General features: G+C 64.9%; 6 protein-coding genes across 10 annotated transcripts in view; all 6 read left to right on the top strand.

Annotated features, from left to right (window-relative positions):
- Window positions 1-20,130, top strand: part of RBM5 (RNA binding motif protein 5) — a 22,102-nt gene extending 1,972 nt beyond the window's left edge. Inside the window, 24 exon segments of the mRNA XM_028517895.2 lie at window positions 1,107-1,272; window positions 1,977-2,132; window positions 6,238-6,307; window positions 6,784-6,857; window positions 9,275-9,358; window positions 10,132-10,192; window positions 11,023-11,088; window positions 11,346-11,506; window positions 11,629-11,726; window positions 12,333-12,420; window positions 12,595-12,672; window positions 12,758-12,830; window positions 13,363-13,448; window positions 13,861-13,945; window positions 14,162-14,253; window positions 16,012-16,173; window positions 16,564-16,713; window positions 16,793-16,864; window positions 17,427-17,606; window positions 17,928-18,002; window positions 18,995-19,092; window positions 19,168-19,181; window positions 19,184-19,296; window positions 19,999-20,130. Coding sequence (XP_028373696.1) covers window positions 1,107-1,272; window positions 1,977-2,132; window positions 6,238-6,307; window positions 6,784-6,857; window positions 9,275-9,358; window positions 10,132-10,192; window positions 11,023-11,088; window positions 11,346-11,506; window positions 11,629-11,726; window positions 12,333-12,420; window positions 12,595-12,672; window positions 12,758-12,830; window positions 13,363-13,448; window positions 13,861-13,945; window positions 14,162-14,253; window positions 16,012-16,173; window positions 16,564-16,713; window positions 16,793-16,864; window positions 17,427-17,606; window positions 17,928-18,002; window positions 18,995-19,092; window positions 19,168-19,181; window positions 19,184-19,296; window positions 19,999-20,124 — 2,428 coding nt within the window. The 3' untranslated portion in view covers window positions 20,125-20,130.
- Window positions 20,131-46,034: 25,904 nt separating this feature from the next.
- On the top strand, window positions 46,035-73,875 carry SEMA3F (semaphorin 3F). 2 transcript variants are annotated; one of them, XM_028517896.2, is made up of 19 exons: window positions 46,035-46,565; window positions 50,528-50,687; window positions 63,627-63,787; window positions 63,897-63,959; window positions 64,053-64,172; window positions 64,882-64,974; window positions 66,545-66,638; window positions 67,852-67,971; window positions 68,155-68,294; window positions 68,408-68,522; window positions 68,682-68,751; window positions 68,926-69,070; window positions 69,855-70,077; window positions 70,701-70,789; window positions 70,897-70,938; window positions 71,117-71,274; window positions 71,451-71,518; window positions 71,780-71,913; window positions 72,557-73,875. In XM_028517896.2, the coding sequence occupies exons 2-19, from the start codon at window positions 50,576-50,578 to the stop codon at window positions 72,965-72,967; spliced, it is 2,358 nt and encodes a 785-aa protein (XP_028373697.1). In that variant the 5' UTR covers window positions 46,035-46,565; window positions 50,528-50,575; the 3' UTR covers window positions 72,968-73,875. The 2 variants fall into 2 exon arrangements, with proteins under 2 accessions (XP_028373697.1, XP_028373698.1); XM_028517897.2 differs by lacking the exon at window positions 64,882-64,974.
- Window positions 73,876-76,291: 2,416 nt separating this feature from the next.
- On the top strand, window positions 76,292-79,959 carry GNAT1 (G protein subunit alpha transducin 1). Its single transcript, XM_028517926.2, has 9 exons — window positions 76,292-76,543; window positions 77,724-77,766; window positions 77,882-78,023; window positions 78,146-78,303; window positions 78,401-78,529; window positions 78,765-78,894; window positions 79,091-79,244; window positions 79,405-79,596; window positions 79,940-79,959. Exons 1-8 carry the CDS (start codon window positions 76,438-76,440, stop codon window positions 79,593-79,595), a joined length of 1,053 nt encoding a protein of 350 aa, XP_028373727.1. The 5' UTR covers window positions 76,292-76,437; the 3' UTR covers window position 79,596; window positions 79,940-79,959.
- A 3,867-nt stretch (window positions 79,960-83,826) lies between these two features.
- On the top strand, window positions 83,827-100,289 carry SLC38A3 (solute carrier family 38 member 3). Of its 3 annotated transcripts, none has more exons than XM_036030300.1 (16): window positions 83,827-83,978; window positions 94,082-94,233; window positions 94,329-94,410; window positions 94,555-94,670; window positions 95,208-95,281; window positions 95,362-95,454; window positions 95,559-95,640; window positions 96,686-96,768; window positions 96,867-96,925; window positions 97,095-97,259; window positions 97,339-97,418; window positions 97,690-97,790; window positions 97,934-98,058; window positions 98,165-98,309; window positions 99,188-99,291; window positions 99,380-100,289. In XM_036030300.1, exons 2-16 carry the CDS (start codon window positions 94,133-94,135, stop codon window positions 99,482-99,484), a joined length of 1,515 nt encoding a protein of 504 aa, XP_035886193.1. In that variant the 5' UTR covers window positions 83,827-83,978; window positions 94,082-94,132; the 3' UTR covers window positions 99,485-100,289. The 3 variants fall into 3 exon arrangements, with proteins under 3 accessions (XP_035886193.1, XP_028373706.1, XP_035886194.1); XM_028517905.2 differs by lacking the exon at window positions 83,827-83,978 and adding an exon at window positions 86,647-86,907; XM_036030301.1 differs by lacking the exons at window positions 83,827-83,978; window positions 94,329-94,410.
- LOC118501543 lies at window positions 88,485-91,558 on the top strand. Its single transcript, XM_036030303.1, has 2 exons — window positions 88,485-89,751; window positions 90,106-91,558. Exon 1 carries the CDS (start codon window positions 88,681-88,683, stop codon window positions 89,623-89,625), a length of 945 nt encoding a protein of 314 aa, XP_035886196.1. The 5' UTR covers window positions 88,485-88,680; the 3' UTR covers window positions 89,626-89,751; window positions 90,106-91,558.
- Window positions 100,290-112,555: 12,266 nt separating the features above from the next.
- On the top strand, window positions 112,556-132,861 carry GNAI2 (G protein subunit alpha i2). Of its 2 annotated transcripts, XM_036030302.1 has the most exons (9): window positions 112,557-112,786; window positions 125,991-126,033; window positions 126,200-126,341; window positions 126,513-126,673; window positions 129,618-129,746; window positions 130,155-130,284; window positions 130,412-130,565; window positions 131,124-131,337; window positions 131,883-132,861. In XM_036030302.1, the coding sequence occupies exons 1-8, from the start codon at window positions 112,669-112,671 to the stop codon at window positions 131,312-131,314; spliced, it is 1,068 nt and encodes a 355-aa protein (XP_035886195.1). In that variant the 5' UTR covers window positions 112,557-112,668; the 3' UTR covers window positions 131,315-131,337; window positions 131,883-132,861. The 2 variants fall into 2 exon arrangements, with proteins under 2 accessions (XP_028373726.1, XP_035886195.1); XM_028517925.2 differs by lacking the exon at window positions 131,883-132,861 and having other exon boundaries at window positions 112,556-112,786; window positions 131,124-131,338.
- Window positions 132,862-133,691: the final 830 nt, after the last annotated feature.

Below are 133,691 nucleotides of genomic sequence, written 5' to 3'. Positions count from 1 at the left end.
GACCCCGATTTACAGAGCTGAGAAGTGCTGGCCTGCGGGTCGCATACAGAAAAGCTGCTGAGGGAGTAGTGGAGGGTTAAGGTGAGAGAGTGTTTGGCTCCTGCGTCCTCTGTGGATTTCTGTCCCCCAAACCATTGGATTTAAACATAGACCCTTCTTCACTCACCTGCCTCCTTAGTATTGAGGCCAGTCCCAGTAGCGGGTCACACCGATGGCCCCGAGGCACTCGGGAAGTGTGCGTGTCACAGGATGTCGGTATTTTAATTCTGTGTCAGCAGTCCGTGGTTCCAGAAAACTTACATTTGCCTTTTTAGGGCCTCTCCTCCCCACCTTCACAGCCATGAAATAGTCCTAGACGTGTCACAGTCACTGATTTTTTTAAGTCTGTATACGCTAAAGGAGGCCCTTGTAAACCTGTGCTTTGTCTTGTCCTTACGAGCAGTTTTATGAACCTGGCAAACAGTTTATGAAAGAACCCTGTGTGCCTGTGGTCAGATGGGTCCAAGCCTCGTGACGACTTTCAGCGCCCCAGTGCTGCCCCGGGACCGGACAGAAGCCGGGGCCGCGGGGAGTGACGGTCTCTGGCGGCGCCAGCCGGGTCTGACCGGGGAGCTGCATTGTTAGCTGCCTGCTGGGAAAAGGGCTCATTTAGCTTGCCCACGTGGCCATGGTGCCCTCGAGAGAGCGGGCGCGTCAGGATGGGCTTTCCTCTGAAATTGGGTGAAATGCTAATAGTTTTTTCTTCCTGCCTTCGATCACTGAGGTCAAAGTCAGGGGAAAAGGGGGTGGTGTGTAGACCACAGGCTTGGGGGCCGTGGGATGCATTTGAACAGCCTGGCCCTTTCTCAGAACTATTAAACCCAAACATTCGATAGCTGTGTTTTCAGATTTAGCATGAATTCCTAAAAATTACCTTTGCATTTGGGGATGTAAATGCCTTCCCAGTGGTTGTCTTTGTGAACCAGAGTTGAGGGATACATTTTAAAGGATGCGTAAAACTACTTGTATGTGTTGTAAACTGAGCTGTGGGTTTGTGTTCAGCCGTGTTCTCTAAAGGCACCAAGTGGGATTTACCTGCGAGTGAACAAAAACCCTTCTCCCCGCAGAGTGAGCAGAACGGAGCGCAGTGGGCGGTACGGGTCCATCATCGACCGGGACGACCGGGACGAGCGCGAGTCCCGGAGCCGGCGGCGGGACTCTGACTACAAGAGATCCAGTGACGACCGCAGGGGCGACCGGTACGACGACTACCGAGACTACGACAGCCCAGAGGTGAGTGGCTGGCAGCCGTGCATGGAGTTGTCAGACTCGTGAACTGGCCGCACTGATCCTCCAGGACCCTTGAGACAACTGTCCCGAGAGTGGAGGTCTCTCCTCTGGAGCCTTGTCATTCTGGGATCTCTTGATCGACTGTGCGCCTCAGAGACAAACTTGACCTTGTCGTAGTAACGGAGGCGGGCCATAGGGCTCACCGCGCACCCGACGCTTCTCCCCGCACTTCCCTTGCGTGGACTCGCTTGGGCCTGCCCGCCCCTGCAAGGCGGGTGGTCGGCCCGCTTTAAAGATGAAGCAGGCGGCTGTAACGGCGTGCCAGCCCAGGGCCCCGGGTGGTGTTTCTAGAAGCTGTGGTTTCAGCCGCCTTGGCACGCCTTTCTTCATATTCCGTTCATACGTGGCATTGTCTGGAAATACTTAAGCTGCCCGTGTAATTTTGCAAGTAGTTTTTTTCTTTTTCCACTTTTCTCACGCACATACTCTCCACACTGCGGCGACAGGTAATGGTGTTCATCGTGCGTTGAGATGCTGGGCAGGGAGGTGTGGAGCACCCTCCCGAACCGAGCGACTGCCGGCGGGGCGTTTCCGGGTTGGTTTTGCTGTTTCGGAAAACACCACGGAACCCATTTTCACGGGAGGCCCAGACCGGAGGGCGGGAACCCAGGGTGACTTTAACTGCGATTTTGTTTCTCGCGCCTCAGCGAGAACGCGAAAGGAGGAACAGTGACCGATCCGAGGACGGCTACCACTCGGACGGCGACTATGGCGAGCACGACTACCGGCACGACATCAGTGACGAGCGGGAGAGCAAGACCATCATGCTGCGCGGCCTCCCCATCACCATCACGGAGAGCGACGTAAGGGGGCAGCCCTTCTGACGGGCGGTTGGTGGGCACCACGGGCTTCGACCTTCTGCCACTGTCTTCCTGTGTTTCTGTTCTGTCTCGAGCTGATATCCCAACTAGTGACATAGGAGGGGGGCAAGCCCCCAAAACCCGAATTTATGTATGAAAACCTGTGTGTGTATTCTTACATGTTGAAACTTAAGTCACCTTCAAAGCACTCTACATTTGATGGAATACCTCTAGTGAGACTTTTTTCCACTGCTCCAGTTTTTGAACTCATCGATTTTGATGCCTTTTGGTGTTTGTGCTGTTTCTGTTTCACCTCTTCCACACTGGCAAAAAATGTTTCCTTTTGAGGACTTTTTTAATCGGTGACACAAGGGTCGCTTGGGGTGAGGTTGGGTAAACAGGGAGAGTGGAGCGTGCCACTTTTTGGTCAAAAACTGCTGAACACTCCGAGCAGTGTGGTGGGTGTGCTTGTAAATCACCCATGAAAAGGGGAAATGTGTTGAAAGAGTTCTCAAAAAATATTCACTGGGGTCGAACGCAGCCTCTCACAACAGCACCAGCTGGTACGCTGATCCACATGGGTTCCTAGAACTCTGAACTAGCAGGGGGAGCCTGTTACAAGGGGCCCGTCCTCCAGAAGATAATTCCAGGGGTTATAGGGGGAGGAATCTCCCCAAAAAGAAGTCTTTAGGAGAGACTTCTCTCAATTTAGTTCATTTATTCATATAAATTGCCATTTACCTTTAGGCCTTGAAACTCAGTGTAGAATTTTCAGATGTTCCTTAACTACAGGGATCAGGCCTTGTTCCTGCAATATCCCTTAGAAGGTGCTGAGTCTATTCTTACTGAATTGGTTACTTACTTGCTGAGCATGTGTCAGTAAAAACACTTTCTTCGTGATCCGGCCACCCTTTGATTTTCTGAAAATTACACTGTTACCCATGGGAAACGCCTGAGAGGCCTGTGACAGAGGAAGGCCTGGCTCCCCACTCCACCGACTGGCCAGCCGGGGCCTTGGCGGCCCGGGCGCTGCCTGGTGTCTGCTGGCAGCTCTGGCCCCCGCCCATTCCTTCCAGGCGTTCCCACTGCCTTCCTCCCCTGCGGGCCGCCGGGGACCTGTGCTGCATCGGCCCCTTTTTTCCATTTGAAGCTGCTTTTCGTGAAGCCTTTCCTGGCCTGCCAGGCAGGCCTCCGTCCTCGGTCTCTTCCCAGGGCACCGAGTCTGTGCGTTCCTGCAGCGCTCCCGCTGTGTGGCCGTCCCCACGCCCGTTTCACTCCCGCCCGGGACCGGAGACCCCTGAAGGCGGGCTTCCCTGTGGACTGGGCGTCTGTCCCCAACCCCGAATGCAGGGAACTGCCCGGCCAGTGCTGGTGAAGTGAATGTGCTCTGATTTGACTGAGGCCAAAGGCTTTTGGTAGGAGAGAGGTGGCTGGGGAGGGGCTGTCGGGGCCCGGTGCTGGCGTGTGGGAAAGCCCAGCTGAGCGTGAAGGCGTTCTCGAGGGTGTGGCCTGGCTGCAGCGGTGGCGCAGGTTGGGTCGGCGGCAGGGCGGCAGGACGGCGTGGCGGCGGGTGGGCGGCGAAGGCAGAGCCGTGCGGCCGCAGTGAGCACGAGGAGCAGGGGTGGGCGGTCCCGAAGGTGCCGAGTGAGGAACGTGGGCTTGTTTGTCCAGCTGTCCCCTTGAGTCCCTTGGGCCTGCGGCCCTGGGAGCCCACAGAGGAAGTGGGTGGCAAGTGGAGGGCGACGCCCTTGACAACATTCGGAGGCCTCCCTGCTGCTGGTGAACCGAGGTGGTCGTGCTCCTGTGTTCTGGGCTTCTCTGGGGGAACAGAGGTCTGGTTGTCGGGGTGGAACTTCTGAGGTTCCCGAATGCTACACAGTAGCCTTAGAACTTTGCTTGTTGGGATCGGGAAAACATTTTCAAAGTGTAGTATTTAATCTCTTTGGCTTTAGTTCATCACTTTCATTATTGTTTGCCTCTTGAGTTCCTCCTCCACTGACTCACACGTGAATCCTTAGAGTAACTGTCTTCAGTTACTGTGTTGCCGTGTGTGTCACTGTGTCACTAAATGTGACTAAAGTAACTGTCTTCAGTTACTGTGTTGCTACGCGCGAACCTGGATCTGGGGTTGGGTCTGGCTCGGTGCAGCGCTTCTCTTACTCTGTGCAAATGGAGGTATGGTTGGTTTTCCTCAGCTGCAGTGGGTTGTCTATGCCAGCGGCCAGCCTGCGGCCTGCCGGGGACCAGGCCGCACAGCAGGAGGTGGGCGGGGGCCCGCACGTGGAGCTCTGCACGCATCACCGTCTGGGCTCCGTCTCCTGTGTGCGTCCCGTCCCCCTGCACCGCCGTCCATGGAAAAATTGTCTCCCATGAAACGGGTCCCTGGTGCCGAGAAGATTGGGGACCGCTGATTTATGCCGTCACTGCGAGTTCGCCACTGTCGCTCCTGAGGAAAAGACCGAGCTAGGCTGTCGTGGCCTCTGGACACGCTGTCGTCAGCCTTGTTTCTGTGGACTCACTCAGAGACGCCTCGCTGAGTGTGTGCTGTTGGCTTCGTGGCCTCCCCGCGCCGCGGAACACCAGACAGCACCACACTGCGTGCGGAGAGCCAGTCCACGGCGAGGGCAGCGACAATGGGGCGAGCCTGGCTCCGAATGGATTGGAAGGGGCCCCCGTTGGTAGTGTGCACGCCAAAGCCCGGGCGGGCGGCCCCTCGGCCAGGTGCTCGTGCCGGGGACGCTCAGCTCCCTCGCAGCGAGCGCTCGGCACGTGTCTGCAGAGGGGCACGAGCACGCCGCGGGGGCGCCCTGGCCTTGCCGGCTTCGTGCGTGGGCACCTTTCTGGTGCGGCGTCCACCAGTGCCGCGTACCGACCGCACGTCCTGCGCTTGGCCTGCACAGCAGGGGCCGCAGAGGCTCTCGCGTTCTCCAGTTTGGCCCCATTTTTCCCCTGGGGGTGTTGCTTCCTGGCGTGGTGATAAAGACGCTGGTGTATTTCTTATTGCCCTTTGCAGTGAGGGCTGGTCTGACACCAGTAAGAAGCCTGCCCGCCAGAGCTGATTGATTCTCGTAGGCCCAATTAGTGTTTGTTTTGATTCATTAGGAGCCTAACTGTGTACGAGCTTTGTCAGTTTCAGTATTAACGTGAACATAAGAAAATTATTTCTCAAGATGCTGTGCAGAGAATACTTTTGTTTGTCTACAAAAAGAGAGGAGTTTCTTTTTTTGGCTGTGGAATCTTTTTTTTTTTTTTTTTTTTTTTTCTTTTTTTAGATTTTATTTATTTTTAGAGGGGGGAAGGGAGGGAGAGAATGATCAGTGTTCAGGAGAAACATCAATCGGTTGCCTTGCACACCCTCCACTGGGGACCTGACCTGCAGCCCAGGCCTGTGCCCCGACTGGGGATCGAACCGGCGACCTTTCTTTTGCTGCGCAGGATGAGGCCCAACCCACCGAGCCACACCAGTCGGGGCTGACTGTTGAGTCCTGATCAGGTCCTTCATAGGGCAACGACACGCCCTCTGCCTCTCTGGAACCTCATGGTCCGCCCCGGCCGGGTGCTCGGGTGGTTGGAGAGTCGCCCCGATGCGCCGGGGTGAGGGTTCGATCTCCTGTCGGGGCACGCACAAGGGTCAGTGACGCATACGTGTGGGGAACGACAGACACCTCTCTCTCTCTGCCGCGCTCTCTTCCCCCCCCCCACCTCTACCTCCACCTCCTCTCTTTCTCAAAATCAGTAAATAAAAACATTTGTAAAGTCTCATTTTTTCCTGGTCCATTAGAACAAAGGGCAGTGAGATTACACTAAGGGGGGGTTGAGGACGGGGCCCATGAGCAAGACTGTGCCCCAGGGTACACAGCGCCTCAGGGGGCGGTCCCAGGGGCCTGTGAAGAACGTCTTTAAGGATGCAGCAACACAGCAATTGCTGTGATAATTTTCAGGTTAGAATAGTTGCTATATTCCCATTTTTGAGGCATTGCATTTGGGTGGTAGAGGTTCAGAAATTGGCCAATTTAGCGGTTGGTGTAGCCCCCGTTCTTGAACTTTCTTCGGTGTGGAGCGGTTTGTGGCTGAGGCTTTAACTGCGAATGTGTACAACCCCGTGCAGATCCGGGAAATGATGGAGTCCTTCGAAGGCCCTCAGCCCGCGGACGTGAGGCTGATGAAGAGGAAAACAGGTGAGCGCTCACTCGGTCCCGCCGCTCTGGTCTCTTCCCCGCTCCCACCTCAGCCCCTAAAGACCGTCCGGTACCCCCAGCCTTCAAGCACATGAATTCGGAATGAAAGGTTTGCCATGGCTAAGGAATGGGACTCTTTGAAAACGATGTTAGGAAGCATCTGAGGACCTTTTTAAAACCTTTGCTTTTAGGGACCTTCCTGCCCCTCGGTAAGTAGCGATGTATGAGCTCCTTGTCTGTAGTCGGTTGCATGGTTACTTTTTAAGCGTGGAATCAAATCGAGTGGCATTAGCTCAGGCGGCTTGGTTCCTTGCCATGGCAAAGTATCAAGAAGATCCCCAAGTCAAGTCACATTTGTAAAGCTGCTTCCCAATTGGCTTTGTCACGCAGTGTTGAAGCAGTGGGAGAGAGATTCGCCTGTTGTAAAGGAACTGACTAACACGAGTATCCCGTCTATATCTGAATGCTGTCTCTAGGTGTAAGCCGTGGTTTCGCCTTCGTGGAGTTTTATCACTTGCAAGATGCTACCAGCTGGATGGAAGCCAATCAGGTTGCTTCACTCACCAAGTCTAGATACTCATGAAAGTGGAACAAGTCTGTACAATTTAAAAAAAAAGGTTGAAGGAGTGGTTTGTTCCAAAGGAGTGACTTTTAAAAGAGAAAAGCTTTGTATACATTAAAATTGACGTGACCAGAATAAATATAGTACCAAGGACCGCGTAGCACTATTTGCTCTACCTCAGACCCACCTACCTGGCAGGCCTTTGTTAACCGCCGAACACCTGTCTGGTAATTAGCGAAACATCTAGATGGCCCTGTTTCCCTCTTATGTTCCTGTTCATCGTGTCCGTTGGGAGTAATCTTAGAATACCCAACTCTCGGTTTTGACAACGAAGAGAATATAATAGAAGTCCGCTGCGGGCATTTTGTAAATAATCCCTTGTTTCTGCTTGGAGACAACGAACCTCTGGGAGGCATTACTGCCCAAAGGGGTCTTCCAGGCCCGTTTAAGGACCTGCTGGAATTTATGGACAAGGAGCCTGATGAGATTAGCCCGGGAGCTGGTGTCCTGCTGCCATCCAGTCTAGTTAGGGAGGCAAGAGCATCCTAATCTCCCTGGGAATGCCTGTGATAGCCTGTTCAAAGCGAGTCATCCGTGGCTCTTTGATGTGGCATTAACTGAAGTACCAGGATAATGTCCAGTGCTTGGCACTCCGATAACATTTCGACCAGAGCTCCAAAGCACAGTATTGAATGCCTTAACCACGTGCATTCTGGGAAGTTCTCTGAACTCCTGTTGCTTTTCTGCAGCATTTTGTGATTCATCGCCCATAAATAAGAACGTCTTTGTTACTATGTTACCATTTATAACAAGACCCACTCATTTTGGTTGATTTTGTTAAGATGTTTAAGCCTCATTGTCTTAACCCAGAGGTGACCACCTGAAGTTACAAAAGTAGAGCTTCCTTTGTTTCGTCCCGCGGACACCGCCCTAGGGAGTTGAGAGCGTGCCGCGGGAGTCTGTCTGCTGGACGCGGCAGCGGCTCTGCCGGAAGGACTTGACCGGGAACTTAAAACTCCTGGGAAATTAAAGCCTGTAAGACACTGAAACATCCCCACAATTTTAATGTATACAAAGCTGTGTTCACGTGTAATGCTTTATTACAGTTCGAATTCACTCCAGAACGAAAAGGCCAACAGGATTAGGGACTCACGCAGCGGTAGTTCGGCGTCTCCCCCGCGCACATCCCTCCCCGAGGGATGAGCCGTTGGCACGCCTCCCAGCTTCTCTGTTTCCGCTTCCGCACCACGCGAGGAGCGGACGGCCCTGCAGCTCTCTCCCTCCTGGCCAGGCGTGCAGTCTTGCCTTTAGACGTTGCAGAGGCAACATGCACGGCATGTCTTAACTCTCCCAGGATTTGCAAGAAACAAATTGCTCAACAGTATGTATGTTCAGAGGGGTTAGACTCCTTTTAAAAGTCTGGACGTCTAACCTCCTACTTGAATCCGTTCTAACAGTGTCAGAACACCCCACTCCCTCCCCACCTCCCCTCGAAAACATCTAGAGAAGAGGCGCTCCTGTGAAATGAGGAGTCTTTGGGGGCAGGTGCGGGTGTGCTCTGGGCTAGACTGGCTCAGCTTGGAGCTCGGAACTGTTACAGCTCGGCTCCCTTCGGTCGCCTGGCCGACCTGAAGGATGAGGCGGTGTACACGCAGTGACGAGTTTTTCCTGCCCCCTTGAAGAAACTTCATTGGCCTCCTGGTTTCTCCTTTTGAAGAGAGTACCACCTATTTCCATGAAAAACACATCTGTCACCTAGGATCTGTCACCTAGGATATTACGTGCTTGCAGTTGGCAGGAAAAAGTCTCATTTAGCTGTTTTAGAGTCGATGGCATTCAGGATAGTCCCTCCCGGGAAAGACACGTCACCAGATCCCCTGTTCAAACGCATTCCCCCCTTGTCTCCCAGAAGACACGTCCTGAAGCAGGAGTCGGGGGGCAGGGGACATGCGAAGGCTCGCACCTTGCATAAGGCCGGGGGCCTGGGGGAGAGGTGAAGCGGAGCCCGAGGACACCGTGCCGAGGGCTTAAGCAGGAGGCACCCTCAGAGTTGGGAGCGTTGTGTTTTCTGCTTTTTGAACTAGACCGTCACTCTCAGGCAGCCTGTCAATGCCGAATGTTAGGACTTCTGTCTCCGCCGGAGACGCGGCCTGGCGCATGTCAGCGTTTAGCGTTTGGCAGCTTCTCAGCACTCCCTGACTCCGTTTGCCTTTACTCCGCACCCCATTCTCTTGCTGCCTGTCTGAAGGATTGGATGGCAGAGCATAGGTGGCGGTGGTTGGTCCTCCCCGTATGTTGTCCATTTAACTCCAGAGCACTGATTTTTCCGAAGTGTGCTCTGCCCTGGGAAAATGGACGCACGTTCCCCACAATGGGAATAACTAATTACTTTTTTTTTTTTACAGAAAAAGCTGGTGATTCAAGGGAAGCACATTGCAATGCACTATAGCAACCCCAGACCTAAGTTTGAAGACTGGCTGTGTAACAAGGTACGGCTGGGTTCGGCCCGCGCGACGGGACCGCGGGGTCTCGCTGCCTCTGTGCGTGTGTGCGCCCAGAGAGGAAAACGGAAGGACACGGCCGCCCGTGTTGGTCATGGGGTGGTTCTTGTGCTTTGTGACTTCCTTCAGGTCCCCCCGTGTCCATATTAGAGCACAGGACCCCTGGAACACTGGAGACTGGATTTGTTAAGACTCAGGCCCTAAGCCCCGCGTTTTAATAAAGATCTTAGGTTTATTTCACTCTATAGTTTCTTGAGTGTTGAAGCTCTCGGCTTCTGGCGGCCTCTTAATGACACTAACGAAAGTCCTTGTGACCCTGCCTCGCTAGGTGAGGTCTGTTGTGCTCCAGCACACCGTTTTGACCTTGGGTATTGCCATTGACACTGTGAGAGGGCTCTGGCTCTCGGCCCCACCCGTGTCCTGCGTTCTCTGCATTGCCTGTGCTCACGGGGCGGTTGGCGTCCGCCTTCTGGCACAGCGGGGAGCTTTGCCATGACTGGCTGTAGGTGTTTGGCTGAACTGAGGCTACCCCCAACTCGATAAAAATGGAATTCTGCTTCAGAATATGCCAATTCTTGTTTTTCTTGGAAGAATTGACATCGCAGAGCATTCCAATATTTAAGTTCATGCTCCTTTCTCTGGGATACGTGGTGTTACGTGGGTGCTTACTGGGCGTTGCCATGGCCTTGTTGCTCTAACCCACGTCGCTCCTGGTAAGCCTGGTCTACTGAGAAATAACAGATAAAAAATTTTTTTTCCAGTGCTGCCTTAACAATTTCAGGAAGAGACTAAAATGCTTCCGATGTGGAGCGGACAAGTTTGGTAAGCCCAGACCCAGCTATGTGGAATGTGCATTAAAACCTGGCCGGCAGGGCCCTGGCTGTGTGGGTGCGAGGGTCACAGCACCATCCTGCACGCCGAAGGTCAGGGCTTCCGCCCCCAGTCGGGACGCTTTCCCTGGGTTGCAGGTCTGATCCTGTCTGGGCAGGTGCAGGAGCCAAACCGATAGATGTTTCTCTCTCTTCCCCGCTGTCCCTCTCTAAAGTCAACATTACCCTCAAGTGAGGATTTAAAAAAAAAAAAAAAACCCCTGACAAATTGGGTTGTCTGAACCTGAGGAAAAGTGGGGCATTTAAAGAAGGGACTTGGACACTTCCCTTCCACTTCCTCACCGCGGGCTTGGTGGGTGCCGCCGGCATCTCCCAGAGGCGCCCGTGTTCCTTCCGGCCCCAGAGCTGAGTGCCGGCCCGGCCTGCCTGCTGCGTCTGCTCCTCGCTAGTCCGCGCGCCCGGTTTTTGCGTTTCACATTTATCGTGTCAAAGTTCATGAGGCTTTATTATGGCCACAAATGATTAAAAAAGGAAATTATTTACTTAAAATTAAGACGTTGGGCCCTGGCTGGTGTAGCTCAGTGGATTGAGTGCGGGCTGCGAACCAAAGCATCACAGGTTCGATTCCCAGTCAGGGCACATGCCTGGGTTGCAGGCCACGGCCCCCAGCAACTGCACATTGATGTTTCTCTCTCTTTCTCCCTCCCTTCCCTCTCTAAAAATAAATAAATAAAATATTTTTAAAAAATTAAGACGTTGGGATTGTAATATCTGTCTGTCTTAGTTACTGAGTCTCCCGTCTCCTTCCCTTCCCTTTTGTAGACTCGGAGCAGGAAGTGCCCTCTGGGACCACGGAGTCAGTCCAGTCTGTGGATTACTACTGTGATAGTAAGTCCGAGCATAACCTTTGGCCTCTGCATCAGAAGTTGAAGTTTTTGTTTTCTTGCCCTTCTTTACGAGCAGCAGCAGCAGCAGCTTCAGGTTGTCCCATAAAAGATTGGGTTTTAGAACCTTCTCCATGTCACAGTGAAAGGTACACTAGGCACCTCCTCGGACGGACCGGCTTGTGCCTGAGCGGCCCTGAAAGCACTGCTGCTGGGGGGAGGCTCGCGTGTGCCATTGGTGTCCTTCCGCTCCCTCCGCAGCCATCATTCTCCGAAACATCGCCCCGCACACGGTGGTGGACTCCATCATGACGGCGCTGTCCCCCTACGCGTCCCTGGCCGTGAACAACATCCGCCTCATCAAAGACCGGCAGACCCAGCAGAACAGGGGCTTCGCCTTCGTGCAGCTGTCCTCCGCCATGGTGAGGCCTCGCCGCGGCTGCCCTTTGCAGAGACGGGACCTTAAAAGGCAAATGTGGTTCATCCGATTGGGATGCCACACCGGGAACCCAAGTCTAATGGGCTTTTTCGCGTTCTCTTTCAGGATGCTTCTCAGCTTCTTCAGATACTACAGAGTCTCCATCCTCCCTTGAAAATCGATGGCAAAACTATTGGGGTTGACTTTGCAAAAAGTGCCAGAAAGTGAGTTGCTCCCCGTGTCCTCATTTCAAACGGCTGTGTGTGCGCACTTGCCCAGGGTCCCTTGGCTGACTGCACCCGCGCTCCCTGCGCTGAGGCCCTGTCCTCTGGTCGCCAAAGCCGGGGGGGACACAGTCGTTCCCCTCCTAGAGCTCAGTGCCCCCTGTCCTCAACGGCCAGTTGCCGGGAAACCTCAGAGCAGGACAGAGGCAGACAGGGTGGACACCTTGGGAATGTGCACCATGCAGACCGATTCAGAATAGTGCGAGCCCGCCCGGAAACGGCCCTCTCCTTCCGGAACAGCGCCGCCGATGGCTTCGTGTGCCCAGCGCTCCCGTCTGGCGGTGCAGCTTTCTCGTTTCTGGTGTCGTTGCTCGTCCAGCAGACACCTTATTGGATGGCAGGGCACCAAGTAGAACAGTGACAGTGTGGGGACACTTGCCCACTGGGGACATTGCCTGTGGAGACCCTCCTCGCTCCGAAAGGTGGCCTTGCTGGCCCTTGAGACCTCCCTGCAAAGGCCGCAATGAATCGCTGTTTCCGTGGCCATGCGGGGTCGCGGGGTGGTTACTGGGGTGGAGTCACATGACTGGATCCTTGTGGTTTCAGAGACCTGGTCCTCCCAGACGGTAACCGGGTCAGCGCCTTCTCTGTGGCCAGTACAGCTATTGCTGCTGCCCAGTGGTCATCCACCCAGGTGAGGGGGAGGTCTGTTTGCTCAGAGCGGGGTGGGGGTGTCGCCCGCGGTTCACGGCAGTGACCTCCCTGCGGTGCTTGCCTGAGCAGCTCCCCGGCACGTGCGTGGGGAGTGCGTCCTGGCCTCTCTCCTCGGTGCCCGCTGAGCGTGTTTCCTCTCCCTCTGACACTGCAGCCCCAGAGCGGCGAAGGAGGCAGTGTGGACTACAGCTACCTGCAGCCGGGCCAGGATGGCTACGCCCAGTATGCTCAGGTAGGGAGGCTTGGCCGGCGTGCGACTTCTGGTGCCCCGAGCGTGCCCGAGGACAGCGGCTCTAACGGTGGGCTTTGCTCTGCAGTACTCGCAGGACTACCAGCAGTGTTATCAGCAGCAAGCTGGAGGGTTGGAACCTGATGCGCCATCTGCATCAGGTAGAAACTCCGTCTTCCTTCTCTCTCCCGTTCAAGCAGCTGCGGTTGAGGAGGTGCTCCTGCACGTTCTAGGAGGCCCGCCGCCCCAAGTCCCTCCCCGCCAGCCCGGGGGCGCCTTCGGGGCTGTCCCCGTGCCTCGGGCTGGGGGCCTCGCCTCTGGCTCCCCTCTCTGTGCGCTCAGGCCTCACGAGCGCCCACGCGGGCTCGGGTGACCCTGGAGTCTGGGTCCAGGGTCCTCCACCAGAAGGGTTGCTGTAAGAGGCTTTTGCTCAATTGTTACTCCGGAATTACGAAAGCCTTAGAGTTACGCCTTTTCTTGGCCCCAGAGTAGATACGGACTCTTTCTTTCTTCTTGGCCATCACAGAGAAACGTGTAACTGTGTGTCATGTTCTAGCCGGACCGTACAGATGAGAATGGCATAGGTGCGGGGTGTCTCGTGGGAACGAGGGTGTTAAGAACTGACAGAAGGCTAGACCGGGCATTACCGACGAAGGCGCTTGGCTCTCCCTGACCCCCGGGTTTGCGTCACAGGCGCCGCAGTGACCACCAGCTCCGCAGCCGTGGTGTCCCAGAGCCCCCAGCTGTACAACCAGACCTCCAACGCGCCCAGCTCCCCGGTAAGCCTGTCGCCCTGTGTCCTGGGTACGGGGCCGGGGGCTGTCGGGGAGACGGTTTTCTGGACAAACGCCTTTCGTGCTGTGTGAGCCGGGGCCGAGGAACACACGCTCCAACCTCACTTCTCCGTCTGATCGTATCAGATAGTCCGGTTCCCTCGTGTGTGTGTGTGTGTGTGTGTGTGTGTGTGTGTTTAAGATGTGCGGTTCCAAACAAGGGGTACTTATGCTTTCCGCGTGCTTCGACCTGGCGGCCAGTGGGGAGCGTGTTGTGAGCGTGCGGCAGGCTCCGGCGCCGCCTCAGGCCCTGGCTGCAGCGTGGGTGTCGGGGAGCCCGTCCTCCGGGATGGCTGCGGTGGTTCGGCTCCCCCCGAGGCCGTGCGGCGGACTCACGCCGAGCCGCTGTTCTCCCCAGACCGAGGAAGCGCAGCCCAGCGCGAGCACCGGCACGCAGGCCCCCGCCGCGCCCCCCACCGGTGTGGTTCCTGGTACCAAATACGGTAAGCCGGGCCTCGTGGCGGGCTGTCGACAGTGGGAAGGTGCTGGTTGCTGCCTCTGTTCAGTGAACCGGAGTCCCCCTCCCTCGGCGGGCGTCAGGGGGACCTGGGGTGTGGGAGGAGACAGCGGGTGGCGCCTGCCGCCCCTCGCAGCTCAGCGTGGGGCCGTGGTCCGTTCCTCGTTCCTCGCGGGCCGACTGTGTCCGGTCTTGTTTGCAGCCGTGCCGGACACGTCCACCTACCAGTACGACGAGTCCTCGGGATACTACTACGACCCGACGACGGGGCTGTACTACGACCCCAACTCGCAGGTACCAGAGACACCTGGTTCCGCGCGGTGCACGTGGGAGGCGTGGAAAGAAGTAGCCCCTGCCGAGGAGCAGGCGACCCAGACTAGTCTTCAGACCCATCAGGATGGGATGTTTATATCTTAGGGTTTAAGTTTATAATTTGTGGGTCAGAAAAGCTGGGGAGATGTAGTGCACCCACAGAGAAGTGTGCGAAACCGAAGTGTGCAGTTCTTCGTTTCCGCTCGTGCACGCCCGTGTGCCAGCCGGCACGGGGGCCACGGAGACCGCCCCTGGCGTGTTCCCATGGTTCGTTCTGTGGAGTCAGGTTTGTAGGTGGCTGCTAACCTTGCTGTATAAACCTAGATGGACATTTCCAGGTGTGTTTTCACTTCTATATATCCTTCTTTTAAATCAAAATGAAATCACGTAACCTAAAATTCACCATTGTGACCATGTGGAGCGGACGATTCCGTGGCCCTGGTGTCCTCGCAGTGTGGTCCAACTGTCACCACCGCCCAAGTGCACGACGCTCTTGCCACCCGAGACACGCCCTGGGCCCTGGCCCCGGTGACCACTCTCTGCGGCCGTTCCTGCGGTCTTGCCTCTCCTTGGTCGTTCAGATGAATGGGATCGGTCACCACGTGACCTTTCACGTCCAGCTTTAAGATTTTATTTATTCTTAGAGCGGAAAGGAGGGAGATGAGAGAGAGAAACATCAAATCGGTTGCCTCTCACATGCCCCCTACTGGGGGCCTGGCCCACAACCCAGGCATGTGCCCTGACTGGGAATCGAACCAGTGACCTTTTGGTTCTCAGGCCAACACTCAGTCCACTGAGCCACGCCAGCCAGGGCTTGTGTCCAGCTTCTTTATAGCAGCCCCATGTGTCTCGAGGGTAGAAATTAGCAGATACGTGGAGTGATGTTTTATTTGGGGTGCTGTATGTGATTTTTAAAGAGGAAAAGCAACTTTAACGCTCCATAAATAAAAAACTATTTATGGTCAGGAGCTGTATATATAGAATAATAAAACAAGTGCTTTTAACAGGAACTTGGCATTGGGCGCTCGTGGGTGTCTGAGAGAGTGAGGTGGGAGGTGGCAGGCCCCTCCCGCGCGGGCCGAGCCTCCGCAGGCTGCCTTCGCCCTTCTCCCCGAGGGCTGACCTTGTCCCGGGAGCTGCTCTCTGCTGGACACAGACGTTGTGACTCCTGTGTCTGGCCCACCCCCTTCCCTGGAAGACATGTAACAGACAGTCTCTCCTGGGTCCTTTGGGGCAGGTGGAGTGACAGCCTGGGGAGTGAAGAGGAGCGACAGGTGCCCCCTCCCCAGGGGCAGCTCTCCCAGAGCCCTCAGGTGCAGCCCCTCGTCTGCCACCTCCTTCTGGGCACCCGAGCTAGTGACTCAGAACCCTGTGTCTGGTGGCCTCGGGGTCCGGTGTTGTGTGTGGTTGGAGCTGGTGACAGCTGTTTGCTGCCTGTTGTGGGGTGTGTACTGGCTGTCGGGGTCCCCTGTCGGCCCAGGGCTCAGGTCGGTGGGAACCAGACTCCGGAGAAGTGATCACGCTCCTCTGTGGCCCCGGAGGCTCCCCGCCTTCGCCGGCTGGTCGGTCCTCACCCACAGCGCAGTGGGCGGCCGCCCGGGGGCAGGGATTGCGCCCATCTGCGGTGGGTTGGGGGGGGGGTGTTGACGAAACAACTCCGATGGGCCTTTTAGACAAAATACTTCTTTGAGTTGATGGTTTGATGCAGCAGAGAGTCCACATCCATTGTCTCTCCCCCAGTACTACTACAACTCCCTGACGCAGCAGTACCTGTACTGGGACGGAGAGAAGGAGACCTACGTGCCTGCCGCGGAGTCGGGCCCCCACCCGCAGGCGGGCCTGCCCCCCGCGAAGGAGGGGAAGGAGAAGAAGGAGAAGCCCAAGAGCAAGACGGCCCAGCAGGTGGGGGCGCGGCCCGGGCACCTGCGGTTCTGTCCGCGGCATCGGGCCTGAGTTTGTTTTGTTTTTGGTTGTAGCACTTATGTTAGCTCTGTTTGGATTCTTAAAAACGGCCGCACACCTTACATCCAGCCGGGGGCATTTCTCAGTTTACCGCGCCGTGTCCGTCCGTCTGCCCGGCGTCTAGCAGGAGCCGGGCTGCCGAGCGGCGGTCGCAGTGCCTGGCGCGGTGTCCCGGCTGGCAGTAGGGCGGGCGGGGCCAGAGGGGGTGACAGCGCGTGGTTGGGGTAAGACCCCTGACGGCTTACCGGACCGGCACAGGAGCCGGGGTAAGTGCATTCTCAGTGTCGGCGCGGACATAACCGTCTTCCGCGGTGGGTGTTTTGACACCAGATCGCCAAAGACATGGAGCGCTGGGCTAAGAGTTTGAACAAGCAGAAAGAAAACTTTAAAAACAGCTTCCAGCCCGTCAGCGTCTCGCGAGAAGAAGAAAGGAAGGAGTCCGCCGCGGCCGACGCCGGCTTCGCGCTCTTCGAGAAGAAGGTGACGGCGCCGGGAGCGGCGGGCACGGTGGCGGGGGCTTTCGCTGGCCGGGGGGCTCACGGCCCGCTCTGTTTCCCAGGGAGCCCTGGCCGAGCGGCAGCAGCTCATCCCGGAACTGGTGCGGAATGGGGAGGAGGAGAACCCCCTCAAAGTAAGGAGGTCACAGGGCCGCCTGTGTCCTGGATGGAGACGGGGGCGGCGGGGGTGGGGGGGGGGTCTCGGAATCACAGCTGCGTGTCAGCTGCCGTGAATGCTGCCTAAAACGTGCTCTGCCCAGCCTTGCTGGGCGTTTGGAGCAGCTCCTGCCTGCAGACGCCACGTTCAGGGCTTCAGGTAAGGGGCACAGGGGGGAATGGGGCCTGTGTTCCTGGACTCGGCTGATTGGGGTTGATTGCAGTTGTAAATAGGGTTTTTATGACGTGGAGAGAGAAAGGGAAGGCAGGAAGAAACACTTTACTTGGTAGATGCTAGTCTGTCTGGACCGTGTCTCTGCTTGGCCGTATTTGGGGGTTCCCTCCCCGTGCAGCCAGCGGCTGGAAAGCAGCCGTCCCAAGGGCCGCACGGGGGCTGCTGCGTGTGGCGTGCATGAGGTGGGGCCCGGGCCACCCCGGGGCATCTGTGCCACCGCGGGTGGTGGGCTACTCCAGCCAGATCCGCAGCCATGACTGTCTTCCTCCTGGACGTGCCCGACGCTCCCCTCCTTCTGTCCCCAGAGGGGCCTGGTTGCTGCCTACAGCGGCGACAGCGACAACGAGGAGGAGCTGGCCGAGAGGCTGGAGAGCGAGGAGGAGCGGCTGGCCGACTGGAAGAAGATGGCCTGCCTGCTCTGCCGGCGCCAGTTCCCCAACAGGGACGCCCTGGTGCGGCACCAGCAGCTCTCGGACCTGCACAAGGTGACCGACCCGGCTGCTCGAGGCCGGGCGCCGCGGTGAGGGGGGCTGTAGTCTTGGGGGGAGGGGCTGTGCCTTCAGCTTGTAAAGAGCGCCTGGAGGACGGTCAGACGAGGTCTGCCCGAGGCCTGCGTCAGGGAGTGGAGCACGGCGGCCCCACGCTCACCGGGCCCTGGGTTTCTTGCTGTAGGTCGGTGGGCTGGGATGTAGATAAGAGTCCCATACGGCTGAGCAGAAAGCGTAAATGTGGGGCTGTGACCGTGTTACGGTGTTTCGGATCAGGGTGCCCTGGGTTCTCACCGAGCTGTCACGCCTCTCCTACAGCAAAACATGGACATCTACCGGCGGTCCCGGCTGAGCGAGCAGGAGCTGGAGGCCCTGGAGCTGCGGGAGAGAGAGGTGGGTGGGGCGAGGTGCCGCCAGGACGAGCGTCTTGGGTTCTGTGCCTTTTGCTTCTGTTGGTGGCACATAGTTTTAGGTCCCAGGCCCGGGAGGCTGTGTGGGCCCAGGAGGCTGTGTCACGTGCTCAGCGCTAGCCACTGGGGCCGACTCGGCCCTGGGGTGTGCCAGGAGGGCCCGCACCGTCCCTGCATGAGCGCACACGGACGGGACGCCTGGGACCACTCTCGAGCCCTGAGCGCCAGACGCTGGTGAAGGACGCGGCTTCTGCGGAGGAATGGGGGCTCCTCCAGCCCAGCCGCGGGGGGCCTTCCGGGCAGCAAGCCAGGCTTCAGACTGGGCCCAGGGGACAGCAGGGCCCGAGTGCCAGCGATGTGAGAGGAAGCAGTGGGCGGGAGGCCTGGGGCCGGTGATGCGTGGGGGTCAGTGTTACCGAGGCAGGATGAGGCCCGCCGGGCAGGGGTCAGACTCGAACAGGACCCCGGGGGTTGGAGACGAAGCAGGGGGCAAGCCAGGGAGGGTCCTCTCCTGGGGTCACTCTGAGCATCTACAGTTAGGGTTTGCTCCTTCTCTCTCCCCTGTTTTCTCCACGGTTCGTGGTGGCAGCTCCCCAGGGACTGCCGAGCAGGTCTCCGGGGGCCTCCCGGGCGGCGTCTGTCCCTGGCGGTGGGCCTGTCCACAGGCTGCGGGCAGGGACAGCCCTGCGCCCCTCCCCCGCTGGGGCCCTGGCAGGCTGCGGGGAGGGTGTGACGAGCGGCGGCGGGTCGGGGAAACTGCCGCTGAGGGCCCAGTTCTGCGCGGGTCCCCGTCTGTCTCTGACCACCCGCCGGGCCGGAGGCGGCTCGGCACCCGGAGGGGACCGGGTGTGTGTCGCAGACCGCCCCTGGAGGCCGGCTCCGGGTTCCGGGAAGACCGGAGGTTCCGGAGCAGAGCCGCACGCGGCGTCCCCGCTGGGCTGTCGGGGCCTCAGCCGTGTCTGTCCTCCCGCGTAGATGAAGTACCGGGACCGGGCCGCCGAGCGACGGGAGAAGTACGGCATCCCGGAGCCCCCGGAGCCCAAGCGCAAGAAGCAGCTGGACGCGGGCACTGTGTATGTGTGGTGAGCCCTGCGCCTGCTCCACCGGGGCTCGAGCCGGTGGGGTAACTCTGTGTTTGCCGCCGGCAGGAATTACGAGCAGCCACCAAAGACGGCATCGACCACAGCAACATCGGCAACAAGATGCTGCAGGCCATGGGCTGGCGGGAAGGCTCGGGCTTGGGGAGGAAGTGTCAAGGCATCACCGCCCCCATCGAGGTGAGCCCGCCGCCCTCCTTCCCGGTGGCGCTCGGGAGGCCTGCGCTTGATTTCCGTGGGCTGTCGGCCCCTCGGGGCAGGCCTGTTTGTCCCCTGCGGACTGCGTGTTTCCATGTCCTTTGTCACAAACAACCCCTGCCTAACGCCAGCTCAGACCCACGTGACCTGCATTGGATTTTTACAGGTACTTGTGCTGTGCCTGCCCCCTCAGTGGTTCTGGTCACGTGTAAGGCAGAGTACAGCACAGTGGGGTTTTCGTCCCTGGCGAAGCCCTTCAGATGGTCAGAGCCCACCCCCCCGCACTGACTGGCCCTCTAGACGAGACTTGCCCCCAACCCCACCCCCCCACCCCGAAGCCTGGCAGCAGTGCCCGGCCAGCCTTTTGCCGACCGCGCGTGCAGGGAGCCCTGCCGACGCCAGGCTGGCCGTCCCGCCGTGGTCTGCGCCCGAACCTGCCGGGCCTCGGGGGCGTGTTGGGGCCCCAGCGTCCGGGCACAGGTGCTCGCTCAGCAGGCCCTGGGGCCAGGGGAGTGGAGCGTGGCTCTCCGCCCGTCTTCCTCGGCTGTTGTACGCCTTCCGTCCTTACACCTGCTCCAGGTCTGCAGTGCGGGAATCTTGTCTTCAGATGGCACTTCCTCTGTGTCTGCTGCTAGTGGGGGGCCTGGCTCGCGGGGAGCGCTGACAGCGGTTTTGTGCCCCCAGGCTCAAGTCCGGCTAAAGGGAGCTGGCCTGGGCGCCAAGGGCAGCGCGTACGGACTGTCTGGTGCCGACTCCTACAAAGATGCCGTCCGGAAGGCCATGTTCGCCCGGTTCACGGAGATGGAGTGAGGCTCCGAGAGAGAGGAAGAGGAGCAGCAGCAGCTCCGAAGGCACAGAGAGCAGGCCCTCGCCTGAGTCCCTCTTGCCCCGTCTCTGAGGGCACGCTCGTCCTGTTGCGGTCCCAGGGCGAGCCACGTCGCTCTGCAAGGCTCCCCGCGGCGAGGAGTTCCCTCCAGGGCTGCCGGGTGAGCGCCTTCCTGCCCGCCCTGCCGGAGGACACGTGGGCCGGCCGGGGCACCTGGGCTTTTCCGCCGCGGCGTGCGTAACGCGAGGTACTGTGTCCCCCGCGCAGCCCGGCGTGGCCCCGGCCCCGCGCTCCGGGCGTGTGTGCTGGGTGCCCTGGTGTGAGACACCAAAGCCCCTCTGTCGTCTGTCGTCGTGCTTTTTCTCGGCAAAAGCCTTGTGTATATTTGTATATTAAACATTTGTACAGAATTTTGGAAGATTTTCAGCCTAGTTGCCAATCTGGCTTCTTTACAAAAGAAACACCTTGAAAAGCGAGTGTCTGCGTCTCCTCATTTCTGGGTGACGGACCCCGGGCGGGTCGGCGCCGCCGGGGTGACGTCGGTCCGCTCGGCAGCGGCCTACGGGTGGTGGTCCGTGCCGCGCCCCGGGCCCAGGTGTGCCCGGGCCTCTCAGGCGTTGTCTCCGCTGCAGCGCACGTCCGGCGTCACTTGGCGTCACTGCGGTTTCGGGTGCACGGCGCGGCGGGCAGGCATCCTCACGTGCAGACCTTCGATCTTGGGGTGACGCGTGAGCCCCTGCGTGGAGACGCAGTCTCGGCTGAGTCCGCTTTCCCCCTGAAGACCCAGGGGAGCGCACAGGCCTGTGCCGCGGTCTTCAGGCCGTAGCCCAGGTGTGCAGGGGCGCCGAGGGTTAACGTGGGGTCAGAGAAGGGTCGGGCTGTTCTCAAAGCTACAGCTCCATGGCCTTGTGGATGGCCTCGTCCTCCCATGTTCAGTTGGGCCTGGCCCTCACGAAGTGAGACCGGAAACGCTCGGGAGGGGGTTCTCAGCACCTGCGCTCACCCTGACCTCCCGGGGGTTGCCTTTTACGGGGCGGGTGAGGCAAGTGCAGAAGCTCCAAGCCTGAGTGTCCTGTGGAATAAGGCTGGGAAGCCCCACAAAGGAGGTCCAACCCCTGGGGGGAGGCCAGCCCCACCCCCAGAGCCCTTGCAGCGAGCGTCCTGGGGGTGCTGGTGCCTCTCCACCCGAGCTGCAGCCGCCTCAGACTCAGCCCTTCCAAGAGAGCACGCATGCGGGACTCGGGCGGGGGGTGCCCTAGAGCACGCACCCCAGCCTTTCCAAGTCTGAGCCCCGCAGGGGGCCTCAGACGGACTTCGCACCGGGAAAGGCACTGTGCTGTGCTGGCGGCCGCCCCTCTGAGCCGGCCGAGAAAAGACCGTCCTGGACCACGGCATCTGCCCGCCGCACTGGCATGGGCTTCCCCGTGGACACAAGGTCCACGTCTGTCCCTCCGAGAAGCTGAAGCTCCCCGCCAGCTCCACAGCCACACCTGCCACCAGCGTAGCTCGCCAGGTGACTGCAGCCCTCACCTGGCGTCTGAACCAATGGCCCCGTTTCTCCAGGCTCTTCCATGTGAGACCGTATTTGGGGATCCCGCTGGTACCCAATGGCTCACCCCTCAGGGTCTAAGGCCGAAGCCCCAGGGGCCTGGCCGTCCCCTCGCCAGTCCCCCAGGGTCCGCTCCAACCCCAAGCCCAGGGACGAGGAGTGGGCTCTGCCCTGCGATGTCCCGTCCTGCCCTGCCCCCCTCACAGAGCCGTGGTCCCCCCTAGCCGGGCCTGACACAGGGGCGAGGCGAGCGCTATGCCGGCTTCCCAGCCAGGGAAACCCAGATTCTGAGCTGGGAGGGTCTGTCGCTGAGCCGCGGGGAACCTCCAGGGATTCCAGGCCCAGCCTGCCCTCGGCTGGGACAGCTGCTGCGAAGTGCGGGGCTTTGAGGGCCGTCCAGGAGCAGCTGCCATGGCCGCGCATCAAACGCCCTTCAAAGCCCAGATGAGCAGCCAGGCCTGAGCTAAGCTCCCCAGGCATGCGGTCTGGCTGGGGGGTCTCAAGGGCGCCCGGAGCCCAGCCACCAGCCACCCTGGGTCCCGAGGGACGCCCTCAGAGACAGGTGTGTGTGTGTGTGTGTGTGTGTGTGTGTGCGCGTGTGCGAGTGTGCGCGCACGGTGGGGCAGGGGAGTTGGGGGAAGTTGCCCCCAGACTGGACCCTGGAGGAGGCGACGGTGCTGCTGGTAACCACCAGGTGGCAGCACTCCATCATCTATGGGGCTAGGCTGGCTAAGGTGCTGGTGGTGGGAGGGCTGTCTCACCCAGTCCTGGGGCGCTCCAGGGTCTCTCCGAGATTCAAGCACACCTGGCCAGAACTCAGGCCGTGAAGCCCTGTCGGTGCTGGCCCAGCATGCTCTTGACAGGTGTCCCACCCCCAGGGATCCCCTGCTGCACCGCAGGGCAAGGGCCAGGCTGCCATGACGTGCTTCAGTCTCTTAGCAGTTCCTTCCAACCCAAGCAGATGATCTCTGCGGTCGGTAAAATGTATTTCTGCCTCTCACGCGCCCTTCACCCCTCTGTCTGGTTAGACTCACAGAAATACCCCCTTGGCAGAACCCGCTGCAGACCCACCGCCTCTTGTCGTCTTCTCCAGCCCGGGGAGTGGGGGCTGAGCGGCCCGGGGTGCTCAGAGGGAGGCAGGGGGTGCCCGTCGCTCTCACCCAGCCTCCAGAAAGGGGGCAGGGAGGGAGCTGGAATTTCCAGTGGGGGCAGGAACCCAGGGGCAGAGCCCGCTTACCCCACTTAGTCCTTGGACCATGTCCACCTTGTTTAAAAAGGAGACTGAGAGGCCCTGGCTGGAATAGCTCAGTGGATTGAGCGCGGGCTGCGAACCAAAGTGTCGCAGGTTCGATCCCCAGTCAGGGCACATGCCTGGGTTGCAGGCCATGGCCTCCAGCAACCGCACATTGATGTTTCTCTCTCTCTCTCTCCCCCCCTCCCTCCCTTCCCTCTCTAAAATAAATAAATAAAATCTAAAAAAAATACAAAGGAGACTGAGGCTCAAAGCAGAAGTGGCTGGAGGTCACCAGGTGGGGAAGGGCTGAGCCTGGGTTCTGCCCCAGGTGGCCCTGTCCAGCTAGCCCCTGATGGCCCCTGGCTGCAGTGACTCGCTCGGGGAAGACAGGTCCCTCACTGCAGACACAGGGTCAGGCTCCAGCTTTGGGCAAGACGTGCTCCCGCTGATGTGCTGAGGGTGGAGTCAACTCAGCCTTGGGATGTGCCCCCCCCCCCCCCCGGCCGCCACCCCCCAATGCCCTGGGGAGAGAGAGAAGATAGGGAGAGGCAGGAAAAAAGACAACTGCAGACAAAGCGAGGCCCAGAGGATGCTGGGAAGAGGAGCAGAGAGGTCTGAGGCTGCGAGGGGTGGGAGGAGGCTGCTGGGACAAGATAACGCGGGGTGGGGGGCGGCCGGGTCTGGGGGAGTCGGCTCCGCTCCACCCCCTGGCTGCCTTCAGATAACACAGCCTGAGACAGCCAAGCGGCAGCAGCGGTGGATTCTGCACGCCGGTGGGGGAGGTGAGGCTGCAGCAGGCAGGGGGGAGAAAGGAGGGGCCAGGAGGCCTGGACAGGACCCCTGCCAGCTCTCCTGCCAGACGGAGACCCCCAGAGCCTGGTGCACCCAGGCCGGGCTCCCAGCTCCAGGCAGGCGTCACCACGCCACCACCCTGAGCCTGGCTGCACAGAGCTACTCGAGAATGATTCATGGACGTAATTAAGTGCCCCCTGGATCCCCTTGCTCGAGCCCGGGGGTGGTGCAGATGTGGGGGCCCAGCCTGCTCTGCGAAGGCTGCAATGCCCTGTCCAGATGTGTGGGGCCTGGAACAGGCAGGGCCAGGCTCCAATCCTGGGGGGCATCGGGAGGGGGCTTCCTCCCCTTCTTCTTTCTCCCCAGCTCCCAGCTGGGTTGAGGGGCAGCCCTCTGCGCTCACAGGCGTGCACGGGCACATCTCCCCAGCACCCTCGGTGTATGCTGGGGCAGGACAGGCAGATGCCTGCAGACCCCAGCCGCCCCGCACCCCATCTTCATCCGTGGAACGTGCAAGCTCATCAATCCTGTTCCCCAGCTGATCCCCTGCTCACGGGCAGGTTGGGTCCGGTCAGGATACCTCGCCCTGTGCACACTTGCGGCCTGCTCCAGGCCACGCGGGCCGGGATCAGACTCTTGCCACCCGGGCAGGAAGGAAGCCAGCTGGGAGCTGGGAAGGGAAAGGGCCGCCGGGCTCAGGCTGGCAGAGCCCCGGCCCAGCTGCGTGCGCTCAGGCACGCAGTCGCTGCGGCTCCCTCCTGCCCAGGGAGATGGATCTTGGGGGTTTCCACCCCCAACAGGCTCCTGAGCTTCCCGACAACAGGGTCCATGGCTCAGCTCTAGGGCCCAAAGGCAGAGTGGAAAGGGGGAAGGGAGGCTGAGGAAAGGGGGGGCGTGTGCTCCTAAAATGGGTAGGCTCCAGGCTGGGAACCTCCCTTCTAACACCTGCAGACACACTGGGGGGGGGGGGGGGAGGCACAGCCTCTCAGACAGACGGGTAAACTGAGGCTCCGAGATGGCGACAGCTCTGGACACATGCCTCCGTGCTCTTCGTTTCCCCGGGCTGGTGGCGTTCTGCGTCACCCCAGGCGGGGCTCCCCCGTGCCCTGGGACCGGGAGACCCCTGGGGCCCCCCGGGCTGGGAGTCCCCGGCCTCCGTTGGGTGCTGCCTCCCCGCTCAGACGCGGCGCCGTGGCGCTGGTGCGGCTGGGCCCCTCTGAGACCAGGCCCGCGGGCCGCGCTCGCCGCCCCGTCTCCGCCGGGCGCACGCAAGCCCTGAGCACCAACCACACGCGCGAGCGAGCGAGCGAGCAGGCGGGCGCACAACCCCCACCCCCACTTTTTCTGGTTCTTATTAATGTAAATGAAATCTGCTCCAAGCGTCCTTAATGGAAATCGTTCCTGGAATTTGACTGTGCGCACGTGGTGGGGGGGGCAGCCTGGGATTAACTCTTGTGCAGCCAGACGGTGACCGGCCGGGCCTCGGGCTGTGCTGGGGCTTGATGGACCGGCCCCTCCCGGACTGTGTCCTGGGAGGACATCAGGGACAAGGACATCGAGGGTGGCAGAGCATCATCCACGTTGCACCCTCAGCCCTGGGAGCAGCTGGCGGTCCCGAGGTTCCTCAGAGCCTGCGGACGGTGGCCTGGACAGGAAGTGGGGGCCCTGGCAGGTCCTCGATCAGGGAGGGGCCCAGCCACAGGCTGGAGGGGCAAGGGGGCCTGGGGGGGGTGGCAGTTGGGGCATCCATCACGTCCTCCTTCGGCTCCGTCCTGACCTGGGAGGGGCACCCAGACAGCACATCCTCTGTGAGCCCCCCCACCCTGCAGGAGGAGACCCCAGGTCTGGGGACGCAACCCCCCCTCTCCTCCACCCACCTTGCGCCTGAGACAGACCTGCCGGGAGAATCGGCTTCCTAACTGTGAGCAAAGAGGGGAGCTGGAGACCCCCGAGCAGCCACCCCGAGACGGCTGACTGTGGGGGGGGGGCAGAGGAGCCCTGGCCTGGAGCCCACGCCCCCTGCCTGGCTCCCTCCCCAGACCTGGCTGCCTGTTCTGGCACAGCCCAGCCGGCCCCAGCGGAGTGGTGCTTTACTGCCTTTCCCGGCCAGGCCGGGGGTGTCTGCTCGGCGGGCGGGGGCAGGGAGCGAGTCTAAGATTTCAATTTCTCCCAGGTGTGGCTCCGTCTGCAGGATGCCTTGGGGAGGCTGGCTGAGGGGCCAGCACCTGGGGGGTGGGGGTAACGTAGGGAGGGGGATGGGCGGCGCAGAGAGGGGGTGGGGCTCAGGAAGGGGAAGGGGGCCACGGAAGGGGTCTCAGACAGGGAGAGGGGGCTCCTAGGGGGAGGGCCCCTGGAGGAGGTGGGGGCTGGGGGGGGAGGGGGCTGGCGGGAGAGGGGACCCAGAGTGGGACCGACTTCAATGGGGCTGACAGTCCTCCCTCCCACCCACACCTGTCAGGCAGGCTGGGGGAGGGGACTGACCCACTTAGCTGCCTCCCTCCTCGGCTTCCACTAATGAGGCTCTGGGCTCCGGGAGGCAGCCTCCCCCCAGGCTGTGCCTGAGGCTGTCCCTTCCCCCACAGCCCCTCATTAGCTACTGGGGGTGCTCGCCGGCTCAGGCAGCCCCCCTGACCTGCAGCTGCGCCTGCCTGTGGCAGTGAGGAGGAGCCTCTGCCCCCCCCAGACCCCCCCACGCCCTCTTCCAGCCCCTCGCTCTCCATACCCAGCACTGGGGAAACGGAGGCACCCAGCGCCCCGCTGCGCGGCTCAGCTCCGAGCAGAGGGCTTTGGTCCCACCTGTGGGTCCCACGGACACGCCAATGAGGGGGCGGGGGGCGTGCATGGCAGGCACTCGGGGCAGTGCCCCCCCACACACACACAGGGGTCCGCTCTGCTTACCAGAGGGTTTCCAGCACCTGGGGTCAGGGGTCCCATGGGCAAGGAGAGGGTCTCGTGCTGGGCTGGGCGGCGGGGGCTCCTGGATGGTGGAGAGAGAGCACAGCTCTGCAGGGTGGAGGGAGGAGGAGCAGCCGGAGCACCCCTTTGCCTGGCTCCAGCAGAAGGGGCACATGGAGCCCGGTCCCAGAGGGCGCCTCCCGGCGGGGCAGGACATGTGAGGGGAGGCTTTCACGGGGCACGGCTCCTCACGGACTCTGCGTGCCCGAGAACGTGGCTCTGCAGGGACCGGCGTCCGCAGGAGCACAGCTTGGGAGGACGACACAGGACGGGTCTCCCGGCTCCCTGGGCCGCGCGGCCAGGAGCCTTCTGAGAGCGAGACCAGGGCCTGTGGCCTGTGTGTGAGTGGGCAGCACAGCTCCCGGGGCTCCTCCGTGGGAGGACCATCCGGGGTCCGGGGAGGGGGCTTCCATGGCCCCTGCCCCCCCCCGCCGAGTTCCTGGGTGCGTGGCCAGGCCTGGTTGCTGGAGGATGCCCAAGTCTCCCCAGGCAACCCCGACTCTGTCCCGCTGTCCATCTGTCCTCTCCCTCCCCCAGGATCCCAAGGCCCAGGTGGCCCTGTCCCCTCACCACACCCTCATTAGGGAAGGGCTTTGAGACCCTTCTGAGGCCTCTGCCCACTCCCACTCCCAGCCCCAAGGCAGCTGCAGGCTCGGGCCCCCAAGGCCTGATAAATATTAATGACAAGATAGGCCGGATCTGCCGGGCCCCAGCCCCAGCCTTCGTGCTGGGAGCCTGCAGGACAGCCAGGGTCAAGACCACGGGGCTTGCATTTCTGGGGGCAGCACTGGGTCTCGGGTCCTGGATGGATACAGATAGGGGCGACACTGGCCAAGGGCGCTGTGCCTGGCCCTGGCAGGCCCTGTACTGGGGACACTGCACATGGGATGTATTTCCTGCCTGCTCCAGGGCCAGGGTAGCCAACTGCTGTGTTCCTGGGGGGGCGTGTGATCCAGGGGTCGCCCACAGGGTGCAGCCCCCCCAGAGCAGGCAGCCCCGCTCTGCCAAACTGGGCTCAGGGCTGCTGGCGAGAGGGCGGGGCAGCCCAGGGGGGCTGGGGGCGGGGCCCCACTGCCGGCTCTGGCTTCTGCCTCCCGGGCCCCACACCTTTGTCTCCCCAGGCTCGCTGGCGCCCCCGGAGCCCTCTGACTGACTGGAAGACCACCAGGCCCCCCTCTCTGGTGCGAGGTGGAGGCTGATGGGCCGGCAGGGCTGGGGTCCTCCTCCCAGGGCTGGGTGGGCTGTGGGCGTGCCTCCCAGGTGCTCCCGTGGGCCACAGAGCAGCTGAAGCTGCAGGAGCTGACGCAGCTCCCAGGTCCCTGCCCCGAGGAGGGTCGGCCACCTTGGGGGAAGTGGAGCCGGACTCTGCCTGCAGCCCCTGCGTGGGCCCCTGGGTCCACGTGCCCAGGAGTGGGCGTGCTCGTGGGAGGGCCGCCAGGACCGTGCCTCGAAGGGGGCGGGAGGCGTCAGAGTGCCCGGATTCTGCCTCACTTCCTTCCTTCTGCAGCCAGGGGGCTTCTCTCACGTGCCTGGGGGGCTGCTTTTCCCCTGGACCAACGGGCCCCTGTCTCTGCCCACCCCAGGCAGCCTCCCTGGCTGGAGCTGCAGGTCCTGTGAGCTCTGCTCTGGGCCGCACTCTCGCAGGGCCAGACCCTATGTAACAGGCCTGCCTGGGGCTGGCGGGTCGGGGAGGTGGACGCCCCCTCTGCTGACTGCCCTGCGTGGGCGCGTGCACACCCAGCGCGGGGTCTCCGAGGCCACGGGCAGCCCGCACACAGGAGCCTCGCCACCTCGGCTACACTGACGCGCTGATGGAAGAGCCCGAGACTCCGGAGCCAAGGGGCTCCCAGGTGTGTCTGCCGAGCATCTTCCGGTGTCACTGGGAGCCCCGGGGACCGATGCTGAGGGCGGAGGTCAGGCCCCAGGGCCAGTGAGCCCGAGTGTCCAGGCAGGGTGTCCCTGGAGCCCGTGGACCTGGCAGGGTCAGTAGAGACTGATGGTCCGTAAGTCGGTCCTGAGCCTGCGCCAGGACCTGTGGAATGTGGCCGGTGCTTCTGCCGGCCAGGCCGCCCGGGGCTTGCTGAGAGCGTGGCTGCTGGGGGCAGCACGGGGGGCCTCCCTGCCCCTCCCTGGCCCTCTCGCTGGACCCGGGCTGCTGCTCGGTCCGGAGTCCTGGAGTCCAGGTCTTGGAGGGGAGGCTGCCCCTGAGTAGCCTTCCGCGGCAGTGCGTGGTCATCTTCCGAGGGTGTAGCTACTCTCAGGACATTCCACCGCTGTCCTCCGGGCCTCGGAGAGCTGGTTCCCGGCCACTTTTCTTTTTCAGGACCCGTGACCCGCGTGACTCCCAGGCTGCTGCTCTCCGAGGTCCGGAGCCACCTGGATGGTCTCCAAGCCTCAGGCGCTGCCCAGTGCGGCGCCCAGTGAGGCAGACTCAGGTTCCCCTCGGGGCTCCGAGGCTGGAGACCTGGGGGACAGGTGGGGGGCAGGGGAGGACTCCCAGCCATCTTGCTGCTCCGACACCACTGCTGGGGGCAGGCGGGGCGCCCAGCCTGGACTTCTGGCCCCTGGGAAGGTGGGGATGTGGGGTGCTAGGCTTCGTAGCCGCCGCCCCCCCAAACACACACACACCCGCTACATCCCAGGCCCAGCCTCCTCCGACCACCCCCTCCGGCCACATCCCAAATCCCCAATCCCAGCAGCAGACCTCGGTGTTTGCCTGTTGCCATGGCAATGGGATGCACCTTTCTGTTACCATGGCAACCAGCCAGGGGTTTTTAAAATTCAGTTGAGGTAATTTCCACCCCTCAATCCTCATCCTCAGACACCTCATTCTTCCCTTTTCTTCTCTGAATCTTAGGAGACTGGGGTGGGGGCGGGCCACCGCCACCAGCCAGAGGTGGAGTGTCGGTGGGAAGACTCGGACTCAGGCTCCATTCCTCCCGACTCCTTCGCCCCGACTGCACCCCGGAGAACAGGGGAGCCTCCTCCCCGCCCCCCTCCGGGCCCAGGGTCACAGTGACAGGATGAGTGCTCTGAGTGGCCGGAGAGGTGGTGGCCCGCGTGCCGGGGAAGCCTGGGCGCCCATGTAGGGCATCGGCAGGGACCCTCCCTGCCTCCCCGCCGGGTCCCCAGGGCTCATCCGAGGGTCTCAAGACACCGTGGACAATAGGGGGCAGATGTCGTCTAGACTGTGTCCTGGGCTAAGGAGCTTAGCTGGCTGGGACCCGGGCTGGCGGGGCTTGGGTAGGAGGTGTCTGGGATGGACGGAAGGGGGTGCAGGCACTGTCCAGTACCGGATGCCCGCTCCCCTCTAGGGTCCTCACGGGCACCAGCATCATTACTCTGGTCACTGTTAATTCATGAGGTCTGGCACCGCTCCCTGCCCCCGCCGCCACCTGCCCCCTGGCTGGGAGGAGAGGCGCACACAGCCCAGGGCAGACAGGCAGGCGGACGCCTCCCTGAGGGCAGCCGGCTGGCCCTCAGGTGGCCGCCAAGACTGGAGGAGAGTCACCCCCAGCTTCCCTGTTCCTGGGGCTCAAGGGCCAAGACCCCATAGCAGTAGCCCTTCTGGGGACACAGATGGGCAGACCAGCCTTGGGGGGCTGCAGAGAACCCCCCACTTGGAGCCCAGACTGTGTGAGGCCCCGCCCACTCCCGCATCGCCCACACCCGAGGCAGAGACATCCCAGAGCGCTACGGGTTGTCTGGGTCAGCGTGGCCCTGCCCCTGCCCCGTCCCCGTCCCCTCTGTTCAGTAGCGGCCCCCGCCCAGTCTGCCCCCACGACCCACAGGTCAGGATCCACAGGTGCCGGACCGCCTGGCTCCGCGGCCCCCGTGCAGGGGAACAAAGCCTCCGCTTGACACTCTCGTGAGTTGTTAGTCAGACCAGCCCTGTAGGCCCCGCCGGCCCAGACAAAGCCACCGGGTTCTTGATGGCGGGCACGGTCGGCCCTTCCTGTTTTCCTGCCAGTCCCCCGGAGAGCTGAGCTGCGGAGGGGAGACCTCTGGGAGGGCGTGGTGGGGCCCGGGGGCACGGGAGGAAGGAGGCTGTGGACATCCCCCACCCCCAACTCACCCTGCTTTCTGCCCCTGCTCCCCCTGGACTCCCAGACCAGAGCAGCCCCAGGTGCGCCCCAGTGAGACTGGGGTGTCCTGTCGGGGGCGCCCTGGCCCCCAAGCCTTCCTCGGGTTCAGCCGGCAGGCACCTGGGAACCGCTCTGCTCGGCTCCCGGTGCCTCCTCTTCGCTGCCCGGCCCTGTCCCAGGGCTGTGGGCTGCAGGGACGGGACGGCCAGCCCTGCTCTCCCCCAGCAACCCGTGGCCCCCGGGCTGCAGGAGGCTTTTTGTTTTACTTTTAATTAAAGATTTGTTTATTTATTTATTTTTTTAAGGTTTTAATTATTTATTTTTAGAGAGGGAAGGGAGGGAGAAAGAGAGAGAGAGAAAAACACCAATGTGCGGTTGCTGGGGGCCATGGCCTGCAACCCAGGCACGTGCCCTGACTGGGAATCAAACCTGCAACACTTTGGTTGGCAGCCCGCGCTCAATCCACTGAGCTATGCCAGCCAGGGCTTTTGTTTATTTATTTTTTAGAGGGAGGGGAACAGAGGGAGAAAGAGAGGGAGAGAAGCATCCACGTGAGAGAGAAACACGGACTGATTGCTTGTCACAGGCCCGAATGACCAGGGACCGAACCTGCAACCCCGACTGGGGATCAAACAGGGCAAGCCCTCCTCTGGGCGTGGCGGGCAGGCCCGTCAGCATTGGCGTCGGGGTGGTGCCGATGAGAAGGGGTGGGCAGGGCAGGGCCGGTCCGAACCTTCCTCTGAGGAGAACGAGGGTGGGCACGGGCCTAGAGCCCACCTCGTCCTGGGACCCCTGGGGGCCCAGACACCGGCCACCTCTTCTGCTCCGGGCGAAGAGCCAGCCCCCCGCCCCCACACTCTGTGCGTGCACGCCCTGCAGGGAGCGGCCTCCGACCCACGGGTGGGATCCTCCTGCGGAGGCTGGGTCCCGAGGGTCAGGAAGCGACGCATCACTCAGTCTTGCTGGAGGGGTCCTCGGGGCTGCAGGACCAGGTGTCGGGGCCCAGAAGGCTGCCTCCCCAGGGGCCACTTGAAAGAGAAACTGAAGAAATGCCAGCAACCATTCTCGGACTGAGAGATGTGCCAGGCCAGGGCCGGGGTGCGGGCCGGGCAAGGGGCGAGCATTCCTGCTCTGGAGCTGGGAGGCCCCCAAGTTTCAGAAGGAGCAGGGAGCCCAATGGAAACGCCACAGCCCAGGATCTGCACAGCCCTGGGAGCCGGACCGTGGGGGGTGGGGGTGGGGGCGATGCCCAGCCCCGGGCACAGCATGGGGGCGGGGGGGCAGGGCCCTGGGCCCCGGGTGGCAGCCCCGGTCAAGGAGGAAGTGTGGCTGAGTGGGCCTCCTGGCAGGTGAGTCAAGAGCCCGGTTGCCCCTGGGCAGAGCCAAGGCTGGCAGACCACGTGTAGGGGTGGGCCCGGCGGTGGCTGCTGAATGAAGGATATAAATTGCCCTGTCGGCAGCTCAGGTGACCCAGAAACAAGGGCAGGGGGCCGATCGGAGCCGGGAGGGCGGGGAGCGCGGGGTGTCATTGAGGTGGCCCCCACTGCTGGCTGAGCAGGTGGGCTTCAGACGCTTAGGAAGCCCTCCCACCCCACCCACCTGATGACAGTGCCCGAAGGGAGGGCCCCGGCCTGGCCCCCGACCGGGACAGCCCTCCCTCCCCCGTCGCTGTGACGCCAGGACGGCCGGTCCACCTACGGTCCCCCTCTCGAGTGCCTGGGGCCCGGGAGCAGGCAGCTGTTCCCCCAGCCCCTGGCCTGGCCTGCAGGAGGCTTCTGAGCTCCGTGCCGACAGAAAGCACCTCTGCCTGACGCCTGCACCCTCCCGAGCCGCCGCCCCCCCCCCCCCAGGGCAGAGGGGCAGACCGGCTGTCCCACGGGCCAGGCCACAGACGTGCCCTGAAACCTTGGAAATGTACCGGGACTTTGTAGTGGTCACGGCCTCCTCAGTCGGCCGAATGGCTGCCCGGTGCTGCTGCCAGGGCCTGGGGGCCAGGTGTGATGGGCCCACTGGCCGGGAGTGCACAGTCCCGTGGAGGGGGCTGCCTGGGATGGAGGCCACAGGGGCGTGAGTCACTGTGGAGGAGGGGCTCGCGTGGCTTCCTCAGGAGGCGCCCCTGAGCTGGGCCGGGCTGGCCGGGCCGGGAGTCTGCGGCTGTAGCCCGGAGCGCAGGCAGGTCAGCACCCCGGAGGGCCCCCCTGGCCGGGGCTGTCAGCAGGTTCTCCCTGACAGCAGATCCCGGCGGGGCGAGGTGGGTGGGAGGGCAGGGGAGGTCAGAGGGGAGCCCAGGGGTGGGGACCTCTGGCCCACAGTGGTTAGCCTGGGGATGTGGAGCCAGGACCAGGCGGTGGCAGGGCTCGGGTCACTGCTCGTCAGTGACCTGAGGGACAGGCCAGCTCAGATCTCACGGGCAGCTGGCCCCGCTGGTCGGCCTGGAGGCTGAGGACCGACCAGGGAGTGACCAGGGAGCAGTCCGGCCAGGGACACCGGCGGGAGGCAGGCTGTGGGGCTCCTTGTCGCCTCGGCCTCATCTGGACTCAGGTGTGCCCCTTCCCAGTGGGCCGGGCACAGCTGTCCTGGTGGCAGGCACCCTGTTCTCGGGACCAGTGTGTCTCCCCCGGGGCCTGCCGGGTGGCTGCCAGCGCACCAGCCGGGGGCACACCTGTCTCACCTCCCAGGGACGCAGACGGGGCCCGCTTCTCACCAGCCTCCCTCCTGGGAAACCGCCCACCGGGCTCAGGTTGCCTGCAATGGGTGCCGACATCCGAGCACCCGGCTCAGCGAGGGTGGGGGTGGGGTGGCCTCCCCCGGCCCTGCTCCGGAGCTCACGGGGCCCCACGGCCGTCCACTGCCCCAGGCCTGCCGATGACCGTGATGGCCACGTGGGCCTCCAGCCCCTCAGCGTGGCTGACCGCTGCCGCCCCAGATGGCCTGTCTTCTCCTCCTGGCACACGAATGGCCTCTACGTCCTCCAAGAAGACGTCTCACGTGGCCTTCCGTGATACCGCACCGGTCAGGCTGGGCCACCCTCCCCAGTGCCCACCGCTGCCCCGAAGCCTCGGACAGGCTGGCACACAGTGGGGCTCGTAAACACGGCTGCCTGCAGCACCCCCCGGCTCCCCAGGGTGAGCACCCAGGGGTGATGGCGACCAGTCTGCACCGGCTGCCCTTCCTGTTCCTCCAGCCCAATGCCCGACTCTGTGCTGGGCTGGGCCCGGGGGTGAACTGCCTGTCTGAGGCCCACACTCAGTCCAGCCGTCCCTGCCCCTGCCCACCTGGGGAAGAGGGGATGGGCGCAACCTTCCCCCACGTCCCTGACCTCCAGCCCTGGGTCCTGGAAGGAGAAGCAGCTGCCGGGCAATGGGGCCGGGGCGAAGTGCTGCCAGGACCCGGGGACCATGTGTGGCCTACCCGGAGGTGGTGTCCCCTCCCGGAGCTCTCAGCCCCACAGGCAAGGAGCACTGGCCTCTGGGCGGTGGGGCTCCTGGGGACGCAGGCTCTGGGCCCTCGCTGCCCGCTGCCCAGGACCCCCATGCCTCGTGCCTCCACTTTGCCTGCGGCATAGGGGTGGGGCCGGGGTCCTCGGTGCCTTTAGGGACTGCACCGGGCTCCCCAAGGACCCAGGGCAAGGGCCCACAGGGGTCCCTAACAGGCCTGACCTTGCTAAGAGACCTGAGCCAGTGGGGGGCGGGGTGAGTTGTGCCAGCCCCTCCCCCTGGTACTCCAAAAAGCGATGCGTGCGTGCCCCGCCCCCCAGGTTCATTTCCCATTTCCTGTCAGTTGGGTCTCCACCTGACAGGCATCCCCTCTCACCTCCCAATCACCATCCCTTCCCCTCCCCCCACCTAATCAGACCGTGCCCACCCCCACGGAGCGGCTTCCTCTCGCTGGTCCCCTTCCCAGGCGGGGGAGGGGGCTATCAGCGGTCCCCAGCCTTCCCCCGGTCCCTGTCCTCATCCCTCTGCCGTCTCGGAGCCCCCTCCCCATCTTTCAGTACCCCACCTTTCAGGACCCCCCCTCAACCTGCAGTTCCTGGCCCCCACCCCCAGCAAACTTGGCTCCTTTCGGCTCCCCTCCCTGGCGGGCAGAGGCAGGGCGTTCAAGTCCATTTAATCTTGGCAGAATGCAATTTCCTGCTTCAGGGAGCTGGCGGGTTTAGGAGGCTTAATGAGGGGGGAGGGGGAGCCAGGGAAGAAGAGAGGCTCCGTGGGCCTGGGAGGTGGGGACGGAGCCCCTGAGAGGGGTGGTCCGGGAAGCTTGGGGACCTGGGTCTGGGGGTGGCCTGGGGGGTCTCTGGGATCACTCAGAGGTCAGCTCCTCGGCTCCTGGCTCCCACTGGTAGGTTAGGGCCGTCAGCACAACCCCTACCAGGGCCATGCAGAGCAGGGAGGGGCGGGGCCTCGGAGGGGCCGCTGTCAACCACAGGGGGGAGGGGCAGGGGCGTCCGAGGGACCGTGGGGTGGGGGGTCCTGGGGAAACTTGCAGCTGAGGGGCTGCGAGGTGGGCCGCGAGCTCTGGGCGGGTTCCGGGGAAAGTGCGCAGCTGGCGGGCCCGGACCCCCAGGAGGGGGAATGGGCCGCAGGGCTGGAATTTCAGCCCCGGCTCCCCCAGGTGGGGGACGCTTATCTGGATCCCGCCGCCGGGGAGGCAGAGGAGATAAGGGACAAAGGGGCCTCTGAGCTGCCGGAAGCCCCACACCTGGCGGGGGCAGGGCAGCCGAGAGCCGGGCCTGACACCCAGACAGCCCCTGGGGGAGACAGCCTGGGCGTCCTCCACCGGGGCCCCCTCCTCACCCCTCCCCATCCCTTCCCGACCTGGTCCAGCCAACCCCTGGGACAGGGGGTCCCCCGGCGGGGCCTGGGCGGCTCGGGACCACCGTCAGTGCACAGAGAGCCGGAGAGGGGGCAGCATGCGGGGCTCTCACCAGGAGAAGCGGGCAGCCTGGACCCTCCCGGGGCAGGGCCGGGGGCAGGGAGGCCGTGCCAAGTCTGCACGCCTGGGGAGGAGACCTCGACCAGAGGCCTGAGAGGGTTTGGGGGCTCTGGGAGGCAGGGCGGGGGCACCTGGTGGCACCTCAAAGCCAGCTTTGGGTGGCCCAGGATCCCACACCCAGCCCCTGGGCAGAGATGACCTGGTTCCTCAGACCTCTGCTTCCCCTTCCACCGGAGTCGCCAGCTGCCCAGGGCCTGCGGCCGCCCCTCCCTCGGCCCCATCCTCCGGCGGGGCCTCCCCCGGGCTGCTCCTGGGCCCACCCCTGCCTCTGCGCCCGGCCGCTCCGAGCCCCTCAGTGTCAGTCAAAATGGAGCAGCCCTGCCCCTCTGCTCCCCACCTGCCCCCTTGCCCTCGCCCCCGTGTTGGTGTCTAGTACATTCAGACGCTGTCCTAGTCCTGCCCATCCTGCCCGGGACGCACCCTGATGGGTCCTGCCCGGGGGCTCCAGCTCAGGCCCTCCCTGCAGCCAGCCAGCCGGCCTCTAATTGGCCCTTGAAGGCCCGTGGCAGCGCCACCTCCTCTGCACAGCCTTCCCCGGGCCACTCTCCGGGTCCTTTGGGTGCCCTCCGAGCACCTGCCGGGACTCCTCCCTGCTGACCTGGGGGCCGGCCGGGCAGCCTCATCCCCTGCCCCGCAGACTCCCACGCTCCGCGTCCACACATGTGCGGGGGGCCGTGGGCCGGACGGAGGGGCTCCGGCTGCGGTGCTGTTGGTTGGCTTCCTCCGGAGGGATGCCGGCGTGTGCCCTGCTTCGCTAGTGCTGCACTCCCGTGACAACCCCACCGGGGCCCGCTGGGTGACAACGACAGTGAGGTCGCCTTTGCCGGTGGAGGCCACAGTGGGGCCGCGGTGTGGCCGCCGTGCCTCACGAGCAGAGGCGGTGTGGCAGGACCTCGGGTCAAGGCTGCCCCGTCCTGGGTGGGCCCTCCTGCTGGACGATGACGGGGCGCACGCCTGCCCTCTTTCTCCTGGGGCCCCGGCAGGTGGCAGAGCGATTCAGGCAAGCCCTGGTGTCCCTGGCGATGGCGTCGGTGTCCGTCAGCCCCTGGGGAGGGACAAGGAGTCACAGCAAAGGCGACACAGGCGGAGCGCGCCCTGCGTGGGGCTCCCAGCGACCTGCTCTCTCCTGGTGGCTTGTTTCACGCCCCGCCCCCCCGCCCCCAGCCCCTGGGAGGGAGGGACTTGTTCTCCGGTCACAGATGAGGAAACTGGGCTGCAGAGAACGGGCTGCACACGCACACAGTGGGGCACACAGTGGGGCGAGAGCCTGGCCTCCAGGAGTAGGTTGGAGGGGTTCTGGGCGGGGGTCTCGTGACCCTGCCATGCCTGCACGTGCACCAGGCCTGGAGGTTCGGGCGGGTGGAGAGAGGCACAGCCAGGTCAGACTGCTCCGTGGCCCTGCCCGCGGTGGCCGTGATCCCGCTCCCACGGAAGCCCTAGCAGCGGCTTGGACCGCAGGACCCGAGTGGCGGGGCACAGTCCGCCACAGCCAGACTCTCCCGGTCTCCACACTTACGCAGACGCTTTGGTAGGTGCCAGGCCCTTCCCTCCCGGGGCCCAGCTCCCAGCCCTCCTGAGGCCTCTCCCAGGGGCTGGGGCCAGGAGGGGCCTGGGCCCTGCAAGCCCTTGAACTCCCTGCCCCCCTGTGCCACCAAGGTCTCTCGAGGTGACCCCAGCCCTCAGTCCCAGGCCTGTCAGCCTGTCCTTTCCACTTCTCAGAGGCGATGCTGTTGAGGTGTCAGGCCTCATGGGGGTGGAAAGTCAGCCGTGGGGGGTGGGGACTTGGTGGCGCCCCTCCTCACCCAGTGTGCAGGGGCCCAGTGGCAGGCCGGCCCATGCCACTGTCCTCCCAGAGCCAGTGCGAACCCTTCGCCCAGGAGAGACTCCACCAGACCCTCCGGAGTTCATGGTCCAGAACGAGGGTGAGGTGTGGCGACGCTGGCCTCTGCCGCCCAGTGCCTGGCATAGGGCTGGGCGTGTGTGCTGCCTGTGAAGTGAATGACAGTGAAGCGTGAATGAGTGAGTGAGTGAACGAATGAATGAGTGAATGAACGAGTGAGTGAATGAACGAGTGAGTGAATGAATGAGTGAGAGAATGAGTGAATGAGTGAGTGAGTGAATGAATGAATGAGAGACAAAAGACAGAGAGAGGGCTTTCCCCCAGAAGCTCAGGGCACAGAGACTAGCTGGATAACTGGGGAGACCTTTGGGGGTGGGGGACAGCGTTTGAGCCAGCCCAGGGAGACCCAGAGAGACCCAGAGAGCCAGCCCAGGCAGACGGAGACGGTCCTGGTGGGAGACTGGCCTGGGCGGCGAGGGCTTGAGAACCACGTGCTGGTGGGGTGACGAGTCTGCAGCCCCGTAGGGACCCTGCAGGGTCCCTCCCAGGACCCAAGGAGCCACGCAGGCCCTGGGGAGGGGCTCCCCGCCACTGAGGTGTGTCTGGGAGCCCCTGCAGGACCCCTCCTGGTCCCTTAGCCAGCAGGCGGGGTTTTGCTGGTTTTGACTCAGACTTTTAGGGGACTCACACTTTGCCTTCCCCTTTTGCCAAATGGTCTGGCCTGGTAGAGAGTGGGGGGTCCCTGGCATGGGAAGGTGTGGCGATCCCATCCTGGGGACCCATGGGGTGAGTTCTCTAGAGCCCGGGACCCACAGGACATGCAGCCCTATCTATGGTGGGGTGGTCAGTGCCCTTGGTCAACGAGACACAGAGGGAGCAGGGACTGGCACCCCCACCCCATTCAGGCGGGCGGGGGGCTGGTGCTCACGACTGAACACAGAGCTGCTCTCAGACTCCGGCTGGTGGGGACCACGCCTGTGCCCCTCTGCAGCTCAGCCCTTACCCCCTCCAGGGCCCCTTCCCCAACGGACGGCCCCAGGACAATGGGGACTCAGCCTGGAACACCCTGTACAGCCCAAGGCTGCAGAGCCCGAGCCCTGAGCAAGCCCGAGGCCCAGGCCCCGGCCCCTTCTGCGGTGACTAACTCCAGCACGAACACCAGTGTGATTCGGGGAACAGGCCTCAGCCAGCCCTGCCGGGCCCCTCCCGGGGAGCCGGGCCCCGCCAGAGCCTTGGCTGGGAAATCGGGCTTCCCGAGGGCCTGTGTTGTCCCAGGGCCTTGGGATGCTGCCTGAGATCTCATCTTTGGGCCCCCAAGAAATTCGGATTCCTCTCAGGCTGGGGCAGATGTCCTTGGCCAGGAGGCACTGATTCGGCTGCTGGGGCGGGGTGACTCGGAGGGAGGGGCCGCGCCGCAGCCCGCCGGGCACACAGATGCAGGCTGAGATGGGAAGCGGAGGGAACCACCTGTGTGACCGTGACGGAGGTGGAGGCGGCACAGAGTGGGTGCTTGGGCATCCTTCAGGGCGGCCAGCGCAAGGCACCCCCAGAGTTAGCCTGGGGGTGCTGGAGACGAGCCAGAGGGGGGCGCAGATTCCTGATATCTCTTCGGCAGGCCTTGCCCCCTCCCTCCCGCTCCCCCTCCCCCTCCCTTATCCCTCCATCTAGGCTGGTCCCCGCTCCTTCCTGTAGCTAATAGGAGCTTTGCAGAAACTTGTCCTCGAATTAAAGCTTCAACCAGCCTCTCCGGAGAGGGGGCAGGGAGGCCAGCCAGCCAGCCAGGCCACGTGCGGGTGTTTGGGGACCAAGGACGAGGTCTCTCTCCCTACCCCCAAATCTCAGGGTAGACCTAATGCATGGGCTTCAGCGGAAAGATGAGGGGACTCCGGCTGATTTGGAAGATACTCGGTGGCGCCCCCTAGGGACCAGCCCAGGCCTCTCCTCTCCTCTCCTCCCCTGAATGCCCGCAGCTTCCTCTGTGGCCCCCGGGAGCCACAGAGCCCTTTACAGCCTCAAATCAGATCAGACTGCACCTCGTTACCCTCCGGCCAGTCCTCGCTTCCTCTCGGTCAGCAGCTGCCCCCCAACACTCAAGGGGGCCCCAGTCTGGAATGCCCAGACGAGGCTGCCCAGGCCACTCCTCTTCAAGGCCGTGGGATTCCCGTCTGGTGAATGGGCTCCCAGTGACGGTCCCGCCAAGGCGAGCCAGAGGCCGGATCCTTCCTAGGACCCCACAGAGAGCGCGGGTGGCGGCCACGGTCCCTGGGTGCGGGGTCAGGGGCCAGGGATGACCCGGGGAGCAGCTCTGTCCAGCTCTGTTTGGAAATCAAACCCCGATCGGACAGAAAGGCACCGGGTCCTGGGTTAGGGAGCCCGGGCTCGGCTGTGCTGCCCTGTCCACTGCGGCCCAGGGCGCGAAGAGGCTGGTCAGCCGGATGACGTGAAGGCCCAGCCTCAGGCCGCCTGGCATGAGCCCTGCTGCCCGGCCCTCCTCCCAGGCACTGGGGCCACGAGCTGGCGGGAGGGGCTCTGCAAGGAGCCCTTCTCGGGGCTGTGCAATGCTGCTGCTTCGCAGAAGCCTCACGGCCCCGCGGGCCCCATCCTCTGTGTCTGGCGTGAGGTCGGGGAGACCGAAACAGGACGCTCTGGGCCTCGCTCTCTGGTCCGAGCGTGTAGACAGTGACCTCCTGTCACAGCCCTCCCTTGGGGGGAGGCTGGAGCCCAGCTTCGGGAAGAGGACCAGGACGGCCGGCCAGGCGCCCCGGTCTGCCTGCCAGCCCGCGCCCTCCCGGGGGGTCTCCTTCATCTGGGCCCACTTCTCTGTGTGTAGTGGGGGACCAGGGGAAGCCGCTCCTCGGCTGTCACGGAAGGGACATTCCCCAGTCATTTGGAACTAAGTGAGTCCAGATCCCGGCTCACAGGCCTGGCTGCAGGACCATCCTTGGGCCCCTCCCCCAGGACCGCGGCCACACAGACACAGGCAGGGGTGTGCGCGGCAGATGTGGGCCTGGGAGGCCGCCAGGGGCCCCACGGGATCCGAGCCTGTCACAGTCCGCTTGTGCGGGGGCTGCCCAGGCCTCGCCGAGCCCCGAGGTGCACTCCTGCCCCTGGGGGCCTCACCGCTGGAGCTCCACTGCCTTTTCACTCAAGGCCAAGTCTACCCTGAGTCCCCCTGCTGCTGCAGCGCCAGACGCTGTGTGATCAGCCCGGCCCTTAGGTAGAAGAGATAACAACAGATGGGCATGCAACCCTGCTCCCCCCCGGAGATGAGGGGAGAAAGCAGCTCCCAGACTGCACCCCCCGCCCCCCTGCCATCAGAGGACAGAGGGGCCCTGGGCTGAGGCCCCTCCCATTCAGTCAGCGGGAGCCCTGGGGCTGGCGTGGGCCTGGTGCGGGAGGGAGAGAGGGGAGGATGCAGCCCAGAGCGGAGGGCAGGTGTCCTCGGGTGGGCAGGGGGCCGGGGGGGGGGCAGCCACTGTGAGGACTTGGCTTTGACTCTCAGTGAAGTAGGAGCCTTTGGGAGCTGTGGGCAAGAGAGAGGCATGACCTGGCCTCCACTTTAACAGAACCCCCTGACCCTGATGGACGAGACCGCGGCGTCTGCGGGGGCAGCAGGGCGTCCAGCGGGGAGGCTCCGGCACCCGGCGAGGGAGGGATGAGGCTCTTGTGGCCGTGGGGGCTTCGTCGCCCGTGGCTGCAGAGCTGCTGGCCGGGAACTGGTCATCGGATCCTTTGTGTATTTTGAAGGTAAAGTTGCAAGTATTTGCTGATGGTTTGGATGCACTTGCGAGTGGGAGAGCCCAGGCCAATTCTCGGCTTTTTGGCCCGAGAAGCTGGAAGCTGGAGCTGCCCCAGCTCACTCACGAGAGGCCAACAAGTTGCTGGAGGGAGCCCCCAGGCCGGGCTCCAGACCCCAGTCTTTCCTACACGGACCTGTCTCCTCAGCTGGGCTCCACCTGAGCCCCAGGCGCTGGGGCTGTCCACCCGTCACCCACCCAGCGCCTGGGGGCCCCCAGGCACTGGACGCAGGGCCTCTGCCATCACGCCAAGGAAACCCGGAAACCCCGCCCCACTCGGGGAGGAGGCCTTTCCGCCCCCAGATAAGGACTGAGCACCAGGCCCGGGACCCGGGCTCCCCAGCGGGGGCTGGCAGGCCCGAGTGGGTGAGGGACGGCTGTCTAGCCCCTGTCTAAACAGGACATGCTCAGGCTGGCTGGCGGTCATGGGTCACTTGGCAGCCAGCCAAGCTTGGGCCCGCCCAACCCCCACCTCTGTCACCCCCCAAGTACAAATACACACACACGAAGGGGGTGGGCGTGGGAGGGTCACATCCTCGTGTCCCCCTCGAGTTCACTCTCAACTCATGAGGAGCAGCTGCCGGTAGGACAGGCCCACGTGGGGACCAGCTGGGAGGATGCAGAGGGCCCAGGGCCCCGGACGGGATCCTGGAGGGTCTGGAATGGGCAGCGGGACCAGCAAGGGCCCAAGGAAACTCCTGGCAGGGCCAATAGGACTGGCTTTCTGGGGGGTGGTGTCTTCCCAGAGGCCTGAGGCCCCAGAAGGGAATAGGGAAGGTTCCGGGCACAGGGGATCGGCATGTGCAAGGGCCCAGAGATGAGCAGGAAGAGCTCCTGGAAGAGGCTGGGGGTGCGGCAGCCGGGAGAAGGGGGGCCAGGCCCTTGTGCAGAACGGGACGGCGTTCCCGGGCGAAGGAGGAGGCCGAGGGCCCCGGTGTTAGAGGAAGCGTGGGGTTTACACTGGCACTGAAGTCTGGGAAGAGCATTCCTGGCGGAGGGGACAGCAGCAGAAAAGGCCCAGAGGCAGCTCTGGGGAGCGGCCAGGGAGGTGGGTCGCTCCAGTTTTGATCGGCTCAGAGCCAGCCCCTGGGGCTGGCTGGGCAGGAAAAGGCTGAGCGGGAGGAGCCGACCCCCATTCCAGCTCGGGGCCGCTGGTGACTCCCCGATGCCCGCCCCCTCCCAGCGCTGCTGCCGGAGCAGCCTCCCGGCGCCCCCGCCCCGGCCCCTCTTCCAACACTCCCCCTCTCTGGATCCAGTTCCGGCAAGGGCGGGTGGGGGCTGGGCCGGGGAGCAGGCAGCGCTTGGGGCAGGGGAGATGAGAAAACCAGAAAGTGGGGAAACCTGAGCCAGCAGCGCCGGGGCGGGCGGGCCAGGGCTTGCTTAGCCTGCTAGGCCCGGGAAACAGGTTCCCCAGAGACCGGGCCGGAGGGGGGAGTGCCCGCTTAGTCGTCACCTCCATCCAGGGGGCACGGAGGGCCCCTGCAGCCGGGCCTTCTGGGTGCCGAGGCTCAAAGTAGCGCAGTCCCTCCCCAGTCACCCCGTGCAGCGGGCTTCCTCCTGCCCATCTGAGGATGGGGGTCGCAGGGCGGACCGACAGAGGACGGTCAGGCCCCAGAGGGCCCAGGGCTGTGCCGCAGTCCCCACAGCACAGCTGGAAGAGCCAGAAGGGAAAGAGACACAAGACAGGAGGATTCTAGAACAAAACATGGACCAGCCGAAGGGCCAGGGTGGAGTGGGGGGTGGAGAAGACCCCCAGAGCTCTCCTGCCTGCTGTCAGCACTGGGTGGGGGCTGAGACGAAGGGGCCAATTCCTTCCCCACTGGGACGCCCACCCGCTGCGGGGCTGTGGGCGCCTCTGAGGCTCGCGCCCGTGCTGAGCAGTGGGTCTGCGGCTGCACAGTCAGGGCGTCACCCCGGGGGGCCTGCCTTGTAGGCACCAGAGGCCATCTGGGAAGGAGGTCGGGGGCGGCTCCAGGAGGGGGACCCAGAGGCTGGGTTGGTGAGGGACCCAGACCTGGCATAACCATCGCTGCACCCCCGCCACCTTGTATGTCCTCACTGGTGCCGGGGTGGGCCGTGGGGGAGCGGAGGAAGCACGCCTGGGGTCTGAGTGTCCGGCAGACAAGGGGCAGGCCTGGCCGGGGGACCACTCCACAGGGCATCCTGGGTGGCTCTCAGGTGCAGGAGCATGGGGGAGTGGCTTTTGGAGGGGGAGACAGAAGGACCCTGGGTGGCAAGGGAACGGCGGGTGGGGCCAGTGAGTCCAGAGGGGTTGGGTGGTAGGGCGGGCGTTGGCTCCTAGCCACTTGGCTCTTGGCCCCGGGGCCCTCCCCGATCCTCAGAGCGGGTGCTGCTGAGATTCGCTCTCTGATTCACTCAGTAAAGACTTGTTGACCTCCGTCAGTGCCGTGTGGGGCTCCAGCGCCCACAGCCAACTCAGGGCGCCTGTCTGGGCTGCGGGCACTTGGCTCTGTGGGGCCCCGTGGCCTGGCCCTTCCCTCCCAGAACCTGCCCAGAGCTCCTCCCAGTCCCCTCTTGCTCAGCTGCACAACGGGGATGCGAGGCCTGCTTCGCAGCAGGACTGCAAAGTGCCGAGGGCTGAAGAGCCACAAACCTGGCACGCGGGGCTCTGAACCCGGCACAGAGGCTGGCTTCCAGGGGCCTTTGGACGCCCGAAATGGAAGAATGGAAGGGAGAATTGGGGGAGGCTCTACAATTTCCCCCCATATATATATATATATATATATATATATTACAGTTTCCATATATGTGTGTGTATATGCACACACACACACACACACACACAGCTCAGCCCAGCACACGGGGCGGGGGTGCAGTGCAGAGCCACTGCTGCGATCATAATCGTTCTTATTATTTGTATTGATTACTCAGCCTTCTCGAGTCGTTTAGGAGAGACTGGGCACTCCGCCGTGCGCAGCCAGGCTCAGCTCCGTCTCCCTTCCCGCTTGCTGCCGCTCCCCGCCCCCCCCAGGACCTCTGCGTCCTGGGCCTGTTCTGTGTGTGTGAGTGGGTCTCTAGAGACAGATCCACTGAGGCTTTTTCCTTCCTAACCCAGCACCCTGGAGTCTTTGCAAGCCCTTACAGCTCTGCTTTAGTGACCATGCTGATGATCACGCCGGGGGTGGTGACCGAGGGTGGCGGGGCTCTGTGGGAAGCTGGCGCTGGGGTGGTGGTGGAAGTGATGGTGTTGGCAACCACAGTGATGGTGGCACGAGGTGCATCGTTGATGGTGGCTCGGGGGCGGTGACCTCCAGGGTAACCCTGGTCCAGAGGAGTGGGGATGAGGAGCGAGGACGGTCACAGTGTTTCAAATGAGACCAGACAGAGAGGAGAGGCTGTGGGCCCTGCCACGGCAGCCACTGGGGTCTCCTGCCTCCAACGGCCGGCCCAGCCCCTGCAGGAAGCCCCCGGGGCCAGCACTCCACGGCCGGTCAGCAGGATCCTGGACATCCCGCTCCGCCCTGCGTCTGCAGTCAACCAGCCACTTGGGTCAGAGGGCCAGAGGCCTTCTCCAGAGGATCGAGTCAGCTGGGAGGGGAGGGGAGGGAGGGGGAGGGGCCCTGCCAGGGGGACTAGAGGAAGGAGAGGAGTAAGGGAGAAAAAGAGGGGCGAGGAGAAGGAGGGGAGGAAGAGGACAGAAAAGGGGAAGACAAGGAGGGAAAGGAGAAAGAAGGGGAGGAGCAGGAGGAGGAGGGGGAGGAGAGGGGAGCAGGAGGGGGAAGAGGAGATAGGGAAGGAGGAGGGAGCAGGAATAGAAGAGGGGGCAGTGAGTGGACAAAGACCACCCCTTGGGACCTTAGCAAAGTGCCTGGGGCAGGGCTGAGACTGCGGTCCTGGCTGGTGAGGCCATGACCTTGGGGGTTGGGTTGGGTAGAGGGTCCCTCCCGTTCAGTTGCAGGGTTCTGGGGTCATCCCAAGGCCATTTGAAAGCAAATGTCCCTTTTAGGAGAGGAGGCCCAGCCTATCTGGTCTCTCTGGGATATGGAGCCATAATGGGTGGGTCCCTGGGGCTGCTGGCTTGAAATAGGCTGGAGGTTGCAGGGAATCACAGGGAGCCCACGAGTGGCTGGCAGAGCCGGGAGGCTCGACTGCCGCGACCCGGCCTGGGCTGGAGGGTGTGGGCAGCCTCCAGCGGTGCCAGCTGTCCCAGGGGCTGCACCGCCACCTGCTGAGCGTCCGGGGCAGTCCTGGGTCCTGCGCTGCGGGACTCACATGCGCGGCCGGTCAGCAGGGAGTGGGCAGGAGCGACACGACCAGGGGTGCGCAGGTGAGCGCTGGCTCGTTGCTCCCCGGCGCGCTCGCCCTTCCCGCCAGGGAGTTGAGTGCCGGGTAAACACCAGACGCCGGAGCTCGGTGTATCCACCGAGAGACAAAGCCAGGGCGGGGCGGGGGCGCCGCCCGCGAAGCCAGGGCGGGGGCGCGGGGTGCAGATTAACCTCCCCTGGCGCGGGCTGCCCCACCGCTCGGGAGACCGCAGCCTCGCCAGCGGACAGGTGGAGCGGGGGCGGGGTGGCGGCCGGGCGGGTCCCGCCCCGGGGGTGGGGCCGGGCGGGGCGGGGCCGCGCTATGCAAATGTCGCCCACGGTGGCCAATTAGGGGCGCTCCCCGCACGGCTAGGAGCACCCCGTCCCGGCTGCGGCCGCGAGACCAGAGCCAGCGAGCTAGCGAGCGGCCGCGCTCCGGCCAGCCCCGAGTGCAGCGAAGGGCCAGGGCTTGCGGCGAGGAGCGGCGCATCCCCGCGCGGCCGCCGGGCCCCAGCCCAGCAACCAGGCAGGCACAGCGCCATCGGGCCGAGCTGAGCGCAGCGCCCCGAAGCCGAGCGCGCCGTTGCCCGCGCCCCGAGTCCCGCGCCGGGGAATGCGCCCTCGGCGCGCCGGCCAGGGGGCGCCCGCAGCCCACCCGGGGGGAGGCGGCCCCGAGCGCCCCTGAGCCTTCCCATGGCCCGGGCTGGGGCCCGGGGCCTCAGCCGCTGACGCGCTTGAAGCCCTCGGAACCCGTTAAGCCGGGGCCGCGGCGCTGACCCGTGTTCAGGCACAGCGGCGAGAGGGCGCGGGCAGGGCCATGGCCCCGGGGGGCCGCTAGCCCGGGCCGGCCCAACCGGGAGCGGCTCTGCGGCCGCCGCCGCCGCCCGGGAGCCCAGGCCCCGCCGCCGCGGAAGAGGTGAGTGAAGCTGGGAGCGGGAGGGAGCGGGCAGGAGGCCGGGCCACCCTCCGATCCCTGTGGGACCCGCGGCACTGCAACTCTGCGGAAGTGTCCGAGGCTCGGGCATCGGAGGTTCAGGGGGCTTACCACAGACACGGGGGCGACCGAACTGGAGTGGGCGCCGTACCTGTTCGGTCTGACGGACCCTTGGCATTGGGGCGACCTGGAGGTGTGTGGATGATGTGGCCTGCGGAGTCGCCAGTGTGCAAAGCAACTTTTTCCCATAAGGTTCTAGGTGGGTGGGTGGTGGGTGCTCCCTTGCTCCCGCCCCCCACTCCCACGTTCCTGGAGCGGGAATCCGAGTGCCCCTTCTCCTGGCTCAGCTCTCTCCCACTAACGCCTGGGGCAGCGCAGTTCCCCGGTAGGTGCGCCCGGCCTGCCTCAGTGTCCCGATCTGACGATCTTCTGCTCAAAGGAAGCCCTATACTGGCTGCCCCCACGTGGAGGGTCTCCCATCCGCAGGGCAGGAGGGCCGCCAGCCCCAAGGCTTTTCTCCCAGCACTGTGCCAGCCCCCCGGCCCCCAGGTGCCAGCTTGGGTTGGCTTTTCTGAAGGGGGTCTTGCTCCATTCGGGACCCAGTCGTACGTGGGGTTCCGGTGAGCTGGGAGAGCCTGCCGCCCGTGTGGGCAGGCTGGGGGCGCAGCGGCGAAGTGAGCAGGGGACAACACCCGGAGCTGCATGGGTTCTCCTAGAGCAGGTGGGACCGCAAAGTGTTAAGGTGGCCCAGGAGCGAGGCAGAGATGGCAGGAGGGGTCACCTGGCTGGATAAATCACTTCTCATTCTTGAGATAACTGTCTTGAGAGAACAGCAGCCCGGAACACCTGGGGGAGGGGCGGGCTCAGGGCACTGCCCTGTCTACCCTGGAGCTGGGCCAGGCCAGTGGCTCCTTTCCCCCTGAACTCACCCGGATTCTCTCCCAGAATATGGGAACTGCGCCCCGCGGGGGTGAGAGGTGCACCGCAGCCCAGGGGGTTAGGTGGGGCTGAGCCTTTCCCCAGGCTGCAACAGGAGTGTGCCCGGACCCGTGGGGTGGGTGTCCTGGGGGCCGAGGGTGCTGGGCACAGCTACCTTTGCTGCTGCCTCTCAGTCCCAAAGCAGCCAGGTCCGGAAGTGCGGCTGAGGGGAGAGAAGGCCAGCAGCCCAGGCTCGGCCTCCCACTGCTCTGCTGGGCATACCTGGAGGGGGAGGATGGAGCCAAACCCAGGTGACCTTGACTGGGAACCCCCACACCACCACCATGAAAGGAGGGGTTTCGGCCCCAGCTCTGCTGGGCTGGCTCTGCTTCCAGGTCCGTGGGGTGTTGGGGGAGGGGGGAAGCCAAGGAACCAGGAGGGCGAGTGTCCAGGAGCTGGGCAGGGGATGGGATGCTGTGAATAATCTCTTCCCCATGTTCCCCCACAGCCCCTGCTCCTACCTCCCTTCCAGCCTGGCGGTCCTCAGCTCGGAGAAGCCTACCTCCCTCCCCCGAGGCAGGCTGTCCACCCCCACCCCCACCCTCAGCCCGGGAGGTCTGGAGCCTACCAGGCGATTCTGCCGCCCGGCCCCCTGCCCCAGGCCCAGGTGCCTCCAGGCCCCGTGGATCCACCGCCCCTTCCCTGCACCCCTTGCCAGCCCCAGCTCCTCGGTTCTTTGTTCGAGCGTCTCTCCTCCGTCCCTCCCTCTCTCCTCCCTCTCTCCTCCTCCCTCCCGCCTGCCTCCCTCCCTCGCTCCCTCCCACCAGCCTTCTCTCCTTCCTTCCTTCTCTGCTCTCCTCCTGGTGGGCTCCCAGGTGGCGGCGCCTGTCCCTTCTCTGTCCGCCCACCTGGGCTAGGTGACTGGGGGCCTCTCCGGGGCTGGGGCTGCGTGGAATGCATCCGGGGGTCAGCAGAGGGGAGGTGACTGCGGAAATGTCTTCCCCAAATCTCCTCCTGTCTTTCTCCTCTCCTCCCTCCCCCCCCCCCCATAGTTCCCAGGCTGCCACAGACGGGGCTTAGACTTGGGCCTGAGGCCCCAGCAGATCTGGGAGTCCCTCATTCACCCCTTTAAAGGGCCAGAGCACTGTGGGGTTCCCTGTAGGGGTCCAGTAGGGCAAAGTCTTCCATCTTCCTGGACACCTGGGGGGACACCAACACTGTCCTGGTGCCCCTGACCTTGTCACTGTGAAAATGGATGCAGGACAAATGGGGTCGTGGGGAGGAGGGGAGGTGAACCAGCCTGAGGCCCTTGGTGCGTGGGAGCACAGCTCTCCGAGGGACGCTCTCTGCATCCTGACCCCCCCAAGCCAGAACAGTGTCTCCCAGCTTCCTTGAGCCCCACCCACCAGCAGGTCAAGTTCTCGAGCAAACGCATGCTTGTGCAGACATGTGTGGGCACGCAGCGAGGATGCGTGTGTGTTTACCCACAACTGTAAGTGGGGGCCTCCCGGGCGCACCCCGAGGATGATGTGGGTGCACAGCCCTTTCCCTGCCCCCCCACCCCCCCATCAGAGCCTGCCATTCAGTCGCACCGCACCGGAGTGGGGCTCCAGCAGGCAGGGGGCGGGGCCGGTTCCGAGGGAACATCTGCCTGGGGGATTCTGAAGAAACTGGAGAGGTGTGTCAGGCACTCTGTGGGAGAGGCTGTTCCCGCCGAGGGCGCCACCTGGGGAATGGGCCTGGGGCCTGGGGCCTGGGGCTGCAGTCCCCGCCCAGGAACCACAACCACCAGGGGTTTGCCCTGGCGGGAGAGGCAAAGGCTGGGGGGGTGGGGGTCAAGGCAGGGCCCTGAGGTCGGTCTTGTGGGGCCTGCTGGTCCGATGTGGCACCTGGGCCCAGCCTCAGCATGAGTCAGCCCGTGCCGGGGATGGACGGGCCGCAGGATGCCTCCCCCACCCACCCCAGGGTCCTGAAACTGACCCGGGGTCCTCCCCGAGATGGGAGAAGGGGATAGACAGGGCAGATCTGGAGGATGGGGCTCATGCTGCCATTCCTTGGTGCCCCCACCCCCAGTGCATCTGGGTGGGGGGGGGTTGGAAGTTGGCGCTGGCTGGTTTTTGCCGGGAGGGAGCAATATGTTCCGACAACTGGTGCTGGGCTGCGTTTACCCAACAGCGAGCCTGCCCGGGGAGACAATATTGGGAAAACAGAGCATTGAGACTTGGGGGTGGGGGAGCTCTGCAGGGGGAGACGGCGGGCCTGCCGAGGTGAGCCAGCCAGCCGTCCCAGCTCCCCTTCTGCACCTGCTCCAGGCAGAACCGGAACTGCTCCTGACAGGAAGTCCTTCTGTAGGTCTGACCTGGATCCCTCCTGCTGTGATCTCAGGAAAAGGAAGCTGCTATTCTTTGCCTCTCCTTTTCTGGCTGCCGTGCCTCTCCCCGTGTAGGCTGTCTGCGCGTGTCTCCCTCATCCTCCACTCTCCCATGTGCCCCACCCCACCCCAGGTCCCGATTTTCCTGTACTGGGAGGAGAGGTTTCGCTGGAGCAGGCAGGGCCGGACCCACCTCTTTCCCCCAGCCCGGGGAGGTGGGAGAGGGACAGACAGCACCGGTGGTTGGGGTGGGTACCGGGAAGGGAGCCTGTGGGGTGCAGAGGGCTGCAAGTTGGCCTGCCGGGCTGGGCCCTGGGAATGGCACGCAGGGTGCTGGGGGCCGGAGGTTGTGGGGTTGAGTCTCCCGTGGCCCCTGTGAGCGCTGCTGGCCCCAGGCTGCACCTGGTTGCTTGATCTTCAGGTCTGTGGGTCACACCTCCCCAGACAAAAGCGGAGACAAGAAAGCACACGAGGTTTGCACACTGGGGCATTCACGGCTCCAGGCTGCGGGTGTGAACGAGGAGACACCCATAACCCCCCTTGTTCAGATTGGGGAAATCGGGGTACCTGGGGCAGAATTCCGTAAGGGAAATGTGGGCAGGGCTGGACTCCCCTTACGTGCCTCACGCATTCCAATCTCGATCCCCCCTCCCAGGTGTCCAGACAGCCGAGCTTGCTTCCCGGGTCCTCGGCCCCTCCCACAATGCCTGTCGCTGGCCTCCTCCTCTGGGCTTCCCTAGTGATTGGGGCCTGGCCAGCCGCCCCCTTCCAGGACCACCTCCCGGCCACGCCTCGGGTCCGGCTCTCATTCAAAGGTAAGAGACCGCCTTGCTGCCGCGCAGCCTCGTCCTCCGCGCACAGCGCCTGGTCCGGTGCTCGGGAGAGCGGAGCGGCCAGGGCAGAGGAGGACAAAACGCGGAGCCGCATGTGCCTCCCTGGGCGTGTGTGTGGTGGGGACGGGAGGTGGTGACCTGCTGGGAAAGGCTGGAGACGGGGCCACTTAGACATTGTGAAGAAGGTTCTTGAGTCAGTCCCTTCTAGACTCTAGACTCGAGATCTCGGGGAGGCGGCCTCGGGCGCGCAGAGCCGCTCCCGTTGGGAAGCTGCAGCCGCCACGCCTCCCCAACTGGTGCGTGCGTGCGTGCGCGCGTGCGTGCGTGCCGTCCTGCCCCCGGCAGTCCCTGGGGTGGAGGGCCGCACCATCCTGCAGACACAGAGCTTTGGGCTTCTGGAAGCTGGAGGAGCGGGGCCTGCTCTGTAGGCGCGTGGCTTCTTGGGGAGCCTTCCTGTGGGTCTCCGTGTGGGAGGGGTTCCCGGGAGGGGGGACGCTGTGGGCTGTTCCTGGAGGGAAGGCCTCCTGGTGGGTTCTGGGAAGGCGTGTCTGCTTTGGAAGAGCGTGGAAGGTTCCAGTGCTGGGCTGGGGTCTGCAGAAAGGCCTCCCGAAGCTCCAGCCCCTTGGCACCTGAGCCACTGGGCGGGTGACGGCCAGCGGCACACACATCCAGGCCGCACAGGTGGCCCCTCACTAGTCCCTCCCTCCAAGGTCCCTGGGCCAGGAGAGTCTGCATTTGGCCTGGGGGACCTGGGGGTCCCTCCTGGAGTCTCAGCCTTGGCCCTCCTCTGGCCCAAGGTCACTTTGTCCAGCCGCCTGCCCTGGGTGGGGTGACTCAACCCTGGCTGGCCAGATTTCCGGGCACACATATTGGGGTGAAAGGCTGGGCCGACCTCCTTCCTTCCTCCGTCTTGGCTGAGACCCAGCCCTCACCTCATCGTGTCCCCGTGTCCCCTGGCAGAGTCCCTCCCCTGCCCTTGTCCCGCCCCTGCCGCTTGGTGGGGACGGCCTAACGGGGGGGGGGGGCCCTGGAAGGAGTCCTCGCAGGCCTGAGAAGTGGGCTGAAGCGTGGAGCAGTTTGGTTTGTGGAAGCGGCCCCTCTCCCAGGCCTGGACGACGAGATGTCTATTCTGCTGACCCCGCTTCCCTGGTGGAGTTCCTCAGAGCAGATTAGTGAATCTCGAAAGGGCCTGGCTCCCCCTTCCCAGCCCCGCCCGCGTGCAGGCAGCAGGGTTAGAGCACCCCGCAGGGAGCGAGGGTGGCTTGCTCTCCACACCCCAGGGACCCTGCAGCCCAGGTACCCCGCTCTGCGTGTCTCTCTGTCCTCACCCTGGGGACCCGCGAGAGGCAGCAGGCGGGATGAGACGTAGGGGGGGTCCTCTGTAAGCTCCTCTGAAACCTCCTCGGACCCCCAGGGGGCAAAGGGGCAAAGGCTTTGGCCCCAGGGTTCCAGAGAGAGAAACCGAGGCCCTGGGCAAGGGCAAGGCCAAGGTCAGGCAGGAGGCAGGAGCGAGGCCAGAAATAGAACCCTGGCGTCCTGGCCTTGTCGACGCCTGACGCCCACGTCAGTCAGGTCGATTCCCTCTCAATTAGCTCCGAAGCCAACACCTGCGGTGACTAAAAGCCCGGCCCCTGGCAGCCCGGCCCCTGGCAGCCAGCCGAGGGTGGCGCTGGCGGCGCTGGCAGCCTGGGTGGGGCCTTGGGGCGCCCAGGGCCACCCCGTCCCAGGGCCTCGGTGCCTCTGTGCACGTAGGTGTCCCTGCCCCGATGGTCCTTCCTTTCCCCCCCTTGACCTTGTGTCCTAGTTTTATGGTTCACATCACTGAGCTTAGCCGAGACTTGTGCGCCTACTGTGCGCCAGACCTGTCATGTCCCCGGAGTGGGCCTCAGTGGGCCTCAGTGAGGGGAGGGTCCTCACCGAGTGTTTGTGGAGTGAGAGCAGAGACCAGCACCTGTGGAAACTGGGGTCCCCCAGCTGGGCCAGGGGCTGAGGGGGGAGCACTCCCCCTCCTGGGTGCCACACGTACTCAAGGCAGGCGCAGAGAGGGGCGCTCTCAGAGCACTGGCGGTTGCTCTGGCTCCGTGCCTCAGTTTCTCCATCTGTGCCTTGGATGGGCATAGCGGCTGGCACACTGGGCCTCAGGGACCCAGCCAAGGCTCCTTCTCTCCCCTGCCAGCCTCCTGCCGCACTGGGGAGGTGCTGGCGCGAGGGGCCGGCCTGCCCGGGGCAGATAAAGGAACAAAGGCAGGGACCGGGCCAGACCTGGGCTTGTCGCCTGCCTGGCAGCCTGGGCGCCCCAGCCAAGCCTGCCGCTGAGAGAGCATAAGGGGGCAGGGACCCAGCGTTTCGGTCAGAATTAGGGGCTCCTGTGGCCCAGCCTCCTGAGCTCCCATCAGCAGCACAGCCAAGGTCAAGCCGAAGTGAGGGGTCAAGGTCGCCAGGAGCAGGCAAGGTGCCCTTGAGAGTTCATGGGGCTTGGGACGAGAGAGCCTGGACAGCAGGACCCCCTTCCCTCCACCCCTCCTTGCCTGGGCCTGGGGTCCCCTTCACCCCAGGGTCACTGACCAGGTCTGGGAGAAGGAGCCCCCCACCCCGAGAGGGCCCACCTTGGCTGCAGCAGGGAGGCTCCAGGGCCCTGCCAGGTCCTTTGTTCAGCTCGGGGAATGTTTACTCTTTGCCAGGAAGCCTACCCCACAGTACAACGCCGCCGCCCGGGCCGGCTCCGGCCGGGATTTGGGGCTGTGATGTGTTTGGTGGGGGAAAGAGGTCTTGTAAGGACATGCGAGGTGGCTGGGCTGCAGGGGAAACTGAGGCGGGGTGGGGAGGGGGAGCAGAAGGTCATCCTGCCCAAGGAAGTCAGGGAAGGTGCCAGTAGCCGAGATGACTAACTGTAGGTGCCCGTGACGATAACCAGCCATCTCCCGAAGGCCTGTGGGACCCCCCCAGGTTTCCTGTGGGGCAGGAGAGCCACAGGCTTCCCAGGCGGCTCCGGGGCAGGAGCGGGACCAGGATGGAGCCGGGCTCTGCCTGGTGTCTGAGGCCGTGCTGGGACTGAGAGTGGAGCGGGCGGGGGGTGCAGGCCCAGCCCTGCCCGTGAGCCGAGGACGAGGTGCCAGCGTCCTGCGGGGCCAGCTCTAGGGACCCCAGCCTCGTTTCCCAAAGAAAGGGCTGGGTCGCACTTGGGCAGCTTCTCATGCCTGGAGGAAGCTGTATCCCTTCGGGAAAGGAAACCAGGCCCGGGAGGTTCTGGAGAAGCAATGGGCGGGGCCTCTGAGCCTGGGGAGGGGGTGCGGATAGTGGCCCAGGTGGCCCAGAATTGTGCCACCACTGACGTCGTTTTCAGAGGGCATCAGAGAGCCAGAGCCTCCCGGTTTCCTTGTTAGGAGATGTTGAGACAGGAGGTTAGGAGGGGTCACCGTGGGCGGGGATTATGCAAGCCTTGATGGCACATTGCCACGCCCCCAGGCCTGCTGCACAGGGTGGGGGTAGGGCTGGGGCTGGGGAGTGAGGGGGCCCGCCCTTACCTGCAGGTGTGCCCGGGTCAGCCAGATAGGTGTGGGACTTCAGGTTGCAGGGGTGGCACCAGGGAGCTGGGCAGGGGGTCAGGTGCCTTGGACGCCTATGGTAGGGTTTGGAGCAAGCGAACCAGGATGGGTGGGTGTTTCAGGATGAGGCAGAAAAGAGGGAGGAAGGAAGACCCAACTCGTGAACTTGAGCCCAGATCCCTGCATTTGGGACCCGTGTTCCTGGAAATGGGAGCTGCCTCCCTCCTGGGAGGGAACTTGGAAGTGGCTATTCCAGAGAGTTGGGAGGTCCCGGGGGCTGGCTCCTCGCCTCTGGGCTGGCCAGCGTCAGCCTGGGAGGGAGCGGGGCAGGTCTTGCCTTGGGCTCCCAGAGAACCTGCCCGAGGCCCTGCCTGAGTCAGCAGGGCCGAGAGCTGGGCCTTCGGCTGTGGCCCTTGCCAGGCCCAGCCGGGCTTCGGACGGGACTGCCGCCGGCCAGGCCCCAGCAGCCCCAGCCATGTCTCTGGCTCCCTGGTACAACACCCGCCCCTCCCTCCCTGGCCCCAGCTTCCCTTGGCACCGAGCGGGGAGCTGGTGCATGCTCAAGGAGTAAATCATGTTCCTTGGCAGCCCCCACTGCTTTGTAATCGTAAAGAATTTAAAGCGAAACCGCCAAGATAAAAATCTCATCCCAGCTCATAAAAGCATCTCTTACCCTGTGGCTTTGGAGGCAGCAGCCTCCGCGTGGGCTCCGGACTGTCTGCACCTGTGTGTGTGCACCCCAGCCTGGTGGCCCCTCCAGAGGTGGCGCGGGCCCAGCGGGTGTCCCAGAGCCCTGGGTACCTGGCATCTGACTCCTGGGAGACATCCAGCTCTCCCCACCCCCACCCCACCCTCACCCCCACCCCCCACCCCCAGGGCGGCGAGCGGGCACTGCAGCTTGGCGGAATGCGGAGGTGCTGGTGGTGGGGGCTGAGAGGACCGGCCCTGAGGACAGACGGACCCCATTCCACCCTGGTCAGCTGGGCGACCTCGGACAAGTGCCTCTCTCAGCCCAGGCCTCTCAGGCTATCCTGCTTGGCTCCCAGCTGTGGGCGGACCCCGAACAGCGAAGTCCCTCGGGGTCCCTGCTTCCTCAGCTGTAAAACAGCACCAACCTCATTGTGTTGTTGGGAGGGTGGACTTTGTGAGTAGGGTTGCAGCCCCCACGGCGGGAGTCTCAGTAACAAGGAGCCCCACGGAGGGTGGCCGACAGGTGAGGGCTGGTCCCAGAAGGTGCCCAAGGAGTCCTGTGCTGCCCCCCCTCCTCTGAGCTTCTAATCTTTGGTGAGGACTGCAGGAGGGGCCCCGCGCCCTGTGGGTGGAGACGGGTCGGGAGGAGAAGAGTGGCTCCCGTGGGCATCCCGGCAGGCTTCCTGGTGGAGGAAGCCACATCTCGAGTAAGGGAAGGGAGGTTGGGGAGGAGCAGGGGCAGAGCGGGGCGAGGGCCGCAGCGCCGCAGGGAAGGGCGCAGTGCTGGCCATGAGTCCTGGTTGCACGTGGTGTCAGGATGGCTGTTTGCACATTCTCCTTGTGATTTTTAAGCTCTTTTTAATCCCAGCAGAGGTGACACATCCATATCGTGGGGACAGTCCGAAACCAGAGATGCAGCTGGGGAGGGGATGCCTCGGAGGGGCCCCCCAGGGAGGGGCTCCCCCCGTCCTGCTGGGGCCCACGCCGGGCACTGTCCTGCCTCCGGCAGCTTGTGCCGGGGTGACCGGGCCCAGGCCGCTCTCCCGGGCATCCGCACAGCTGGGCCCAGAGTTTGTTAGCCCGGCCCGGCCCAGCCCGGCCCAGCCCGGCCCAGCGCCGGCCTGGGAATCTGGGCTCCGCTCAAGCGGCCCTTGGCACTCTGGAGAAGCAGAGAAGATTCCTGCCGCATTTTTCTTAGAAATAGCAAGAGGGCCTTTGCCAGAGGCCGAGGTGCCAGAACGCTTCAGTCTGAATCCCAAGCCTGGCTCACGTGGGCGCCTGAGCTTGGTGGGTCTGCTGCCCACCCCCCGCCCCCCATCCTGCCAAGGCAGCTGAACAGCTGCAGGGAGGGGACAGTGGTCCCCTGGGCTCCAGACCCTGACCACGGGCCCTGACCCAGCAGAAAATGGGCCTGGGTGGCGGCTGTGGAGGACCCAGGGGGCCAGCCTGTGGGGGCGGGAGGCCCCAGCAAGCTGACCGGGGCGTTCGCACCGGGGCAGCCCTGCGAGAACGGGCTGCCTGCCGCACCTCCACAGGCCGGGGCAGCCCCGGGGCCGCTGGCCCCTCTGGGACCGGGAAGCCTTCTGAGCGTGCGGCCTCAGCTCCACACCCCTCCCCCCACTCTCCTTCCTTCCTTCCCCCGACTGACTCCCCCCTTGCCTGCACCCCCTCCACCGCATCACCACCCTGACCCGTCCGTCCTAGGCTTCCGACCCGGACATGCTCTTTCCTCCCGCCCAGGGCTCGGTGCCGACGCCCTCACTTATATGAGCCGGTCCCACTGTGTCCCTGGCAGAACAGCAGCTAGAGGTGGGGGCCTCGTGGGCTCCTCATCACTGAGGCCCAGTGGGCAGCGCCCTGGGGGGCCTCTGCCCAGGGCTGCCGCGCTGTCACTTTGTCCTGCACCTTCAGTCCCAGTGCAGCTCTTCCTTGGAGGGCCCCCCCCACCCGGCCTCACGGCCCCCCCACGGCTGACCCTGGGCACACATCTGTCTGTGCGGTGCCTTGTCCTCCCCACCCAGGTGTTGGGCGGGAGGCTCTGACTGCCTGGGACATCCTGGGAGTCTCTGGGGGGGTGACGCCGAGGGGCTGTGGGGACCCCGGGAGTCTGGGGAGGGCAGCAGGGGTGGGGGCCGAGCTGCTGGCCCATCCGGCCTGTCTGTCTGGTTGATTTATCGGAGTAAATGAGCCGTGGAGCGTTTGTTGTCTTTTGCAGTCGCGGGAGGAGGAGGTGGCTGAGGAAGGAGTGAGGAGTTTCCGGGCCAGGTCTGGAATGTGGGAGGAGGGGCAGGGTCCCCTGGCCTGTGGAGCTGGAGGCGCTGGCGGTCGGTCGTGTCACCGTCCCCACCTGAAAAATGGGCCAGGGCAGCCCCCCCCCCCCACCAGTCCCTCCCCCCCACCCCCTGCACACTTTTCAGGGCACATTTCAGTGTGAGCCCCTCGCCTGACCCCACCCACGTCCTCCTGCTGCCTGTGCAGGGCCCTGCTGCCCGGCCCGGCCTGGCCAGCTCCCTCCACTGCCCCGTGCCTCTGCCAGGTGGGGCTGGAGCTCTGAACACGGCGTGGCTGGTGAGCACCCAAAGGTCTTATCACAGTCAGCCGTGTGCCCTCCTAGGGTCCGTGTGGGACCTGTTGGCCCTCTGAGCCAGCAGCCCAGGCCTGGAAAGACCAGGCCTGCGGGGCGGACGGGTGGGCAGTGGCCAGCGGAGGCGCCCAGGCTGGAGAGCCCAGACCTGCTGAGACAGAGTGGCTGAGAGTCACTAACGTCCTGCAGGGGAGAAGGGGAGAACCTCCGCTTGCAGCTGGCCTGTGTGCCAGGCAGTGACCCTGCTGCCCCTTGCCTCCCAGCTTTTCTTGTGCCCCCGGCCTGTCCTCTCCTGGGCGGAGCAGGTGGGCGCTGGGGCGGAACGGGCGTGGGAACAGCATGCCTCAGCCCCCGGGGGCCCCCCCACCCCCAGCCCCAGCTCCCAGCCCCCAGCTCCCAGCCCCCAGCTCCCAGCCCCAGCGCAGCCCAGCCCCAGCCCCCAGCTCCCAGCCCCCAGCTCCCAGCCCCCAGCCCCAGCGCAGCCCAGCCCCAGCTCCCCAAACGGGAGAGCAGCCTGCAGTGGAGCTCCAGCCCAGCTGGGCGGCTCCTCCGCGCAGGCTCCCGTCCAGCCTGGTGTTTACTGAACATCCGGGATGTTTACAGTAGCCCTCGAGACGGGGCCCCTCATCCCGGAGGGTTTCCCATCTTAAGGGTTCCACCGGGGGCTCTGCTGCTCACTGCTGTCCCGCACCCCTGGGACGGGCCTGTCAGGGGCGCAGGGGCTGCACCCGTCCCCACCCTCGCCCTGGCCGGGCCGGTGTGGAGGCGCCTGGCCCTCCGCCCTCCACCCTCCGCTCTGGCCTCCGGTCCCTCTTCCCTGGAGGAGCGCGTGGTCCCAGGAAGTGGCAGCTCTAGGTGGTGAAATACGGTAACCGGGTCCCTAGTTCAGACATTTAAATTAAATTCAATCAGAGCAGTTATTGAATATAAACACACCGAGTCATTTACATGTTAATTATGTTGAATGGACTAGAGGCCATAATTAGTTGCTAATTGGGTGAGAGCGGCTGTAATTGGTTTTGTTGGCACCGACCTGGCTCACCTGCCTGGGGGGAGGGGGGCAAGTGTCAGCGGCCCCCCGGGGAGGCTTCTGGGTCTCCGGCCTGGAGAGCCGGGCTCGGGGACGGGACTGTGGGGCACGGGTACTAGGGAGGAGGCAGCTCATATTGGCAGCAAAACCCTGGATCTGGCTTCTAGGGGTTTCCATCAAGAACATCCTGGGGGAGGGGTGGGGACTGGGAGAGCCAGCCCCAGGATCATCAGTGACAGCCTGTCCTCCCAGCCCCATGTGGCACCTGGACCCGAATAATGGGAAATGCCCAAGAGAAGGGTCCGTGGGGACACAGGCTGGTCCCCACCGCCAGCACACCCCCACTGACGCCGGTGCCCTGGGTGGCCTGGGCCGGTGCTGGAGTCTTGTTGGCACTGGGGCGCGTGAGCTGGGCACACTAAGCAGGGTGAAGGTGTGCAGGATGTCTCGGGGGCTCTCCTGCCTCCAGCCCAGCCTGGCTGGGGCGCCCCTGGCGGCAGGGCTGTGGCACAGGCCTGAGGCCTTCCGGCCGCCGCTCATTAAAAGAGGATTAGGCGGGGAGCCAGGGGGCCAGCCCAGCCCCTGGGCCTTCCCCGGGGCCCCTCCCCTTGCAGCTTTGGGGGAGTGAGAAAGGGGCTGGGGGCCACCCTTCCCTAGGGCCCACGGGGGTGTCCTGGCGGGGTCCCTCCGGACTCTGTCACTCATGCCGTTGCCACCGCTGCCGTCTCCTTGTCCACCTCAGCCTCCCTCAGAAGCGCAGGAGGACGAGGGGCTGACGGGGACCCTGGCCAGCACCCCCACCCCTGACCCCCAACCTCCTTTCTTTCCAGCTCAGGGATTAGGGCCGCACCAGCCCACACGAGGTCAGAGGTCGGGGCTGGGCCGCAGGGACCTGTCTATCAGCCCCCAGTGCCCCAGCGCAGCCCGGGGAAGTGCAGCTGTCAGTCAAGGCCCGCTGCTTTGTGGGGCTCTAACCAAGGGGGCGGGCGCCCACCTCTGCTCCAGGAGCCCCTTTCTGCGGCGGGCCTGCTGTCCTGGAGACGGGCGGCAGGGGTTGGGGCCCCCCACTTGGGGTCTGCAGGGCCAGGGCTGCGGACACGCCTCCCCAGGCTGCCCTTGCCCGCCCACCACCTCGGCGTCCAGAGAGGAGGGGACAGAGACCCCCGCACGAAGCCCCCATACACTGAGAACGGTCCTGTGCCTGGGCCTCCGCCAGGCTGTTCTGCGCCGGGACCTTGAGCGTCTAGTGGCCATGGGGGCGGGCGGGCGGGCTCAAGGCCGGGACCGGCTGCGGAAACGAGGTGTCTGATGCCAGAAAAGGCTCTTCCTTCCCCGATGACGGGGGAAAGCCTTCCCGGATGTTGCCCCACCCAACCTGTGCCCCGAGTGGGTGAGGGTGTGGGGCGGGGCGCCCTTCCCAGGATGCTTCCACAGGCACATCGCCCTCCGTCCCCAAGGTCAAAGCTTATCCAGACTTGGGTCCCAACACCCACTGGACCCTTGAGTGCGCCCAGCCTCTCCCTCGGTAGCGCCGTGGGGGTGGGGGAGGGGCGGCACCCCCGCTGCCAGGACTGGGTCGGGCCAAGTGGGGTAGAGGTGGGGACCGGCCTCGGGACATGACCAGGCTGGGCCCACGTCAGCCACGCACATGCCCGTGCCCCCGGCCCCCAGATCCTTGGCCGAATCCTTGCTTCTTAGAGGGGCTGGGATCAGTGGGAGCCTCAGTCCTCAGAGAAGGACTCCAGGGCTCCTGCCCCACCCCGGGTTTCTTGTTGGAAGAAAGACCCCCCACTCCCTTGGCCCTGTGGTAGGGGACGGGACGCCGCTTTTCCTCCTCACCCCGTGCGACCTTCAGTGAGCACGGCCCTGCCCTGCACTGGGGCCGGAGGGCGGCCATGGGCCCCTTGTCTGAACCCTTTCCCACAATCTGGGCAACACTCCGGCCGTGGGCGGTGGGGCCGCAGCCCTGTGTCCAGTTCACCCTGGGACCCTGAGGACCTCCTATCCCCTCCCCCTTCCCCTTCCCCTTCCCCTCCGGTAGCCTGGCTTTGGATGGATACTTTGGGGTCTTGCCGTGCTCCCGGGGGTGGGGGTTGGGGAGGAGACAGGTTGGAGTCAGGGCAGGGCTGGGGCTGAGTCACAGGAAGCTCCTTCCTGCCCGCTGCCCTCTCCACTTCCCACCCGGCACTCGGAAACGAGGAGGAGGCAGGGACGCACGCAGCTGAGGGTAGGTGGCCTCCACGAGACGGTGACGTCTGGGAGGCCCGCATCCATGACGAAGGAACTTCCTCTCCCTGCCTGACGGCCCAGAAGGTTGGGTGCGGGGAGGACCCAAAGACGCCCAGTGGTAGCGTCCTCCCTGCCGCCAGGATGTCCTTGAATAGTCAGCACTGGGAGATCCCAAGGGACGGTCTACGGAGGGGCGTGAGGCAGCGCGCCCTGGTGGGCTCTGGAAGCCCCCACAGACGCCCGGGTCACACCCGGACTCCCAGCCCTTTGTCCCACCCGTCCCCAAACCCATTACGGGTTCTCACGGGGCGCCCCGCCCCCGCCCGTTTCCTCAGTCACCGGAAACGTCATGTCCTGCGGCAACAGAGCCATTGACGCCACATCCCGTGGCCACTGGGAGGGAAACCGAGGGTCCTGAGTCATGAGGGCCCTGTTGATGGAAGGGAAGTGGCCCTCTGGCCCTGGCCGTCCCCGTGGGCAGTGCCCCCCCCCCCGGCAGGACTGGCTTTGCCCAGGCCAGCCCTCCTTCCGTCCTTCCGTCCAGAGGGCTGTGGCTGCAGGTGGGAAGCCCGCCTGCCCTGTGCTCCGGCAGGCCACCTCCCTCCCCTGTAAACCGGATGTCGTGAACGCCAGGCTCCATGCACGCAGCACAGGTGCCTGACGACTGAGTGAGGGAATCCCCCTCCCCACCTCCACCGGAGGGCAGGGGTGCGGGGACCCGTCCCCCACTCCTGGTGTGTGTCTCCGTTGCCTCGCCTGCAGGATGAGCGGCCTGTCCCCTGCCTCCCCTACAGACGCCTGGAGCCCGGAGTGCTGGGGCTTTGAGCCCCCAGGAGGGGACTTGGCCTTGGGGCTCGGGCTTGCGGAGTCACAGCCTGTCGGAGAGGCAGGGGTGGGGAGTGGGGGGTAGGGGCGGATAGAGACCGTGGCTGGTGCCGCCCCTGGGGCTGAGTGTCAGGAGCTGCCCCCATGCCCCGTGCCTGTGTCTGAAGGTGCCACTTGAGTCTCTGCCTCCCTCCCCTCCAGTGTCTCCCAAGCGCCCCTGTCCCAGCAGGACGGGTGAGGGCACCACCGAGCCGTGCCCCCGGCCAGGGTATAAATAACCCCTGGCGGGCCGTCCCCTCCTGGGGGGGCTCCGCTGGCAGCCCCACTTCCTCTCTGGCCACTTCCTGGCCCTGGGGGTGGGGGAGTGTTTACTTTCCTGTTGTCGCTATGGCCGGGTGGCCAGGCAGGGGACTCCGGGTGGCCCAACAACAGGTGCAGGACAGGTGCCCAGCCGCCCTGCCCCGGACTTCAGAGGCGCCGCCGGACAGGCGGGCGAGGCCGCAGCCAGGCAGGGATCGGCCCTTTGATCCTTCGGCGTCCCCGCGTCCCGGAGGTCGGCCAAGGTCATCACCTGTATTCTCTCGTCGCCACGCAGTCAGGGCTGGAGAGGGTGAGGCCTTTGCCGGCCCTCAGGCCCTCAGACACGGGCTCAGGTCCGCTGTGGGAGCCCCCTGGCCGCCAGCCCACCGCACACGCCCGGCCCGGCACATCCGGGAGCTGTGTTCAGAGCCGGGCGAGGGCCTGGCGCCCCCTGCTCCCCTCCAGGTTGGCCTGCACACATAGCAGGGGCCAGGGGCAGCCAGGCCACCCCAGTGTAGCCGCCTGAACAAGGGCAACCTTGACTGATGGGATGGGGCCACCCGCTGGTCCCACCCCAGGCAGCCCCGGGGGGCCTTGGATCCCAGCTGTTCTCTGTCTCCAGGCCTCCCCCTGGATTGTCCCATCTGTACAATGGGCTACCGCCTGTGGGGTGGGGAACCGGCTGGGGAGTGGGGAACCAGCAGGAGAGCAGGGGACCGGCCGTGGGATAGGAATCAAGTCAAGGAGATGGATCGGGCACGGTCCCCAGGGAATGCCTCGTCTAGTTCAGGACACGTGTGCCCGTGTGCGGGTACGCGTGTACTCTTCTGCGTGCTGCAGCCTCCCGTGCCGGTGAATATTCGTCACCCTCATCACAACCTTCCCTCTCCGCTGAGCTAAAAATAGTGAGGCGTGGGTGCAGGAGGGGCTTGCCAGGGAACCCCTTGGCGTTCCCCCTCCTGGAGGAAGGTCTCCAGGTCTCCTGGAGTCCGTGCCTGTCATTGGCCTGCCATCTGCTGAGGTCCCTCCTGCCCTCCATCCCCAGGGAGGAGGACTCTCCCCGGCACACGGGAGGTGGGAGGGCCCAGCTGCGGACTCCTGCCCCCAAGTGGCCCGAGAGCCCCACCCTCAGCAGCCCCGTGGGGCTCGGGGAGAGCCCACTCCACGAGGCAGCGTGGCTGCAGCAGGGCTTGCTGGCGTCCTGGCTGACCTGCTCAGACAAGGTGGGGACCTTGCTGTGTGCTGGCATCACCCCCTGCCTGGGGGCGAGGACAGGGCCCCCTGGCTCTGTGCCAGCGTCTGCGGGCTGTCCTGGAGGCACCTCCCCCCACCTCCCACTCACGAACCCTTTTAGGCCCCGTGGGATGTTGGCCCTGCCCTGAGAGAGCGGGGGAGCGCCAGCCCCCGCCAGAGCACAGACTCTTTGATGCGGTCACACGGCCTGGCTCCTGCCCACTGTCCTCTCATTGGGAGCCAGAGACTGCCGGGGGTTGCCGCTGAATCAGGCCTCGAGCTTTGGGTGTGGCCCCTCCCTGGCCTGCCCACCTGTCCCACTTTCTCTTCCCAGCAAACCAGGGGCGAGACAGGGAGCTAAGTAATCCCTGGGGAGGAGGCTGGGGGGTTAAGGTAACCGAGTGTGAGGGGACCTCCTCTGCCAAAGGGGGTGTGACTGGGCGGTCTCCAAGGGTCCCAACTGCCGCCCTGCCCTCCATCCCCAGAGCTGAAGGCCACAGGCACCGCCCACTTCTTCAACTTCCTGCTCAACACCACCGACTACCGCATCCTGCTCAAGGACGAGGACCACGACCGCATGTACGTGGGCAGCAAGGACTACGTGCTGTCCCTGGACCTGCACGACATCAACCGCGAGCCGCTCATTGTAAGGGCCCGCCCAGGTGGGGGGCGGGGCGCCGGGAGCCACACGGCCGCAGGGCTGGGGGCCGGTCCCGCGGGCTGCGCGCCCTGACGCCCGTCTCCGCCCCCGGCAGATCCACTGGGCGGCCTCCCCGCAGCGCATTGAGGAGTGCGTGCTCTCAGGCAAGGATGGCAACGTGAGTGCGGCGGGCCCAGAGGTGGGACGGGGGGCGGGCAGCTGGCTCCAGGGAGGCACCTGGGCACCTCCCCGGCTTTCCCTCTGGCCCCAGGGTGAGTGCGGGAACTTCGTCAGGCTCATCCAGCCCTGGAACCGAACGCACCTGTACGTGTGTGGGACCGGCGCCTACAACCCCATGTGCGCTTATGTCAACCGTGGCCGCCGCGCCCAGGTAAGCCCCGCCCACCCCCGCCCTGCCGCTGCCCGCCGGCCCCGGAGACTGCATTCCAGGGTTCTGATGGGAGGCTGGGCCTGAACCCCAGCCCTGCCACTTCCCAGGCCTGTGACCTTGGGTGAGTGACTTCTTTCACCTCCCAGAGCCTCAGTTTCCTCCCCTGAAGACGGGGCTAATAGTTGCCTTTCTCACAGGTCGGGGTGAGGAGGAGGCAGTGAGCTAACATTCCCAAAGCTCCTAGCGTCAGGCCCGGCACGTAGTAAGCACTCCCTCCGGCGTCCTCTGGGCCATGCCTGTGGACCGCGCCCTGCAGCCAGGCCAGAGGCCTGGCGGGGGCCCCGGCGTCAGGAGGCTGGACGCCTGGGTCAGCTTCTGCCATGCGGCCTGGGGGAGAGCTGCCCTTTCCCCAGCTCTGCCACCCCCCGCCCCACCCGCTTCTGCCCTTTTCCATTTCCATGTGGGCATGCGTGTAGCTGGTGTGACCTTGCAGGGCGTGTGCAAGAGCGGTTGGACCTAGGGGGCACGTGTGTGTGCGCCAGTGTGAGCCAGGCAGTGTGTATATGTGCATGTGTGTACTCTGGGGGCCCAGGTGCTCACGCGTGCTCCTGGCCTGTGTGGTGTGAGAGGCTGGCAGCCCGAGCCCGCTCCCCCGGCCCCCGCCGCCCCCGCCGCCCCTGGCTCTAACCCCTGTTCCTCGTCTTCTCAGGCCGCTCCCTGGACCCAGATGCAGGTGGCCCGAGGCCGAGGCAGCAGAGCCACGGATGGCGCCCTCCGCCCGACGCCCACAGCCCCACGCCAGGTGGGCCTCATCCCTCCAGGCCCTTGCCAGGCAGCCCTGCCTCCGGACTGAACTCCCCCGGCCTGGCCTTCCAGCCGGGAGCCCGGGCCCCAGGCCAGCCTCCCCGGGACTCCCCTCTGTCCGCGAGCCCCTCCCCGGCCCCTCCCCCGCACCCTGCAGCGACTCTGAAGGCAGCCCCAGCCGGACTCAAGTCGGCCTCAGTGGGGCCCCTGCAGGCAAGGAGTCCTGCAGCCACCAGGTGGGGACGCCAGGCGCCCTGGGGACAGCCACGCCTCAGCCCTCAGGACATGTGTGTAGACACCCATGAGCACACACCAGCATACACTTGGGCACGCGTTTGCTCTCCAGCCCCCACCCTACTCGGCACCAGAGTGGGAACACGGCACATGTGCGCAGTGACACGTTACTCTCAGGTCTGTGCCCCGTGCCTCCTGTGCTGGGTCCTCGGTCAGCACAGGTGTCCTGCACACTCACACACTTGAGGCCCTCTCCCCCCGGGGTGGGAGGGGCAGAGCTGTCTGTCACCCGTCAGGACCCGGGATTGAGCTGGGGGCGGGGCTGGGGCTGGGCAGGGGCTGCCGGTGTGTGAGAGCGAGTGGTCACTCGAGCGTGTGTGTGTGTGTGTGTGTGTGCGTGTGTGGTGGGCTGTGCTGAAAAGTGGGGCCACTCCGACTGCGTGTGTGTGCCCAGGGTGTGAACAGTGGGGTCTGTGCGCTGCTAGTGATGTGAGCCGAGCTGTGTGTGCAAGACGTCGCTTGTGCAGCGTGTAACTGGAATCGGGCCTGTGTACACCTTCCCATCACCATCCCCGCCCCCCGCCCCCGCTGCCAGCTCCTGCTGCCTTTGCGCCTCTCTCCTTTCCCTCTCTGGTCCCCGTGAGCTCCTCCCAGTCCCGGTGTCGTCACCAGCCTTCCTCCCAGCACCTCCCGGGCTGGGCTGGGCTGGGCTGGGAGGCACCAGGGCCTTGGTGAATCCCGTGCAGTCGGAGCTGGACCCTTCAACTCCTGCCTCCCGGGGGAGACGTGTAGAGTTGAGGGCTCTGCTGAGGGGTGGGAAAAAGGCAGTGAGCTATCGGTCTGTCCCGAGGACCACCAAGCCTGGGGACACAGTGGCCTCAGAGCCCTCTGACCTGGTGGGACCTGATGGCAAAGGACAGGAGCTGGGCCCTCGGCCAGTAACCGCTGCCTTGACCAGGTTGGCAGCCCCTTCCCGGCCCAGGACAGTCAGCCACAGCTCTTCCCTTCTATGGCCCTCGGGGCCCCAGCCAGAGCCTTCCTGAACCAGCCGGCATGCGGGGGCTTCAGCCCCTGGAAGCCCACCCCTCTCATGGCCCCCAGAGCAGAGCCCTCTGAGACGTGGGACCAGGCAGCAGCTCCCTTGGAACCTGCCGTGTGGCCCTGCCCCGAGACACCTGGCTGGACAGAGTCAAAACCCAGCGAGATCCACGAGTGAAGGGGGGCGGCTTCAGGGTGTCCCTGGGGGACCGGTTTGACCCCGGGGCCTGACGACCCTTGCCCTTCCTGGCCGCGGGACCCGCCCGGACGCCGCTGAGCCCGCCTCTGCCCCGCAGGACTACATCTTCTACCTGGAGCCCGAGAGACTCGAGTCAGGGAAGGGCAAGTGTCCGTACGACCCCAAGCTGGACACAGCCTCGGCCCTCATCAGTGAGTGCCCCGCCCCAGCCCTGTCCTGCAGCCGGGAAGTGTGGCCTCTGCCTGTGGGGGGGAGGGGGTGGCACCGACACTTGCCCCAGGTGGACACACTGGCCCTGAACCCCCGTGGTGGGCCCCGCCTGGCAGGGAGAGCGGTACAGGTTACCCCAGTGTGAGCTCAGTGGCAGAGAGCAGGCCCCGTGAGCCACTGCCCAGCCCCTCAGATGCGGGTGCTGAGGCGGCCAGATCCTATCCCGAAATCCACGGTGTGGTCCATGTGAAGCCAGAGCCCTCCGGGGTCCTGGCCCCGTGACCCACTGGAGGGAGCTTGGTTCTGGTCTGGCTATGTGTCCCGGAGGGTTGGGGGGACATCCTCTGAGGAAGGGCCCTGTCTGGGGTCTCAGGAGCAGCTGCCACCCCTACCCACGGTGGGGGGGAGCCCGCTGCAGACTCGGGCCCTGCACTGTGCCCACCTTCTGCTGGCCCAGCCCAGCCCAGCCCAGCCCATCTTCCAGAGCAGCTGCTGGGCACCGGCCCCCTCAGGCCTGGAAGCGGCCCCCCAGGGCCAGTGGACTGGCACTGTTCTCACGCTCCTGGCGAGTGACAGGGTCCTGGCCTGAGGGCAGCAGACAGAGCAGGGGGTCCGATGGGAAAGCAGGGCCCGCCTGGGGGGATCTGTCTGGGAGGAAGACTTGGAGCCTGTGAGGTGGTTCCATTCTCAGGTGTGTTGTGAGCCAGCTGTCAAACACAGCTATTATTCAAAATTAAATTATATAAACTCACAATGAAATCAATTACTTTAAAAAGGTAAAAATACTCCAAACTCATTACTTCCTAATTGTTTTTACTCCATTTTGTTCTTATCTATCTATGCTCCTGGGGTTATTGACAGGCATTGAGTGGGCGGGGTGGGAGCACCACTCAGAGTGGCTGGCAGCTTGCCCCGGCCCGGCCAGGCCCAGGGACCGAATGGGCCTGCCCCTTGCAGCCGGCCCTGGTGGGGTGTCTCCCCGCAGAAACGGGCTCTGGCCGACGACCAGAGCTCAGTGCTACTTCATCCCAGGCCCCCCAGGGCCAGCAGGCATGGGCCAGCACCCCACTGGTGCTGCGGTGGTGCCCTGGGGGACCAGCGGGGGGAGACAGGACCCCGCCCTGCAGGTCATTGGGCTGCGCCCTGGTCCTGGCAAAGGGCGGCCCCCCCGACTGACGTGCCGGGCCCCCACAGATGAGGAGCTCTATGCTGGTGTGTACATCGACTTCATGGGCACGGACGCAGCCATCTTCCGTACCCTGGGAAAGCAGACGGCTATGCGCACAGACCAGTACAACTCCCGGTGGCTCAATGGTGAGCGCCTCCCTCCGGCCCTGGGGGCGGGGCGGGGGTGGAGCCAGTCTGGGGTCTAGCTGGGGAGGTGGGCTTCTCCTCTGGGGAAGGGTTGGGGGTCGTCCTGTATTTGGCGGGGATTCTGCTGGGGGCAGAGGCGTTGTCAGAGGAGGGCTGGCCCGGCTGACCCCTGCCCGTCTGCAGACCCGTCTTTCATCCACGCGGAGCTCATCCCCGACAGCGCCGAGCGCAATGACGACAAGCTCTACTTCTTCTTCCGCGAGCGGTCGGCAGAGACGTCGCAGAGCCCCGCGGTGTACGCCCGCATCGGGCGGATCTGCCTGGTAGGCGCTGCGGGGGGGCGGCTGTGCCCGGTTCCGTCAGCCCTTCCCCTGCACGGGCCGGGCTGGGGGGCTGAGCGAGCTGGTCTGACCCCGCCCCCGGCCCCGCCCCCCAGAACGACGACGGTGGCCACTGCTGCCTGGTCAACAAGTGGAGCACGTTCCTGAAGGCGCGGCTGGTGTGCTCCGTGCCGGGCGAGGACGGCATCGAGACGCACTTTGATGAGCTCCGTGAGCACCCCGCAGCAGGCGGGTGGGGTCCCGTGGCTCCCACGGGAGGGGAGGCGGCTGGTGCGGGTGTCTCGGGTGGGTCCCCCTGGGCCCGAGCGGGCAGGGCCCTGGGGCTCCTGGCCACGGCACCCTCCCAGCGCCTTCTCCTTCTGCCCCCAGAGGATGTGTTTGTCCAGCAGACCCAGGACGTGAGGAACCCCGTCATTTATGCTGTCTTTACCTCCTCCGGGTGAGGCTGGGGCCCACGCCAGCAGCGGCAGGCAGGGTGTGGCTGGGTTGGGGGGCTGTGCCTGGTGGAGGACCCCGTCCTGGTGGCCTGCTGCGGGGTGGGCCGGGCCAGGAGGGGCTCTGCGCCGAGGGTCTGCGGCATCCACAGCAGCGGCCCGCCCTGCCCTGCCCGCAGCTCCGTGTTCCGAGGCTCGGCCGTGTGCGTGTACTCCATGGCGGACATACGCATGGTCTTCAACGGGCCTTTCGCCCACAAGGAGGGCCCCAACTACCAGTGGATGCCCTTCTCGGGGAAGATGCCCTACCCACGGCCCGGCACGGTGAGGGTCCCCTGCCTCCCCCCTTCCGCGCCGGCTGGGAGGGCTGCTCTGGGCCCCGCCCTGTGCAGACAGGGGCCCCGCCCTTATGCAGCTCACAGGTGGGGGAGGAGGTGGATCATACACACGTGAGCCCACCATCATCCTCGGTAAAGCCGAAATTTAAAAAACTCCCAAAACCCCACTGTTTATGCACAGCGTCGGGCTGTGAAGCAGCCCCGCCAGGATCCAGAAGCAAAGATGGTGGGCGGGAGGCCAGGGAGGTCACCGAGGTCACCGTGGATCCCGGACTGTAGGCGAGGGAGGGGGTGGGATCTGATCAAACGCAGCGGACGGTTAACCCTCTCAGTGTGGTCCGGGCTGGGATGGAGAAGCTGGTTGCGGCAGAGGTCAGGGAGGCTGACCCCGAAGGTGAACTGGGAGGCTGGGCAGGGGTGGGGAGGGGGAGGGGTGAGGAGCATCCAGAGAGGAAAGAGCCATCAGAGCCATGAGGACGTGGCCGGGGAGTGGTCAGCTCTGCTGAACGCTGCCACCAGGTCATGGCACACGAGGCCAGGGAGGTGGCAGCGGGACCGTGGGACGGCCCCCGGAGCAGGCCTTGCCGAGACACTGGGTGCGGGCAGAAGCCTGGTGGAGCTGGAGAGCAGAGCAGAGCAGGCAGGGGAGGGGGGAACCGACAGAATGGAGGCCTCTCCTGCAGCTTGTGGGTCCGGGGAGCTCAGCCTGGGCGGCCCGGGCCTGACCCTCACCCCTGACCCTCGCCCCTGACCCTCGCCCCTGCCTGCAGTGCCCTGGCGGGACCTTCACACCGTCCATGAAGTCCACCAAGGACTATCCCGACGAAGTGATCAACTTCATGCGCAGCCACCCCCTCATGTACCAGGCCGTGTACCCGCTGCAGCGGCGACCCCTGGTGGTCCGCACGGGTGCTCCCTACCGGCTCACCACTGTCGCCGTGGACCAGGTGGATGCAGCCGACGGGCGCTATGAGGTGCTTTTCCTGGGCACAGGTACCCACTGCTGCTCCCGGCTCCTCCTGCGCTGGGCCCGCTGGGTGGAGGGTGCTGACCATGGGGCTGGGACCTACGCTGCTAGGGGTTGCTACAGGCAGGTCAAGGTCAGCTCCGCCACCTTCATCCTTTGGAGCGTTCTTCCTATTGCCAGGATAGCTGAGACTAGGGGTGGGAAGACCCCATCCTCACCCCCCCGGGGCCAGGAGAGCAGGGACACTGGGTGCCTGAGGACCCACGTATGAGCAGGAAGGGGGGGCAGATGGCAGACACCCCCAGGATCCACGGGTCCGAATACTGACACGTACTCTCGTGCATACTTGTGCAAGCACACCCACCCCAGTTCCGGTACCCCTCAACGGGGGGCACCTCCAGCCTCCTGTTCTGAGCAGCACCCAAACGAGGGTCTGGGGTGGCAGGAGTGGGCCCTGGCCCTGACACCCCTTATCCTGAGCCCATCCCCTCGGACCTCTTGCCGTCACTGGGGAAACTCTTCGACCTGGGCACAGAGCTGCTGCCCCACTGCCCTCCGGGGTTCGGGCCCTGGTGGGGGAAGGGGCTGAGGCTGGTGCCCCTTCCCCAGTGTCCTCAGCCCCACTGAGGCCCTGCCCGGCCCGTTCCAGACCGCGGGACAGTGCAGAAGGTCATCGTGCTACCCAAGGATGACCAGGAGATGGAGGAGCTCATGCTGGAGGAAGTGGAGGTCTTCAAGGTCGGTGTGACACCCCAGGCCTGCCCTCACCCAGGCCCTCCTCAGTGCCAGCTCCCGACTGCAGCCCTCCAGGGCAGAACCCACAGCTGATCCTTGTTTTCTTCCAGGAACCAGCCCCAGTGAAGACCATGACCATCTCTTCCAAGAGGGTGAGTCTGGTGAAGTGGTCTGGGAGCAGGGATGGAGCCCGGGGCCCCTTGCGGTCAAGGCTGGCACGGGGATGGGGCGGCTGAGGCTCAGAATAGGAAGGGCGGGAGCCCAGCCCAGCCGGCTGCAGATGGGGGCTGGCTGTAGGAGGGGACTGACAGGCCCCTCCCTCTCCCCCAGCAACAACTGTACGTGGCCTCCGCTGTGGGTGTCACCCACCTGAGCCTGCACCGTTGCCAGGCCTACGGGGCTGCCTGTGCCGACTGCTGCCTCGCCCGGGACCCCTACTGTGCCTGGGACGGCCAGGCCTGTTCGCGCTACACGGCGTCCTCCAAGAGGTGCGGACCCCCAGACCCCTGGAGTCTGAGCCACCACACCCAGGGCCCTGCCCTGCGGGCTGGGAGGTGGCAGTAATATCACCCCCGGGGGAGTCTGTGAGCCACGGTCCCCGGGGGGCGGGGCCCGGGGGGCAGGCTTCCTCGGGCAGCCTCTCTCAGGAGCTCTCCTCCTCCAGGCGGAGCCGCCGGCAGGACGTCCGGCACGGGAACCCCATCAGGCAGTGCCGCGGCTTCAACTCCAACGGTGAGTGTGCGGGCGCCCCTGCGGCCCCCTCGAGCTGCTCACAGGGCCCCAGTGGAAGGAGTCTCACGTGACCCACGGGGGGTGAGGAGATGGGAAATCTGCAGCCACCCCTGCAAGGAGTGGGTGCCTGATGGTGCATCCCTGCCTTTGTGGGGGTGGGGCGCAGGGTCTCTGCACGGGCTCCCCGGCGTCGGCCCCTCCCCCGCCTGCCCTCTGCCCCGAGGCCCTGCTGCTTCAAGGCAGCGCCCTCTCCTTCCCCAGCCAACAAGAACGCCGTGGAGTCGGTGCAGTACGGCGTGGCGGGCAGCGCCGCCTTCCTGGAGTGCCAGCCCCGCTCGCCCCAGGCCACCGTGAAGTGGCTGTTCCAGCGAGACCCCAGTGACCGGCGCCGGGAGGTGATTCCCTCTGCCCCACAGCCCCGCCCCCCCCCCGACCGTGGGTGCGGGAGTCTTCCGTCCAGTAGGAATTCCATGTGGGTGAGATGTTGGCAGGAGCCCGCCCGAGCTCCCTTCCCTACGAGGAAGTCACCTGGTCACGTGGGAACTCTTTGGGGTTTCCATGTGACATGGAACCACGTACGGGCATGCCTCCGTGCATGGAAGCCCCGTGCGTGCTTCCCCGGGAAGGGTGCCTCGCGGTAGGGAACCCCCGGGGGGCTCCGGCATATGGGAGCTCTGCGGGGTGGCCCTCATTTTATGGGAATGCCTCCCAGGCCTCCCGCAGAAGTTCCTTCCGCGGAAATTTTCTGAGTGAGCCCCCGCCGGGCGTCCTCATGATCATGAAACAGAAATTCTCTGAGTGTGCTCCAAAACTCTCCCGTGGTCCAGGATTCCCTAACGGTCGCCCCTCGTGCGATGGAAACTGCACGCGTGCCCCCTTCTGGTGTCGTGTGACACCTCCGCGTGGGCTTTCTTGGCATACGGAGACTCCATATGGGTGCCCCTCCACGGCGTGGCCGCAGAGGTGGCCGGATCTGGGAGCTGGGGGGGGCAGCAGGGTGGCCGCCCCGCCCCTGAGCCCCCCGCCCCGCCCCCGCAGATCCGCGCCGAGGACCGCTTCCTGCGCACCGAGCAGGGCCTGCTGCTTCGCGCCCTGCAGCTCAGCGACCGCGGCCTGTACTCCTGCACGGCCACCGAGAACAACTTCAAACACGTCGTCACGCGGGTGCAGCTGCACGTGCTGGGCCGGGACGCTGTCCACGCTGCCCTCTTCCCGCCGCCGGCCGCCAGCGCCCCGCCCCCCGCAGGCGCCGGGCCCCCCACCCCCTCCTACCAGGAGCTGGCCCAGCTGCTGGCCCAGCCCGAAGTGGGCCTCATCCACCAGTACTGCCAGGGCTACTGGCGCCACGTGCCCCCCAGCCCCCGGGAGGCTCCGGGGGTGCCCAGGCCCCCCGACCCCCAGGACCAGAAGAAGGCCCGCAACCGCCGCCACCACCCGCCGGACACCTGAGGCCAGCTGCTGGAGCCTGGCCACGGGCCAGCCGGTCCCTCATCCCTTTTAATATAAAAGATATATAGATATATATATATATAAAAATATCTATATTCTATACACACCCTGCCCCTGCAGAGACAGTATTTATTGGTGGGTTGTACAGAGCCTGCCTCCGCGGCAGCGTCGTCCGGAACTCAGACCCACGCCGGTCAGAGACGGCAGGAAACCGGCCGCCCGAGCGGGCCCAGCCAGCGGGTAGGGCCCGGCCAGGACCGCACAGGCCCCGGCTCAGCTGGGGGTCCGCCTGCCCGCCAGCCGCCGCTGAGACCCACAGGACACCGGGAGGGAGCCCGCCCGCCCCCCACCCAGACCGGCGCGGGCTGCGCACCGTTGCCGGCGTGCGCCGTCCCCCGAGCCGCCCTGCGGACTGAGGACTGCTTCGGAGACTGGGGGTGGGCGGGGCTCAGACGCCCTCGGAGCGGGAGGGGAGGAGGGGCCGGCACCGGATGCCCGCCCCTGCCTGGGAGGGGGCACTCAGTCAAGGCCAGCCCCTTCCCCGGTATTTATTCTCTATTTATTGGGGACTAGAGAAGGGGAGCCCCGCGTGGGGCTCCTGCCCCCTCCCCTCCCCTCCCCGCCTGGCCGTGCTACCTCCTCGCTTTGTCTGCGCCACTGACTCAGGGGCTGGGGGAACAGCCGAGGGGCCGGGCGCAAGCAGGGCTGAGGGCAGAGGGGGCCGCGGCGGAGGCTTGGGGCCTGCAGGCCGCCCGCGCTCCCTGGTGCCCACCGCTTCAGATGATGGGTGTAAATAGCTCAGGGGGGCCGCTGGGGCGGGGGGTGGGGCTCCTGGCGGCCCTCTGCTGCCCAGGCCACCGCCACCCTTGGGTTCCACCTTGTTAATAAACACTGGCTCTGGGACTGGACTTCGGCTCTTCTCCTTGGTAGGGGAAGAAGGACGGGGGTTTGGCCCATGCTCCGCACCCCCACCCTTTGTGGCCTGGCCACCAGTTCCCACCGGTCCTCTCCTGCAGGCCAGCTTCCATCCACTCATCCAGTGGTTGGTTGTTTGCTCAACACGCACCTCACCTGGCCTTCTGTCCCGCCTTGTGCCCCAGTAGGGACTCAGAATTAGGCAAGACAGCACCACAGCCCCCACAGTCCGGCTTCCCCTTTCCCTGCAAGCAGGAAAAGCCCCATCCTTCCTGCTGCACCCAGGGGCTCTCCGCGAGGGGCCCGCAGGGGCAGATGAGCAGCAGCGGGGAGAGCAGGAGGGTGAGGAGCCGAGGGCGGGGAGACAGGGGGGCTGGGTGCCCCACCTGGGGAGGCCCGTGGACCCGGCAGGACTTAGGGCCGTGCCTGGTGACGAGGGGCCAGGTGGGGGCTAGGAGGCAGTGGATTGTCCCCACTTTAAATAAACTCGATGTGCAGAAACCAGGGTTCTGTATCCCCCCAAACCTCTGGGCAGTGAGTGTATAAAGGGCTGCAGAGACCCCCCCCCAGGCCCCACTTACAATGTGGGGGGTGGAGGATGGAACTTGCGGCTGGAGAGGGACAAATGACCTCTTGCTCCCAGACAGAAAACCCCTCCCGCAACAGGGTAGAGGTGAAGCTGAGGTGGAGGTCAGTATCCCCACCCATGTGTTAGGGACAGTTTTCAATGCTCAGGGTGTGGGGCCCTGGCACCCCGTCGTGGCCTCTTGGGCTGCGAGCACAGTCGAGTGCTGAAAGGCAGAGAGAGTCCCAGCAGGAGGCCCGGGCCCCTGGAGGGAGCCCTGGGAGCCCAGGGTCTGGGTCCTCTGACGGGTGGTGGGAGATCCCCAGGGCCCCGGGACTAACCCTCCAGGACCCCTCGAGCCACCACCTCCCGGCAGCACACCTGGTCCCACCTGAACCCACGCCCAGACCACAGCCCCCAAAGGTGGCAGGCTCAGAGGTACTGCTAGGCAGGTCCCAGAGCACCCACAGGGTACAGAACAGGAGCTGAGCAGATGGGCCCTGCCCCTCCGTTCCCCTTCCAGTGCCAGACCTGCTCTGGGACTCAGTTTCCCCAGCTGACAGCAGGCCTGCAAAACATTCCCTGGAAGAGCTCGGCCATCTCTGCAGGTCAGAGACTTGTTGCATTCAAGTGCACATGCACGAAAAGAGGCACAGTGGCCTGGCAACCGAAAGGTCACCGGTTCGGTTCCCCATCAGGGCACGTGCCTGGGTTGCAGGCCTGGGTCCCCAGTTGGGAGCGTAGGAGAAGCAACCACACATGGATATTTCTCTCCTCTTTATCCCTCCCTTCCTCTCTCTCTGAAAATAAATAAAATTTTTAATAAATAAATAATATCTTTTAAAAAAGGAGCACAGGAAAGTGCACACACACATAAATGTACATGCACAGGCACACAGGTAAGTACACACTAACACGGATGCACATGCATTTATACATTTGTGCACACATGTCAGTCCACCCAAGTGTGCATGTGTACAAGCACATGTGCACACAAAGAGAAGTGTACCAACGCTCACACACATGTGTACACCTGTACACAAACAGGTGTGCATAGGCTCACACGTGCCTTCACAGGGGCACAGGAATGTGTATACACACAGTATAGAAGGACCAACCTGCATCCTGCCACTGCCTTACTTGGGGCCAGTAAAAGATAGACACCCCCCCCCAGCACACACAGCGGATGCGCACACCCACCCAAGCCCACGGGCACACGGTGTGCAGCGGCCCTGCCTGGGTCGGATGCAGCCCCCTCACGTGGCGCGAACGCAACGTCCACATTTGCCTCTGACTCCCTGAAGACCGTGGAGTCCAGGGCGTCAGGTCCGGGTCCCGAGTCACCCAGCCCTTCCCAACCACCACCTGCTATGAGACTCTGAGCCTTTGCTCCATCATCGGTATGAGGGGGCCAAGGATGCGGGCGCCCTCCCCCAGGGCTGGCGTGAACTCACAAGACAGGGAACAGTGTCCAGCCCAGCACTGGGCCTGGGGCAGGTGCTCGGTGCATCCTTCCCCTCACTCCCTGCTGCCAGCCCCACCCCAATGGCCCCCACCCCACTGGCTCAGGCTTTTTCCTCCCCTTTCTGAGCCTGGACCCTCCCCCCACCTGTCTTCCTCCTCCAGGGCAGGGGCAGGAGATTGATGTATCTCCCCGTCCAGGGTGTCTCCTGGAGGATGGGAAGAGGTGCTGGAGGGGGTGCAGAGTCAGCAGCCGAGGGATTGGGGCCACGCCAGCCCGATTAGAAGGGCTGGGGGCTGAGCTGGATTCACCTGTCCTTGTCTCTGATTGGCTCTTGGCTACCCCCAGCACCCAAATCCCACTAAGCAACCCCACCAGGGCCTGCACAGGTCTGGAGAGCCTGCTGATTGCTGGTCCCAGGGCCAGGAGCGTGTCCGGGGAGGCCAGAGGCTGGCCTGAGCCCGGCTCTGGAGACCCTGCCGTTCCGAAGAGCCAGCTGACCCCGATTCTTCACCTGCTGCTGGGGCCATGGGGGCCGGGGCCAGCGCGGAGGAGAAGCACTCACGGGAGCTGGAAAAGAAGCTGAAGGAAGATGCTGAGAAGGATGCCCGCACCGTGAAACTGCTGCTTTTGGGTAGGGGTGTGGGCCAAGGTGGGGCCACTGCCACAAAGCCAGAGGCCCGGGGGCAGGCAGGTGGTCTTCCTGCAAAGCAGGGATGACTTGGGACGCACAGGGAGGCTGCGGCAGGGCAGGGAACAGAGCGGGAGCCCCGGCCGGACAAGGCCGGGCCTGACTGGTGGTGCCCTGGCTCCCCTGAGCTGGGCACACCGTGGAACCCCTGTCCAGAGGGCCCACCTCCGGCAGCCTCCCTTCCTGAGAAGTGTGTGCCAGCCACTCTTGTACACGTGTGTTTACAGGCACACTTTTGCCCTGGCTGGGCTCAGAAACCGGGGAACTCCTGGGGGCCCCACATTAGGGCTGCTCCCTTGGGGCGGAGGCTACAGTCCTCCTGACAGTGGGCAGCCTCTAGGGCCATCCAGGGCCACCCAGTGGCCCCCCCGTTTTCAGAGCTTTGTTGTGGGCAGACCTGCAAAGCAGCTACAGGGGGAGGAAGGGGCTGAGGCACGGAAGGGAACAGATAAAGCGTGCCCGTGGCCCGGTGGCAGTGAGGGACCTGGGGCTCAGATCCAGCACCTCAAGGCCACCGCCACCCCCCAGGGGAAGAAGGAACTTCTCAGAGACGGGTGCAGGCTCCAGCCTGGCTCTCCGGGAACAGGGAAGACGGGAAGGCTAAGCCAGAAATCCCATTAACTGCGTCCTACCCCCTAGAGAGAGCAGGCTTAGAGGGGCTGTCAGCTCCGTCCCCCCCCCAACTCCCCCCACCAACGGTGCTAATGCCCTCTGAGCCTCAGGGAGGCACTCCCCACCCCAGCTGAAAAGCTGGATCGACGCGGCTCCAATAACCCCGGGCGTGCAGTCCCATATGTTTTCACAAGATGGCGCTCCAGGCTTTCTTTATTTTGGTCTCAGACTAACGGAGGCGGAGGAAACCGGGATCCTGCAGGTTCCCTGGCACAGCCGAGGTCTTGGATGCCCCTCTTCGGCATGCTTCCGTCACTCCTGACATTCACAAACGTTTTTCTGCTAGGATGTCAGGATCTTACTTTGGGGGAATGAGAGGAAAACGGGGAACCGAGGGCTAGGCTGGCGCTCCGCGTCGGCTTAGCCTTTGCCCCAACCTGTAGGCAGGGGACGGGAAGGAGCGGGAGGGAGGCGCGGTCGGCGCGGCTCTGAGGCCGGGCTTCCCTTCCAGGTGCCGGCGAGTCTGGGAAGAGCACCATTGTCAAGCAGATGAAGTGAGTGCAAGTGCCGGCGCCCAGGCCGCGAGGTGGGGGGAGGGGGGCGTGCGCACGTGGCCAGTCCTTGCCCGACTGACCACGAGGCGCTGAGCCCGGCTCGCCCCGGCCGCAGGATTATCCACCAGGACGGGTACTCGCTGGAAGAGTGCCTCGAGTTCATCGCCATCATCTATGGCAACACGCTGCAGTCCATCCTCGCCATCGTGCGCGCCATGACCACGCTCAACATCCAGTACGGAGACTCCGCGCGCCAGGTGTGCCAGGCGGCGGGCTGAGCGCGGGGAGCCGGGCTGCGCGGGGCTGCGCGGGGGGATTCGAGGCGCTGGGCCGGGCTCAAGTCCAGGGCCACCGCCAACCACTCCCACCCTGCCCCCAGGACGATGCCCGGAAGCTGATGCACATGGCGGACACCATCGAGGAGGGCACGATGCCCAAGGAGATGTCGGACATCATCCAGCGGCTGTGGAAGGACTCGGGTATCCAGGCCTGTTTCGAGCGCGCCTCTGAGTACCAGCTCAACGACTCGGCGGGCTAGTGAGCGCCCGGGCGGGGCGCGGGGGGAGGCGGGGGCGCGGGCGGGCCCGGCCACGCCCCTGCACTCCACCCACCCACACCCCGGGCTCCCTCGCAGCTACCTCTCGGACCTGGAGCGCCTGGTAACGCCGGGCTACGTGCCTACCGAGCAGGACGTGCTGCGCTCGCGTGTCAAGACCACCGGCATCATCGAGACGCAATTCTCCTTCAAGGACCTCAACTTCCGGTACGACCCCGCGCCCGGCTCAGGGGTCCCCTGCCCGCAAGTTCACCGCCCCGAGGCCCCGTCCCCCTGAGAGGCCCTGCCCCTTCCCAGATATCCCGCCTGCAGGAAGGCCGGGCCCCTCCAGATGCCGATCCAGCCCGAGGGTGCCCCAGGCCGCCTTGGGAGACGAGGGGAGGCTTGCCGGCGTGTCCAGGGGGGGCTGGACGCGCGGGTTCAGGCCCCACCGGCCCCGCAGGATGTTCGACGTGGGCGGGCAGCGCTCGGAGCGCAAGAAGTGGATCCACTGCTTCGAGGGGGTGACCTGCATCATCTTCATCGCGGCGCTGAGCGCCTACGACATGGTGCTGGTGGAGGACGACGAAGTGGTGAGTGCGGGGCAGGACCGGCGCTGCAGGAGCCGGGCGCATCCGCGAGGGGGCGTTCGTTCCACAGCCGTCCGAAGAGGTTAGGGGGCAGCCAGCAGCCCCGCGGGGAGGGCGCAGCGGAGGCTGGCCTGAAGCTGTCGCGGGAACGGGCCGCTGCCCGTGGCCCCGCGTGCCCGACGGCCTCTGCCCCCCGCAGAACCGCATGCACGAGAGCCTGCACCTGTTCAACAGCATCTGCAACCACCGCTACTTCGCCACCACGTCCATCGTGCTCTTCCTTAACAAGAAGGACGTGTTCTCCGAGAAGATAAAAAAGGCGCATCTTAGCATCTGCTTCCCCGACTACGACGGTGAGAAAACACCCACCCACACACACACACACGCACACACACCGCCCCACCGCAGCCCTGCTGCAGGGCCAGGCGCCACCCGCGTGACCTGGGCCACGCGCCTCCCGCGGCCCCGCCCCGAAGGGCTTGGGGCGGGGAGTGAGAGCCCGCTGCCCCGCAGGGCCCAACACGTACGAGGACGCGGGCAACTACATCAAGGTGCAGTTCCTGGAGCTCAACATGCGGCGCGACGTGAAGGAGATCTACTCCCACATGACGTGCGCCACCGATACGCAGAACGTCAAATTTGTCTTTGACGCGGTCACTGACATCATCATCAAGGAGAACCTCAAAGACTGCGGTCTCTTTTGAGGTGGGCGTCTCCCAGCCCCGAGGCCCCTATGGAGTGACCCTTGGTCTCAGCGCCCCCGCCCCACCCCCGCCCCACTTCACCGCAGCCTACCCACCCCACCGCCTCACCCCCAGCTTCCAGACCCTCTGCTTCCAGGCCCCACCCACCCTGCCTCCTGAGGCTCCACCCCACTGCCCTAGGCCCCTCCCCCGGCTCCCAAGTCCCACCCGCTTGATCTGTCTGAACCAGGTCCCAATCCCCTCGGATGGCCCTGCTTCCAAATCCGCCTTCACACCGTCTCTGAGCCTACGCCGGATGATTCCGAGGCTGGGGGTGCTGACAAGGTTCCTCCTTCTTTTCGCAGGCTCCCGAGCCCAGGCTTGTCCTGAGACCCTGTAGCCTCTCCGCCCTGTAGCCTCAGCCACCAGGACCCAGTCATGCCCCTAGGACTCCAGGGCCCCGCCTGTGGCCCCACCAGCCACAGAACCGAAACCCTGAGCCCCACTGGCGTGGAGTTCCTGACCCTCCCCCGGGGCTCCCAGGCCTCCCCAAGCCAGGTGCCCCCAGCCCCCGCGCTGCCCTTCACGGCCTGGCTGCGCTGGCCTCCAGGACCCACCGCAGCCAGCCCCAGCTCGGAGCGGGCAGGACTTGGGGCAGCTCGAGTGCACAGTGACTCAGCAGTGCCCGACTGACCAATCGCCAGCAGCCCTCCCGCCCCAGGGGGCCCGTGACTCACCCGGTGGGTCTGGGCTCAGCAAACAGCCCTCCCTCCCGGAGTTTCCTGAGGGCGGGGGTGGGGGGGCAGGCCGGGATCCCTCCTCCAGGCAGGCCCGCTGCTTGCCGTCAGCCCCTTCTAGCCTCACCACCTCCATGTGACAAGGCTGACACCTGTCTGCCCAGTGGCCGGTGACTGTCCCTCCCAGCAGCTCCAGGGGTCCAAAGTCTAAGCCAGCTCCGGCCTGCGCAGCTCCTGCACAGGTGACTTCGTGGGGGCAGGCCTGGGGGCCCCTGGGGGCCAGGGAGAGACTCAGGCCGGACCCCACCCCCTGGGCCAGTCTCAGAGCGGTCCCCCAGCCCCTTCCCCCACAGGCTCTGCCCCCTCCATCCTCGGTCACCAGATCCTTGTCCTGCCTCGCCCACCGACCCAGAATGCTTCAGGCCAGTCAGCCAAGGGGATGGTCTATTGAGGGAGGGTACTGTTGACACCGGCGATGGCCAATGGTTGAACTGTCCTGAGGGGTGGCTGGGGACAGAGTCCGGCTCCCATTGATCCGCCCCAGGCAGGGATGATGGACAGGATGGAGGCCCCAGGGGTCTACCCCAGGTAGAGTCACGAGCAAACCCAGGTGACACTCGTCCCTGCCAGCAGCTCCTCTTGCCCTTTCTATCCAGGGCCCCCTCCCTGTCAGGACTAACCGAGGGACAGAGGTGCACGTTCCCTCGTCCCCATTCCCTACTGCCCCTCGGTCACTCCGTCTGTGGGACACCCGTCCGTGGACGGGACCCGTCCTGCAGGCGAGGAGGACAGGCGCTCCCGGCTCCCAGGGCCAGGGCAGGACTCGAACTCCCCTCAGCTAGAGGCACCGACTCGGCAATAAACCTTCGCACCAGCTTCGACGTCCCTTTCTTGAGGGGACGGGGGAGGGTTGGTTGTCACGAGTCATGAGCATTTATGGAGTGCCCAGAGCTGGGCTGGACAGGAGTGGGGAGACGGTTCCTTCCGGGCTGAGGCACCTGGCCTGACACGGGTGGGGGGGGGCGCCCTTGGGAGCATGGACAGACCTGGGCCTCCTGATCCCCATCAAGAGTGGAGGGGCCATGGGAAATGTTTGCAGGGGTGGTCTTGGATCAAGAGGGAGCTTGTTTGATTTTGTTTTTTGAAGACTATTTTTAGAGAGAGAGGAGGGAGAGACATTGATGTGTGAGGGAAACATCAACAGGCTGCCTCTCGAACGCCCCCAGCCCAGGACCTGGCTCACAACCCAGGCATGTGCTCTGACCGGGAATCGAACCAGCAACTTTCGGTTCACAGGCCGATGCTTAATCCACTGAGCCACACCAGCCAGGGCAAAGGGGAGTTTTGAGATGAAAGCTCGCTCTGGCTGGGGTAGTAGGGTGTATAAGCCCCAGGGACAGGGGCTTAGGGGTCCCGGGGATTCAGTAGAGCAGGAGTAGGGGGGGACTAGGGATGGGGAGACAGCGGGAAGTGCCGAATGCCAGCCCGGAGGCCCGGGCTCCCTCCCAGGACGCTTGGTCGCAGAGGCCCTGGAAGCAAGGCCAGAACCACCTGGCAGATCAGGCCCAGTGAGGCAGGGGAGGCGGCTCCTCCAGTGCGGAACTGAAGGGCAGGCCACACGTTTCAGTGAGCAGATAGTACACTGACCAATGCTTTTAAACATCAAAGTGGCTGCAAAAAATCCACGATGCACAAAATATCAAAAGTCTACATAAAGCCCTGGCTGGCGTAGCTCAGTGGATTGAGCACGGGCTGCAAACCAAAGTATCGCAGGTTTGATTCCCAGTCAGGGCACATGCCTGGGTTGCAGGCCACGGCCCCCAGCAACCGCGCATTGATGTTTCTCTCTCTCTCTCTTTCTCCCTCCCTTCCCTCTCTAAAAATCAATAAATAAAATCTTTGAAAAAATAAACCTTTGAAAAAAGCCTACATAAAAACAAAATCCGAGAGAGCCCTTTGAAGCCGTATTGGTGTCACACTGGAGACTGAAAAGAAAAAAAACGTCCACCCTTGTATATGGTTTTATGTATTTTAATGGTCAATTTTTCACGTAACTTTGGTTGCAAAAGCACTGAGATAATTTATAGTAGGTAGATTAAAACTCAAAATATTACTTCAAGCTTCAATATTTTACTTATGCCTACAACAATTTATAATTTTATTTTCCCGACCTTACTGGAAATAAGGTCATCAGGGACATTTTCCAAATCCACTCCTGGAAAAAATAATCACTGACATTTTTCACACAAACACATACATAGGGACACGCGTGTTTCCTGGGGACCGGTGTGCGTGGGCATGGGGGAGGGGGGAGGGGGGCTGGGGGGGATCCACGGGGAAGACGTGTCCTCCTGACCCCAAGGGGCCGGGGTCTACGGGGAGCAGGGCCTGTCTGTGGGCCCAGTGCCTGTGATGCCCCTGCCAGGCAGGGACTTCAGGGGAGCATCGCAGGGGCTGCGCCGTCCCCGAGGCAGGTGGCACGTGTCCGGGAGGCAGGAGGCGGCGCCCGGGCAGCAGCCTCAGTGCCCGGGGGAGGGTGGCGCTGGGAGGCTGTTGAATGAAGGGGTGGCTAGAGAGCGGGGAGCGAGGGTTCCCGGACCTGAGCTGGTGCGGGGGGGGGGGGGGGGGACCCTGGCTGGGTCAGGGAGCCCAGGACACATGCGGGCGGTCACACTGGTGCTGCTCAGAGGCCAGAGGGGCGCATGGGGCTTGGGCCAGGGGTTTAGGACCCCCACGGGGTGATGGTGGGTGGCCTGTCCGACCTGGGGCTGCTCACCTTCGTCTGGAGTGAGCTGGGCGGGGGAGAGTGATGGCGGGATGTACTGGGGGGCGGCGAGGAGGGAGACAGGAAGCTTTGAGGAGCTGGTGGGCCACAGGGGAGGAAGCTGCCGGGAGAGGTGGGTGAACAGGGTCTTCCGCATAGCCACCTCGTCATGGAAAGAGGGTCAAGTGCTCCGGAGCCTTCCCGGGCGAGGGGCAGAGAGGAGCCCGACACCGTCCAGGGGCTGGGTGCCGCCCTCCAGAGAGTCCCCTCCCATGCGCGGTTCCACCCACAGAGTCCCGGATCCCACAGGCGGGTGGCACCGCCCGGACGCAGGCGGCCCCGTGCGCAGCTGGCAAGCCCCCTCGGCCCCGCTCGCACCCGTGTAATCACACTCTGTGGAGCAGGGTGGGCGCCCGGTGCCTGGCTCCCGGTCCACGGCGGAGGATCGGCGAGAGCGGGCCCAGGGCTGGCACCGGGGCCCCACCAGGGACTCCTCGGCAGGGGGCATTTACTGTAAGCAGCAACGGCCACCGCCGTCTCGCCTGGCCTGCAACCCAAGGTGCCCCTGAGGGCCCTCATGGCCTTCAGCTCTGGCTCTGGCGGGACTAACCTGGCCCGGCCGCTGACCAGAGATTAGACGAGCCTGGCAGACGGTTAATGCCACTGACGTCAGGGCCCGATTGGGTGGCCGCTGGGGGCTTGGGCCCTCCCTCCAGGCAGCAGCTTGGCCCACGTGACCCGGGCTCATTAAGCCGCTTCAGTGGCCAGAGACGCCGGGGGCCAGATCTCAGGGGAGAGAGGGAAGGCACGCCAAGGCTGTGGGGACAGGCCTCAGCCAAGAGGTCACCCGCTCTGGGGACTCGGGGGAAAAGCTGAAGAGGAGGGTCCCCTCTAGCCTCCCGGGTCTTGCGCCAACTGGACCCTGGCTATGCTCACAGAGGAAGGTCCCAGGCACCGAGCGGGGGCGGAGCGCAGCCAGGAGCTGGAAACGCGGGCTGGGAGGGCAGAGCCACTGTCCTGGGAGGCCTAGAAAGCCCCCAGCACCCACGCTGGACCGAGTGTCCTGCCCCCGTGTGCAGCCCCGCACCCGCCGCTGCTCACACCACACTCACGCTCCAGTGTCCCCGTGGCCGTGGCCACTTCCGCCCCGGGGAGCACCTTTGCTCCTCCCCACGTGGGCGGGCGCCTCTCTCCCCTCGGCAGATGCAAGCCCACGGGCTGCCTCTCCACCGGCCTCGCCCCCCACCCCGGCAGGAGCTCCCCCGCCTCCCTGGCCTGCAGGGAGCACCTAGAGCCGCTGTGGCCCTGGCCGCTGCGGGGCCGGCAGAGCAGCCGCTGGAAGGAGCTGGCTCTCCGCAGTGGCCCGGGCAGGGGGCTGGAGGACGCATAGGAGTTGGCCCGGGAGGTGGGACCCGGTGGGACCGGGGAAGGCAGGATCCTGAGTGGCCCGCCAAGTGGCGAGGAAGGTGGAGAGCCCGCTGCTGGGTGGAGGCGCAGGTGGGGAGGATGTCCGGTGGGGGGCCAGTGGGGTGCACGGCAGGTGTCTGCAGGGTGTCTGAGGAGTCGGTGAACACCCACGCCGGGCTCGGGGGAGGGCTGCGTGGGGGGTGAAGACGGGGCTTCACTGGCAGACAGGGTCCAGGTGCGCTGTGTGGACGGCGTGCCGGTGGGGGGAGGTGGCGGCGTGGGGGGAGGAGGCTGGCCAGCTGGAGGCTGAGAGGCGGGACTGAGGAGGGAGGAGGAGAGCACGGCGCGGCCAGGACCCTGGAAGGAGGGTCTGAGCGACCCTGGGACCCTGCGTCCTGCCGCACGTGCCTGCCAGTCCCTCGGGCCTGCGCCTCAGTTTCCCCGGATGGGGGAGTGCAGGCGGGGCGGGGCTGACGGCTGAGATGAAGCGACAGAGCCTCCCCGCCAGGCGGCCGCCCTCCACGCGGCGGCTGCAAGGAGGGACGCCCCCTCTGGTCTCTGGGAGGCGGCGCCCGGCACCTCTCAGCGCCCCGACCTGGCTGCCAGCTGCGTGGCCGGCACAGGCTGGGCTGGGAGCTTCGGCAGGTGGCGGGAAAGGCCTCCGAGCTGTGTTTGCCCTGGCCGGGGCCCAGGCCCAGCGTCAACAAACAGGCGGTCCCTCCCCCCGCCTGGCCACCACCGGCCTGGCCCAGGGACCCCACACAGCCACTCTGGCCTGAGGACCTCAACCCCCTCGTACTGGGGGACCTTGAAGCCAGGCCCGACCCTTCGTGAGCTGCCAATGGAAGCCCCCAGCCCTTCGTGAATGGCTCCTGCGAGCACCCAGGGTGTCTGTAGGGGGAGTAGGGGGGGAGGCCCGAGACCCCGGCCAGCACCTCTCCTATCTGACTGCCCCGTAGGAAGTCCCCAAGCCCCTTGGGAGGGGAAGAGTCTTGGGGTCCCTCACGACCAAGGTGAGTTCTGACCTGGGGGTTCTATCGGCCCCACGTCAGGAGGGACAGCCAGTCCCTTCCCCTGCTCGGCCATCAGCAGGGTGACAGCTCGGGCGGTTTGGGGTTTGCTGGGACGGCACCGCCCTAGCGCCTTTCTCTGTGGTTCCTCCAGGCCTCTGGCCCTCCCAGCCGACGCCAAGTCCCCTGCCCTTGGCTGACAGCTGCCCTTCTCCACCCACTGCCCTCAGGCCGTGGGACGGGACAGAGCCACCTCCTGTGACACGTAGGCAAACTGAGGCGCGGAAGGCATGGCTGTAGTGACGTGAGTCCACAGGAGGTGAGCCCAGGAGTCCCAACTCCCAGCCCGGGGCAGCGGAGGGCTGAGGCCTGCCCCCGGGGGCATCCCCCCAGCCCCAGGGCCGGGGGCACGCTGGACCCAGAGACACCCGGCTTGCCCAGGAACGGCAGAAACCCTGCGATTAATCGGATCAGAGCCAGTGGCTGAGAAGCAAGGGCACAGATGTTCTGGGAGTCTCCCCCCCCTCCGCACCCCCACCCCCAGTTCACCCCCACGGTCAAGGCCTCCCCCAGCTCCCTGCTGGCTGGGCCTGGGGCCCTAACACCCACCACCCACTTCTGGGCACCAGAGTCTTGGGTGGGAAGCAGGTAGGGGTGGGACGGGAGCCCCCAGCCGAGAACAGGGCCACCCCAAAGCCCCTGGCCCCAAGACACCAAGTCCCAGGCCCCGCTCCCCATGGGCAGACTGACAGCTGTCCCCTACTCCTTGGAAATAGAGAAGTGGGGACCTCGGCGGCGGGGCAGAGGCTAGGCAAGGCTCCCCCTGACCTCACTGCCCCTGCCCCATCTGTTTCGGCCTCGGTCACTTCTGAACATCTGGGCTGAAGACAGGATCGATGCAGGGCCCCTCCTCACCTATCCCGCCTCTGCCCGGGGAGGGGGAGGCCGGAGGAAGGACCTTTTGGAGCCCGAGCGGGGTCTGAGAGTCCTCCATTCAAGCATCCTCCACTGAGGCTGAGCGGCGCCCCGTCCCCTCTCCGCTCGGCCGAAGAGTCCCTCCTGGCCCAGGGGATGCGGGCAGAGCGTTTCAGGGGTTACGGAGGCGCTCTGAGGGCGTCAGCTTTGGGCTGGAGCATCCCCTCCCTCCCCACAGGACTCAACTGAACCCTTCGGGGCAGCTGCTCTCTGGCTAGGGGCTGCTCCGCACTCCGGCTGAGCCCTTTGCTCCTCGGTCCGGGCCCCCGCCTCGCCCCTGACCAGCCCCTCCTCCCGCGGGCCGCGGGGGACTAGAGAGCGGGGGGCGGGCCGGGGGCGGGGCCGGGCGCCCTTCATCCCCCTGCGCTGCGCTCCGCCGGGAGCAGAGAGGTCAGCGCCAGCCAGAGCTGAGCACCGCGCGTCCCCACCCGTGAAACCAGGTACCGCTAGGGGCACCGACCCCCAGCCCAGGGGGCACCGAGCGGCCCGAGCCCTACCGCCCACCCCCTCGTGCGTAACCCGGCCTGGGTAGCTCCCCTCGCCCGCCCCGCCTGGGGCAGGCGCTCCTGGCTCGGAGAGCCAGAGCCCCGCGCGCTCCGGACGCAGATCTGGGGACCCCCCCCAGTCCGACTCAGCCCCGAGCTGGAGCAGGTGTCCTGGAGAGGCTCCACGTCGCCTCCGCAGGGCTGGATGGGGCCGCGGGAGGTCGGTGGCGCCCGGTGGGCTTCCCGAGGCTCGGCCCGTGGGGGCGGCAGGAGAGGGCCCCGGAGGGGAGCCTAAGAGGGCCCGGGAACAGGCCCTGGAGCGCTGCTCCGACGGGCATCTGGCAGGCAGATCGGCCGGTCTGGCAGGCGGGAAGTCCGGGTATATTTATCCCGGCCGCGCTGCGCAGAGGTTTAGGGGCAGGTCGGGCCAGGCTGCCTCCGGGGCCGCAGGGCACATGTTGGTCCTAGAGCCCGTGCCATTCGCAGCCGGGCCAGCAGGCACGGCAGGCACCAGGCACGTGTGGCTCCAGAGTCTGAGGGCGAGGCTCCGTGCGCGCTGCTCGCTGCCCGGTGCTCGGGCAGGGGCTGAGAGAGAGGGCACCGCAGCGTATCCCCCGAGGGAAAGGAGCTGGGCTCCAGTTTGCAGGAGCCCGCCCCGCCCCGTGGGCCCCTAGGATTGGCCGCACCGACTGCGTGCGTTTGTTTACACCCAGGGAGGGGGACGGGGGCGGGGCCTAGGGGATCCGCCCCTCCCCCCCACGGTCACCTGAACCCTGAGACCAGGTTTGGGCTCTAGGACAGGACTGAGGGCGGCTCAGTCAAAGGTCCGTCCTTCCTTCAGCCTGCGGGTCCTGTCCTTTCTCGACTGCCTGGGGCCACGGCGCTGTCCCTGGAGCAGACCTTTGGATCTGCGGCCGCCCCCCTTCAGTGGAAAGTCTGGCGTGGGGGCTCAGTTCCTTCTGAAAAGGAAGCTCGTCCCTCACAGGTTGTCAGTCTGGAGCATAGGAAGTGTTCTGGGGACAGTTCCATTTTAAGAGGGGAAGGTTCTGCACAACCCTGGAAGGCTTCCTGTAGGAAGCACCAATGGTGGGAGGAATCAGGGGTGGATGAGGCCGGGCCTAATACCTATCCCAGAGGACTGGAATGACTGACAGCAGGAGACTCTCTGACTGCTGGGCGTCGGGGGGGCAGGGGGCTATACCTCTGGGGCAGCTGGGGGTACGAGTCTCAGAACTGTATTCTGCCCGGACCCGGAGAGCCCGTGTCCGCAGCGGCTTGGGAAACCACCCCTTTGTTTGGTGCTGGTTCTTTTGGTCCAAATGGAAAAAAAAAACACCCAGTCCAGGGCTCCCGGTATCAGACCACGAGATTTGGTTGCTCCTGTCATGGTGCCCACCGCCCTTAGCAAGTAGTCACGGGGTCGTGGGCAAGTGGAGAAGCCGAGAGGAAACGGGACAGGCTGGGGGGCTCCTGGTCTCTGTGTGGGGTACACCCTGAACGTCTGGGGACGCATGTGGGCTGCACGTGGGGACAGGCGCTGGGTCCGAGGGGAAAACATGTTTGGGGAGTTTGGTGCCTGCGTGTGCACAGCCGACGCGGTAGCAGAACGGGGGTCCCGTGGAGGGCGTTCTGGTGCAGACATGGAGGCGGGGTGGGCCAGGCGCCCCCTGGAGCTGGTGAGGTGGGCCGGGGGCCTGTCAAGGACCTGGAGCCCCCTCCACTCGTTTGATGACGTTCGCCGAGGACCCACCACGTGCCCCGGGGCCCTCGGTCCGGCGGGTGGAGGGCTGGCCTTTGGCTCCGAGCGAGAAGACAGACGCAGGTTGGGTGGGGTGCTCTGGGAGGCCCGGCAGGGCTTGTGGGGGCCGGAGGGAAGGACCAGCTGCTGGGGCAGGAGGGGCTTTCCGGCCAGCAGCTCGGGGTGGCTTGGTTTTGAATTTCCGCTCTGCGGGCCACGTCCTGTACACAGCCTCTCCGCTGGCACGTCTACACACGTGCACGGCCCTTGAGGACGCGGCCACTCCCGCCGGCCGGCCTGTCCGTGTATCTTTCCCATTGTGTGGGGAGGCACGCCACAGGTGCTGGGCTGGGGGGGTTCTCTCCAGCTGGGCCCGGCCCTGTGGCCCTGCTGGGCTCAGGCCCGCCCTCTGGACGTCCCTGCGCCTGCCTAGCGGGGGCACACCCTGCCCTCGTGGGAACCTGGAAACGCTGCCGCCACCTTTTTGTGGGGCCTGCCCGGGCTTCACCCGGCCACCCCTGCAGGGCAGCACGCTGGGGCTGCCGCCCCCCCCCCACCTGGGCGTTTGGCTTCCTCGCCCCTTCCTGCGCCTTCTGGGGCTCCCTGTCTCTTGCTGGCTGTGCCTTGTCGTCTCCTGCTGTCTGGTCTCTGTCCGTCCTCCGTCTGGCTCTCTCTGCCTGGCTGGCCTCCTCCGGCTGCCCGCCCCCCTCTCTCCCCCGGCCCGCACGTCTCCCTGGCTCTCCCTGTGTACTCTCCTCCATTTGTGTCTGTGCTGTCTCTCTCCACTCGAATTTCTCAGGCTCCCAGCGCCTCTCCGTCCGGATCAGTATGCCGGACGCATGTGCCACGTGTGCTTCCCCTCCGTCTCTGTCTTCCCTCCCTCCGCCTCTCTCTGCCTCTTCCTGACGTTGGACGGAGCCTCTCCTCCAAGCTGACCTTGCCCTTAGCCCCCCCAGTGGGGTCTCCGATGAGTCCTGAGCTGCCCCAGGCCCCTGTTCCAGCTTTCTTTGGGGCCAGAAGTCCGGCTGTCCAAATATTTGGCCGCCTCCAGGGGATTCCGGGTCAGCAGGGAGGAGGATGGGCTGGCTGGCTCGGGGTCTCCCCGGATCCTGGGGGGCCACAGGCATGTGATGTCCTGTCCTTTGCCTCAGCTGGGCCTCAGGCCGCACGTCCCTCTCAGCGGGCTGGCAACGGGGGGAGGGGGATGCTGCTGGCCCCGGTCCAGTCTTGAGTCAAGAAGTTCCAGCTGCAGCCTCCGCCGCTGGGGTCAGCCTGCGCTAGCAGGGTCTGGGCCTGGGGGGGGGGGGGGAGGGGAGGCCTAGGTGTCTGGGGCTAGGCCCACTCGAGGCATCTGTCGGGAGTCCGGAAGATGTGCCCTGTCACAGGGAAGGCCACTTTCCGTCCCTACCTTCCAGATGCCCAGACGCAGAAGCACAGGCCCCAGACCCCAGTCCCCAGGGCCAGGGAGCTAGGGGACAAGGGGTTGGTGGGCCCGGTAGAGCAGTGTCCTGGGCCACCTGCTTTTCTCTGGGTGGGCCCCTCCTGCCTGCCACCCTCCGGGTTCTGGCCGCACACTGGCCACGTAGCCAGTGCCGCTGACCGCGAGGGAGGAGTGGGTGCAGGACTGGGCCTGCCGGGGCCAGGGTCTGGAGCGGTCTGGGGAGGCCCAGGGCGTGTTTTCGTGCCTCCCCTTCCTCTGAGCACCCTCCCGCCCACCCTGCTTCCAGACCCCTGGCCTTAGAGTCAGTTTCCCACCCACCCTGGTGGCTGTGCCTTGACACACAGTTCGGACATGTCTGGTGAGCCCAGGTCCCCTGCTGACGGACTGAGAGCCTGTCTCAGGAGGGTGTTTCCCCTCCGGAGCCTGGAGAAGTGGGTGGAGTGCGGGGGGGGGGGTGCCAGGAGGGAAGGGGCACCTCGCCTCAGCCGAGGAGGGGAGCGGTGAGGATGGGCGAGCTGGAACTGGGGGCAGCCCTCATGCCTGAGCCCCCAGCGATCACCACAGTGGACCCTCCGGCCAGGCCGGCTGTGTCTCCTCAGGCCTGGGCTGCCCCCACACAGGACGCCTGGGGCCGTGGCAGCAAGCCCTGCGGGGTCTGTGCCTCCGCCGCCGAGGCTTGCGGCCGCAGGGCCGAGGGGAGAGCGGTGTGGCCGCAGCCCGTAGCCAGCAGCCAGCTCGCTGCTGAGAGCCACTGCTGTGCCACGGCCTCGGGGAGGGGAGTGGAGAGGGGCGCTTCCCGCAGCAGCCAGCCCACGCGGTGGCCTGGATTCCCGGGCCTTGAAATCTTTAATTAGCCAAACTCAACACCTGCCGAGGTGTGCCTGACGAATTCGCACCCCGTGACACGCGAGGGCCGGCGTTGCTGCTGCACAGGATCCCGGAGCCTCCCGCGCCCGCCGGGCCCTTATCTTGCAGAGCGCAAACAGGCCCGGGGCAGCGGCCCAGGGCATCGATTTACTGCCTTGGCCCACGCTGCACCCATGACAGATGCCATTCTGATGACCCACCCGAGGTCACAGAGATCTGTCTGCCCGCCCCAGGGCCTGCTCTGGGGACAAAGGCCTCGGGGAGGCTCCTCACTCATCCCTAACCTTGGCCAAACCTCAGGGGACCCCTGCAGGACGGGCGGACTCCGAGGTCCTGCGTGGGGAGGCCTCCGCTCACAGTCCCACCGGGTGGCAGGGCCGGGTCTGCCTCGGACCGAGCGTGTCCACCCTGCTGTGTCCCTGCCAGGGGCCGGGGGCTGCTGGCAGCTGTCCTTGGGCAGGGGTCACCCCCGAGTCTGCGCGGACCCCCTGATGGGAAGCAGCCCGGGAGGCGGCAGGCCTGAGGGAAGGGACGGCGGTGTCAGAGATGAGCTTCGGGGCCCAGGGGAGGGCTGGGGGTCCACGGGCCAGGCCAGCGCTAACCCCCCCGCCCCACCCCCGCCCTCAGCCCCACTCTGGAATGAGGTACGGACGCCTTGACCGGGACGTCAAGGTTTGGCAAGCTTGTCTATGACACCAAACCATCATTTCACCCTCCCCGCCGGCCTTGTACCACACCTCGGAGCCTTTGCGCCTGCTGTGTCCTCTGCTTGAGTCCCTCCCTCCTGTTTCCACACCCTGGGGACTCCCACTGGGAGTCATTTCACAACAGACTCCATCACCTCCTCCTCCAGGAAGGCTTCCTTGATGCCTCACTCTCCCCTTCCCCGAGTCCCAGCACTGTGTGGCACACACTCAGCCGCATCAGGAGCCGTAGGGCGAGGGATGTGCGTAGGGGTTTGCCACTTCCAGCCTGACAGCCAGCTGAGGAGGGGCGTTCCACGGCCTCTCCAGGGTCCGGCCAGCCCGACAACCAGCATGGGCGGGCTGCAAGAGCAAGGCCCCGAGAGTCTAAGCTCGGGTCCTGCCGGGGGGAGGGGTGGGACCCAGAGGCGGGACCTCAGGCACCTTGGCTGTGACCGCGCTGTGGGCCGTGGTCTCCCTGGAGGCCGCGCCTGGCTGCTAGGGGAGCATATTAAGGCAGAGAAGGGTGCTTTGTCTAGGCTGCCGACTCAGCACACTCTGAGGGCCTGCCCTAGCCTGCCCAGGGCGGGAGGCCCGGCCAGGGCAACCCCAGCTGAGAGCCAGGGGGCACTCCGGAGTGCCTCTGGTGGCCAAGTGCTGGCACCTCCACGCCTAGCTGGGATCCTTGGAGGGGCCGAGGGCGAGGCTCGAGGCAGGGCTGTGAAGACAGGCCGGCCTCGGGGACCCCAGTCCAGAGGAGCAGGGTGTGGGCACAGATGCGCATGCGTCAGGGTCCAGAGTGGGCAGGGCCGGAGGAGAGGAAGGCCCAGACGCCAGCGTCAGACAGGCAGCTCAGGGGGCCCGAGGGTGTCAGGTGAGGGGTCCCCAGGACCAACCTGCCTGGGACCTGAGCTCTGGCCTGCAGCAAAGGGAGGTGGTCCTCTGGCCAGTTCTGTGTGGCAGCTGCCCCCAGGACCCTGGGGCCTGAGGCCTGAGGCCCGAGGCCTGAGCCTAGCCCCCCTACTTGCCACAGCCCCAAGGGCTGAATTGGAGACCTCCTGGTGCTCCACGCTGAAGAGCAGCCCGGAGACCATCAGGACCTGGAGCGGAGTTAGAGGACCCGGGGCAGGATTCAAGGCTCCCCGGCAGAGGGGGCGCCGTGGCGTCAAGACCGGGCCCTGGCTGACCTGCTTGGCAGCGCTGTCCCCTCCCTGGTCACCACTCTGGCCTCAGCTCTCCTGCTGGCTCGGCCGGCCTTCAGAATGTCCTTGTAGATCCTGGGGGCACTCTGCCCAGGTACCTTCTGGGCGTCGGTGGGTGGCTCTCAGCCGCAGGGCCAGCGAGCTGTCTGGGCAGCGACAGGGTTGGGGGTGGACAGCGGGGAGCTGGTCCCTGTGAGGTCCAGCAGGGCCACACCCTAGGAGCAGGACCAGGGGGCTGACTGCACAGTCCCGGCCCCTCCACAGCCCCACAAGGCCCTGAGCTCCTGGTCCGGGGCTCCAGGAAACGGAGAGTCTGCTCAAAGTCTCCTGGGAGATGGGCACCTAGGTGCAGGGGCTCCCCAGCGGGGAAGGAGAGGCTTGAAGGAAAGTGTGGCCCTCGGGCCAGAGCTGTGTGCAGGAGGGGGCCTGCGTGTCCCCGAGAACTGGGCCCCCCGTTTCCTGGAAGGCCCCCTGAGGGCCCTTTGCAGCCAGGCGGGCAGGGCCCAGGTGTCCAGCCGCCCAGCACTGCCTCAGGCCTCCTGGCTCCGGGGGTGGGGGGGTGGTAGCCTCTGCGCCTGCCGTCCCCGGCGCCAGCCCTCAGCCCACAGAGGGCCCTTTGTTCCGGCTGCCAGCAGTGCCCGCCGGGCAGCTGGGAACGGGGCCCACAGCCCTCACCCTCTCCTGAGGCCTCCCGCCGTCGGGCAGTGCCATTCGAGGCTGGCTAGGAGGCCCCTGGCACGTGGGGCCAGCACAGGAAACCGTCTCCTAGTGTCAACCTCAGGGACAGGGGTCTGTCCAGGGCTCTCCCTGTGGGGGGCGGGGAGGCAACAGGCCTGGGACTCAGCATCCCAGAGTCCTGGCACCTCTGGGCTCTGAACTGAGGCCACCCAACTGAGCTTCACCGCACAGATGGGGAAACTGAGGCCTCCGGGGCTTGCCTGGGCTGCTGTGCGTGTGTCGGGGTGTGGAGGGAGCACCGCAGGCTGGCCGAGGGGGCCCTCAGGACATCCCGGAGAGCTCGGGTGCCCGAGCTCTGCTCCCCACGGGCAGGTCCCAGGGAGGCCCGGGGCAGAGCGGCCTGTGCACCTGTGTCCCGAGTGGCCCTCTGCGCAGTGCGCCTGCGGCTGAGACCGCCTTCGGGCGGCCGGGCCCTGGGTGCGAGGAGCAGGGACGACCTGACGGGGCACCTGCCCCGCAGACTCCTGAGTGTGTCGGGGTGAGAGCCGGGCCCCTGCGGTGTCCCCTGAGCATGGAGGCGCCTCTGCAGACGGAGCTGGTGGAGCTGGTGCCCAACGGCAAACACGCGGAAGGACTACACCCGGTCGGCACCCCCACGGCAGGCGATGAGAGGTGAGCGCAGCAGGGGCCCCGTCGGGGCTCGGGGCGGGGCCGGGGGCGGAGCAGGGGGCTGGAGCTGAGCTGCCTACCCGGGCCTGTGCCTGCAGGGTCCAGGGCCCCCCGAGAACCTGCGTTGAGGGCGAGGGCTTCCTACAGAAAAGCCCCAGCAAGGAGCCGCAGTTCACCGACGTGAGCGGGGCACCTCTGGGGCTCGGGCACCCCTGGGGGCCGGGAGGAAGGAAGGCGGGGCTCCAGGGCAGCCGCGGGAGGCTGAGGGACAGGGAGGGAACTCAGAGACTCCCTCCTCTCGCGCTGACCCCCGCCATCCTGCAGTTCGAGGGGAAGACGTCGTTCGGGATGTCGGTGTTCAACCTCAGCAACGCCATCATGGGCAGCGGCATCCTGGGGCTGGCCTACGCCATGGCCAACACGGGCATCATCCTCTTCCTGTGAGTGCGGTCTGCGCCCTGCTTCACACGGGAGCCCCGAACAGGCCACTGCCCTCGACCTCCCAGGACCCCCAGCCTCCTGTCCTGAGGCCCTGGTGGCGGTGGGTGGGCACTCTCACGAAACCCGAACCACGGCTGAGCAAACCAGCCACGGCCAGACAGATGGCCCGCCCTTCCCAGTCCGCCGGCGGAGATGACCGCACGGGGCCAGGCTGACGGACCCGTCCGTCCTTCTCTGTGTACACGTGTTGGACGCGGCCCCGTGGCCGGGCCTGTGTGGGCACACGTGTCCTCTCCTGGGAGCTCTGCCCCACAGCCAAGTGGAAAACATGTTTGTTCCAAGAACTCCGGGAGAGATGGGCTTGCAGGGCCTCCCCTGGGTCAGACCGGCCCCGGGCCTGCTGAGTGCGCACCCACACCTGCCCGGACACCTGGCCAGCGGCCCTGCGGCCCAGGCCTCCCAAAGCTCATCGCCTCCCGCCAGCGGGGCGGGGGGAGGGGGGAGCCCAGCAGCCTCTCCCCGCCCGTCTCCCCCAGGTTCCTGCTGACAGCCGTAGCCCTGCTCTCCAGCTACTCCATCCACCTGCTGCTCAAGTCTTCGGGGATCGTGGGTGAGCCTCCTTCGGGCCTGCAGCCGGGGAGGGCGGCCTGGGAGGGGCGGGCCGGCCGCCCTGACGCCCTGTGCCCACAGGAATCCGCGCCTATGAGCAGCTGGGCTACCGTGCCTTTGGGACCCCGGGGAAGCTGGTGGCGGCCCTGGCCATCACCTTGCAGAACATCGGAGGTGCGGCTGGCGGACCGTCGCAGGTGGACAGGGGGCGGCAGGGCCACCCGAAGGGGGGCAGCTGGCTCCACTGACCCCGGTGCCCACCGCCCCTCTCCCTCCAGCCATGTCCAGCTACCTGTACATCATCAAGTCCGAGCTGCCCCTTGTCATACAGACCTTCCTGAACCTGGAGGCACAAACTTCGTGAGCCCCAGGGCGGGGCGGGGCCGGGTGAGGGTGGGAGGCCTCGGTCTACCCTCCGTGTCCACCTGGGCCCCGAGAGCCCAGGCTGGGCTAGTGGGAGAGAGAGAGAGACGCACCCTACCAGTCACTGCTGGTGGGCAGAGAGCTGCCAGCAGGGCCAACCTTCAGCCCACCCCGCCCCCGATTTAGGAAGCCCCCGGGGGAACCCAGGAGGGCACGTGGGCTGGCAGGAGGAAGAGCCCCGCCCAGCCACGGAGCAGAGAGGGCCCGAGAGCCCGGGGCTTAGCTCTAAGCGCCTGCTATTCCTGACCGCGGCTTGGGCGTGAGCCCCTCCCCTCCCACCGAGACGTTAAGCCCGAGGTGTCCCAGTTGCCCCTCGCTAGTTTAGGCAGCAGTGATGGCATCGGCCGCGTTCGTGAGTGGGGACAGAGAAGGCAGGCCCCGCGCTCGGCAGCACCTCCCAGGCACGCAGAGGGGCTGGGAGACTGCGATCCGTGATGGCAGGCGAGGAACAGCCAGAAACCGGCCCCCTGGGGTCCTTTCCCAAGGAGCTGGCCTTTGGGCTTGCCCTTGAAGGGCGGTCCCGTTCCTCGTCGCATTCGTTCCCTGAAACCCCTGTCCACTGGGCACGGGGCAGGAGGATGCAGGATGCAGATTGCAGGGGGGACCACAGGGGCACAGGCTGTTGGCAAGTCCCTGAGCCCCCCTGGAAAATGCCCCCCCCCAGAGCTAGGCTCTTTCATCCCACCCACCTCCCTGGGCCCCTTGGGGCCCCTCCCTGAGGAGGCTGGACACAGACCTATTCGCCCTGAGGAAAACAGCAGCAGACTCCAGTCAGAATGGTCACCAAGCCCCGCCCCTTCCCCGGGCGGGCGCTGAGAGCGTGCCCACTTTGCAGATGGGCACAGAGACTCCCGGCTGTGGGCCCGTGTCCTTCGGAGGTCACCCGGTGGCACCACGGGTGACCCTGACTGGGAGTGGGGGCCCGCGGCCTGAGCCGGTGCTGCGTGGGCCCTGACCTTGGCTCCCCACTCCCGCCCGGCAGGGACTGGTACGTGAACGGGAACTACCTGGTGATTCTGGTCTCTGTCACCATCATTCTGCCCCTGGCACTGATGCGGCAGCTGGGTGAGCACGGGCGGTGGCGGGGCCTCGGAAGGGCGTGTCGGAAGGACGTCCTCGCGGGGGTCCCCAGCCTCACGGCCGCCCCTTCCCGGACTTTGCAGGCTACCTGGGCTACTCCAGCGGCTTCTCGCTCAGCTGCATGGTGTTCTTCCTAGTCGCAGTGAGTCCCTCTCCGTGCCGGTCAGGGCAGGGCCAGGGGTCCTCAGGGCTCCTCTGTCAGAGGGAGGGCAGCTCCTCGAGTCCCCACCTCCCTCGGATGTGGCTTTAGAGGGACTTCCCCGGCGGCCGGCCGCGCCTTGCCCTGACACTCTCACACCCCCCACCACCAGGTCATCTACAAAAAGTTCCAGGTGCCCTGCCCACTCCCTTCCACCTTAGCCAACGCCACAGGCAACTTCAGCCTCACGCAGTTCAGCAGGGAGGAGACGCCGCTCCGGGGGGAGGCCGGCGCCCCAGCTGTCTGCACCCCAAGCTACTTCACTCTCAACATACAGGTTCTGACGGGCCCAGGGCGGGGGCAGGGGCCCAGGGAGAGGGTGGGGGCCGCCCTGACACGGCCCCGTGTTCCCCCAGACGGCGTACACCATCCCCATCATGGCCTTCGCCTTCGTCTGCCACCCAGAGGTGCTCCCCATCTACACGGAGCTCAAGGAGTAGGTGCCGAGGCTGGGGGTGGGGGCGGGGCTGCCTGAGCCGGTTGGGGAGGGGGTGAGTGGACGTGGCCCTGCGGTGGGGAGGGGGGTGGCAGGAGCCAAGTCATTGCACCAAAGATCTCCATGGCTGCTCCGGGTGATGACCGGCGGCAAGAAGGAGGCCCCCTTGTTGCCATGTGGTGAGGGTGTGATGCCAGACAGACCCCAGGGCCCATGGGGGCCTCCCGGTGTGGCCCGGCTTGGCACCAAGCCCCTCCCCTGCCCCCCCCAGCCCCTCGAAGAAGAAGATGCAGCGCATCTCCAACCTGTCCATCACCGTCATGTACCTCATGTACTTCCTGGCCGCCCTCTTCGGCTACCTCACCTTCTACGGTACGGCTGCTCTTCGGGGGGGAGGCGGTGGGGGGGGAGGGGCGAGGGGGTGCCACTCCCCACAGGGTCGGGCGGACCAGGGCTCGAGCCCCAGCCCTCGCCCGGGCCGCCTGCCGACCGCCCTGCCCGCCCGCCGCTCGCAGATGGGGTGGAGTCGGAGCTGCTGCACACCTACAGCAAGGTGGACCCGTTCGACGTGCTCATCCTGTGCGTGCGCGTGGCCGTGCTGATGGCCGTCACGCTCACCGTGCCCATCGTGCTGTTTCCGGTGAGCCGCGGGGAGGGGGCTGGCGGGGGGGGGCGCTGGACAGTGGGGGCGGGGGGGCGGGACCGACGGAGAAGCCCTGACGGGTCGGCAACTCCCCACCCCGCAGGTGCGGCGCGCCATCCAGCAGATGCTGTTTCAGGGCCAGGAGTTCAGCTGGCTGCGGCACGTGCTCATCGCCGCCGGCCTGCTCACCTGCATCAACCTGCTGGTCATCTTCGCGCCCAACATCCTGGGCATCTTCGGGATCATCGGTGAGGGTCCGGCCCTGCCAGGTGTTGCCCCGGGGGGCTTCTCCTCCGCAAATGCTGTCCGACTCCTGAGCTCGCACCCTGCCTTCAAGCGCTGGCCGCTGGCCGCGTGCACGGCACGGCCTCCCACCCGAGATTCCACCCCGCGGGCTACTCCCGTCCCCTCACAGGGCCCGGAACCCGCGTGTCAGTGCCCCTCGCTGGGGCAGCACACAGGAGGGTCTTGTCCGTGGGTCTTGTCTCCGTGTTGCATATGAGGAAACTGACATTCAGATTCAGAGAGTAGCAGAGCCTCACGGTTGGTAAGGGGGGGCCTTGGTTCGGCCCCAGGATCGGGGGGCTACAGGGTGGCTGCCCTGTCGGTTGTCCCAACCCAGCTGGGGCTCTGAGCTGCACGGTCAGCGATTCCGAGACGTCTTCGGGGTGACCCGACTCAGGAGACTGGCTCCCTCCCCCAGCTCTGCAGGGACTGACCCACGGACGTGGGCTAAGTATCCCGGAAATCACAGCCAGGACTCTCGGTTGTGTATGTTCATAAGCGAACTCAACATGTAGCAAGCAGACAGGAATGTATTGGCTCAAACAGTAGAAAGGCCTTCAGGAACAGCTACATCCAGGAGCCCCATATCCTCGAGTCTCTGTCTGTATCTCTGACTTGCCTTTCCCCTTTGCGAGCTTCATTCGCTGAGAGATTCTTGTGACACCAGCCACGCTGGCCCGTTCGCTCCAGAGGCCCCTGAGGGCAGAGAGCGGGCTTTCAAGCAAGGTCTCAAGATGAGACCCTCCCCCCACGAGGACTGTCTGATTTTATTGGATCCACCCCTGAACCTTAGCCAATAGGAGGCCCTGAGCCCTCGGTGGCCACGCCTTGTTTTTAACAGGTGCCACGTCTGCCCCGTGCCTCATCTTCATCTTCCCTGCTGTCTTCTACTTCCGCATCGTGCCCACCGAGAAGGAGCCTGCAAGATCCACCCCCAAAATCCTGGTGCGAGGGGCCTGGCGGTCGGTGGGATGCGGTGAAGCTTAGGGGACCCCCCCACCCTCAGTCCTGACCCCAACTTTCGACCCCACAGGCCCTCTGCTTCGCTGCACTTGGCCTCTTGATGATGACCATGAGCTTGAGCTTCATCATCATTGACTGGGTCTCGGGGACCAGCCGGCATGGAGGAAACCACTAGGACAGCCCGTCCTGCTCGGCCTGCTCACCAGTGCCCTGCCCGGACCCCTCGGCCCCGGCCGGCACCCAGCGGCCCGTCGGAGGGAGGAGAAAGACATGGATAAACACCGTGGCGTGAGGCCCCATCCCGGGGCCTCTCTGTGGAAGGGTCATTTTTTTTTAGAGAGAACCAGGACCAAAGCCCTTGGGCCCCTTCCCTGCGGGGGGCTCCTGGTCTGCAGGGCCTTCCTGAGCTGGGAGCAGGTGGGGCTGCCCCCCGCCTCGTTGCCTCCAAGCTCGCCCCTTTCCCTCCTCACACAGAGGCAGGCACTGAGCTCTGCCGGCCTGTGGGGGCACGTGGAGCTGGAACCCGGGCCGGCGGCCATCCCCCCACCTCGCTGTTGGGTCACGGCCTGCCCCCTGAGGCCCCGTCTCCCTCGGCCCTCCTGCCTGCCTTCCTGCGGTCCCCGATGCCCCTGCAGGCACGTGGGCTCAGGTGCTTGGGTATTCTTTTCCGGTTCTCCCATCCTCGCCACCGGGAATAGAACCCCTCACCCTACACCTGGAGCCAGCAGGTTCTTTTGAGGGTGAAATCGAATCGGTGGGGTGTCCTCAACAGGCCCCTGCCGTGCACCGTCACCAGCCCCGGGGAGGCTGGGACTCCCCCCACCCGAGCCTGGGCCCTAGCCCACGCCCCCCGCTGGGAGAAGAGAGAGGCTGGGGCCCAGAGCGTCTCTGCCCCTGGCAGCCAGAGACCCAGGGGCCAGCCTGGGACAGGGTGGAGGCTGGCTGGCAGCCCCCTTTATAAATATGATACTGAAGACCAACTACGTTTTATATTCTTGATCTCCACGCTCCCTGGGCTCTGGGGAAGGGGGTGAGAGCCGGAACGTGGGTGGCGACAGAGGCTTCTCCTGCCTCCTTCCCTGGGATGAGGGTGGGGACGGGGAGCGTGCCCCATGCCACTCGCCCCCTGCCTCCCAAACCGACCAGCGGCACGCTCAGACCCCGCTCTGGGCCCGAGCCAGACTCAGCACAGACCTGCTTTCTCACGGGGTGAGGTGGGGAGGAATTAATGAGGCCCCAGGAAATGGGACAGAGAGAGGCCTCCGGAAGGAGGGACGTGAGGTGCATCCGCAGCAGCTTAGAGAGGGTCTGAGCTGGGGGCGGCCAGGAAGCCCTACAGCAGGGCCGCCGCCCCCCGCCCCCCGCCCCCCGCTGCCATGTCAACTCTCTGTCAATGCCTCGAGTCTGCAAACAAAAGTCCAGGGACCCTGTGCCCTGTGTCAGGCCAGTCCTTTTAGTCACAGAAAACCCGCTGTGAATAAAGGTGGGTAAGTGAGTCCCGGTATGTGGGGCCGGAGCTTTCAGTGGGAGAGTCCAGGGCGGGGCGGGGGCTGCAAGGACGCGGGGCAGCCCCAGCACCCTGGCCCCGGGTGGGGCTGGGAGGCTGCCTGTGGCCTGGGGCGGACCTGAACCAGCTGAGACCCAGCGGGATGGAGCTGCCCAGGTCTTGGCATCAAACTCTCATTAGGAGAGACCCTGTGCCCAGCTAGGCCGCCGAGGAAAGGGCAGCAGGAAAAATCCAGTCTGAACTGGTGAGGCGGCTGCCAGCATGGGAAACCCCTGCAGAAAGGACTTCCTCAAGCTGGTGGCTGCTGGGCCCGCAGCAGTGCCAGCCCGTCAGAGGGGGGCTTCCTGAGTCTGATTCCCACCAGCCCCGGTCGCCTGACTCCAGCCTGGGGACTCACCCAGGAGCCCCGTGGCCCCAGCAAAGAGCTGGACGCTGGCCTGGAGGCGGCCGCGGCCCAGAGTGCCCTGGCATGCGGGGCTGCCCTCGGGGGCTCTCTGGCTTCTTCCCCGAAGGATGAGACTCCAGCCCTGCCTCCGACCCTGGACCCCTGGGGCGTGAGGAGCCACACCGGCAGGGCCCACCCTGCAGGCAGACCCTGGGGTCTTTCCTCACACTCCCTCCATCCAGAGGAGGCTGCGGGTCAGGGCGGCAGCAGCCCTCTCAGAGCAGGGCGACCTGAGCATAGTGTCTGCCACACGCCGCTAAGGCGGAGGCAGGACCCTGAGGCCTCCGCCGCCGCCTCTGCTCGCCCCGCAGGGTCGTCTCCGGCCTGAGCAGCGGGCAGCGGGCGCTGGGCGATGCGGCCTCTGCACTACATACAAAAACCAAGTGTCCAGATGACTGTTTGAAAATACGTGACCTTCGTCCCCCCTGTCAAGCCCCAGACACCGGGACTCCACCAGGACGGGCCTGCAGACCCTTGGTCATTGTGAAGCATTTCTGTGTGCTTTGAAGAATTTCCCAGGTCTTTTTAATTTTTTTTCAAGTTAAAAAAAACTCCTGCCCCGGCCACTGTGGCCCAGTCGGCGGTTGAACGCTATGCACAAAGCCCAAGGTCAAAGGCAGTTAGACTGTCGGTCAGGGCGTTCGCCTGGGTTACAGGCCAGGTCCCCGGTTGGGGCATGCGAGAGGCAACTGATCGAGGCAACTGATCGATGTTTCCCTCTTTCTCTTTGTCCCTCCCTTGCCCTCCCTCTAAGATAAATAAATAAAACCTAAACATTAAAAAACAACTCCGGAAAAAACAAACAAAACACTTGCTCCATTTGGAACAATGACAAGATAGAACAGCCAGAAAGTGCAGCACGGAGGTCTCCTGTATTTCTCTTTACTGCTTTTCCTACGGCTGCTCGTCACAGGCAAGCAAGTGAAGGTGGACCGGGAGGAGCCGGGGCCTCGGGTCTCCGCCCGCTCCCCACTCCCCCGGGTGCACAGGTGCACACGACCTGCCGGCTGAGAGGGGTTCACTCATCCACCCGGCGAGTTTTTGTTAAGGTTCCCGCTGCGCCACGTACTCTCGCAGCACCTGGGCGCACGGCAGCGAGCAAAGGGAAGACCCCGCCTTCCTCGAGCTTACATTCTGGGTGGGGGGTTGGATTCAGATGGGAAACATGAAACAGAATGAGTAAGTTACATCATCTGTTGAATGCTGTGCACAAAGTCAAAGGTCAAAGGCAGTTAGATTCCCGGTCAGGGCACTCGCCTGGCTTGCGGGCCAGGTCCCCGGTTGGGGCATGCGAGAGGCAACTGATCGAGGCAACTGATCGATGTTTCCCTCTTTCTCTTTGTCCCTCCCTCCCCCTCCCTCTAAGATGTTTAGCCCTGGCTGGTGTAGCTCAATGGATTGAGCGTGGGCTGTGAACCCAAGGGTCACCGGTTCAATTTCCAGTCAGGACACATGCCTGGGTTGTGGGCCAGGTCCCCAGTAAGGGGTGCATGAGAGGCAACCACACATTGGTGTTTTTCTCCCTCTCTCTCTCCTTCCCCTCTCCCCAAAAATAAATAAATAAAATCTTTTTTAAAAGATGCTTACTGCGCTGGCTGGCGTAGCTCAGTGGATTGAGCGCAGGCTGGGAACCACAGTGTCCCAGGTTCAATTCCCAGCTAGGGTACATTCCTGGGTTGCAGGCCAGAACCCCCAGCAACCGCACAGTGATGTTTCTCTCTCTCTCTCTCCCTCTCTCTCTCTCTCTCTCTCTCTCTCTCTCTCTCTCCCCCTCCCTTCCCTCTCTAAAAATAAATTAAAAAATCTGAAAAAAAAAGATGCTTACTAATTATTATAGGGAGTAAACAGGGCGAGGTGAGGGCAACGGAGAACAGGGGCTCTGGAGGTGAGTTAGGGTGGGCCTCGCTGACAAAGGGGCCTTTGACCGGACGTTGGAGAGGGAGGAAGCCACGGGGGTGCCTGCAGGGAACTGTCCGGGCCGGGGGATCAGCCGGTGCAAAGCCCTGAGGCAGACGGTGCCCGGCCTGAGAGGGCAGCAGCCAGGTGGTCATGGCCCCTGACGTTAGGAGAGGCGGGAGAAGATCGGGGGCGGGGGGGGGGGGGCGAGTGAGGGCCGATAGGGGGCAGGTGTTATGGGGCTTTGTCAGCCTCCTGAGGGAGGACTTCGGATGTTCCTCTGGGGAAGATAAGAGCCCCCGCAGGGTCCTGAACGCGGGACAGGCGGGAACTGACTCGGTAGCGACTCTGAGTTTCAAATGGATCGTTCCGGCTGCCGCACGGACACCAGACTCTGCGTGGGGGTCGGGGGCCGGGGGTCGGGGGTCGGGGGCCGAGGGCGAGCCTGGCCCAGAGCTGCCGCAGTCGTTCAGACGGAAAGGCTGAGGGGCTCGGCCCGGCGGGGGGGGGGGCGGCTTGGCCCAGGGGGGACGCTGGGCTGTGCTGAAGGTAGAGGTGGTGGGGTTGCCTGATGGTTTGGGTAGGAGGGGAGGGACAGAGACAAATCAAGGGTGACTCAAGGCCATCTAGGGACCGAGCCTGCCACCACCTCCCCTGAGGGAGGCTGGGGAAGGAGCAGGCTTGGGAAGGGCCATCAGCTCAGCCAGTGAAACGTTTAAGACGCTGACTGGGCGTCAGAGTGGAGATGCCAGGGTGACTGCTGCCTGTGCCACCCGACTTCACGGAGCAGCCAGCCCTGCAGCTTCAGGCTCGGGAGGCAGGGGAGCGGGTGCTCCTCGGGGCCAGAGGCCTGGGCGCCGTGGGGGAGGTGCACTTGCGTAAAGGAGGGCAGCGGTCAGGCCCGAGCCCGGGAACATTCCTGCTCGGTGGTGGGAGAGATGAGGTGGAACCGGCACGGGGCGGAGCAGGAGCAGACAGGCGGCGGGGGAAGCCCAGGAGAGTGAGGGCGCCGGGAGCCGGGCCAGCGTCAGGTGCTCTGGGTCGTGCGGGTAGAGGACCCACCAGCATGTGGGCCGCTGAGGCCCTCGGCCCGGAGGGCAAGTCCCAATGCGGTGGTTGAGGGGAGAGGCAGGAGCCGGAAAGGCCACGTGGAGAGAACTAGTGTGGCGAGAGAGAGGGGCGGGGCTCGCAGAGGCCTTGGAGGAAGGCTGGGAAGAAGGAGCTATGGAGGCTAAGACATGGGAAGAGGCTGGTAGAACGGTGCGTTGGAGGCAGCTGGAGGACTCCTGGGCCAGGGCCCTGGGGGAACTGAGCTGGGAGACAGCAGGTGGCGCTGGACAGCTGGTGTCAGGGAGGACGCAGGGTGGCCAAGCTCTGGTGGCTAGGGTCACGCTGGGTCCAAGGTACAGCCAGCCAGGGACATCAAGGAGCACATACGGGGACTCAGAGAAGCCAGCACGTGTCTGCCTTGACCTCAATTTAAAGTCATCCAGCAACCGGCTAACTTTCAGACAACGTAGAACAGTAATAATTGACTGGAAGTTACTTAGAAATGGAGAGTAGCCCTGCAGGCTCCGGCCCGGTAGCTGAGTTCGTTAGAGTGTGTCCGATACACCCAGGCTGTGGGTCAGGGCCCATACAAGAATCAATCAATAAATACATAAGTAAATGGAATGATAAATTGATGTCCCTCTCTCTCTAAAAAATCAGTTCAGCCGTGACGGGTGTGGCCCGGTGGGCTGGGTTCCACTCCGGGTCAGGACACACGCCTGGGTTGCCCGCCAGGTCCCTGGTAGGGGCCACAGGAGAAGCAACAAATGTGTTTCTCTTCCTCTCTCCCGCCCTTCCCTGCTCTCTAAAAATGTATAAATAAAATCTTTTTAAAAATCAATCAATCAATTCAATTCAATTTTTTTTTTTAAAAAGAGTATCCCTGGAAAGAAAATTCTGAAAGAACAAAACTGTTTTCAAAACCACACAAGGCTGCTTGCTAACCTGCCCCGCCACTCTCGGTGAGACTCGACAGAATTCGACAGAGACCTTAGAAGGCTGTCTCTGCCGCCCCCTGGCGGTCAGCGGCCAAGGTCCGGGCTCGCCGGGACCCAACCGACTCGTCGCCCCAGCAGCAAGCTGAGCTGATCGGCTCTGGGCTGTGCAGCCGGGTCCGGAGGATCCAAGGCAATCCAGGGAGGCTTCCTGGCTGACGCAGGAGAAGAAGGAAGGCAGAGAGGCTCGGGGCGGGGCTGAAGAAGAGAGGTTGCAGAGAAGGGTAGCACCCCCGCACCCTGCACTGGGCACCTGGGCAGGTGAGTGAGCAGCTGTCAGTCCTACACTTGGCGGGGTCCCCTGGGAGGCAACCTCGCCCCCTCCTTGGGCTCCCTGACCTTGGAAGAGTTCCCAGAACGGAGAAGAGGGCCAGACTCCCAGACCCAACCTTGACCAAGGGTTCTGAGAGCCTCTCCAAGTATTACCTAGCTCCTCTTATCCTGCCCACGTCTTTGGGGTCAAACTCAGCCGGGTACCCAAAGCGTTTACGGCGTACCCGGCCCTGGGCAGGCGATGGGCACGGAACCACCTAATCTTCAGGAAGCAGGGCAAGTGCCCACCAGGAATAATCACCCAAATTAGCGTCTAATCGGTGCTGTGAATTTGAGATGGAGGCGAGAGAGCCCTGGAACAGAGGATGCGAACAAGCTAGGGCCAGAAAAAGCAAAAAGGCGGGTATCGTGGAACTGTCTGAGGATGGGCAGCGGGGTGTAGGCTGGAGGGCTGCCTGGGAGGCCTGGGGTCAGAGCAGGGAGGGGCCTGTGTTGGGGCGTCCCGGGGAGCTCTGAGCAAGAGGACGCCGAAAGCCTGCCGCCCTGTGCAGGGACGGCCTCTCTGGCCACCCAGTGACAGATCGGCGGAGGCGGGAGAACGAAGCTGCAGGGCAGGCGCCGTAGGGGTGACCGCGAGGCAGAAGGGGGCCACGGGGGCGGGGGGTGGGGTAAAAGGCTGGGCCGGCCTCTGCTCCCGCGCTGCGCCTTAGGCCCACCAGGAGGCGCTGTTGCCCCGCAAAGCCGTGCCGGGTCGCGGGCGGCTACCGAAACCCCGCTCTCCTGCCTAGAGAGGCCCCGGAAGAGGCGGGGCAGCGCGCGCAGAGGCCGCTTCCGGCTTCAGCTCCGGGGCGGGCGGGCGGTGCGGGGGGGGGGGGGGTGGGGAGCATCCAGGGCGGAGGCCACCGGGGACGGGCCATGGGTGTCAGAACTTGGGGAGGCGGCGGTGCGAGGAGACTGTGGACGGGCCAGGGCCGAGGGCAGGGGCGGGATCGGGGCCGAGAAAGGGGCAGGCCTCTGCGAGCCTGCACCCTCAGCAGCTCTGCGCCCGCCTGCGCCTCCTGGCCCGTTCCCTCGTGAAATACAGCCCTGGGGGTCCCGGGCAGCCCGACGCTGGCCAAGACCTGGGAGCAAGGATGGGAAGGCGTCCCAGCGATGGAGAAATGGGGAGGGAGCTCCAGCAGAGGTGGTGGAGAGGTCCACAAAGGTGGGGAAGCAGGCGTGGGAGCGAAGGGAACCCCTTGAAACTGATTTTCTTTAAGTGCTTGAGCAGTGTCCATTTGGAGGGGAGGCCAAGCCAGTGGGTAAGGCTGAAGGGGCCCGGCCAGCCCAAAGCTGCTGGAGGAAACAAACTCAGCCCAGTTACATGAGTCCCCTCCGTCCCCCGCCCCTGCTCTTTTCCCCAGAGCTCCCCTCGCCTCGGGGACCTGAACTGCCCAGTGTCCATAGGCTTCAGTCACTGCGTTACTCTCACCGCCTGTGCTGCATGGTGGTTACCCGCTCCCTCCCATCCTGCCTTCTCTGTTGCCCACAGGAGACACTTCATAGAGCCAGAGGGAACTTGAAAATAGATCATGTCAGTCTACCTTCACACCCTCAGATGCTTCCCATCACACTTGGAACAAAGTTCAAACTTTTCCCTGCCCCGTAGCCCTGAGGACCTGGCCTCTGCTGACTGCCCCCGGGCGTCAGCCCGCAGCCTGGCCTGTGTTGTAACACAGTGCTGTAACACCGTGCTGGTCTGCACCTCGGGCCTTCGGGCCTTCAGCTGGCTGTCGGGCCTTCGGGCCTTCAGCTAGCTGATAGCATCTCAAAAGCTCCCTCCAGGAGCCTGAAGCAGTCCCTGCAGAGTCACTCCTCAGTGTAGCTCGTGGTATTTGCTCCTTCCAGTGAAGTCCCTCGCCCCTAGGGCTCAGTGACCCTCCCTTTCAGGACACGCACACACCCCTTCCCCCAGTCCTTATCTACAGGAGACCCAGGGTCTGGCTAGCTGAGCCTTGGAGACACCTCATGGGCTGCTTGCTATTGTGTCACCTTTATTAGGGCTCTTTTTGCTCCTTCATTAAATTAAATTCCAGGAAGCAATGCTAATGAGGGCCCTAACGAGTCACGGGAGAGGCTACCAGCCCTGGCCTTTGGGCGGCGTGGCAGGGAGGGCTATGCAACCAGGTGAGCAGAGCAGTGGCTCCTGGGATAGGGGTGATTATTGCTTCCCAGGCCCTCGAAGGACCCTGTGTTTCCCAGGGGAGGTGGCCTTTAGAGGCTAAAGCATGTGGCAGGCACACTGGCAAGTTGAGCCATGAACTTTTTTTTTTAAGATTTTACTTATTTATTTTTTTAGGGAGGGAAGGCGGGGAGAGAGAGAGAGAGAGAGAGAAACATCAATGTGCGGTTGCTGGGGGTTTCTGGCCTGCAACCCAGGAATGTACCCTAGCTGGGAATCGAACCTGAGACACTTTGGTTCCCATCCCGTGCTCAATCCACTGAGCTACACCAGCCAGGGCTGAGCCATGAACTCTTCAAGGACAAGGAGCAGGGCTCAGCTTAGACCCTGGCCCCAAAGCCCCCAAAGCACCCTGGGTGACCTCCCAAGGCATGTCCCCAGGCATGTCACCCTGAGTGCCAAGACCAGTTGGATCTGCAGGGCTGGACGTGCCTGGCCTGGCCGGCTGGGGATGCAAGGGCCAGCTGCAGGCTCCGCCCACCCCTACCTCAGCCTGCCGCCCGGACTGGAGAAGTCTCCGCCTGTGGGCTCTTCAGTGATGCTGGTGACAGACCTCTCGCACTGCGGTGCGGTCCCTCTCACTCTCATTATTCTGGTCAGGCTGGCCTCCCTTCCGTTTCAGGAACGCCCAGCCCCTGCCCTAGGGTCTTTGTATTTTCTGTCACCTCTGCCTGTCACTCTTCTGGCTTGTCAAAAAGTTGGTCCCTCCTCATCATTCACAGGCTCCCTCCTCAGACTGTTCCCTCCTGCATACGCTCCCAGTGGCCCTTTGTTAGCCCTGTTGGTTCCTGTTGGTTGTCTCCAAAACTGAGCAGTTCACCCCGTTCACCTCGTTTGGCCTGTGCTCCTGGAACCCCGGGTTTCTCGGTACAGTAGGGTCACAATAAACTTTAGATAACCCTCCTCCCAGATTCTCCTCCCCGCACCCTCATTCATGTCAGGTGAAACCCCCTAGCTTATCCAGAAACTTCTATCAAGGAGTGACGGGGGCCTGAGCCCTCCAAGACAAAGACAATTGTCTGTGAAGGAGGTGAACGAGCAGGAAGGGGACCCTGGGCCCCAGGCCTCCCAGGCTTGGTGCTGTTTGGGAAGACAGGTTTGAAGGAAGGGCCGGAGTGGACAGTGTAGCACTCCAATCTCAGAGCTGCTGCAGGGCTAAGAGGAAGGGGGAAGTGCAGGGGGCGGGCCAGGAGGTAGAGCCTGGCTGGAGCCGCTGAGGTCCACAGGCAGAAGCTTGCTGGGCCCTGTGTGCCAGGCTGTGATGTGGTGGTCACAGGGCCTTGCCAGGACTCCCTGCCACCCGGGAGCCATGGAGGTGGAGTGGTCAGGATCTTGGCTCCGGGGATCCCTGGGGGGTTCTGCCTGTTCCTTCAGGGTGGGGTAGACACACCCATCCCGAAACTGCCTTTGGGGAAGTGCCGGCAGCTTCCCCTTCCTAGAGCCTGCAGGCTGGGTGTCTGTCACGGCCCACGGAGGGGTCTCGGCTGCTCAGGGTCGGAACCTGGGAGACGCTGGACCTGCCCTTGGGCCTGTGGTCAGCCCCAAGGCTCTTCCGGCTTTCCAGTGAGCTGGCAGCTGCCGCTTCTCCCTTCCAGCTGAAGTGCCACCTTCAGTGTGGCTGGATGTCATTTTACTGTCTTTATGGTCTAGTCCAGGCGTGCGGGGCTGGCAGGCTCAGGTCCACGTCATATCTCCTCTGGCTAGGAGCCCGCCGGTGCCGCCCGAACAATGTCTATGGGTCTCAATGTTCCTGGGTCCCTGAGTGTGAAGGAAGCAGGGGCCCGTGACGGCCCTCACTGGAGGACCCGACCGTGGATGGGTCCTGGCCTCTTCCGGCCTCAGCTGCCTGGGCTGCCAGGCCAGGGTGTCCTCCACCTCCGACCCTTCATTTGCTCCCCCGACCTTCCCCAGAGCCGGCCTCCCGGTCCCACCTCCCCGTCCCCTCTTCCCTGACTGTCCTTCCTCAGTGCACTTCTCCCTCCACACGCACACGTCACCGTCACCTCCACCGAGAGGCTCCCCGACCTTCCCTTCTTCCTTCTGCGCACGTACCACCGGGGCCGGTATTTTCACAGTGTCTGCAGGGTTAGCTGTTTACCCTCTCCCAGCTCCAGGGGGAGGGCCCCCTGCAAGGGTGAAGTAGAGTGTGTGTGATTTGTTCATTTAATTCGGCAAATATTTAGCCACCCTCCAGGACTAGGCTGCAAGGGACGTGGAGTCAGAGACCCGGTGTGGCCGAGACTCAGCACCAGGACACTGGGGTCTGGCTGGGGAGGAGGCAGCCGAGGACACCGGGAGTCAGAGAGGCCCAGCTCCAACCAGCGAAGGAGAGATGGGGAGGAGGGGTGAGTGGGGAGGGGACGGGGACTGCAGGGCACGTCAGAATGCTGCAGTGCTGGCGTGCGGTCAGGGGAGGGAGGAGAACCTTGGACGGGGGCAGACCTGTGGGGCCTCGGAGAAATTACTGTTGTAACCACTCCTCCCTACGGAGGGCTTCCCACAGGCCATGTGCATTCTGAACATCTCACCTACCTTTCCTCCTTTGTCCTGACCTCAGCCAGTGCAGTGGCTAGATAATGATCTCAGGCCCATTTTACTGGTGAGAAAACTGAGGCCCAGGGAGTTCCTGGTACTTGTCCAACGTAATATGCAGCTGGCAAGTTTGCAGACTGCTCCCCAGAACCCTTGCGGTTGACTTCCACCCCAGCACCTCTGCCTCCTACACGGTCCAAAGCGGTGTGTATGGGCTGTAGCCTCAGGGCACTGGGGAGCCACAGAAGGTTTGTGGGCAAGAGAGTGATGTGATTTCCGTTGGCAGGTTCCCCTTTGCTGCCATGTAGAGGATGGATTATAGGGGAAACACAAGAGCCAAGGAGAAGGCTGGAGGCCTAGAATAAGGGACTGTGGAGACACAGAAGGGACCGGGACACATTTGAAGGGGAGTCGAAGAGGGGAAGAAATTGACAGGGCGCAGGGTGGGGCAGTCATGGCTCCGGACGGGGAGCACTCACAGAGTCAGGGCCGCAAGAGCAGCGCCAGCAGGGGAGTCCGAAGTGTCTAGTGTCAGGGCAGTGTGGGACGCACAGGGCGGGCGGTGGCCGTGTGGGGTCTGGGCCCCTGAAGAGGAGGTATGTGACTAGAGTAGCAAACGCAGGCGTAGCCCGAGCCCTGGGGACCCCCTTGGAGCTGAAGACCGAGCAGTCCAACCAGGCGGGGTAGAAGCAAAGGTTGCTGGACTTTAGGAAAAACACTGAACTGGAAGGGAGTGGCTAACCCGTGGGGAGGGTGCAAGGACCACAGGACCTGGGCTGGGGCTTGGGTAGGCCATACTCCCCGGGGGCCCCATCCTGCCCCTCCTCCATGGATTGGGGTCTGTGTCTGCCCACCTCTGGTAAGCCAGGCCTCCAAGGAGCTGACAGGTTCTCCCTGTTGCCCGGCAACTGCAAGAGCTGTTGGCTGTTGCTAGGAGCAGGCTGGGGAGGCCAGAGGAGGGAGGATCGGCTCTCAAGCATGGGGAGGAGCTGGTGGGGGAAGAGGCAAGCCCTGGAGCTGGTTTGTAGTCTGTGTGGGGACAGGCTGTGTGTGCCCATCTATAGCGGCCTGCGGATTAGAGGCATAAATCAAGCACGCCCTGAGTGTCTGTGTCCCTGGGTGGGCATTAGGTGTCTTCACCGTGTTTGCTGCATGCTTTTGGCGGTGCCTGCCTGAGCTTTGGCTCCAGGAAGCAAGGAGCCTAGAAGGAACCATTGGAGGACTTACAAGCCAAAGGCTCCTCAACAAGGGAGCTCTTCAGATAGAGATACAGAGACACTCCGAGGAGAGCAGACAGCCCGGGGACCCGGAGCTGAAACAAGACGTGTGCCAGGGTGGGAAGGGGGGGGGTCTGTGCTGTAGAAGGGGCTGTGCATGGCCAAGCACTGGTGGTGGCCAGCTCCCCTCCTGGCTTTGTGGGCCTTCCTGGTCTTTGGGCTGGAGTTTCCCCAGCTGTCCCACTAGAAATGCTGCTGTCTCTACCTCACCTTTGCCCAGTCACAGGGTTGCAGCCCTGGTCTAGTGGAAAGGCCATAAGATCATGGCCACTATGTTTCTAGAAGTCAGGTGGCGTCTCTCTCCCTCCTCTCTCTTCTTCTCCTTTGCTTCCCGGTTGCAGAGTTCCAGGCTGGAGTCCAGAATGGCTACCTGCAGGAGGATGCCACCCGGAAGATCAGAGGAGGGTGGATACGTCTTGGAAGACTAGAGAAGGCCCCCCCAGCAAAGGTGAAGAAATGGCAATAGACTTTATTTTTAAATGCAACCCAGAAAGAGAAGGGGCCAAATCCTCCTTAGGACGGAGAAAGCCGCAGTCCAGAGGATCTGGGATCTGTGGGTCCCGAACCAAGTTTATTGGATTCATGAACTTTAACAAGTGAAGAGGACCCGCCTTCTCCACCCTCCTCACGCAACTCGCAGAAGCTCCGAGTTCTGGTTCCCGCGAGGTGCAGCGGATCCTCGCCCTCCCGCGGCAAGATCCTCCCGCCCCCGCCGTCCGGCAGCTGAGCCCCAGGCGCTCCGCACCCAATCCCAGCCAGGCCTCCCGGTAGCCCGCCCTGAGTCCAATCTCTCTGGGCTGGCTTTACCGCTACCGCTCTCTCTTTCTGCGTGGCTCCGCCCCCAGCCCGGCCGGAGCCTGGGCTGCGCCTAACTTCTCCTTTGCTCCGCCCTCGAGCCAATCACCGGCCCAGAATGTCTCATGGCCCCGCCCCTAGGCCCGCCCCGGCCCAGTCCCGGGCCTGGCTCTCTCCAGCCCCACCCCTGGCCCGCCCCGCCGTCGGTGCGCGGAGTCCTGGGAGGCACCGCCCGCAGACGCTCGGAACTACCGACCCGAGAGCTACCCGGAGAGGGCCGGCGGCGGGAGCGGAGTGGGTCGCGCGGGGCCGAGCCGGGCCGGGGGCCGTGTGGGGGCCGGGCGGCGGCCGGGCCGGCGGACGGCGGGATGGGCTGCACCGTGAGCGCCGAGGACAAGGCGGCGGCCGAGCGCTCCAAGATGATCGACAAGAATCTGCGGGAAGACGGAGAGAAGGCAGCGCGGGAGGTGAAGTTGCTGCTGTTGGGTGAGGCCGCGCCCTGCGCCGGGACCCCCGATTCCCGCCCCAAACCCCCAACCAGGACTTTGACTTCCAGGCTCGGGCTTCGAACTCCCACACTCGGCCTGGACTCCCATACCTGGATTTGAACTCCCAGACCTGGCCTGGCCAGGACACCCAACTAATGGTTCAAAACTCTGGGTTGGCCTGGACCTCGGATCCATGGCCCAGACTCTAGATAGATCAGGCCTTCAACTCACCCCACACCCCAAGCCCCAAAGCCAGCCCCTAGCACCTCAACGTAAGGGGCCCAGAACCCTGCTTGGCCATCCGCCCTTGCTGACCAGCCTCGCGGGCCCTCAGACCCCCTGCCCTGTCTTTCTAGCCTTCCCTAGATTTTACCTAAACCCTCAGAACCCCAGCCAGCCCCCACCCTCCGGCACCACCTGTTATCTCCACCTGCACCCCTATTCCCATTGGGCATGAGTATCCCCGGGGCCCCTGCCAGGCCCCCAGCCATTCCCTCCTTTTCCCTCTGTGCCCCATCTCTGCTCTGGACCCTGTATCCACCTGTGCACCCCAACCTCAAGGGACCTCTCAACTGGGAAGCCATGACTGCTCACGAGCCCTCTCTGCAACTGGAACCCTCAAACCTTTAGAGACCCCAGCTCTGTGCTTCTGGCCCACCAGGTCCCTCTCTGCACACATCACCCCTCAAGCCCAGCCGCTCCCCCTCCCTTAAGTCCTCTCCCACACTCTGGCCTTCCCCAGAGCCCCCCCCCACCTCTCTTGCATCGGTGGGCCGGGCTGGGAGGAGAGGGCCTCGACCCCCGAGGGGCTGGACTGAGGCGCCACTGGGCCCGCCGAGGGAGGAGGCCAGGCCTTGGCTTCCCAGGGCGATAGCGATGGCTATCTGTCTCCCGGCCTCGGAGCCCTGTCCGGGCCGGGGAGGGAAGGTCTGGGGAGGAGGAGGGAGTGTGGAGGAGTTTGGGTTGTGAAGCCTTCAAGGCCAGGGAAGATGGTGGCTGCTTGGGAGGTGGGGGAAGTGGAAGTGGTAAGACGGCCGACATGTCGCTGCCCTGGCGGGCCGGCCCAGCAGACCTGCTGACGGCGGCTGGGCTTCCCGCGCCCCTCGGGGCAGAAAGGCCGGGAGTGGGTGGGCCTGTCGGGTCCCAAGGCCCTGTGAGGAGGGAGTCTCGGACCAGCTGGCTGAGGAGTTGGGGTGCCAGATGGGGGTGGGCCTCTGAGGTGGACTCTTGCAAAGACTCTGGGTCCCAAAGCTTTGTCCCCATCCAGCCTCCCGCTGGGAGCAGGTGTGGTGCCTGGTGGCCGTCCGACTTGGGGGAGGTGTCAGGGTTGGGGGAGGGAGGCCCTGCAGCAGCACTGGAGGCCGGATAGTGTATGGGGGGGTGTGGCCCCTCATCCCCAGAGCTGCTGTGGGGTCCCCAGGTTGCGAAAAGTGGAGCTTTTCCTTCTGGGCGTGCGGCCGAGGGACGGCATGTCTTCCGTCATCCGCCCATCTGTTGACTGTCCCTGGGGGCCTGGCCTCGGGGGCACAGCCCTGGAGGTTTCAAAATGGCATCCGCTTCTCCACTGCGGGAGGAAGAGAAGGGGCGGGAAGGGGCGGCGGCCCAGCCTTCTGGGCTGTTTTGCGTCGGGCGCTTGCCTCTTCCTGTCTCTGCTGCGAGTGCGGCAGCGGGTGGGTGTCGCCTCGGTGGAATGCCCGCCCGTCGCCCGCTGCGCCTGGGACGGTGTGTTCAGCACTGCCGCCTCCCCGTTCCTGGCCGGGGGCCTCTGGGCAGCCCCGTCCCAGGCGGATCTGGGCCGTGGCGGGGCCGGGAGCACTAGGCCCCTGGCCTGTTCCGTGTCCCAACCTGACCCCGTCCCACCAGTCTGACTCCTAGGAGCCCAGCTCAGGTGTTGGGCCTAGCCACCCCTCCCACACTGGGCCGGTTTCACCAGGGGCGCAGGGTCCGGCTCAGCATTTTCTAGGCTGGGGAGTCCATCTTAGCATCCTGCCCGTCCTGCTTTGCTTTCTCTGTGAAACGGGCTCCCCGGCTTTGGGCCGAAGTTGTGCCTGGGCCCAGGGTGGGGAGGCTAGGGGCCTCATGGAGGTCCCTGTAGGAGGGCGGGGTGGGCGCTGAGACCCTGCAAAGGATGCACTGCCACGGGCTGGGAGACCAAGCTAAATTCAGGGCCCGACCTGCCCAGCCTGCGAGTGTCCTGGCCGGCCATCCCTTGCCCACCCAGGTGCGGGAGGTGACGGGAGCCTGGCTGGGGCAGCTTCTGAGTGCTGGGCACCCGTCCCACATAGCGGGAAGGACTCTGTCCAGGCAACGGGACTCGGGCTGGGTGATTGCCAGCCCTCCTCCCCAGCCAGAACCGCGCCTGCTGCCCCACCCGCACACTGGCTCCTTGGAGTCGTGGGCAGAGCTGCCAGCGGGACGGCCCTGGCGCTGTCACCTGCACAGAGGCAGATGTGGTGCAGGCTGGTGAGAGGTTTGTTCCTGGCAGCTGGGGGGGGGGGGCAGAGTTGTTGATGCCAGCCCTACTCCAGGGACACCCCCCCCATTATCCCCAAGGGGAATGTGGGGCCTTGGGCTGGGCACTAGCGGGAAGGGAGCCAGAGCCTGTACTTGGGGGCGTCTGATTTCCCACAGGCTTGTGTGGGCAGCCTGCCGGGGGGACAGAGGCAGTGCCCTCGTCGGCCCCGGCACTTTGCATCTGTCTCCCCACTGGTGCTCTCCAGTTCCTGCCTCCTCTTCCAGACTCTGCTCGGGGACCACCGTCCTTGACAGCCCCGTCCCCGAGGCTGGGAAGCACCGCCTCTGGCCCCGGGTGCTCCTGCTTCCCCCATCAGCTTCCCCCATCGGAGCGTGGAGTTCGTCTGGGGCTCCACTGCCTGCCCTCGAGACCTCACGGGTGGGCGGGGCTGAGCCTCCTGCGCCGAGCGTGGAGCCTGGCACCTTTCGGGCGCTTCTTGTCTGTCTGCTCAGTGGAGGGAGAGCTGCTGGTCTGAACTTGGCCTTGAGGAGGGTGGGTAGCTGGAGGAGTAAGATGTGCCTGGCATGTTGTGGGCAGGTGGGAGGGAAGGGCTCTGTAGGGCCCATGACCGGGACTGGGGGGGACGCGGATACTTAGGCTTTTTCCTTCCTGTCTCGCCGAAGGCCGTGCTCGCGCCTCAGGGACAGCAGCCCTCGCCCCACCACGCGAAACTCTCGCTGACCAATCTGCAGCTTGTCCCAGGCGCGGCGCACAGTAGGGACGCCGGCTGTCCCTGTTGGAGAGTGGCTCCGTGTTCCTCCTTCAGCTCAGGCTCTGTGGGGCCTGGTGCAGGCCCGTCTGGCCCCTGGGGTCAGACCAGAGCGGTGCCACAGGAATGCTGTTAGGTTTACCCAGAGCAGAGGAAGGGCGTTCGGTGGCCTTTGTCCTGTCTGCGTCTCTGCGAAGGGCCTGGCCACTGTGGGTGCCTGCTGTGTGTGTGTGTAAAGAACAAGCTATTGGGCATGTGGGGAACAGGGACAAGTCATCCTGGGGCTGCCGCCTGGGGCGGGCTGGCTGGCTGGCTGGGTGGAGTCTAACGGCGCCATGAGAGCGAGTGGGGGGATGCTTCCTGGAGGAGGAGTCCTCTGGGTGGTCTTGGAAAAAGAGCAGCGTTTGCTAGGGCCAGACACTGGGGGCGAAGGGACCAGCTTGGCAAGGGCTGCGCAGTGGTGAGGGCAGAGACTGAGGGGACCTAGCTTAGGTTCCCGAGCCCTTGCGGGGGGGCGGGGTGTTTCCTGGCCTGGGGTAGGAGGGCTCACCCTCCCTGGACCAGCTCCTGGGGTCATCAGATCTGGGTTCGAGTCCCAGCCCCACCTAGTGCGCTGGATGAGAAAGCCAGCCACAGGTGAAGCCCTGGTAGGCTCCCCATCCACAACGCGGGCGCAGCGTGCCTGGCTGCAGCCGCAGGTGTGGTGAGGGCAGCAGCGCCCCGGCGTCTGCAGGTGTGAAACTGGGGCGGGGTGGGGCAGGGTGGGGCGGGGTGGGGAGAGGCCTTCGGTGACTTCTGCAGAGCCGAGGTCGGTAGGGAGGGGTCTCGCTGGCGCAGAGGCTGCCTGGCCCCTGTATGAAGTTCCGGGGGAACCCCCTCCCTTGACCTCAAGCAGCTGCTGACGGCAAGTGGGGAGACAGAGGCGTGCGTGGCGCCACCTAGAGTGACAGGCTGTCCTGGGGACCTTAAGCCCAAACCCTGGGGGCTGAGCGGTCTTCCTGAGGGTCTGGGGACCCGGCCCACCTCCAGCCCCTCTTGTCCCCCCTACAGCCTCTCCATCCAGGCTGGAGCTTATTAGCATTTGAATGGGGGCGGGGCAGCTTGGGCCTCGGAGCCTCTCCTTCCCACCCCTCCCCCAGGCCGGGCTAGGCTTTGTCTTTGAGAGCGGGCTGGGCCGAGAGAGCGAGGCTCTGAGCCACTTCTGAACTCCTCTGCTTGCAGCCTGCCCCTGCCCCGCGCTGGTGGGGGCAGCCTGAGAGTTCTAGGGATGTCCCCGAGCCAGGAGCCTGGGTGAAACCGGGTGGCTTTGCAAAGGAAGTGACGCTGGAGCTCAGCTGAGGGTGTGGGGAGGGTGGGGAGAGAACCCCAGGCGGAGGGCCGCGCGGTGGAGGGGACGGAGAGAAAGAGGCCGTTGTGGTTGGGGGTGGAAGTCAGGGCAGCTGGGAATCGCAGGCCTCCACGCCAGGCCCAGGCGGCCCCGAGCCACCCGTTGTGCCCGAGTCCGGGCCTGGGCTGCCAGATGGGGGCTGGCACGGTCAGGGGCCCCCCGGGCCTGGGCAGCCTGTCAGGTCCGTCCCAGCGGTCCCTCGGCCGCCAGCGCTGCAGGAGCTGGCCCTCGGGTGGCTGGAGCACGCCGGTCCTGTATGCCCTGCCCTGGAGCTCCGTCTCTGGCCCGGCCTCTCGGCCTTTGTCTCCAAGGGCCACCCGTTCTTTTGGCAGGGACAGGGTGGAGGGAGCCTTGTCCACATAAGCTCTTAGCCACTGAGGGACCGAGCCCATGTCCCACTACAGCCTCTGGCAGAGGGCGAGACAGCCTGACCCGGAGCCTGGTGCTGTGGGGGAGGCAGGACTGGGGAGGTGGGGCAGGAGTCCCAGCCTCAGGTTTGGTGGGAGGGAAGTGGTCATCGGGCGCCCCTCCTGGGAGTGCCCTGGGGACCAGGCCCTCCACGGTAGTGGCCCTGGTACCTGAGGCTCTGAGGCATCCTCTCCCTCAGCCTGAGGACCGGGTGGGGCTGCCCCTGGCCCGCTCTGCGAGCCTAGAGCTCTTGTTCTTACTAAACCCCAATCCTTACCCTCACCCCCACCCCAGCACCGCCTCTTGGGGCTGTGGCTATATTGGCGGTTTGGAAGGAATGAGCTCCCCAGATTAAAAGTATATATATATATATATATATATTTAGAGAGAGGGGAAGGGAGGGAGAAGGAGAGGGAGGGAAACACTGATGTGAGAAAGACACATTGACCTGGTTGCCCATCACATTGGGACCAAACCTGTGACCTAGGCACGCGATCTGACTGGGAATGGAACCCTCCACCTTTTGGTTTGCAAGACAGCGCCCGACCAGCTGAGCCACCTGGCCGGGGCTGGGTAACCGAACATTTGCTGGGCACTTCTGCATGCACGTCCGAGGCTTGGCAGCGAGTGCCAGGCCCGTGTGAGCCGGAGCCTGAAGGTGATCGCGGAAAAGGTGTCCTTGTGGCTTGGTGCATTCTGGGGTGTCCGTGGTGGCACCTGTGTCCCGGGCAGGAGGGGGAGGGTGCTGGAGTCTGCGTGGCAGGGCTGGGCCTCTCGGGGAAGTGGTGTCGGCACCAGAGGAAAAGGAGGAAGCAGCTGGAGGAGGAGGAGCCCAAAAGAGGAAGAGGCCAGAGGCCCGCTCCTGCCCTGGGCTGGGAGCAGGAGGGCGAGCCCCATCAACCTGGGGACCCAGCAGGTGAGCCCTAGTGGCTCGGGCTCGCCCGCGCACCCGCCTGGGCTGTGCCTTGCTGGTGCACACGGGGCTGGAGTCGGGGCTGGAGTCGGCCCGGGAGGCTCCGTCCCTCGTCCTGCCCCAGCGAGCCCTGGGCCTAGCATCCCGGGGAAGGTGGCGCCTCCGAGGAGGATTCCAGGCCCCTCCCCTGACCACAGGAAGTGGTGGCTGGGAGAGGGACGCCGGCCGGCGCGCTCGCAGGAAAGCAGAGGGCTGCTCCTGCGTTCCCCAGCGGCCATTGCCCTGCAGAGCCGGAAGGCCGGCCGCAGGACGAGATGAATGCCCGGAAACGGAGCGGCAGCCCCCGGGCTTAGCTCACTCCGGGCTTCCCCTGCCCGGCGGTGGACAGAGGGCCCCTTGGTCCAGACGGAGGAGTCCCCCCTGCTACTACCCCCTGGGCCTGGGGTGCCCTCCCTTGGCCTCTGGGGACGCCAGCAGCTGCCTCTGATTGCGCCTCGACTGTCGAGCAGGGCCGCACTCTCCAGGGCCGTGTCTCACTCAACCCTGGGAGCCTGGGGCTGGCGTCACCCTCGTTTCACTGGCGGGGAAACCGAGCCTGGGGGACAGGACCCGGCTCCCCCTCGGGAGTCGGTGCCCAGCTGGCGAGAAACTGATGAGTCAGGACGGTGGCAGGCACCGCGGGTGCCATGTGTTCTGCGTGTGCCTGGGGGGACCTGCCTCGGGGGCCCCGTTCCTCTTTTGGGAGACTGGAAGGGGACGGTCTGTCCCGGGGGGTGGGCCCCGAGACAGCGCCTGAACCGTTTTCTGCTCAAAGCCAGAAGTCTGCGGGTGGCCACGGGCGGGCGACCTCGCCCTGCCTCCCCTCCCGGCCCATGTCCCCTCCTCGGCAGTGTCCCCTGGGGGCCCCGGCAGGCAGCCGAGCACATCACTGTGCCCTCCCGCTGTGCTTGTTCCCCCCCCCCCACCCCGTGCCAGGCTTAGGGGGTCTGTGCCCGGCCCGAGGCTGTCCGAGTCCCGGGTGGGCCCCCCACTTGGGTGGAAGACGGGGAGTCATCTGCAGGAGAAGGAGAGCGTGTTCCCTCGGAGGGCTCCCCTGTGAGCGCAGGCTGCGGCGGGCTGGTGTGTGGGGCGGCGTGGCGGCAGGGCGTGCCCGGTGTGGGCTGGCCACGGCGAGACAGGTGCCCAGGTGCCGCTCGTGCCCCTCGGCCTCTGCGTCCGAGCTTGGTGGCCTTCCCCTCCCCAGGGGCGCTGCCCTGGGGGGCCCGGCCTCTCTGGGCTGCTAGGCCACACGGAGCAGAGAGCAGGTGTCCTCTTGAGCACTAGAAGCCTTCCATGTGACTCCCGCTGTCCTCTTTCCTCTCTGTGCCCAGTGCTGGGCCCCCGACGCCCTCGGTCTCGGCGTGGTGCCGTGGCTCATGGGCACTGACAAGCTGCTGGCTGGGGCTAGACCCGGGGGCAGTCTGGGGTGAGTGTGGGGTCCTCGGGAGGGCCCAGGGTAGGCCCGGCGCTTGGCACCCTCCCTTGAGGAGGGTGTTTTCCAGGTGGGGCCACTGAGGCCCAGGCACCAGGCATCCCCCCCGGGGCACCCGCAGAGTCTAGGGAGGAGAGCTGGGCTTTAGATTCCTTGGAAACAGCAACGGGATTCCGCACGTGAAGAAGCATCAGGAAGGGGGCTGTGCCTCATGGCCTGGCTCCTTGTGTAACCCGCGCCCTCTCCGGCCTGTCCGGCTCCTGTACCGGCTGACACCGGTGCCCTTAAGGGCCGACAGTGAACGGGTCCCAGGGCCTCCCGGCCGGCCTTCTCACCTACTGCCTGGGTTCCCTCTGCACCACGGGTCCCCCCCACTGAGGGAGACCACCGCCCTGCCCTGGGAATCTCTCTCTGTCACATCTGGCTGGCCCCAGGCCTGCCCCTCCCGCACGGAGAGCTCTGGTTTGGCCGAGGACAGCAGGCTCCAGTGGTGAGAGTGCCCCTGAGGGACATCTGGAACCCCTGCAGGCCGCCCAAGTGGCAGGGATGGGGTGGGGGTTAGGGGGCTGGGTGGGAGTTCTGGGCTTGTCAGGGCCCCTAGGGAAGGCAAGGCCCCCCCACAGGTGGGGTGTCACAGGGCCCACCCGAGACTCCCAGAGTTCCGGACCGTGCTGAGCCTCCTCAGAGGGAGTGAGGGGTGGAACGGAGTAGCACCTGGGGGAAGGAAGCGCCGCCAGGGGCAGGCCTTGGAGGGCCTTTGTCTGGCCGGCCCTCCCCCTCCCCCTCCCGCCCCTTCCCATTGTTCCCCGTGTGCGGTGGCTTGGAGGCAGAGGGCTTCCCAGGCTCAGGAGTGGGTGGTAGGGGGGAGGGCCCAGGCCCCTCCCCCAGAGGCCCCTCGGCTGAGGCTGCTTTTCAGAAACAGATGCTCCCAGCGCCGCCGCCCAGCCCCCACTGCCTCCGCCAGGCCTCCGGCTGCCGGGCTCCCCCTGGTGGCGGCAGGTCCACAACCCCGAGGCTGCAGGGGAGGGGCGGGATCTCCGGGGGCCGAACCTCGGACCGCGCTGGAGACGTGGCACCTTCCTGGGACGGGAGCGGGAAGCGGTGCCAGGGTGCCTTTGGGTGGGCTCGTCGGGGTCACCCCCACCTTCCCCCGTGCCCCACTGGGGTAGGCCAGGCCGGGGCGTTGTGGCAGTGGGGGGCGGGCCTGGCTCTGTGGGTTTTGAGCTGGGCCGCTGCCCAAGTCTACCCTGTGGTCACGGCCACTGCCGCTTCTGAGAGCCTCTGCCCCCGGCCTGCCACGTCAGCTGGCGGTGCTCCCTGTCCCCTCGCGGTCCCGGGGAGCTCACCGGGGCCTCTGCAGAGAGCCTTGCCCCAACCTGCGCGGCCCTCTGAGCGCAGGGCGTCGGTGGACGGTGCTCACTCGCTGTGAGCCCCCTCCTGGCAGGAAGGAGGCCCGGGCTGGGCAGGAGCGCTGGGTCGTGGGGACGGGAAGTGGCGAACTCGGAGCAAAAAGCCAGCGGGGCAGTCAGTGCGCGGCTCTCCCTCCCTCCCGCCCCAGGTTACACAAGCCCCGCAGGGAACCACCGCTGCTGAGTCAGCCCCTCAGCGGCCGGTCATCGCCCTCCCCGTGCTTTGTCTGACGGCCTGAGATGCTCCTTCCGGCGCATCGCCACAGCGGGCCGCTCTGCAGGTTGTGGTTGTAGTGACCCATGCGCCTGGGCAGCCCTGGGCTGCAGGGCTCATTTCGAGCGCTTTGGGGAGATCCGCATCTCCCAGAGGGTAGGGAGTCACGCTAATAACTTTTATCTGACCGCTCCCTGTGCGCCAAGCTCCGTGAGAACAGCCTCCGCTTTCATCCTCGCCCCTCTCCTGGGAGGAGGCAATGGTGGTGTCCTGTTTCACAGACGGGGTGCCAGGACCCATAGGAAGGGGCTGACGCTCTGGGGGGCCTGGGTGCGGGGAGTCCTGGCCCTCCCTCTGGGAGAAGCTCTGAAAGCCAGAGGTGGGCTGGCTGGCCCTTCTAGGCCTGGCAGTCTCTGCAGAGGGTCGCTGAGGCCAGAGAGGACGGCGGCATGTCACGGCCTCCCAGCAGGGCACAGCCTCGTCTGAGTGGGCGGTAGAGGGCCCAGGATGGACAGGCAGTGGTGACCTGAATGCCGGATCCAGCAGCTGGGCCGGTGACTGTGTTGCAGAGGCCCCACTGGCCCTGTTCAGACAGGTGGCCTGGTCCTGTCCCCCTTCCCCATCTGTTCCCTCCTCTGCTGGGGCTTCCGCGCTCCCAGAGTGGAAGCAGATGTTCTCACGCAGCCGCTGCCACCCAGCACATCAGGGCAATTACTGCTCCCCCGCTGGGGCCCGGCAGCTGCGCCCTGGGGCAGGGGCTGCAGCGCTGGCTCCCTGGGTGAGAGGAGGCGTGGCCCAGCGGGAACGCTGCCGGCCACCCCGGAGCCTCTGCGGGCTCCTCTGGTCTCACGCAGCTGGACACGGAGTGCCTGGGGGGGCCCTCTATGGCAGGAGGCTCCGCCGCCTTCTGTTGAGGTCCCCTCCCCTGCACCTTCGCAGCAATCTGGAGCCAGTGAGTCAAGCCCCCTCCTCCCAGGGGAAGGGACAGAGCTGTGGGGGGCACCAAGTGCCCAGGATCAGCAAGGCACAAACACCCTTTGATTTTTTTTTTTAAGATTTTATTTGTTTATTTTTAGAGAGCGGGGGGAGAGAGAAAGAGAGAGAGAAACCAATGTGCGGTTGCTGGGGGCCTGGCCAGGCATGTGCCCTGACTGGGAATCGAACCTGCGATGCTTTGGTTCGCAGCTCGCGCTCAATCCACTGAGCTACGCCAGCCAGGGCGTCGCAAACACCCTTTGACCCTATATGACAGGGAGTGCCTCAGGCCACGATGGAAAAGGGGGCCCACTGGAGGGGTGACTGGGGAGACCGGTGGGCTGCCCAAGAACCAGGGCCCTTGTCCAACCTGTTTCCACCGGGGGTCAGGCTGTGGTCCCACCCACCTCGGCCTCTGGCCCCCCCATCTGCCCTAGCTGCTCCTAGACCCTGCCCCTGATTCTGAGCCTGTGGTTCCCGGCTCCCTGCCTGGCCGCCAGCCCATGCTCTTGTCCTACTACTCCGTCCCGCCTGAGTCCAGGGACGAGGGCTCTGTGACCTTGGTTTGTCCACCTGTCAAATGGGGGTCTTTCTGCAGTGACCCCTGCTCGGGGCAGAGAATGGCCTCCTAACTCTTAGAGTGTGAGACCAAGGGAGACTGAGGCTCACAGGGGAAGCGGGCCGTCAGCCAGCTGGGGCGGGGAGCAGGCATCCTGGCCCTAGCCCGGCTTGCCAGGTGCTGCCCACCTCAGTGTAGGCCCAGCCTGCCCCCCCCGCCCCTGCTAGGAAAATCAGGGAGATGCAAAGTGAGGCTGTGCTGTGTTCCTTGTCGCTGGGCAGGGCCACCACCTGGCCCATACCGCTTACCCAAGGGCCAGGCAGGGCAGCTGGTGCTTCCGGGGTGCAAGGGTCCCAAAGTTACACAAGGACAACCCTCACCCTGACCTCTGGTGCCCGGTGCCCTGGAGAGCTGTCACTCTGAGTGTGGGTTCACCCGGTGGGGTTTGTGGGGTTGGTCTGGCCCGTTCCTGCACACCCTTGACCCCCGATGCCCCGCCAGGCCCCCGACCCTGGCCGAGATTCCGTGGCTCCTGGTTCCTCCCCTGCCCACGGTACGCTCCCTCCTTCTGCTCTGCAGGACACGCGCCTGGGTGGGAAGGACACTCGGGCGGTCACTAGGCCCTCTCCCCACGTCCCTGCTCAGCAGGTGGGGTGTGAGTGTGCTGGGTCCTGGCTGCTCCTGGGCTGTGTGCCATGGGGGTGGGGGGCTGCCCCCTGAGCCCCGCCCGTGCCCAGCGGCATACCCCCAGCACCCCGGCTGGACCAACAGACAGGCTCGCTGCCTCCCTGCACGTCTGTCACTCCCAGTGCTCGTCGGTCCTGGGAAGCAGGCCCGGGGCAGCCAGAAGCCCGTGGTTCCCGGCAGCTGGTGGCGCCTGCGAGGAGAGCCCAGACCCTCCTCAGGGAGACCACTGGGCTGGGGGCATACCCAGGGCCACCCCTCTGGGGGCACAGCTGCACCTCAGCCTTTCCTGGTAACATGCAGATCAGGGGTACAAGGTGGGGCAGGTGTGGGTGGGCGGGGTCTGCTGCTGTGTGGAGGGCGGAGGGCGCTGCAGACTCGGCAGCACGGAGTGAGCCCAGGGTCTGGCCGCAGTGCAGGGCTCTTGGGGCGGCTTAGAGGCACTGCCCGGCGGGCCAGGTGGGCCGCACGGGACCACACCCTGTGGCCGCCGCCTCTCGGTGTCCTCCCTCCCTTGTCAGGAGGGGAGAGAGCTGAACTGCCCCGCCAGGCGGCTGTGGGGTTTGGGTACCAGTGGACGTGATTGGTGCAGAGCGGCATGCGACAGAGCGGGCACCCCCCAGCCTTGGCCACCGTGGTCACTGTCGTGCCGTGTGTGCTGCTCAGGCCAGTTTGTGTGTGAGCCACTTTGTCCTCCAGGGTGTGTTTCCCCGGTGTCATCAGTCCCTGAGTCTGGCCCACCCGCCAAGCCCCCCTCACCCCCCCCACCGAGCTGTGCAGAGCGGGCCACACGCCTGGGTCAGGTGTGCCCGGCAGTGCGGGCAGAAAGGCCCGTGGGTGGCAAGAGGCAGGCCTGGCATGTGCAGCCGCGACCAGCAGTGGTGGGGCCGGAGCGGTGGGGACGGTGGGCAAAGGCTCGGGGCGAGAGGGGCCCCGCCCCCGCCCGTCGGTCCCCTGGTCCCCAGGCTCCCCTGCACAGACCCCCAGGCGAACGCAGCTTCCCGAGTGGCGCCCTCCAGTCTGGCTCTGTGTGCGGCCGGGAGCGGAGCTGGGAACTGGCTGTTTTCTCACAGCCCCCCCCTCAGGGGCTGAGCCATAATTTGAGACGGGCCGGGCGGGCCGGGCGGGCCGGGCGTCCTGGTCCCACATGCTCCCTGCCCTTCCGAATCCCGACTGCGCGGTCTCGGGGCCCGACTTGACTTCTCCGGGCCGCCCTGTCCTCGTCTGTCCAACGGGACAGGGGCCGTGTCTCCTCGTGTCTGTGTGTCTGCCGTGGCCCTCACGGGAGGCGCTGGCCGCGGGGAAGTACGGGCGGCTCTGCCAGGCCAGTGGAGCCCCTTGTCGGTGCGGCGTGCACACGGGCGTGTGTGTGTGTGTGTGTGTGTCACACTGCCCGCCTCCCAGGGCCCGGTCCCCATCTGCTCAGGGCAGACCTGGGCCCAGCAGACCAAGGGCTTGGCCTTGGGCCACGTCTGGAAGGCAAGAGCGTGAGGCCGTGCCCACCCCAGGCCCCTGGCAGCTCCGGCTGAGCGGGAGGAGGCCTGCTGCCCCATGGGCGAGCTTGGGGCGCCTTCCCGCCAGCTCTGCCCGGGCCCCGTGCTGCTGGCGAGCGCCAGCCACAGAGCCCAAGTGTGTGAGGACGGGGCGACTTCTGCAAGCGCGACCCCAGGCTCCAGCCAGAGCCCCTGGGCTCAGGCAGGCGGTAGAGGGGCACGGCGGGCTGTGGAGCTTGTGAGAGGCCAAGGTCCTGGGAGAGTCGGGGACCTTGGCTGTCTCGGTTGCCTTGGCCGCCGTGGCCCCTGCCAGCCACAGCCCTGGTGGCTCCACCGCCGGCCAGGCCCGACCACACCGCTGTCCAGAGGTGCGGTCAGTCGGGTGGGGCGGGTGCTGCCTGCAGGAGTGCGGGGTAGCTGGGCAGCCCCCGGCCGGCCCCCTGACCGCCTGTGCCCTTCTTCCAGGTGCGGGCGAGTCGGGGAAGAGCACCATCGTCAAGCAGATGAAGTAAGTGCTGGGTGCGGAGGCGGCCGGCCGTCCGTCCTCAGGGCCCAGTGGGTTGGGGGCGGTTTTGTCCTCTCCCAAGTACGTCCCTGCAGGGCCCAACAGCCCCACGCGGCCACGTGTGGCCCCTGTGGCCTGTACACACTGACCCCTGACCCCCGGCTGCCAGGATCATCCACGAGGACGGCTACTCGGAGGAGGAATGCCGGCAGTACCGGGCGGTCGTCTACAGCAACACCATCCAGTCCATCATGGCCATCGTCAAGGCCATGAGCAACCTGCAGATTGACTTTGCCGATCAGTCCCGCCAGGTATGTGGGCTCCCCCGGACGGCTGCCTGCCTCCCAAACGGAGGGCAAGCCGAGTCCTGGGAAACCTGAGGATTCCCCGGCCAGGGGCCCGTTCCGGAGGCCTCCCTGCCCCCGACAGGTGGGGCGGGGGCGCGCCCCTGCGACGGGCTGACCGCCCGCTGCTGTGCCCAGGATGACGCCAAGCAGCTGTTCGCACTGGCCAGCGCGGCCGAGGAGCAGGGCGTGCTCCCCGAGGACCTGTCCAGCATCATCCGGAGGCTCTGGGCCGACCACGGCGTGCAGGCCTGCTTCAGCCGCTCCCGGGAGTACCAGCTCAACGACTCCGCCGCCTAGTGAGTGCCCGGGCCGGGCGGGGCGGCCGCGGGCGGGGCTGAGGGCCCGCAGGAGCACCCTCGGGAGCCTGCCGCTAGTCCCTGGGGCTGGTGACTGGCAGCCGGGGCCCTAGCGGGCCAGGGTTTGGGTCGGAAGGCACGGTCCCTCAAGGCCGGGAGGTCCCCGGCCTGGTGCTCAGTTGGCTAGAGCGTCGCCCCGATACGCCCAGGTGGAGGGTTTGACTCCTGGTCGGGGCACGTGTGAGAGTCAACCAGTGCACACCTCAGTAAGTGGGGCAGCAAGTTGATGTTCCTTTCTTCTCTCTCTCTCTTTCTCTCTAAAAAATCAATTAAACCCCAGCTGGTGTGGCTCAGAGGACTGAGCCCCGGCCTGTGAACCAAAGGGTCACTGGATCGATTCCCAGTCAGGGCACATGCCTGGGTTGCAGGCCAGGTCCCCAGTGGGGGGCATGCAAGAGGCAACCGCATATTGATGTTTCTCTTTCTCTCTTTCCCCTTCCTTGCCCCTCTCTCTCTAAAAATAAATACATGAAGTCTTTTTTTTAAAGATTTTACTTATTTATTTTAGAGAGGGAAGGGGGGGAGAAAGAGAGAGAGAGAAACATCAATGTGCGGTTGCTGGGGGCCATGGCCTGCAACCTAGGCATGTGCCCTGACTGGGAATCGAACCTGCGAGGCTTTGGTTCGCAGCCCGAGCTCAATCCACTGAGCTACGCCAGCCAGGGCTGAAATCTTTTTTAAAAATCAGTTAAAAAACAAAAAAGGCCAGGCAGGGTGGCTCATAGAGCCCATCTCCCCTGGCCTGTCGTGTCTCATCTGCCCTCACACACAACCACTCTGAAGACACATTTGCCGCCACCTGCTCCGTGCCAGGTTCTGTGCAAGGCTTTGGGGATATGGGGGTGGGGTGGGGTGGAGCAGACAGATCCCCAAGCAGTGACAACGTACGGTGTCCGTGTTCTGATGGGTCAGTGTTGGGGTAGGTCCAGGGAGGCACTGTCGTGGTGGCGCTCTGAACTCGACTTAGTGGGGAGGTACGGGAAAGGCCCTCGGGCAGGGGCACGGCGTGGGCCGGCGCCCGGGTGGGAGAGTGCTGGCGGGGCGTGAGGTCACAGCGGGGGGTTCGTGCTGTCTAGGGAGGGAGACACCAGGGGGAGGGGTGGCCTGGGAGGTGACAGGTGTGTGTGGGTTGCAGCCCAGGACTTCAGCTCTGACTCTTGCTGGCTCCTAGCTGAGCCCAGGACTCAGGTGGGCAATCACAGGGGGCCCGGGAGTCCCAGCGGCCCCGCCCACAGGGAGATGCCCTGACCTCCATCCCTGAGGTGCCTGCCTTACGTCGAGCCTGGTGCGGGGTGCTGAGTACCCCACGGGAATAGCACAGACAGGCTGGCGGCCAGCGCTGATGGCTGCAGGGCTCTGGGGGACACCCACGGGTCCTGGATGGTGCCACCCAGATAGGCTGCCGACCCTGGACTCCCCCCTCCCCTCTCCTCCCTCCCTGCTCAAGCCCATCACCTTTGTCTGCCAGTCAAATCCTGAGCCCGTCCGGCAAGGGGCGGGACCTCAGGAAGGTGGGTGGGAGGCGGTCGTGCCTGGCCGTGGTTCCTGAGCCCCGCCCCAGTTACACGGATGGCCTCCCCCAGCTCAGGACCGAAGGAGGACGAGGACAGGCCGAGGTCTGAGCCCCCTTGTGAGCGCACTCCCCCTCAGGAGCTGTGCGGCCAGTCACGCACGGGGGCGTCCAGACCTCGGTGCTGCCCCTCACAGAGGCCGAGGAGGCCCGGCACCAGCAGAGCGTGTGGGTCCGAGAGGCGGGGAGGTGAGCCCTGTCCACCACTGCCACCTCAGGGCCAAGGCCTCTCAAGGAGGGTGGGCACAGAGCCACCTTCCAGGCCACTCACCCCGCCCCCCTCGTCCCATTCTTCACTCCCCGCCAGGCACCTGCTGTGTGCCCCGTGCCCTTCCTGTGGGGGCTCAGCAGGGACCATGGGCCCTGCTCTCCTGGGCAGGTTTCCACCGTGACGGGATCGCCCAGGGTGGGAATGGATTGGGATGCCACAGGGGGCAGGAGCGTGCACCCCCTCCCTTCGAAGCCATCCTCCCTGGCTGCCACGGGGCAGGGAGCCCCCTGGGCGAGCCTCCGTGCTGCGGAGAAGGGAGAGACTGGCGTGGAACCACCATGGGGCCTCCAGGCCGGAGGCTCTCGGTAGGGGGCGGGACTTGGTATGGAGGTCACAGCCCATGCGTCACGGTCCCCCATGGCCCTTCCTGTTTTTCTGTTCTGTCTCTGTGTCTCTGAGGTCATTTCCCTCTGGCCAAGCTGCTGGTGGCAGCCGAAGGCTGGCCCCGGCTGCCGTGCCCCAAGAGTGAGGCGTCGGCACAGCAGGCATTGGGCGGCCGCCGGGAGGCCTGGGCCCAGCCCCCAGAGCACACTGGGGTTACTGAGGCAGGCCACAGCGCTGGCCCCGGGGCCCCACCGGGGAGGTTCGGTATTATATTAATTAAGGGAGCTGGTAATGTGGAGCCCCTGGGACCTCTGCCAAGCAGGCATCCTCCCCTGAGGAGCCCAAGTTTTATTGGGTGCTGGGCAAAGAGCCCACTGGGGCCAGCAGGCCCCAACCTGCCCAGCCCCGAGTCAAGGGACACGCCGGGTTGCTCTGTGGCTGACGCCATAATTGCGCCGATTAGCATCCCAAACGCCTCACTGAAGAGCTCCCCTGCCCCCTCCCGCCCCCCTCCCCTGCAGCTCCCCTACGCTGGATCCTGCCCAAGGCGGGGCCTGACTCGGGCTGGGGGGACTTCACTGCCCCCTGGGCCTGAGCCGCAGGTGGGACGGGTTTTCTCATCCGAGCCATGAACGCAATAATGCAGGGTCTGTGTGAGAAGGCCCGGGGCTGGCCTCCGTTGACCTGCCCCCCATCCCCCCCCCCCCCCCCCCCCGCAGCTACCTGAACGACCTGGAGCGCATCGCGCAGAGCGACTACGTCCCCACGCAGCAGGATGTGCTGCGGACCCGCGTGAAGACCACGGGCATTGTGGAGACCCACTTCACCTTCAAGGACTTGCACTTCAAGTGAGTGGGCAGGGTGCGGAGGCGGGACCTGCCGGCCTTCGAGGTGCCAGAGGGAGGGACCTCCCTCCCGGGCCGGCTCGTGGCTGTGTTGGGGGTGAGGGGCTCGTCCAGGCCCCCCGCCCCACTCCAAGGCCCCCGAGGCCATGCCTTTGCCAGCAGCTCCCGTCCTCTGCGGTGCCTGCCCGCGTGGTCACGGCCGGCCCTGCTGACCAGCCCCGATCCTGCCGGGCCAGACTCTCCCTAGCCCGGAGCCAGGGGGATGGGGGACAAGTGTGGAGGGTTCTGTGAATGAAGGCTGTCCCACTCTGCTGAGCAGGCCTCTGTCCTCGGGTGGCCAGCCTGTGAAATGGGGCGGGGAGCCTCTCCCAGAACCCTGTTCTCTGGAGTAAGGCAACCCCGTGTCCCCAGGATGTTCGATGTGGGCGGGCAGCGGTCTGAGCGGAAGAAGTGGATCCACTGCTTTGAGGGCGTCACGGCCATCATCTTCTGCGTGGCCTTGAGCGCCTATGACCTGGTGCTGGCCGAGGACGAGGAGATGGTGAGGGGCTCAGAGGCCGTGGTCCTTGCCCGGGCGGGGTGGGGCGGGGCCAGGCAGGGGGCGGGGCCGAGCAAGGGGGCGGGCTGTACCGGTGCAGTCTGACCGCTCTGCCCCGCCCCGCCCTCAGAACCGCATGCACGAGAGCATGAAGCTCTTCGACAGCATCTGCAACAACAAGTGGTTCACGGACACGTCCATCATCCTCTTCCTCAACAAGAAGGACCTGTTCGAGGAGAAGATCACACACAGCCCCCTGACCATCTGCTTCCCCGAGTACACAGGTGTGGGGGCCGGGCCTGTGGGGCGGGGTGGTGGCGACCAGGTGGCCCGCGAGCGCCCCCTGCTGGACAGAAGTGGCGCCCTTGGTCCCACTGGTGCTTCCTGGGCACATGTGCGGCCCTTCTTCCTTCCCACCCTGGGCTGTGGACCCCATATACGTGCATGGGGGCATCACCCTCTGCACACACAGATGTGTGTGTGCACTCACAATACAGTCATCCTACGCTGGCTGGTGTGGCTCAGTGGATTGAGTGCCGGCCTGCAAACCGAAAGGTCACCGGTTCGATTCAGGTCAGGGCACATCCTGGGGTTGCAGGCCAGGTCCCCCGTTGGGGGCACGTGAGAGGCAACTGATTGATGTATCTCTTGCACATCGATGTTTCTCTCCCTCTCTCCCTCCCTCCCCTTCTCTCTAAAAATAAATGAGTCAAGCCTTACCCAACAACGACAACACAGCCGTCCTGTGTACACCGCACACGCCCCACACGCCCGTCGGTGCCCGTGGGGCCGGCCCGCCTGCCGCCCACGCGGCGCCGGTCCCCACGCTCTGTCCCCCGCAGGCGCCAACAAGTACGACGAGGCGTCCAGCTACATCCAGAGCAAGTTCGAGGACCTCAACAAGCGCAAGGACACCAAGGAGATCTACACGCACTTCACGTGCGCCACCGACACCAAGAACGTGCAGTTCGTGTTCGACGCCGTCACCGACGTCATCATCAAGAACAACCTGAAGGACTGCGGCCTCTTCTGAGGGGCCGCCCGCCTGGCAGGACGGTGAGCCAGAGGGGGGCCCGGCGGGCAGCTGGGGGGGGGGGTCACTGTGGGGCCGCTGAGCCCAGAGAAGGGGCAGAGAGGGCAGGGACCCCGAGTGCCCGCAGGAGAGCAGAGGACAAAGGTCACGTGGGCTGCTGAGGCAGGAGGGCCGCGGAGTGGAGGGCGCAGAGGAGCTGGCACAGGCGGGGCCGGGCTCTGTTCTGCCCCGAGGTCCAGGCGGCAGGAGCGCCCGGCTGGCCGACCTTCCTGGGAAAAAACTCACTTCCTCACCCACAGCCCGCTGGCCTGCCCTGAAGGAGGCTGGGTGACCCGGGGGCCTCACCACCTGCCACTCAGTGTGGGCAGCTCTGTGCTCCTCCCTGAGGGTCCTGGGGAAGGGGGGCAGGACTGTGCCACTACTCAGGCCCCCTCCCCCACGTAACCCAGCCTCTGGCTCCTGGGTGGTAGCAAGAGGGTGGAAGAAAAGGACAGGGTCATGGTCTAGGAAGGCGGAGGGGGAGTCACACATGGCTGGCTCCCAACCTATCACTGTCCCCCACCACCAGGGCCACCGCCGACTCTGCGCCCCCCAGCCTGAGGAAGACGGGGACAAGAGGACCACGCTCTCCACCTGTCCCCCCACGCCCCCGGCCGCTTTTCTCCTCTCTCTCTGTTCTTGGCTCCCCCCACTCCCCCTCCCTCAGTTCCAGAGGCTCGGGGGAGGGGTTGCCACAGGCCTCCCTGTCCGAAGCCCACTCTTGCCCCAGGTGCTGGGGATGGCCTCGGCACCCCCTTCCTGGGCGTCCGTTCTGGTTTTAACCCTTGTCGTGTTCTGTGACGGGGGAGGGGAGCACATTCTGAGTCTCCCAAGACCTGTGTCTGGAGGGGCACCCACTTCTCCAGCCTGGGACCCCTGGCTTCGCCCAACACCAGCCCCTGACCCAGCCCAAGTCCAAAATGTTTACAGGGAGCCTCCCGCCCACCCCCCGCCCCACCGCTCGGAGGCCCCAAAGGAAAAGCACAAGAAGCGTGTGACGCCACCGTTCCTGGAGACCACAGTTTGCCTGCTCGTTCTCGTAGCTTTTTAAAAAAAACAAACAAACAGGAAGTAAAGGAAAAAAACCTGCAAACCTAGAACACTTTTTAGTGAAAAACTATTTAAAACTGTCTGATCCTGACCAGACCAGCTCCCACCCAGCCCCATTCCAGCGATTCCGTGCCTTGAGTGTGTCCGCGTGTTTACACCCGCCCACTCCTGCTGGCGCCCACGCGGGCCGCGCCCCCGCTCTGCCCTCCACACCGCGGGCCCGGGGGCTGTTCCAGACAACCGCCGAAGTCTTGGAAGGCCGCCCCAGCAGCCCTGGGCCCCGGCTCCATTAACCTACACGTAGCTCCTTAGCGCTAACCTAGGAACCACCGCTGCCTGCTGAGGGGCCGCGTCCCTCATGCCCTCCCCCCAGGTCGGGCGTTGAACACTTCCTTGCTTTTTTCACGTTTTATGGAATTGTTCACCTGGTTTGAAATAATAAAATGTAGAAAGAAAAATACCAAGAACTGCTTGACTTTCTCTGGGGAGAGGGGTGCCGAGCCCTCGCTGTGACAGTGCCCCCAGGACTTGGCCCTGGGTCACCACACTCGGGCCCAGTCCTCTGCCTCAGGTTTCCCACAGGGACCAGTCTGGCCTGCTGGGGCCTGTACCCCTGCCCCCTCCTCCCCGCACCTCCCCCTGCATTGCTGAGATTGCTGCATTGCTGGGCCTGCCTTCAGGCCTTGCTGGATAGGGCGGCAGGGGGCAGGTTTCTTAAGGAGCTGTTCTAAGGACTCAGCCACACTGGGGGCGGGAGGGGTGACCCACGAGTCCTGTGTGGGAGGCAGTGCTCTGAGCTCCCAGGCCCACAGGCAGTATCCCTGCGGTCCCACAGCCAGGGGAGGTGGGCTGCAGCCCCCGCACGCCCTCCTGTCTCCCGGTCTGACGTGCTGCCCAGAGCCCTTGGGCTGCACTAAACAAAGTTGGGGGTAGTGTGGGCCTTTGCCACAGAGGTCCGCCTCCAAACTTGATGTAAGGGACAGATGGGGAGCTAGGTGCCACTGAGGCAGCGTGGGCGGCTGCAGCGCTTCAACTAACTGCATTGGGACCAGGGCTCAAAGAATTCGGACGCTTCCGGAAGGCTGTCGGGAGTGCACGCGCGTTGCTGCAGAAGGAACCAGTAGCTGACATGGCCGGGGGCCTGTGGGGTGGGCCAGACTGCCGACTCTCTCCCACGGACCGAGACCGCGAGGCACACCGGCTGAGCCTCTGAGCCCAGCTCGGTGAAGGCCGCCCCGACTGGGCGGGGCTCGGAGGCGCACGCCTCCGCCTTCGGCCACCAGAGGGC

The sequence above is a fragment of the Phyllostomus discolor genome, chromosome 7 (assembly GCF_004126475.2).
Source record: "Phyllostomus discolor isolate MPI-MPIP mPhyDis1 chromosome 7, mPhyDis1.pri.v3, whole genome shotgun sequence".
NCBI classification, from domain to species: Eukaryota; Metazoa; Chordata; class Mammalia; order Chiroptera; family Phyllostomidae; genus Phyllostomus; species Phyllostomus discolor.
Note: the sequence above shows the minus strand (reverse complement) of the source record. Positions and strands in the feature narration are given on the sequence as shown.

What these genes read in the sequence shown, in the direction of transcription:
- GNAI2 (XM_036030302.1), top strand. Translation starts at nt 112,669, where the DNA reads ATGGGCTGCACCGTGAGCGCCGAGGACAAGGCGGCGGCCGAGCGCTCC. An exon ending in ACCATCGTCAAGCAGATGAA is followed by an intron (nt 126,034 to 126,199) that starts GTAAGTGCTGGG and finishes CCCGGCTGCCAG; the next exon opens with GATCATCCACGAGGACGGCT. An exon ending in TTCAAGGACTTGCACTTCAA is followed by an intron (nt 129,747 to 130,154) that starts GTGAGTGGGCAG and finishes CCGTGTCCCCAG; the next exon opens with GATGTTCGATGTGGGCGGGC.
- SEMA3F (XM_028517896.2), top strand. Translation starts at nt 50,576, where the DNA reads ATGCCTGTCGCTGGCCTCCTCCTCTGGGCTTCCCTAGTGATTGGGGCC. An exon ending in ACCGTGGCCGCCGCGCCCAG is followed by an intron (nt 64,173 to 64,881) that starts GTAAGCCCCGCC and finishes TCGTCTTCTCAG; the next exon opens with GCCGCTCCCTGGACCCAGAT. An exon ending in CCAGTGACCGGCGCCGGGAG is followed by an intron (nt 71,914 to 72,556) that starts GTGATTCCCTCT and finishes CCGCCCCCGCAG; the next exon opens with ATCCGCGCCGAGGACCGCTT.
- LOC118501543 (XM_036030303.1), top strand. Translation starts at nt 88,681, where the DNA reads ATGACGTTCGCCGAGGACCCACCACGTGCCCCGGGGCCCTCGGTCCGG.
- SLC38A3 (XM_036030300.1), top strand. Translation starts at nt 94,133, where the DNA reads ATGGAGGCGCCTCTGCAGACGGAGCTGGTGGAGCTGGTGCCCAACGGC. An exon ending in CAAGTCTTCGGGGATCGTGG is followed by an intron (nt 95,282 to 95,361) that starts GTGAGCCTCCTT and finishes CTGTGCCCACAG; the next exon opens with GAATCCGCGCCTATGAGCAG. An exon ending in CGGCTACCTCACCTTCTACG is followed by an intron (nt 97,791 to 97,933) that starts GTACGGCTGCTC and finishes CGCCGCTCGCAG; the next exon opens with ATGGGGTGGAGTCGGAGCTG.
- GNAT1 (XM_028517926.2), top strand. Translation starts at nt 76,438, where the DNA reads ATGGGGGCCGGGGCCAGCGCGGAGGAGAAGCACTCACGGGAGCTGGAA. An exon ending in ACCATTGTCAAGCAGATGAA is followed by an intron (nt 77,767 to 77,881) that starts GTGAGTGCAAGT and finishes CCCCGGCCGCAG; the next exon opens with GATTATCCACCAGGACGGGT. An exon ending in CTGCTTCCCCGACTACGACG is followed by an intron (nt 79,245 to 79,404) that starts GTGAGAAAACAC and finishes GCTGCCCCGCAG; the next exon opens with GGCCCAACACGTACGAGGAC.